Here is a 105,769-nt window from a genome sequence, read left to right on the forward strand (position 1 = left end):
TTTTGCTAGTGGAGTGGGACTAAGTCCCTTGTACTGCGGCCACTTCTGGCCTAATGTACCAGTCCCAGATGATATGTGAGGGTGATTGTGGAGCAGTTGGCGCAATGAAGATTGGCAGGGGAAACCGAAGTACTCGGAGAAAACCTGCCCCAGCGCCACTTTGTCCACCACAAATCCCACTTGACCAGACCCGGGATCGAACCCGGGCCGCCGCGGTGGGAAGCCAGCGACTAACTGCTTGAGTTATGGCACCGCCGTCTGCAGTAGTAAGTCAACTGTCATAATGTAAAGGATATTTACATTTTACATGTTAAATATGTTAACAAATGTATATCAAATATACTTGTATACATGGCCTCTGTCAGTCCAGGCTCATTACAGCAGATTATGTCCTGTTTCTATTAGCTTCCGCTACAACGGCATTCTAGTCACTTGAACGGTCGTATGCTTGACCGCCGCCAAGTTTAGGCCTCCTATACTTTGTATGTCGGGCAGATATTTTCGTTATCATGATTTTGTATGATTTCTGCTTGTTGCCTGCATAATTTTGTTACATAATCATATACGTACGGAATTTTGAAAGTCGTGTGTAAGTCGCGAACCGGTGTGTGCCTTGGAAAATTGCCAATGGTGCGGAGAACCTTGTTTTGTAGGCGCTGCAATTTCATTAGATGGGTAACTACGGCACAGTCAGAGTCAGAGTTACTTTACGACTGGCGGTTTACCGCCAATGAGTTCGTCTTGGCATCAGGCACCTTGAGGCCCACGACCAGAGATTTTTTTCTTTTTTCCATCTGAACTCTTGCGGTAATAGTCCTTATGTAATATCCTCTCTGACAAGAAGATGGGTCTGTCTTATGAATACATTCGACCTTTCGTCAAGTGTATATTTCACACATATAGTATGTTATCGAAAACTCTTCCTTTTGCTTTACACACAAGTCCTCTGTCGGTACAGGCCTTACAGAGTAGATCATGCCTTACTTACAAAGTCAAAGTCACATTGCGACTGACGGTCAGTCAGTCAGTAAGTTTTGGTGTCGAGCCCCATCTGGGGATCATGACCAGTTTATTACTGCTTGACCGTTACGGTCTTGTTTTTTTGGGGCCGCCTCTCTGACAAGAGGACGGGTCTGTCTTTTATATATGCTGCTGGCCCTTGCCAACGCAGTCTGCCTCGGGTCTGAGTCCCTTGGGACTCTCGACCATATTTTACTGTCTCAGTTTTGAGACTTCCCTTTTCGTCGCCTCCTACGACTCGCAGGGTCACGGTGGAGGTATTCGATCCCGCCTCCACACGGGTTAACCACGGCAGAACTCACTCATTCTGCTTATAACGTCTCGACGCGGACCGCAAAGAAAACACCGTTCCTCTGTTGCAGTGTAATTGTTTCCGCGGAAACGTGCATCTTTGCGCAGCCGTTACTTGGGAACGGCTGTTGTATAGTAGCTTCGTACGCTGTTGTCTGGCAACGGATCAACATGCCTGAATATGATGAAAGAAAAGTAGCAATCGCTATAAGATGTTTCTCTATGTCAGAAGCATTTGGTACATATTTCTGCAATGAGATTGCTCCACAAAGTGAAAAACACAAACAAAAAACCTTTTCTGTACTTTCATGCTTTCTCCAAATTACAAAACCGTCAATCCTTAAACACGTGCCTGTTGTAGGTGTCTTGGATGAGACTATAATGAAATTCAAGGAAAAAGTAAAATGTTCGGATATACTCTGGTGATACCAGTGTTCTGGCATTACTTTGATAACTTACCTACATTTGTGACAAGGTTATGAAAGTGTGTACTTTTAAATGCTACATAATGCAGTCAGAATTACCAACTGTTACAGGAGAACACATCAGGAACTGGCGCTCCCGCTACTTTGTACTGCTGGATGATGGCTCACTGATTGGGTTCAAGACGAAGCCTGAGCATAACCTGAGCGACCCCCTCAACAACTTCACGGTGAAGGGCTGTCAGATCATGACCTCTGACCGCCCCAAGCCATACACGTTCCTCATACGAGGTCTGCAGTGGACCACCGTCATTGAGAGAACATTTCACGTTGAATCAGATAAAGAGAGGTGTGTGATATAGTGTGATGACATTCTGTAACGATACCCATGTTCAGAGCTGAGTTTGCAGTGTCAGACATTATGCAAGAATAACAGGTGTATCCTTTTTGGTTGTTCTTTACAAAGTAAAAAAGAATTGTGTAGAAGCCATGCCTGTTCATCTGTCAATGTTAGTGCCTAGACCACAGAACGGAATTATATGTGAGGCTTTCACTAAAAATTGTCTGGCTAATTTTCAACCATATTGACCCGTAGTGCAGTCTCTTTAACACCGTAACTGCAGTGCAGAAGTGTGTTACAGAGGCATTCTAAAACAACCAACAATTGGAATTTCAGAGGAAAAGCTGAGATTATTTACTGAAAAGGCAGAACACCTCAGTAAGTCAATCTGTGATCTGTCCAGACGTTGTACAGAACTGTTCTGTTAAATGAAGACTCAAATCACTCACGGAGCTGAGCCCATCTTGAGAAGCTGCCAGTTGTGCAGCTACTCAAGAACTTCCCAGCATTTTATGGAACCTGAAGGTTCATTACCGTGTTCACAAGAGCCCTCCAGCGGTCCCTATCCTGAGCCAGATCAATCCAATCCGTACCATCCCATCCTATCTCTCTTGAGATCCATTTTAATATTGTCCACCCACCTACGCCTTGGTCTCCCCAGTGGTCTCCTTCTTTCCGGCTTTCCCACCAACATCCTGTATGCATTTCTCCTCTCCCCCATTCATGCTACATGCCCTGCCCATCTCATCCTCCGTGACTTGATCATTCGAATTATACTTGGAGAAGCATACAAGTTATGAAGCTCCTCATTATGCAGTTTTGTTAAATGGAGATATGGGGTTAATGTTATGCATGTTTCAGAGAAAAATTTGTGTAATTAGACATACAGAAGCTGACATGCTTCGGTGTTTGATGTCTGTTCAGGGAGGACTGGGTAGCAGCAATTCGCTACGTGGCTGATCGATTGGCAGAGTCGGAAGATGTTGATATGGCATCCGCAGACCGCTCAATCCAGTGTGGTGATGGTTATGATGTGACAACCATTGATGATCTGAGTGCCAAGTTCTCAGTTCAGGGCACATCCAGTAGCAAATCATCTGGCAAGAAGAAAGTGGTATGTCAAGCATACAGTTAAATGGTGAAGGTAAACTTATCCCTCTGCTTCATTATGCATCACGCCTTGAAGACAATATTCTGTGCTATAGTAAGTAGCTGAATGACTGGGGAGTCACTGTGAGATTTTTTTCTTTGGCACATTGTCTAGATGGGGGCAGAAATTTCCTCCCAAACACTGGCAACTGCCTACCGGACTGCACAGTGTCATAACCCAGAAGTTAGTGCTCTTCATAGTCATGCCTGAAAATCGCAAACCCAAAATTATTGTTACTGTGTTCAAAAGAGCCTACCAACAGTACCTGTCCCAAGCCTGATCATAGCCTGTTTCATTAAAATCTCTTTCAATATTAAAAAGGTAAGATAAAGTTGTCACTGTGCTTAATTGAGCGCTATGCCATGAAGGCATATGGGGACTGGATGTATAGATCCACATTTTCTTGACTTCGGCACTAGTTCGGGGTGAATGGTCAGTTTCACGCCCCTACCACTTTACCCCTGTGATAGAACCCCTGGTACCCATTGGATAGGATGCTTGGGTGAGCCCCAAAACCAGTCTGGACGATGTGGAGAAGAGAAAATTCTTGCCCCTACCGGGACTCGAACTCCAACCCCTCGGTCGTCCAGCCCATAGCCAGTCGCTATCCCAGGTCCCCTCTTTCAGTATTATCACTTTGAAACCTTCCAGATGTATTTCCTTCAGGTTTGCACCAAAACTTCTACATTCATTCTACTTTCTTCCATGTCTAGTAAATGCCTTTGCAGTTCCTCTTCGATTTTATCCTAATATTTGTCAGGAATAAAACTATGTAATGATTTATTGTGATGCATTGGGGATATCTTTTAAAGTGCTGTTCTTTTTGTATTATAGACACTAGAGAACTTTGAGTTCCTCAAGGTGCTAGGAAAGGGCACGTTTGGCAAGGTAGTCTTGTGTCGCGAGAAGGCAACAGGCCACCTGTATGCCATCAAGATACTCAAGAAAGAGGTCATCATTCAGAAAGATGAGGTTGCGCATACCCTCACAGAGAATAGGGTTCTGCGAACCACAAACCATCCCTTCCTTATTGTAAGTATTGTTATGTATAGTTCATGTATGTTCTCAGCTTTGTAATTGATTGCCTTCAGAAATGTTGTTTTGGCCATTGGGCAATTTTTGTCATACTTTTTTTGTGTAAAATGCTGTAGCATCTAGCCATTTCATAACCAGTTTCTTATGGAAGCTGACCACATTTGTTAGCTGCAGCAAGTGTATATACATGCTTACAACATGAACTCTACAGTGCCCTTACTCTCCATTTATTTCCAGTCGCTCAAATACTCGTTCCAAACAGCCGATCGCCTGTGTTTTGTCATGGAATACGTGAATGGAGGTGAACTGTTCTTCCACTTATCAAGGGAACGAGTCTTTTCAGAAGAAAGAACGCGGTTTTATGGTGCAGAGATTATCTCGGCACTCGGATACCTGCACGAGGAGGGGATCATCTACAGGGACCTCAAGGTACAGATTGTAAGACTGATGACTGCATGTGAGTTACGTATAGCCCTCATTCCTAAATGTCTTACTCTGTTTTGTGTTCTTCTGGGTTTTGCAGTAGTAGTAGTGACCAGGCCTCAAAGAAACATGCTTTTTCTTCTTCTTCTCTTCCTCCTCCTTTCCAGTATTAGACTTGTTGAGACATCTTATGGATATTATGACGCACACAGTAGTATAGTTGGCTGAGGCACTGGGCTACAAGGTGGAAGGTCGTGGGTTCGATTCCCGATGAGGTAATTTGATTTTTCAGTCAGTCTAATCCAGCCACACTGTGGCCCGAGGTCGACTTAGCCTGTATCAGAAATCATCTTGGGGCAAAGGGTGGCTGGCAGATAAGGCTGACAACCTCACCGCCATCTGTAAGCTGATTGTCTAGAAAATTTGGGAGCCTTGACGTCTTACAACCCCATGGCCCTTCATGGCCTGTTACATGGATTACTTTACCTTTGTTTTTAATTTTATATAAAGTGGAATCCTTCCATTGCTTCACAGGTCTTCCCAAAACTTCTTTTTCCTTTTGGGCAATCAGTTAAGGTCGTATGTGGAAACCTCGGTTCATTCTGTCACCATGTTTGTTCCCGTTTTTTCTATATAAATTCTGTTATTTGTAAAATTTTTAGGTCATTCTTAATTTCTTTTACAATCAGGAAGGATACATTAATGCATTAAATATTTCTACCTATATATGTCACTACTTAATAAGATGTGTGTGTTGTGTTGAACCTTTGTAAGCTCTCTTTGTTGTAAAGATGTAATGGTGTTAGATTTGTTGTAGAGAAATAATTGAATTTATGTGTGTGTCATTTTAATTTTTAATATGTATGTAATAGAAGATATGCAAGGTACACCCAAACATCTGTTAAGTACATTGTTAATTTTATGTAATGAGTAACGAGTTACCATATAATTTAGTCATTCATTCATTCATTCATTGCATGCATGCTGTTATTCAGCCATCAGACCTCTATGATAATAGGCAGTTCCTCTTGGTATAGTTTGCAGTAAATAATTTAAGAATGTACAAGTTCTAAAACAAAAAATTAATGATTTGCTTATGTTATTAATGATTTTGACTATACAGAAAGATGTATAGTTTGACTGCAGTTTGTATGGGTTTGTTTTCAGTTCATTGATGTTGATGTCATATTTTATGAGTAAAACTTTGTGTCATATGTGTGCTTTCTTTTATTGGCAGCTGGAGAATCTTCTGTTGGACAAGGATGGTCATATCAAGATTGCAGACTTTGGGCTGTGTAAGGAAGACATAACTTATGGCAGAACCACAAAAACTTTCTGTGGCACGCCAGAGTACCTTGCCCCAGAGGTAAGTCACTTTAATAATGTGTAGACCTTCCAGACCCAAGTGCACTGTCTGCACAGTTACCTACCTACAGTATCTGCTTTAATCCTTCAGACTCCTTACCATCACTTGTAATGTTTAATGATACACTAAACTCCCCACTTATGTGGATTAATTGGATGGAGGGATCATCCAAATTAAACGAGAATCCAGATTAGTGAAGGAAAAAGTAGCCCTAAAAGGGGAGGAAAAACTTAGAACACAAATAAATAGAAAATTTAATGATATAAATAGTGCTGATTAAAATAAAAATGTAGATCATTTATTTAAAAACTGTAAAATGACTACATATTTATTCATCAATAGGAGACTCGGAAGTTGTACTTGGTTTTGAACATAATAATGCAGGTTTGAAGAAACTGTCAAGTTTTGTATGAACAGACTCATCTGCCTTCCTAAATTCCATGTGTCTTTTAAAGTATGTACTCGGTGATGAACAATATTTTTCATATTTTGATCCAGATTGACTGAAACCAGATTAGCGAGGGTTTACTGTAACGTACCAGCTGTTGATGTTACCTAGAGCCTAATGATAAATACTGGGTTTGGGTTGTAATGAATGGTGAATGGAAAAGATATAAGGGGAAGTGGTCATAGTTGAATGAACTGGCATATCCTTTACCAAAAGCAAGGCCCAAAAACTCTTTCAGAGTGTCCCATGTCAAGATTAAATTCTAAAAATTATTATTTATATCTTATAGCTATATTTTTAATATAATTCTGTGCTGGTGTATGTTTTTGCTATTCTTTGTTTATAACAATTCTGACCCATCCACATTTAATGACTTTCAAGAGAAATGAGAAGAGATTCCTAAACAGACTGAGGTAATACTGAATCTTTCTTGAAAAACTAATAGTCACTTAGTTGGTCAAGGAATTCTTTTCCGTGTTTCTTTACCATGTTCACATGAACCAGTCCAGTCCACAACCTCATACTAAAATTATTTTCACATATCGATTTCTAAGTAACTGTTGCCATAATGAATTCTTGCTTCTGGAGTTGAAGGTAACAGCAGATGTCTCAGTTTTGTTGTAATAAGATTTTGCCTATAGACAGTAGTAATTCTACTTGCATTATGCAGTGTCTTGTCTACTCTCCTGCATATTTAGTTAATATGATATAACTAACTAAATAACTACATGGAGCTGAGCCCATTTTGAGAAGCCGCCAGTCACTCAGCTACTCAAGAACTTCCCAACAGTTTATAGAACCTGAAGGTTCATTACCATGTTCACAAGAGCCATCCACTAGTCCCTATCCTGAGCTAGGACATTCCAGTTCCTACCATCCCATCCTGTCTCTCTATTTGAATATTATCCTCCCACCTACATTTAGGTCTTGTAGTGGCCTCTTTCCTTCTGGCTTTCCCATCAAGATCCTACATGCATTCCTCTTTGCCTTGATCCATACTACATGTCTTTTCTCTCATCCTCCTTGACTTGACCATTGCCATTATACTTGGCAAAGAATACAAGTTATGAATCTCCTTATGCAATTTTCTACAACCTACTATCACTCCACCCCACTTTTGCCCAAGCATTGTCCTCAGCACCCTGTTCTCAAGCACCCTCAGTCTCCCGTTAATGTCAAGAGACCAGGTTCCACACCCATAAAAATAACCACAGGCAAAATCATAGTTTTGTGTATTCTAATTTTTATGTTTGTAGACTGGACTGAATGGTAGCAAGCATTACCTGAATTCAATCTCTTAAATTTAATTTTTTCTTGCATCCTGTTGTGTATTTAATCAATATTAGGGTTAATTTCACGACCACACAACATGTTTTTATTATTGTCACACTACATGTTTCGACCTCAAGAGGTCATCTTCAGGTGTAAGAACACAGTTGCACAATCACACGCAATCACATTCGTTTTCCACTTATTTCGATCCTGTATCCTGTTCAGGCCTACGCACAATAATATATGTCAAGTTCTTCATATAAAATACAAGTTAAAATACTATTCGAATGTTAAAAGTTAAGATTTAAAATTTAAAAATTTTAATTTAAAAAATTTAAAAAAACATTCAAATGGTATTTTAACTTGTATTTTATATGAAGAACTTGACATATATTATTGAGCGTAGGCCTGAACCAGGATACAGGATCGAAATAAGTGGAAAACGAATGTGATTGCGTGTGATTGTGCAACTGTGTTCGTACACCTGAAGATGACCTCTTGAGGTCGAAACATGTAGTGTGACAACAATAAAAACATCTTGTGTGGTCGGTGAAATTAACCCTAATATTCAATCTCTTAATGTCCTCCTAAATCAAATTTTGATTTGTTACTGTCAGTCCAAAATATCTGAACTCTGCCACATTTTCAAAGGATTTATTTCCTGCCTTTATATTTTTATTACTCCTTACTTAATGTTTCCCTTTAAATGGATTAACAGCAGTTCAGTGTGGTTTAGAGCATGAAACAGTTTGTTCGTTTAAAATGTTGCCGACAGGTTCTGGACGACAATGACTATGGACGGGCAGTGGACTGGTGGGGTATTGGTGTTGTGATGTATGAAATGATGTGTGGACGCTTGCCGTTCTATAATAGGGACCATGATGTGCTGTTCCAGCTGATACTCATGGAGGAGGTATGTGCAATCGTTCCAGCTCCCTAATTACACTGTCACCTCTCATTTATATACATTTTGTGCTGTTCTGAGTATAGACATTACATTTTTGAGGAATCAACTGTTCTTATCTTTAGTGTCAACCCTGAAGGTGGAGACAGCAGGAGAGGTACTTCAGGGTCAGCCCTGAAGATGGAGACAACATATTGTTCTTAAATTATCAATTTACCAAGCTACACAGTGTCATAACCCGGGAGATCACAATGCAAACCCACATTGCTGTATCTGAAGCTCTGACAGCAGTGGCTGTGAAGGGTTCTGTCTACTGTGATATGATGTTATGTAGACTGGTGAAATCTAATCAGTGTTCCAGAGGAATGTGTCACCTTATTCAGGGTTAAGAGCAAGCAAGAAATCAGCATGAAGCAAGCAGCGCGCAACACCCTTTTGGCTCTGCAGAATATAACATTTTAGGAGCATTGTAATCATTTAAGTGTAGAATTGATGTAAGTGTTGTGTTTTAGACACTGATGGTTTCACACAGTCGTAATATCATCAGATACTTGGGAATTCCAAATGTGCTTAAGTCATCAACATTGTTCTATCCAGTACTAAGCCTGTTGAGCCCTGTTACAGGTATTACAAAACAGAATCGTCCTGCTCTTTTGGAGGTCTCCTCACACTGCCTTTCCCTTTTGGTTGCTGTTTAACATGTTCGCTACCAATATCTCAGTGAGAAATTTGAATGTGCAAGCCCAGGGTTTTTAGTGTCAGGGTACTCTTAATGCATTCATTGACCAGCAAAATTAAGGAACACACCCTTGAACTATGACAGACAGGATTCTGTTTGCCTGTATTGCTGTCTGATCTAAGTCATTTACAGTAATCTGCACATGGGAACACTTACCTGACCAACGGACAGATGTGGGAATGAATGTGTTAAGTAAGATCTTCTGGAATCGTGTGAAAGCTCATCCTGTCAGAATGCTTATGTAGTGATTTTGGTGCAGAAGAGTCAGTGTGTTAACACTTTGTTATAGGTGAAGTTTCCACGTACAATCTCAAATGAAGCCAAGGATATGTTGGGGGGTTTGCTCGTTAAAGACCCTAACAGAAGACTTGGAGGTGGACCAGATGATGCGAAGGAAATTATGGCACACCCATTCTTCAGTTCCATTAACTGGACTGACTTGCAGCAGAAGAAGGTGAGGGCTTGTTGAGGATTGATTCTGTATCCATTGAAGGATTAGTAATTAATGGCAGTGGCCTAAATTTTATATGAATGTTGTGTTTTATGTATTTGTTTATGGCTACATGAGACATGCTCTGTTCATGTTGCTGTAGTATCAGCAGCCAGTAGTTAGATGAAACAGCGCAAAATACAGAAAACAATATTGGAAAATAAAATTTGCTGAAGAAAAATTGAATCTCTACTAAACTCCACAATCCTAATCAGAATTAACATACCAGTTGTAGGTTAGCAGTGGTGTATTGAAGCAGTATGTTCATATCATATCTTTGGAGCAAATGATGTATTATTTCCAGTTGTTTTCTCTAAATGTAAATTGTAAAACTATTGAAGGTGCTAATGAAAGCAACTGGTATCACTAATACAGTTGTATCAGTGACAGACATTAGCAGCAGTTTTGTCTTTTGGGATGTAATGTTGTGTAGTCTGTTGAAAGCCAAATTGAAATTTTGGAGGAGTCACCTCTGTCTTAAGGGGCAAAGAATAAGGCAGGCAAGAAACCAGCTTATTCTTTGACCCTGAAGATGGAAGCTACATGTTCCTCCAAGTCTTCAGTTTGACTTTCAGTGAACTACAGGGCATTATTTTCCATAGGATAAAACTCTTCATAACCACCACTGCAAGATACTCAAATCATCCAAACTGTATTCTGTTTGAAGAGTACTAGAGTTTTGATCTCAACCCAAAAATGCCACTAGAAATGTGATAGTGCTGAAACACGTGCTGACTGGCTGGTTGGATCTGTAGACGGTTTCATTGGCAAACTATTTTTTCCCCTCTCTCCCTGTACTTCAACCTGCAATTTTATGTGGTAAGAGTTTATTCGTTCTTATATGTCTCTCAGCACATTAATTGGCACAAATGTGGAAGTGAGTTTTTATTTTATTTTTGTGTTGATGGATATATAAAAACAAACATATCGATGCACACAAAAGGGTGCATTCCATGAAGATGGTAGAATTTTATTGACATTTTGGAGCTTGCTCATTGCTGCTTGTTTGTTTGTCTTACTCTTTGATCCTGAAAATGGTGGCATATTCGTGCAAAGTAAACTTGTACCTGTTTTCACAGTTTCACATTCCAGAAAATAACACACTTCATATTAACATTATTTATATGAGAAAATATTGTAATCTCTGGAGAATATCAGCTGTCATGCTTTTGTCTCTAGTGTGTAACCACGATGTCTTGGCTCCTTTTCAGATCCCACCGCCCTTCAAGCCTCAGGTCACATCAGATACAGACACACGGTACTTTGACTCAGAATTTACAGGCGAGTCTGTAGAACTGACGCCTCCAGAGAACCCTGGACCTCTCAATAGCATCGCAGAAGAGTTAGAGCAACCATACTTTCAACAGTTCAGCTATCAGGATCTGGGTTCAACTCTTGGAAGCTCCGCCGCAATCAGTGCCAGCAGTAGCTCTCTTGCTCACAGTGCCACCATGCAGTGAATGTGACAAGCTTAAGCAGTTGGCTTTTGTAGAAGAATTGCTTAACACTCATTTAATTCTGTTTTACACACACACACTGTACGATATGAAATCGATACCAGTGACTTGATATGCACATAGCATAATTAAAGAGTTTTAACAGAATGTGTAACTTTCTTTTTGTGCTTTGCTGCATAATGGGGCTATGCATCATTCTCAAGTGATGGATAAGTGACGTGTGGCGAATGACTGATAACTATCCTCTTGATGGCCTAAGTGAAGCTGATGCCTGTTGTATATAAGGTGTGAATAGTGTTTGAGACTTTAGTGAGACTTCATCATGTATGAAGCAAGTGGATTGTGTGTAAGAGTTCTGGCAGTTCATGAAGATGCACCCTACATTACTAGTACCTCTTAATTTTATTTTCTTTCCTCAGTTCTTTCCCCAGTGCCCTAATTAATTTGCTTTTATTAAAAATTGTTGGAAATCCCCCCCCCCCCCCGTAAGAAGTCCTGTCCTGTTTTCATTGGTGAGATATATTGCATCTCGGATAATTATCATGATAGCATTTAGTTTGTTACAATTAGTGGACGTGTTATGTACCTGAAATTGAGCAAAAGTTCCCTGTAAGACAAATATATAAGCTGATAGTTCATTATTGCCTTCTGAATGATAACAGAAACCTGTCAGATGTGAATGTCCACCACATTAATACAGTTGTAACAATGTAAATTTTAACACATTTTCTGTCCAGGCCAGAGACATCTGTTACTAATGCACCCCAGGCCTCAACATTTTCTCTTCTGCATTTCTGAATGAACACACCTCTCCATGTTTGCATACCTTGGTAAATATGTAATTGTATTGCCTTGCTCATAGATGGAACATAACTACTTTCTGTTTTAATTCCAGACGCCTGGGTAAGTGGGCAGCTCATGGACTGAGTTACATGTAGCTATGTGATGGGAAGTGTGTTGAATGCATCACAAATTATATGGTGAATCAAGAATACTTAAGGTTATGGTCTTTTGGGATGTGGTGCCATTTAATTTCTATAAGTAACTACATAGCAGCCTTCATGATGTCACATCCCACTTGTATTTGTCTACCAAATTATGTCACAACACATCCCACTGGTACCTACCCACCAAACTATGTGACATCACATCCCTGTGGTACCTATCTACCATACCACATGATGTCACCTCCCACTGGTACCTACCCACGAAACTATATGACATCACATCCCTGTGGTACATATCTACAAAAGTATGTGATTTCACCTCCCACTGGTACCTACCCACGAAACATGTGACATCACATCCCAGTAGTACCTATCAACGAAAGTATGTGACGTCTCCTCCCTTTGTTACCTATCTACCAAACCATGTGATATCACACCCCAGTGGTGCCCATCTGCTGAGCTACATGATGTCACATCCCAGAAGACTAATCTTTTTATTCACATCAAATTTCAGAGCATCTGTTCTTATGTAAAGCAGTCAGCATTTCATTACTGTGGTAGCATTTATAAATATAATTCCTGCTAACATGGAATTCAAAGCTTCATCACTGCAACCTCAAAATATGCCTGCCTCTCAATCCGTGTCGAGAGACTTGAAACCAGTTCTAATATTTGTAAAATTGTCCCCATGGTTTAGCACAGGCATAGGTCTTCCTTCTTTCTTTATTCTGTTAATAATCTTTTAATTTTACTTGAAGTAACAAAAGGTGATACTGAATAGGTTAGTTTAGAGGTAACACTCTTAGACTTGTGTTTGGGAGGTGCTCAGTTTTAATCTCAGCTGGGACACAAACTATCTTGATGAGGCTTTCATGGTTTTCCCCTGTCCCTCCAAGCAAATTCCAGGATAGTGCCTTGATTAGTGCATGACTGCTTCCTTCCAAATCCTTTCCGATTCATCATCATTCATCTACAATCTACCGTAAGATGCTTTATAGTCCCAATATTGGAAGCGTTGTTACGTAACCCACAGAATAAAATGAAATGACCATGTGTGACATAATAACAGAGCACAACAGTTTGTCAGATTTCTCTGAGCTGAAAGTTCTTATTGTGGAAAATTTTAGTTCATTTCTTTATCAAAAATGTGTGCCAAAAGAACACCATTTTTATTTTCTGCATTAAATTGTCATTACATCATATTTTGTAATAACAAAATTAATTACGTGTTTGTTCCACATGCTGCATGGTAAGGAACCAAATGTTTTTAGAAGAAGATGGATTGTGAAGCCATGTATTTTAGTAAACAGGTTCTATACATCAGTACCTATCTACCAATCTTCATGCTGTTGCATGCCAGAAGACAGTAATCTTTATATCTACTCCCTGATGACCAGAAACTTCAGGCTTTTTAGCCTTCTGAATGTTGGGTATTCGTGATGATTTATGAAAATTTAACTCTGGAAGTTTAATGAAATTCTTCTGAAATCTCTTAGAGGCCGTGAAGTAACAGTATAGACGTCATATTTCATGCAAATAGGAAATACTATTTTTGATATTAAGACTCAGTTGTAGTTTTCCGTCTTGTTTTAAATTCAATACTGTTATAACCATCTTGAAGCAAACATCAAATTTTCACACATTTATTAAAGAACTTAGGTTTATAATTATATCCATCAGAAATAGTGTCACATACGTGGTGCAATCCAAGAGTTCCCAAAATATATTAATAAAAACTATTACATCTTACCTAGATCTTATTCTGCACCATCACCTTCAAAGTAGTCCCCTTGGGAGCCCATACACCGATCCCAGCGTTTCTGCCACTTTTAAAATGCATCCTGGAAGTCTTTCTTTGTTAGGGTGTTTAGTACCGTCTGCGGTTCCGTTTGAATTTCCTCAACTGTATCAAATCTTCGCCTCTTCAACTTGATTTTCATCTTAGGGAAGAGAAAGAAGTCACATGGAGCTAAGTCTGGCGAGTACGGTGGGTGGGGAACAACTGCCATCTTGTTCTTAGCCAAAAATTCCTGCAGAATGTAAGCCGTATGCGGTTGTGCGTTGTCATGGTGGAGTACCCAGTCGTTCATGCGCCACTTCCCTGGACGTTTTCTCCTCACGTTCTCCCTCAAACACCTTAGAACATCGCAATAGAACTCTTTATTGACTGTCTGACCAGGAGGGACGAACTCCTTATGAACAATCCCGTCAATATCAAAAAAACAGATCAACATGGACTTAACATTGCTCTTGACTTGTCGAGCTTTTTTTGGCCGAGATGAAGAAGGGCTCTTCCATTGTGACAATTGCTGCTTACTTTCAGGGTCATAGCCATAAACCCAACTTTCGTCACCAGTGACAAACTTCGAAAGAAAGTTTGGATCCCCTTGAAGCTGTTGCTGAAGTTCCCTGCAGACTTCCAAGCGATGCTACTTCTGTTCATTTTGCAGCAGTCGTGGCACAGACTTCGCCGCAATCCTCCTCATGTTCAGTTCCTCTGACAAAATTCATTGACATGTACCATAACCCAGGGTGTTACAGAGGTCTTGGATGGTCAGTCTACGATCTTGCAGAATCAGATCCCTAACTTTCGCGACATTTTCTGGTATTTTGCCCATTCATGGCCGTCCCGAACAATCGTCATCGTCAGTCAATGTTCGGCCATTTGTAAGCCATTTTTAAAATGCTTATACCAGTTGTAAGTTTGTGTCTGGCCTAAACTGTTTTCACCAAAAGCTTGCCTCAACATTTGGTGCGTTTCTGCAGCGGTTTTTCCAAGTTTGAATCAAAACTTTATACAGACACGCTGCTCTCTCAGGTCAGCCATCGCAAAACTGCAAACTCATGGAAACACAACAGTGGAAATACGTTCACCAACAATAAACCCAACCACTCAACTCGATGCCGCTTGCCACACTGATTCAAGAAGGATATGTGAGGAGACACCTAGCGGTATTTCGATGTACTCACAACCATTCGTGCGCAAAATTCAAATTTTGGAAACTTTTGGATTGCCCCACGTATCATGGATTTCATACATAATGTATGCATGTCTTCTAGGTTTAATGAGCTACAGAACTTCTTCATAAGTGGAGTACACTCATAAATTTATTTGAAACATATTGATGAATGCATACATCGTACATTGCAGAATTTTATAATTGCATAACAGTGCATTTAAGTAATAAAAAAAAGCTTTCTTTTAATGTAAAAACTATGAAAGTTATTGGGATTCATAGAACCAGAGGATACGTATGAAGTTAGCTCTTCTTTGGATTATATAATGTGTGAAGGTTTCTGTGGTACTCTCTTAGTACACTTAGGAACCTTACTTTCCTTGCTTAAAACATTTATGTTTACATACAAGCCAGTAAGAAATTTTAAGAGACATTTCAAGAAATTCTTTGAGAAAGTATCAGAAATTTCTTATTTATAAAAATAAAGGAGGAATTGTTTTCATTGTGAACATACAAATAGGTGAAATTGTGTAATATTAAGAGATTATACCTGCCCTTATCATGACTTTGTGTCTTGGATTACAACTTGTTTATACCTCTGACCATCTGAAAATTGAGCATACTGTGCCATCTACCAACCATCCAGTTAGTGTAAGGTTGCTGTTCTCTTGGATGTGACACCATGTAGCCAGGTTAGGTAGTTACCAACTTTTTGAAGGAAATGTCTGCCTCCATCTGCTACCCTGAAGGTAGAGGTGCAGGTTCTTGCAAAATGGTATCTACTGAACAAGGCACCACAACGCAGATGGTATTAATCTTCATAGTCACTGATGTGAGGTCATCAAATATCACATGCTGTGAGATAATATTCCAATTTCAGTGGTTCATTTGGAGAAACATATACATTTTCTTATTGTATTTCTGTGATTATGACAGTTTTTTCTTGGTCCTGTGAAAATCAGATAACATAATGTCACATACAAATGTTATATTTCTGGACATTATCCATCATCCTATTTTTATTTAAAACACAGTATTTCAGAGACTGTATACTGTCTGCATGTGAAATCTGTTCAGTTGGGCCCAATTGATAGAGCTAGTGCCCATCTCCAGACAGCTGCAACAACACAAGACGATGTCCAGAAACATCATATTTGTATCAATGTACCGTTGTCACAAATTGTCAGAATATCACATATTTGTTTGTTCAGATAATACTGGTAGAATGCATTGTAAGTTGCCCTGCATTATTATGAATACAATATTCAATTGTGATGTCATTTTAATGTAAGAACAAGTTCAGTATATTGAAATATTGTCAGTGGTGGTTATCAAAAGATATTGTCTTGTCTTTGGGAACATTTCTACCCATTGTTTTTCTTTTTCTTATGTAATCAGTTCCTTGTCTTATCATTTTTTATTTTTACAATGTTCAGCAGCATGTAACCTGTACAAGCAAGACAGGATGAAAATTTTCCCAAACACTAATGCAACTTTTGTTGGTGGACTACATTCTGTAATGCAGGGTTTATTTCTTTTAATCAGTGGGTTTGGAAGTTTTTGAGATTCTGATCTTCCTTTTAAGTACTGTGAAACTGTATGACCATGCCCCTTTTTTTAGCTTTACTTGGCTGATAATATACAGTATGGAGTACATGATGTGTGTGTTCATGTTTTATTTTTCAGTCACATTGCAACTGTGTTGTATGGATCAACATTCCCCTGCCATCACTATTTTACCTGTATTTAGTAATAGATTGCAGTCTTCCGTAATGTGATGCTGTGTCATTTTATAGAGGGTACCCTGGTACCTCAATCTTTATTGTAGAAGATTCCCTTTTTTACTCTGAAGATGGAAACAGCGGGTTTCATTAACATTCTGATACATACTTACCAAACTACACAGTAGCACACCCCAAAAGACAGTAATGTTCATAATCACTGCTGTGAGAACTTTGGATCCCAGGTGTATTGGGCAGGGTCAGGAATTCAATTCTGGGAAGCCACTAGTGACTTATTGGTGGGTTTGGGGTTTGTGTTATGACTTACTTACTTACTTACGTACTCATGGAGCTGAGCCCATCTGGAGGAGCTGCAAATTCTGCAGCTACTCAAGAATTTCCCAACATTTTATGGAACCTGAAGGTTCATTAGCGTGTTCACAAGAGCCCTCCACTGGTCCCTATCCTGAGCCAGATCAATCCAATCAATACCATCCAATTCTCTCTCTCTAAGATCCATTTTAATGTTGTCCACCCACCTATGCCTTGGTCTTCCCAGTGGTCTCTTTCCTTTTGGCTTTCCCACCAATATTCTATACACGTTCCTCATCTCCCCCATTTGTGCTATGTGCCCTGCCCACCTCATCCTCCTTGACTTGATCATTCTAATTATACTTGGAAAAGAGTACAAGTTATGAAGCTCCTCAATGTGCAGTTTTCTCCAACCTCCTGTCACTTCAGCTCTCTTCGGTCCAAATATTCTCCTCAACACCCTGTTCTCAAACACCTATGTTCCTCCCTTAATGTCAGAAACCAATTTTCACACCCATGCAGAACCACAGGCAAAATTATAGTTTTGTCTATTCTACTTTTTATGTTTTTTGACAGCAGACGAGACGTCAGAAGTTTTGGACTGCATGGTAGCAAGCATTACCCGAGTTCAGTGTCCTCTTAATTTCCTCCTGAATCAGGTTTCAATCTATTATCATCCCAAATATCTGAACTGTCCCACATTTTCAAAACTTTTGTTTCCTATCTTTATGCCATGGACACTGTACCTGTATAGACTATGTAGTGTTGAATGATGGAGTATTTTGTGAAAAATGAATTGGAAAGGTTTTGGAAGGACCTACTGAAGACACCAACCTGGTATTTGCCTGGAGGCTCTGAGGGAAACCACTAAAACCTTGGCAAGGATAGTTGCGTACCTGTCTTGAGATTCAAACTTGGCACATCCTGAATACAAGTTGGAAATGTTACCCCTTGAGTTTTATAGTTAAGACTCAGTGTTTCAGTTCATGTGTTCTCATACATAGTGGTTGAGTTTGGAGTTAATGACTGCCCAGAATTTAAGACCCATCATATATATTTATGTAGTTTAGTTCCACCTTTTGTATATTTTAATTATAGGACAAGGGACAATAGCATGTGTGAGATTGTTTCATTGGTCCTTGTGTAAGATATTTTGTATCTTGGATTTTGAGGTTTTAGTTTTTTTTGTTGCCAAAAATTCTTACAGTGCAGATTGTGGTGCATGTTATTCAACTTGCATTGCAATGGAAGATGCTTGTCATGTAATTCTGTTTAATATATAAAACTGTAGCAACATATGTTTGCATTCATTCGTATGACCTTTTTAGAAAATGTTGCCTGTGCTTTATAAGGGTGCCACAGCTAAACAATTGTGAGCAATGGTGAAATATGTTTAAAGATTACTGAATACATATGAAGGCCATGTAAAGGAATTCCATGAATGATTGGGGATGGTGGCACTCCAGGATTCTCATTCTTTGCCCTCTCAAATACATGGTGTCTGGATGAAAGGTATCCAAAATAAAATAATTATATCTCGGAAAGCATTTATTATACACATTTATGGGTTATAACATTACAAAGGGAAACTATCAGAGTTTTATTCTGAGTATATAACTCCCTCAGTAAGTTTCAGTATGCGCTGCCTTAGTGGCACAACAAATATACAGATGTTCAACCTTATTCCACTTTGCTTGAAGCATGTAAGGCGTTACTGTAGCCACAGCATCCCTTATGCAGGCTTTCATGTGTTGGAAGGTCATTTATCTTAACCTGGTAGACAGTGTTCATAACATAAGCCTACAAGAAAAAATCCACTGGGGTTAAATCTGGCGACCTAGGAGGCCAAGCAATTGGTCCACCTCTTCCGATCCATCTCCCAGCCATGTCTCGCCCAAACTATTCCTAACATTGTGGCAGAAATGTGGAAGATGTTTTGAGGTGGTAACTAAGGCAGCACATACAGCTCCAGCATGTCCAAGTACAAATATCCAGTCCGTTTTTTTTTTCTGGAAAAAAAAACTGTCCAGTCAACTTACATATGACGTGGAGCTTGACTGCGCCAAATCCTGCAGTTGTACCTGTATACAGCTCCACTGACATGGAACGTCACCTCATCTGAGAAGCGCCCTTGGCAGAGGAAATCAGGCAATGTGTCAATTCTTTCTGTCATGTCCACAGCGAAGTTAGTGCATGTTACTTGGTCACTCACTTTTAGGCATGAATCATTTGAATCTTGTAGTACACTTTTAGGCAGAGCCTTTTGTGTAGCACATCATGCACTGTTGAACATGGAATCTGTTAAATGCAAGCTAGCAGCACGAATTGCAGACTTTGGAATGCAATGTGATTGACATTTTCATCAGAGGTCCCTGTCTTTCGAGGAGATCTTACATGCAACAGACTACCTGTAGTCCTCAGTTTGTTGTCCCAGACCTGAATGCTTTTTCGCGCAGGAGGTTGATGTCCATACATATTGCATTCTAACACAATGCTGGACAGCTCTAAGAGATTACAACTTTGTTAGCCACAACATGCATTGAACCTATTCTTGTGGTGTAAGCTGGACATTAAAAAGACTTTCAGCGTTTTCCTTTCCAATAACATAAACTAAATATGTGTATGGCAATTAGTTTCCAAGATATACATTTTTTATTTTGGATACGTTTCATCCGGACACCCTGTATTCCCCCCNAGTGAAGGTATCACTACTAACATTCATGTGAACAGAATGGCTAAGTGACTGTAGGGGAACAGAGGAAAATATTTAGTTGCTGGAGGAGGGTGTGGACTGTGTCAGTCCATGGGACTTTTTTTCTGGGGCTTCATTATAAATTTTGAAATACTATGAAAACCATGTTGTACTTTTCTGGGGGTTGGTAATGGCTGCATGGAAGATATGTACCTTATATCGTGGTATGTATCGTTCATGATGTGTATTAATACTCCCACAATTTATTGTAGCACCCTTCATTGACAGTAACAGGTTCAAATTCATGAACAAGAACAGATAATTTCTTTCTATAATGTGTTTTGTTTTCCACACTGACACTATGCGTAGTAAAGTGACTGATTATGGATTGAATGACTAGTGTTTGACCACTGACCCCAACATGTATTTTCTTTGTCACTGGGTTATGAAGACAAGCCGTGAGACCTACCAATCACCTTTCCTAAAGGGTAAAATTGCTGAAAAAAGAAGGTGATAACTTGCTTCCATCTACTGTGCTAAGATTAGGAAGGCATGGAACCTCGCTTACTGTTACATTCATGGCATGGTGATTATTGGGAGAATTTACCATTTGCTTCAGTACAGTATAAAAATGTAGGAGTGCCCCAAGATTATCATGGATAGGGAAATGGCAGAATCCACAGTAGTTGTAAATGTTATATTGGCCTGTTATGTCTAATAAACTCAGCTAGACCTGTGTAAAAAGTGTGAGATGTTCGCACTAATTAAGAAGGGCAGAAAGGGTAGGAAACATTTATGGGTATAATATTGTACCCAGTGTAGGGCCCTCTGGAAAATGTATGTAACATTTCGATGTGCTGCGTCTTATTTCTCACATGAATCGCATATCCTCTCCATTCTTTCAATCTCCGTGGCAAGCGCCCATTGATCGGCAATTGTCACTTCAGCATACCCTCTGTCGGTAGCTCATTAAACTACAGCAGAAACTGGAGCGATTCGAAGCCTGGGGAGTGTGCATGAAAGTGTCCATGTTCTACCGCTTATTTCAATTAAATGGGATTTACTGTGTTTAAGGTAGGGTCAATATTACATATTTTATAATTATTGAATAATATATGAGCAATGCATTATAGTGGAATAAGGTTGCATTGAATGCATGAATGGACGTATATGTTCTGTTTCTCTACCCGAAGATACAATAATGACGGCCGACAAACTGACAATAACGAACTGTATACTTTGGATGTGACGTTAATTGTGATGATAACTGCTTAATTGCGTTTTATGATACAGACGGTTGTAATAATATATTTAGATTACAAAATTTCCAAGTGGAATTGTAAAAGATGTGAAAGTCGCTGTCGTATAGGCCTAGTCGTTTAATTGATAGTAACAACGTTAAGTGGCAACTTTATTGTGTTAATACAATTGTGTAAAGAATTAACGTAATCCAGTGAATTGTCATCGCACTTGAAGGTACAATTGTTTCGTACTCGTCACCTGTTAACATTATACATTGGCAAGTGTCGGCATCGTGCGATTTCATTAATTTACGTAAAGGTCTGCCCGATTTTACAACGTCCTATGCTATAAGAAGCCCACTTTTCTAATTCACGTCTACTGAGATTCGCGATTCCAGGAAGCGGGAACATTGTTGACAATCGATGTTCAGCTATTCGTCAAATTAAGGCCTTGGAACTGCATCGAGCATGCTTTTACTCAGGCGTTTCGTAAGGTTTTGACTGGACCATGAAGTTTCCTATGGGGTGGGTAGCTTTAAGTTTGGTGATTGTTAGTGATTATGAATTAGTTTATTCAGTGGATGTAATGTAGTGAAAAGTGGAGATAAAGAATATTCCATCGGTAATGTTCGCGTGTCAGAGAGTAGCATGTGAAGTTACGTGTGGATTCCAGTGAATTGCCACCGTGTTTGTTCCTGCAACAGCGAACTGCCCGGCGCTTGGGCTCTGTTTATCAAAATGTTCATGTTTTATCAAAAGTACGAAATCGGTCCAACGTACGTATTATTCCCGGTACTCATTTATGTTAGAGGCTGAGTCGACCTCATCGGGAATCGAACCCTTGACCTTTGGGCTTGTAGCATAGTACCTCAACCAACTTTGCTACCACGCGCCTCCGTTCTTATTGTAATATAAATAAAAACGGTAAAGCAATCCTGTAACAGGCACATACGGTTATGAGACGTCGAGGCTCCCACATTTCCTAGACAGTCGACTCCCAGATGGTGGTGAGGTTGTCAGCCTAACGCGCTGGCCGCCCTTTATCCCGAGGAAGATTCCTGATACTCGTAGAGGCTGAGTCGACCCCAGGGCCATATTGCGGTTGGAAGGATCAAGTTAATTGAAAAATCCATTGACCTCATCGGGAATCAAACCTGCGACCTTCCGGCTATTATAATGCAAATAATACAGCCTATTTTAAAGACGTGTTCTTGATATAAGAAAAAATAGAATTCCGTTGTCACGTTCGAATGCTACTATTGTAGAACGGCAGCTTGAATATTAGCTTTGTTGATAAGACACCAACGGGTGTTCCGTATTTGCAGCCTAATACATGTAACAATTGAATTGGCAGGAGCCGCAATATCTCAGTCGGTATAGCGACTGCTACGTCCTGGATAACCGCGGAGTTGAAGATCAATTCCCAGCAAAGGCGAGATTTTTTTCTCTTATCCATAATGTCCAGACGACACCGGGGGTAAAGCGGCCTAGGCGTGGAACTGACGACTCACAATCCATCTAGTCCCAAGGTTAAGAATCCCAGGCACCATACTTCCACACCCCATACGTCTTTTTGGTGTGGCGATTAATAAATGCGGGGAAAACTTACACTTTTTTTTTTTAAGTTGAGAAATGGAATATGTCGTCCCTTGGCCGTTGGACAGGTTCCCATTTCCGTCTAACACATTGAAGTATGATGATGCTTGCAGTATCTCACATTAAGTAAGGTCAGTGATAAAGTGATTAGTGAATAAAGCGTTGGAAAGAATGTGGAAGGAAGCAGTTTTGACCACTTTCAAAAATCAGTAGACCTCTCCCGAAATTGGCCAGGAGAAACTGAAGAAAATAAAAAAGGTTAGCCATATTTCGGGTCTAGTTTTGAAGCCGGAGTGCTTTGCATACGAAGCATGGGTGGTACCCATTCGACCACAGCCGAAACCCGATGGAAACAGCGTAACGTGGGAACTGAGGCCAGGCACTCCTCTGTATCCTCTTTAAACAGCACAAAACAACTTGTGCCCACGTCCTGCCCAGTTACTGGCCTAATTAATTGTACCCGTAAATTGAGGCCATGACTAGACCCCATCTTATTTATCGCGTAATTCAAATACACTACCGAGGTACCCATGTTCCAAAATTCTCCACACAACCATAAAATCATACGCATCAACAGTACACGGCCATTACTGGCTACATCAGTTTCATTGATATTATATGGCCAGTCTGCAGTTTAAAAAATCAGTTTTCTTATCAGTCACTGTCTTCAGGAATATCTGTTCTCTGTCGTAACGTAATGGAATTAATATGTTTCCCACACACGTCTGTATTGTCACGTATTTGGGGTGTGTGACTATAGACGGGGTATGGATTGGATATTGGATTTATTGAATGCTTATGCACACCACTCGAAACTACAAGTAATTACAGCGCTATCGCTGATTTCTACAGTTTACAAATCACTACACGTTAAGTCTTCTCCAGCCTGCGGCGGCGTCAACAGCTGTTCCCTAGCAACGTCTTCTAACAATGGAGATTCTTCAGTCTCCCGCGCTCGGGTCTTTCCTGTCAGGCTCACATCCAGCAACTGAATTCCCTCAATTCCCTGCTGCAACTAACAACTCACAGGCTGGCGGCCATTTCACACAAACCTCCTAGTATTCTCTTCACTGGCCGGCTTTCAACAAAGTCAAAGTCACATTGCGACTAACGGTCAGTCAGTCAGTAAGTCTTGGTGTCGAGCCCCATCTGGGGCTCATGACCAGATATTTATTGCTGTTTGACAGTTACAATCTTGTTTTTGTGGGGCGGCTTCTTTGACGAGTGGATGGGTCTGTATTTTGTATATCCCTTGGGACTCGTGACCATATTTTACTGTCTCAGATAAGAGACTTCCCTTTTCGTCGCTACCTACGACTCGCAGGGTCACGGTGGAGGTATTCGATCCCGCCTCCACAGTCAGAGTCAGAGTCACGTTACCACTGACGGTCAGTCAGTCTGTCTGTCTTGGTGTCGAGCCCCAGATATTTCTTTTGTATGAAAGTTACTGTCCTGTCCATGTGTAGCGCCCTCTCTGACGAGAGGTCGGGTCTGTCATTTGTTAGTCAGTCTGTAGTAATTTGTCCATTGTCTGTATTTACACATATTTGCAATACATACTTATATAAATGTACAATATTTACACGGCCTCCGTCAGTCCAGGCTAGGTACAGCAGATTATGCCCTTTTATATATATATATATAAATAAATATCCTAATAGTATTAGCTATCACGGCAGTCTAGTCACTTGAAGCGCCTCCACACAGAGCACTCCCTAACTGCTGACTCCTCGGCACGAACCACATAGAAAACATCGCTTCCATTGTTATAGTCCAACAATACCTCGACTGTTGTATGCGTATCCGTTGACGCGGGAACCCGTTTACCGAGCAGTTGCATAGCGATAGCCTGGGTATTGCTGACGTGTTTACCGGCCGTTGCCAAGCAACGGCTGCTGTTCACAGAGTCACCGCTCAGCAGCGGGTCTATACGCCACAGTATAAAGAACATATACAGGTAATTAGAAAAAAGTAACGGTAATTCAGAATATTCGAACCGTATACTGAGCACAAGACACACATATGGGAATATAACCGATTCAATGAACACCACGAAAACTGAGAGGGAAAGGAAAACACCTAAGTACGTTTGGAAAAATACCACATATGTAAAATCAGTAAAAACAGACTGCACATGAGTGACGCATATATGGACATATATAACCCAATATTTGAAACATTACAAGAATTAAACACTAGATAGCAGTATACTCGTACACACCTCATATCTCTATCTCGGAAGATACTACAGCAACGGCTGGTCTCCGCGGTTCCGCGAAATAAAAATGAACCGCCCAGCCTTCGTGTCAATAAACCGTATGAGAGTTTGCCACTCCACTCTTAAAGCAAGCTTAAGTAGATATAACACTGTGTCCAGGGCTAAATGCGAATGTGGTGACGGGCTGAAACGGAGGAACATATCTTCTGGGACTGTATATTATACGAGGACCAAAGGGCAACAATGATGGACGTTTTTGTCTGAGAGCAGCAAAAAGAATACACAAAGTCCGCTACAGAGCTCTTAAGGCTAGGGGGAAAAATACCTGTGCAAGGCGTCTGTTACTTCATAAACAAAATTCATAAATTTATTTCTTAAAAATAAGTACGAGTATATGTACAAAATATTAATAGTATATATTTAGAATTATGAGATATATTAAAAAATCGCGGGGGTGACCGCAACGATAGAATAAGATGCTCATAAGAATGTGCTACAGAGGGCCGGATGGGTCACTGCCTAGGAAGGTTTTGTATATGTATATTTCTTTTTTCAAAATATAAAAATATTTCGGAAACCGTTCAGAATAGGACACGTGCATATACTCTTTTTTGCTTAGAATAGCCGATATTATGACCTCCTAGAATATTTACCGTTCCTCCTGGCATATCCTATATAATATACATGAGAAAGTAAACATTTTTACCTTCCAGAAAGAAATATCTTGGGATAATTGGTTGTAGGTGGTAGGATAATATTGAAATGGTTATTACATAAATAGGATATGAGATGCGAACTGAATCAACTGGCCCTGCATAGGATTCAGTGACTATGCTACGGCAGTGAAACTTTGATTTCTGTATAGGACTTGGAATTTCTTAACCGACTAGACAGTTTTTAGCATTGTAACACCAAGATGAAGGGAAAGTCATTTCTGAAAGTTCTGAAGTATTTCAATTTTTGAAACGTAGCTAAAATCTTTGACGAAGTTGATAAGCGTGGTGTTTCTATTTGTGATTTGTTTTTTAACTGTCATATTAGGGTGTCGTTTCCAGCGGCCCGTTCTGTTAAGAATGATTGATTGTTTGACGGGGGTATTTAAAATTAGATTCAGTTATGTCGTAAGCCATGCAGAAAATATACAAATATTTTAAAACACATTAGCTCATGAAGTCCTCGCAGTGTACAGTGGGGATTGTGTATTGGTTCCTCAGCTTTGAACCACTCTATCTTGGGTTTGATTTCTGTAGGCTTCGGAAGGCACCATTCTAGGGACTACAGGGACACTAGACGATTTTTGGCGGCGCCGGATGCCACGTATCTTTACTGCCGAAGTGAGTTTATTATGTATCGTGTTGGTATCCTACAGAACAAAACTGGAACCACGAAGATTACCGTCTTCCCGGATACAACGCCTCATTCTGTCTGCTTCGTGCTTGACTTAATCTTCGACCCTAAAGCTGGAGGCGATGTTCCTCCGAAACGTCTGTTTACTTTCACCGGACTATAAGGCGTTATATCCCAGAAGGTATATTTCGTCAAAGGTAAAGTTGTCCCTATGTTAAACCAAACATTATGCCATGAAGACGTATGCGGGAGTGGAGGCATAGCTCCACGCATTCTTAACCTCGACATTAAATGGATATGGCCGCCAGCTTCACTCCCCGGCCTCTTTACTTCCGGCGAAAGAGCTCACCGGTACCCATTGGAAAGGATGCTCTGTGGGCCACAGACCCGATCTTGTAGCGATGCAAAGAGTAAAATCTCTGCGCCTGCTGGAAATCGAACCGCGTATCTCTCGTCCAGCTTGTAGCGTAGTCACTATACGAATTGATCTATCCTGGCTCCAATTATTTATTGATTGCGCTAATTAATTAACGAAATACAGGATGGTGTAGATGATTGTCTTTTGGTAGTGTTACGCCGTGTGTTCTGGTATGTCACTGTATCCATCTTCAGGGTAGAAGAGTAACACCCAATCTCAATCCTCCCTCTACATTTAACGTTTTCGTCGTCGACTTACTCTTAGATCCTAAAGTTGAAGGCAACAGGTTCCTCTGAAACGTGGGTAACTCTCTACCAGACTACATGGAGTCACGTTTGTCGTTATTGACATGAGAGCCTCACATCTCACGGACTAAACTCATACTTGCAGGTCTCCCCTTCGTCTAATAAAGCGATGCTCATGCATGAGCTAGCATTACAGTCCAGGAGAGCTCTGTAAAGATAATTTTGTGGTCGTACCAAGCAATAAGATAGGCCAACCTAATCTATAAAGAAAAACGTAAAAATAGGTAAAGTTGTCTCTGTGTTTAATGAATTAAACACGACGCCATGAAGACGTATGGGGAGTGGAGGTATAGCTCCACCATTATTGAACTCGGTAGATGGATGTGTGTCAGCTTCACGGTCTGGCTGCTTTAATCCCGGTAGCCATTGAATAGGAGGGTGGGTGCGCCCCAGAGCCCGCCCGGACGCTGTGCAGTAGAGAGGAAATGCCTTGACCCTGACGGGAATCGAACCCCGGCCGTCCAGCCTGTAACCCGTCGCTAAACCAGCTGAGCTGTCGTGTGCGTAGATGTTCATGTAAAACTGCCGATATTGTCGAGTTTCAACTAGTTTAAACAAAATTCATCCACACTGAGCGACACGAATGGCTAGACTTCGCCGAGAAATGAGCGAGCAGTCAAACATAGCATCGTAACTTACCTTAAAATATGCATGTTCCGCAGAGCTATTTGCCGATTCTCATCTCGTGCCTCTTACTCGTGTTTGCGAGCAATCCGCCATGACACTTGGTTATATCTGATTGTAGGCCGCAGTTCTGTGGTGACGTATCCATTGTAGTATGCACTTGTCGTCTTGTTGTAGACTCTGATAAGGTCTCAGGTCGCATTTCAAGTTAACTGCGTTGTATTCGCCTCTATCCAAGTTACGTCACGACATAACCTTACATTTCAGTTTTGTCATTAGTCAGTATAGCGATGGGTTACGCCCTGGACGGCCGGAGTTCAGTTCTCGGCAGGGGTAAGAGATTTTTCTCCTCTCAGTTAGAGTCCAGATCGGCTCTGGGACCCACTAACCTCTTATCCAATGGGTACCAGGGCACTTTCCCTAAGGGTAAAGCAGCAAATGTGTGAAGCTGACCCCTCACTTCCATCTTAGTGCAGACCTCCACTTTCCCCATGCATCTTCATTTCATTGTGCACAGGAACAATGAGTTCAGTTGAATTCTGCAAAGGTGGCTGAGAAGAGATGCTCCTATAATTAAGTTGTGGAATGTTAGCCACCGAACAACTGCGTGACCACAGAAGCGGAAGAATCTCCATTGTTAAGATCCGTTACTAGGAAACGACTAGTGAAAGCAGACTGAGAAGATTTAGTGCTTGCTATGGTGAATTGTAACGTATGTAGAACAGTGATAGCGTTGTAGGTGCTTGTAGTTCCGAGTCGTTTATATAGGTGGTCAATAAATCCGTTCACCAATCCAAACCCCGTCTGTAGTCACACCTCTACACGTGACAGTGCTTTATAGCCTATTACAAGAAAGGTGTATTGAAACAGTTGAGAAAAATGTCAACTAATAATTTACTGTATAATGTATAAATGAATAAGAGAAGCCCCCCCCCTCCAAAATAGAGGAATTACAGCGGCGGGACATGTTGTAATTTCACCCGACTCTGCAGAGTTTCGAAGAGAGAATTCTAATATATGAAAATGGATAATACTAAACAGTGACCCGTAAAGATGTGAATGAGACCCGACTTCGAATGTAGTGTGCGAATGCAGTGCTGAACATACTGGTTTCACGAAAAGAGGACAATTCTTGAGTGACTGAATGACGTTTGGTCCAGAAATGTACCCATACCACAGAGTTTGTTGATTTAGTGACCATAACAGTTACAGAAGGCGACTGACGAATCGAGCGCGTATATCTCTGCATTGATTGGCTGGCCGAGTGTGTAGGCTCTGGCCCACACTCCTACGAGATTTGTGGACACCGGAAGAAAGGTCATGGCTGCGTCTAGATTATATCAAAATGTAAAAATTGGGGGACGACGCGTCCCTTGTTTCGTTACAAATTGAAAACTTCCTTCAGAGCCTGAAGTGACGAATGTTGCTATCCTTTGGGGGTGAGATACCATGTAACCTCTTAGATCATGACCAGCGATTCAGAGGAACCTTCGTCAGGGTAGAAGAATAAGCCTCGGTGCTGGTCCACCATTTCTTGCGTATTATATTTTTCATGCCCAGCCTACTCTTCGATCTTAGATATGGAGCAAAAACAGTTCTCTGAAACGTGGCTAACGATCTACCATACGACATGGAGTCACGTAATAGAAGATAGTATCTTCATATTGAACACCACAAGAACCTAAATCTCACAGAGACAATTTCGAACCGTTTTATCAAGTAATAAAAAGATAAAAAGTTGGTACCGCAAGCCAGTATATGTCTTGGCCTGTTCATGGGTGTGAGTACTTGGAGTCATGCTCCGACCGCTTTACCTTCGGATAGGAAGTTGGATGCACCCTACATCCGGGCTGGACACGAAGGCGAAAAGGCACTCATCTAGAATCGAACCTTGATTTTCTGATCGTCCCGTCCGTAGCCCAGCCACTATACTGCTCGAGCTACCTGGAATTCGGCTGACACATTTATCTCTCACCCTAGCTGAATGAAAATTATCCGTATCTCTCATTAGCCTTCGACCCTAAATGGAGGTAAGTGGTTAGGGTCACGGGCCGGCCTCCTTAACCCGGGGAGGCGGCACCCCACACGGATAGTGATTTGTCCTTAGTGGGGCAATTATATTAAGGATATGGCGATTGTAAATAGCAAATACTTCAGTTAATTGGGACATGCAGTTACAGAAACAAAAAACGGAGATTTAGAAATAAAAATAAACAGATTTAACCAAATAAGCTTCACACTAAGAACAACATTGAATATCAAGACAAGAAGAGATATATAGATAAAATTCTATAAGTCTATGGCTGTACCTGTACTTTCATATGGATCCGAAATTTGGGCTACAACTAAAATAATATTACAGAGATGGAAATTTTGAGGAATGTAGCAGGCTAAACAAGCAAGAGCCAACTAAGGAACACTAGGGCGAAATTAATATATTTAATTTAAATAATACAATTCTAGGATCTAGAACATACCTGTAATATCACGTTCTGGGAATGGAAGACAGACGAATTCGAAAGAAAGTTTTAACAAATAACCCAATAAGATAACGAAATGTAGGGCTCCCAGAGTTAAAAGCGGAGGGACCAACATACCCTTCAAGAGGACGGAACAGACCAAGCGTGGCCCAATCCATGGTGGTGGTGGTGGTAGCGGTGGTGGTGGTGGTGGTGGTAGTAGNGTGGTGGTGGTGGTGGCGGCGGCGGCGGCGGGGGCGGCGACGACCATGATGATGATGATGATGATGATGCTGAGGAGGAGGAGGAGGAGGAGGACGGCGACAAGGATGATGATGATTTTTCACTCTTCACGGGCAAGCAGACGAGTGGTTCAGCTGACTCGTAACATGATATGTTGTTATACGAATACGCGAAGCCGTTGTAATACATACGAAGAGAAATCTCTTGCCATAATTTCGCAAAATGTAAATTTTAAAGCATTTGGACTGAGATCCAGGATGCTCTTGGAAAACAGTAGAATATGCAAATAGAGGAGGCACTGTAGCTGTGAAAGTTGGGGCAGCGGTTATCAGACAACTGCAAGGGACGTCCTGCAGGATAAGCATGTCGCTCGACTTTGATGGCTTGAGGCATCAGCGCTCAGAGCGACTTCGCTCTTCAAGAGCTGGAAAAGGCTCGCGTCGTAACTGATAGATGCAAACCCGAACTTAATTCCCAGACTGCGAAAACAGACACGTCGACCATGTTGGCTGACTTGTGTTCAGTAAACGCCCGGTTCGAATCCGTGCCAGGGCATTAGCTACACTTAAAGTAAAAAGTACAGATATCCCTGTAACCGGCCGCGAACACACCCGTAGGGGTTTTAGACTTCGAAGCTCCTGAATTTTCTAGGCAATCGGCTCACGGATGGCAGTGAAATTGTCATCCTTAAGCTCCGGCCTCTTTTTACCCCCAGGAAGATTCCTGCTACTCATTTCTGTTAGAGACTGAGTCGACCCCAGGGCCATAGTGCAGCTGGAAGGATTAGGTCAATTGAAAAGCCAACGAACTCATCGGGATTCGAACTTGCGACCTTCCGGCTTGTAGCCTCAACCAAATACGCTACAACGTTACCGAGGTTTTTCGTGGTTTTCAATAGTCCTTCCAAACAACTGCTGGAATAGTATCTGAAATTATGTAAAGACCACTTCCTTCCACATCCCTTCCAATTCATCATTCAATAATCATCCTGCTATTCATTTGATGCTACCTAGTCTGAACTACTGACATCGTTAAATGAAGATAAAGTTATCTCTGTGGTTAATTAATTAGCCGTCATAACATGAGGACGTATTGGGGTGTGGAAGTATAGCTCTACCATTCTTAACCTTGGCACTAGACGGAGGCGAACGGCCAGTTTCACACCCGGAGAAGGAACTCCATGTACCCACTGCATTAGAGACTGTGTGGGCTCGGCACCGGTCTGGACGCTACTTCTCTTGCCGGAAAGTGATCCCCGATTCCTTGATCATCCAGTCTGTAGCCTGATGCAAATAGATAGTGGCATATTAACTGGTGTTTGTGTACTTGTAGGATGAGACTGTTCGAATCTGCGCGCGTATGGTCATATTGTGTCAACCTGTTGGTCGTAGACGCGAAAAAAGTGGCCAGAGATCACGGTATTTTGTGTTTGAAGAGGGGACGTCAGAAGCGCCAAAAGCTAGTTCACGAGCACTGTTTACTGCTCTAGTGAGTGAGACATCACACTGAATGGATGAAACTGTGCAGTCTGTGTATGAATAAGTTATACTAAGTTCCCATCATTTGGGATTCCGCGTACAGATTTCACGCAATAAAAAGACGTCTCTTCGTATTCTTAATATTGCATCGTAGCATCCTGTTGCACATCACTTAAGTTTTAAGCATTACAATCTCTCCTGCATCATTGGTCATCTTCAGAGGTCTCTAAAATTTCCGATGAATCTGATATGCTTCCGTCAGAAGTTCAATTTTGGTGATATGTCCTCGTCTATGCGTCCATGTGCGCATCACAGCAGCCGCGCGGTCTGAGGCATGAAATGTCTTCGCCCCGCTTGAACGCTGGGATCGTGGGTTCGAATCCCACTCAAGGCATGGATGTCTATTTGCGTTTATTTTGTGTTTGTGTCGTCCTGTGTAAGTAGCGGCCTTGCGACGTGCTAACTGCCGCCCAAAGAGTCCTACCGACTGTCTAAAAATTAAGAAACTGAATTGAAACGAAACATTCACGGATTCCTTACGCTCTAAGTGAGAGCAACAGACAGATAGATGGATGGATGGATGAAAGGGCGGACGGACGGGCAGGCAGACAGATAGATAGGTGGATAGACAGACAGACAGACAGGTAGATCAGTGGATGGATGAATATGCGCCCATGTTTCCTATGGTGATGGTCAGTTCTCTTGTTGTGTCGTGTGTAGCTTTGATGAATGTATTTTACATGGAACACCTGTGAGAACATAAAACAAAGGAACGAGAATGTGAAATGCGTGTAAACATGCAAAGACCACACCCTGAGAATGTCACTTCAAAAGTACAAGTGTTGAAGGGCGTATTCCCAAATCCAGTACACATTCGTGTTTTCCTAACTTGTTCTTTGCTATTTTTACGTAACCCGCCGACACGGATGCCCTCTGCAGATTACTCGTTTGTGTGCTGGATTTCAGGTTCTCACGCTGGGAAATATGAGAAGAGCTGCTTTCTCAGATGTCACGTTGTCTAGTGTGGTACAAGTTTACCAGTGTTTCGGTGGACTGTGGAATAATGAGGATAGAATGAAACAAGCACAGAAATAGCTGTTCTTTTGATGGTTGCCTTTTTCTCTTTTGCTCATTCTTTGACACTTAAGATGGAGGCAACAGAATTCCCTCGCAATGTCCGTAAGCTTTTATTAGACTACACGGCATCACGTCCCAGAAGATACCACTCTTTAACATCTTACGTGTTACAATATAATCACCGCTGACACGATTCATAATCGTAAATTATTTCCCTATGCATTTCGCTGTACATGGCCTAGAACTCATCCAAAACTGTTCCAAATGAACATCGTAATCTTCAGTTCTTGCATACTGTTGTGTGCTAGCAAGTACGTCATGGTGGTTATGTCGTGTTTTAAGGAATAAAGACTAATTAGTTGGTATTTGCGAGGGCACGCGGTAACGTAGTTTGTTGAGGCACTATGCTACTAGCCGGAAGGTCGCGGGTTCGATTACCGATGAAGTCATTGGATTTTTTCAATTTATCTAATCCTTCCAGCCGGACTATGGCCCTGGAGTCAACTCAGCCTCTAATAGAAATGAGTACCAGGAATCTTCCCAGGGGTAAAAGGCGGCCGGCGCGTAAGGCTGACAACCTCACCGCTATCTGTGAGCCAATTGTCTAGAAACTGTGGGAGCCTCGACGTCTGACAAACCTATGCACTTCCGCGGCCTGTTACAGGGATAGCTTTGCTATTTTTAGTTGGTTTTTGCTGCCTTACCAGGTAAGTCGTTATAGCGATGGGCTGGACGGTACAAGAGAGTTTTCTGTACTCTACAGCATCCAGGCCGGCTCTGCAGCCGACCCAGTTTAATTGTTGCTTATTAAGAATTTGTTGCCTAGCAGAGACTTTGTTTTATTGTTTCACAGTCGTTACATAGCAACATACTATAATATTATGATTACTCACAGAATAGACACGATGCACTGAAACAAAATACTCCCCGCTCGTCCGTGACGTACTATGTAACTTACATTCATGCAACGTTTTTGCTCTCGACGATTCGTTGCTATGCCAACATTAAATTGCTTAATTTCATAGCATTCATCACACCGTTACATTACTATATGAGTTCTTTATTTCGACATCGGAGGCTTCCAATAAAAGTTTTCCGACAATTCCGATTTTTGGCCGTGTTGAAGTTAACTTTGCTTAAGGACGTAAATGGATAAACAGCCCGCAAGTAACGCCATTGGGAGTATCGTGCAATAGTGCAATACATTTCAGGGCACATGTTTCCCAACCTTGCTCTTTATTACAGTCTTCTCGCCAAAACCGCAAAAGCTGCTTTAAGACGCCTCGAAACCCCATATCCCCTCTTGCGTCTTTGCACTTTCCGTTTAGTTTATGGCCCTATCGTTTTACTTCGAGACCACGTAAAGTATAGGCACTGCACTATTATCCGCAGCACATGTCTTCGTTATGTTAGCTATGACGAGATGGATATGAGTTGTAAGACCGGCTTTGTTCGCCTCGTGGGGCCTGGGATCAGTGTTCGAAACACTGGACTAGATAACACATTCAGGAACTAATGCAAAGAAAGAGATGTGGCTTGTAGATAAGCTAGACATGCAACCCTGCATACTGCATACCTATCGATAAACACTTTTAACCTAGTTTTTAGGAGAAGCCGGGATAGCTCAGTCGGTATATATTAGGCTAGGGCTTGGCAGACAGAGGAGTCTGGTTCCTAAGAGATTTTCTCTTCTCCTTAGCGTCTAGACCGGATCTGAGTCCATCCAGTCTCCTATCCAACAGGTATAGGGTGCAGTGTCCTCTGAGGTAAAACGGCAGGGTCGTGAAGCTGACCAATCTTTCGTCCAGTGCCGAGGATAAAATTGCATGAAGTTATGTTTCTGCTTCACCATACGTCTTCATGATACGCTGTTAACCCTTTAGAGCACAGTGGTTATCTTGTGTATATATATAAACACACACAACTCTTTCCCTAACTGTTTAACCGGTCGGGCTTAGTAGCAGAGAATTAATGTGTTTCCTGTGAGGTGCAAACTGAATTTCTATATGCGTAGTGTTGTGCAAAAGACGTTCAGTCTTTAAGGATTAATTAAGCACAGAGACAACGAGTCCAGCCGTTTAGGAGGAAAGTACATATTATCTCCACCTTAAGGAAAGGAGGGTAGAAAGAAGTATTTGTGCCCAGTTTCTACGGAATTCTGCTCTGTCATTTAACTACGAGGATTGATGGAAGTCAGTAAAAGCTCATTATAGCAGGTAGTCGAGATTCGAAGCAGATACACCCTAAATACAACTCCTCTACCTTGAAGTTTGGGACAACGCATTCCTCCAATTTGTCGGTGTTGATCTACCAGACTGTACTTCGTCACATCCCACAGTCACAGACTTGATAACTTCAGATGTGTCATTATTAATGACGGTTATATGAGGATTTTAAAAGAAACATTTGTAGCCTATTTCAGGAATTTCCTGTTTCGCTTACGGGCTAGCGCATGAGTCTCGAAACGCAAATCATGATACTGTTGAACTAAACAGTTCGCGGTTTGATGAAACGGACCGTCCAGTACACTACTTTCGACTAACCTGGAGTGACTGAGGAATATATGGGACGTAGTAATGACCTATCCTAACGTCGGGGGGGGGGGCAACAGAGACGCACGCCGTACGGCAACGACGCCCGGCGTTGATATGGCAACTACGTGCTGTGACGTCACAACGGTCGATATTGTGATGAAGCTTCATGTTTTGTATAAACCACTATAAAAACATCCCGATCAGGCTAAATATAGGCCTCAGGTGTCAAAATGGTCATGGGCTCGTTTGATGATGTCCGAAGACAGGCGGGTTGCGAGGCGTGACCTTTCCGGGGAAACTGGACTAGGAAGGTAGGTCAGGGGCTCCTGCGGTGTGTCACACAGGTCAAAGACATAATTGAAGGTACTGTGTTTCGAAGGCGACACCGTGTAGTCCAGTAGAACTTCATCGACGTTAACATGGGACGTACTGTCTCTATCTTCAGAGTCTAGGAGTAAGCTAAGCAAGTAATCGGAAACAAGGAGGGGGCAAGCCGAGTCTGAAGATATAGGCGGTACATCTCTCCGAAACGTCGGTGAACTTTTATCGGAGTACACGACGTCACATCTCAGAAGATAGTACTGTTCATAGTCACCACTGTGAGAATCGGAAATATAACCTAGTTATTCTGCACGTAATATCCGCATATTGGAAAACCTTCTGATGTAGAAAGCGAAGGTGCTTCGTTCCTCATCATGGCTCTTTTTGCTCCCAGCTTCATATGAGCGTACTTATCGTGCCTAAAGTGTAGGCAGTACGTTATTCCAAAACTTTGGTGAACATCTACCGGACTACACGGTGTCACAACCCAAACTACTAGTAATCGTCGAGGGAACCTCAAATCCTGTAAGAGAGAAATGGTTTGTGACCGTGGATGTAGGAGAAACAGTCTCTTTGCCCGTATGTATCTTGGTGTCCTCGCAAGGTCTTTGAATGTCTGCTAAAATGTTAAAATTTTGTAATATGTTCTAATTGTTCGCTGATAGAGCTGCAGTTTCCAATCTGTGAAACCAAAACTGTTGAACTCTGAATGTTTAATAGTCAAGTGACACATTAATTGAGGGGTTGGGGACTAAAGAAATAAATATTCAGGGTTTGATGTTCTCACAGCAGTGGCTATGAAGAGTTCTATCTTCTGTGGTTATAACGCCGTGCGGTCCGTTGAAAGTGAACCGTGTTTCGGAGGAATATCGCCTTCATCTTTAGAGTCGAAGAAAAAACTCTGCTTGCTACCTGATTTCACACTGGCTTTCTTGTTTTATTATTCGACCCTGAAGATGTAAGCGACATGTTCCTCCGAAACGTCTTTGTTGACTTTTCAACTGACGACACGGCGTTATATCTCATAAGATAGAACTCTTCAAATAAATATTTTCTAGGTGCATTACTTACCCTTAGATAGAATGTGTGTCAAAAGAAAATCTTGGAGAATACGTGTATCTTAATGCGCAAACAAGTGGTACGGAGCTGTCGTAATCTATTCCATTTTCTAGTTAAATTCACGTCAGACCCGCTATGAAGTATAAGCTTCTCTTAGTTTCCACCCCCCCCCCTCCCCAAAGGTTAGAGACCCTTTTTAAAGTCGCCAATGTACCATTGCATCTCTTTATAATTCTGGTACAACTGCAAGACCTGCCTGACGACACAAAATCGGTCTTGTTGCTTTCATTGCGCCGCGTGTGTCTGTGTCAATTTCGTGAAAGCTCTAGTCAGGTCTGTACCGATGAGAACCCCTAGTATAGTATGTCTTGGCTTTTATTGAGAAGGTACCTTATCAAATCTCCCATCAGGATTCCGGCTGTCCTGACCTTTTTTTTTTCTTCGATTTCCCCTCATCATTTCTTCGTGATCTTAATCCACGGGGTAGATAGTCCTTCAGAACCTGACAGACGCTCAGTTTTCTTCGAATGTGACAATTTAACCGTATGACCTTTTCGATTCAGAATTGATTTTGAAACAGAATCCTTTAGACATATGATAGAGTACCCCGGGCGGATTCACAGGTCGTACCAACACAGGACAGTGCAATACCAACGAATGCTAAGATATTTCATACCCTGGGCGAGATTCAAGCCCACGATCCCAGTGCTACCTTGAGGTAGCCAGTGCCCAACGCTATACCACTGCAAATTTAGTTTAATGCGGAGTATATTAATACCTTCACATGCTAATTGCTTCCAGTATGCTTTTATTTTCTGTGTTTTCATTGTTACGTCTTGTATGTTTCGACTTCCTGGGAATTATCATCATGGACATGATTTAGTTAAAAATAACCGTTTATTTACAATATTTGTTTATAACTTTTGTCTATATAGTACAGTTAATTACAAAATACAACACTTTTTAATATTAAAAATAATTTATCTTATTTTAAACGTAATCTTAAATTTTGGCATCTTCTTCAATTGATTATGTAATTCACATCTCGAACCGTAACTAAAGGATGAATATGTAATTTTAATTATGAAATAAACTTTAATTATTAGTTTTTGAAGAATCGCAAGACCTTTCAGGGGACGGGTCACGCGGTAGCGTTCTTGGTTGAGGCACTATGCTAGAAGGCGGAAGGTCACGGGTTCTGTTCCCGTTAAGGTTATTGCACTTTTTCAGTTGACCTAATCCTTCCAGCCGCACTGTGTGCCTGGGGTTGACTCAGCTTCTAACAGAAATAAGTATCAGAATATCCCTGGGGGTAAAGGCGCTGCCGACGTGTGAGGCTGACAACCTCGCCGCCATCTGAGAGTTGATTGTCTAGAAACTGTGATAGCCTCGACGTCTCACAATCTTGTGGGACCCCACGGCCTCTTACAAGGATAGCTTTGCCTTTTACACTACAGGGAACACTGCAATACTGCTTGCCGTCTGCTTCTCTCTGAATACTTGTTTGACTTACTCTTCAATCCTGAAGTGGATGCAGTACGTTATTACGAAACATCGATTAAGTATACCAGGCTACACGGCGTTACATCCCCGAATATAGAATTCTTCATCGTGTTATTACATTTACGTTATTTAAATAACTGCGGCTGGCTCAAACTGAAGTTACAAATAATGCATGGGCGAGTTGAAGAACGGTAGAGGTCTAAGGTCAGATGTGGGTTGGATCGGATTGGTCTCTTTATTGTAAGGTCGGAAGTGTGTTTGGTTATACGTCGTTAATTATTCACTGGCTCAAGAAATGTCTTGCCTATTAAAGACAGTGCCAAACCCACCGTGTGGCGTACCTCGTTTCCACAAGCGTGGCTCTTCAAACCGAGTAATTGCTATATAATCAATCCATGTGATTGATTATTCAGCCTGGCAGTCTCTTATTACAGCGTGGGAACAGACGAGACACATGCTGCGAAATTACACTTCAGACGATGAGACTCTTTGCAGAGCACTTGCTAAGTTGAAAGAGGTCACTTCTTTCTAACCTCGGGTGATGTAAGTGTCTTGGTTGGGATGCTCACAGTATTAGCGTCGAAGTTTTCAGTTGGGGGTTCGGCTGCGCGGATGTATCTCATCCATCCGATTAGGGACTTTGACCTCGGTACCAAGATATTTATTATATATTCGAAGTACTTATTTACGCGGAGGAGGGATAGCGTACTCGGTATAGAAACTGGCTACGGGCTGTACGGCCTAGGGGCCGGAGTTCGAGTCTCGGTAGGAGAAATATTTTTCTCTTCTTCACGTCTTCCAAATCGGTTATGGGGCCCACCCAGCCTCCTTTCCAGTGGGTACCATGGGGGGGGGGGGAGAGACCGGGACGTGAAGTTGACTAGTCGCCAAAGTCAAGAATACGTGACTCTATACATCCACTTCCCATACGTCATAGTGTCAGTTAAGCACAGAGATTTCACCTTCATTCTTAGTTGGGTAAGACGGAGTCCATTTAGTACTGCGGCCACTACTGGCCTGTTGTACTAGCCCCAGATGATATATGATGGTGATTGTGGAGCAGTTGGTAGAATAAAGATTGGAAAGAGAAACCAAAATACTCGGAGAAACCCAAACCTGCCCCAGCGTCACTTTGTCCGCCACAAATCCCACATAACCAGACCCGGTCTTGAACCCGGACCGCCGCGGTGTGAAACCAGCGGCTAACTCCTGAACTACGATGCGGCCTGGCTTTACCTTTGTCCTAGTTGTCATTTACGAGGGTGTATTCCATGTCGCACACCCATACAAAACAACAGATAAAATTGTGGCTTTGAATATTTTACTTTTTAAGACAGGATGACAAAAGATTCTGAACTCAGTTGTGCTCAAGCATTCCTCAAAGTTGATACGTTCTTAACATGTTTCTAATATATCTTTCATTTCTTACCGTTGTTACAGAAATTCGCCACAATTCTGAATTCTCTGTTCATCTTCCACTGAGCTAAGTTGACTTGCGCCTTTGGAACCCTGTCCCTCCTTCCGAAGAGTAGACCCGACTGAACTTGCCGCCTCCTGCATCCATTGAAACATGAGAAACGAAACACGTGAAGTCCTGGAACAGGCCTTGCGAACTGGTTGCTCGCGAGCACCTCGAACCCCTTGGAAAGGTCTTGGGGTCCCGGAGAGAATTTTAAAACCTAATATCCTTCTTTGTATTCAAAAAACATACTCCAGAGGTTTATCATTGTCGTCACGCAATTTCACGTTACCGCACCAACAAATTGTAGAGAATTAACGTAAGCTATTTAGCAAGCCACGAAAGAGCAAGCAGTGATTTTGCGTCGGTGTATCATGTCTATTTTGAGAGTATTTATACTATCTCGATTTGGATATGTGAAGCGTGGGGTACTCGGTAACGTAGTTGGTTAAGGCACTGCGCTACAAACTGGAAAGCCGATTCCCAATGACATCATTAAATTTTTCAATTGACATAACCCTTCCAGCCGTACTGTGACCCTCAAGTCGACACCGCCTGTTACAGAAATGAGTACCAGGAATCGTCCTGGGTGTAAAGGGCTGCCGGAGCGTAAGGCTGACAACCTCACCGCCATCTGTGAACCAGTTTTCTACAAAATGTGGGAGCGTCTACGGCCTGTTACATAGATATACTTTCTTCTAATGTGAAGCATGGTATGCTATATAACGGAGGCGGTTTACAATCGACAGTTTGTCCGTGTTGTTTGTGCGAGATGGAGAGAAACGTCCTGGACGCATGTAGGACTGAAAAGGAATACGGGAGAAGGCAAGGAAAGTTAATAGTACAAATAATGAGACTTGCTGCAGAATTCTCAACAGGTGTTAACTCTTGTTTTCTCAACTGTTCACCGATGATCGCCAAACATGTGGCCATCTACGCTGTATCAGCCGAATCTCTATCCACTCGGGAGGAGTTAAATTGTTCCACGCGTACATTAATTGGGGGGGGGCGATTTCAGATCATAGTGAGCTACATTTTGTAGAGAAATTGACTTATCATTAGTTATTGTGACATGACGCAACATCGGACAAGGCGAAGCCCGACACAGAAAGTATAAGAGGCTTAAACTTGGCGGCGGTCAGGCATACGACCGTTCAAGTGACTAGACTGCCGTGATAGCTAATACTATTAGGATATTTATTTATATATATATAAAAGGGCATAATCTGCTGTACCNGTTTTCTGTTAGGGCCGCCCCGAGGCTCTATGACCAACAGAATTGAAGTAGTCTCTTTGAGACGGCAGTCGAAGATGATTGAGAAGGGATGGCAATGAATTCAGTTGAGCGTTGGCAGTCGGGCTGTGAAGAGAAGACTTTATGTGTGCTCTAGTACAGTGATATTTGGAGTGTTTGATTCGGTGAGACTGTTATAGTTCCTGTGTTAAAATCCGTCGGCAGTAAACGGCTAGTGAAGTCTGTAATAGACTGAGGACACCAGTGGGTGTAACAGAGAATTGTAAAGTGTGGAGTTTAGTGGCAGCGCTGTAATTACGTGTAGCTACGAATTGTATGTTTAAGTGGTCAGTACATCCAAACATCCAATCCAACCCACGACCATAATCACAACCCTAAGAAGTGACAGTATTTACACGCAGTGTGACAGAAGAATATTTTGAAAAATATTTTCATATGACAACACAAGGTACAAATATATACGTAATCAAAGATTATAGCCTTCTGGGTTGCGACGCTATGTAGTGCGGTATGTGGATACAGTGCAGTAGCATTTTATGCGAGGATGCGTTTCTCAATACCTTACATAATTCAAGACAAATATTCTCATAGGAATTGATTCTCGCAGATTTTTTGGGGGTGGGGAAAATTCGATTTTCTTTTTAATTTTGTGCATGGATTGAGATTAAATGCATATATTTTTATGTCGCATTATTTGAAATTCGCATAATTCGCGACGCACTGTACCAACATTTTGTAGGAAATTGCTCCCTCCAAGGCTTTAGTACTTGTCTGCTACACTACACGGCGTCACATCCCAGGATATTTCAATCACAAAATTCATTGCCGCAAGCCCCCTCATTTGTCATATTCGCAGTATTTCTATTTCAGGGCTCTTCTCTTTCGTTGGGCAACCGCTATGCATTACCAGCTTCACCCAATTGTACATCATTCACAGTAGGTTGTGGCCCTCCTGTCTTTGGCTGTTGGGGTAAGGCGCGGAAGAGCATACCGAGTGGGTTGGCGTAGCAGTAACGCTCTACACTCGTATTCGGAAGGTTGTTGGTTCGGACGCCAGCTGGGACACCGCCTTTCCTGGCTGTTTTGCGTAGTTTTCATAAGTCTTTCCAGGGAAATGTCGGGATCTACTTCGAGATAGGCCACGGCCCCTTCAAAATCATTTACAAGTCGTCATTCATCATTATCCTACCATTCGACGTTCTGTAATATATATACTGACATCGTCGTAAAGTAACCGATGAAAAGTATAAATACGTGTAGCTTGAAAAAGACATTGCTTGCAGTTTGTAAGAAGGGAAGTAAATATCAGAACATCGTCACAAAACCATTTTGTTTAAGTTTGGTTTCGACTTGATTCCGTAATGTGTTGGCAATCTCGAGTAATAAGTACATTAAGTTTGCTTTGCATCCATTGTACACAACTAAGCCTGAAATGCTAACAGCACGTAGTTATGGCCAAGAAGTTTACCAGAACAAAAGGAACTTCTCATGTCACTTAGCCCCTTCTGTCTGTCTTCTACACGAAACACCTAGGAGAAACAGACAGCTCTACACAAGGGAAAGTGTCATCGGTAAAAATTAAGTTATCCCTATGCTTAATTAAGCACCACACCACGATAACGCATAGGAAAGTGGAGGTGTAGATCCACGAATTCTTAACCTCGACATTAGATGGAGGTTACTTGTCAGCTTGACGCCTCGGAGTCTTTATTCAAGGAGGATGAGCCCCCGGTACCCAGTGAATACGAGGCTGCGTTAGCCCCAGTGCCTGTCCGGAGAGAGAGACAGCTCTGCTCACTCACTCATGGAACTGAGTCCTTCTTGAGAAGCTACCAATTGTGCAGCTACCCAAGAACTTCCCAGCATTTTATGAAACCCGAAGGTTCATTACCGTGTTCACAAGAGCCCTCCACTACTTTATATCCTGATCCAGATCAATCCAATCTATACCATCCCATCCTATCTCTCTGAGATCCATTTTAATATTGTCCACCCACCTACGCCTTGGTCTTCCCAGTGGTCTCCTTCTTTCCGGCTTTCCCACCAACATCCTATATGCATTTCTCCTCTCCCCCATTCGTTCTACATGCCCTGCCTACCTCATCCTCCTTGACTTGATCATTCTAATTATATTTGGAGAAGCGTACAAGTTATGAAGCTCCTCATTATGCAGTTTTCTCTAACTTCCTGTCACTTCATCTCTCTTCGGTCCAAATATTCTCCTCAACACCCTGTTGAGAAGCTCTGCTCCTGCCGGAAATAGAACCCCGATTTTTCGGTCATCCAGCATGTAGCCAGTAGCTATCCACGGCCGCAGGTGCTGTCCCATCTTCTGCCCGTGCCAATATTTTGCCAATCGCATCGCAACTGTTTCAGACTGTTGTTATTGGGAGGTCCTGGGCGAGATGGTTGCATAATGACCGGCCCAGTATTGATCAGACGAGAATGACGGTCTGGAGGAGGTTCTTGACTCTGATAAATCAATGGCAGGACCACTGTGGAGTTGAGTCTTCCCCCAATACTACATGACGGATTTCGGTCAGGAGTTCAATCCATTATCGGCCTGCAATTGGCAAAGTTGCAGATCGCTTGTTCGCTACGTTCACTCGTGAAGAGAGAACGCTACCAATGCCCTCAGTTCTACGCTTCGAGACGTAGCACTATCCAGCAACTTAGCTCATAGCGGCGACGCTTCTGACTTGTATTCTGGGGTTCCCAGTTCGATATTCGGCTGGGATATCAAGTATCAAGTTCCTCCGCGAATTTCCTCAGTGCGTCCAGGAAAATGTCGGAACAGTACCAGGCCACTTCTTCCTCGTCCTTTTCATATTTCAGCATCCACTCGTGTGACGCTACATGGAGAGCGTTACTGTCGGCGTGCAGATAAACGTTTCCTGTCGAAAGGCAAATGGAGTATGAACGAGTTCATCTTAAGCTGTGTAGTCTCGGGCCGAATCAAAGGAATGTCTGGAGACAAGGGGAAAGGAACAGAGAAGGGAAGCATCTCTGGGATGACGATATACTCGTGTTTACCTGAGGATTTCCGTTCTGTGGTGCGTTATGTAACTACGCTTTCCGAATTGAGACTGCATAGCACTGGATGGTAGGGTGGCTGATGAATTAAAAAACTATTTGGAAAAATTCGGCTTTTACCTTAACGATATAGTATCGTGGCATTTGCTTGTAGAAGCTGAGGAAAACCAGGAGCAGTACCACCGGTCACCTGGCCTTGATTTTAACTTGAATACAAGTATAGATTAGATCAACTTTTAACAAAAGGTAAAGATACCCCTGTACCAGGCCGGGGAGGGCCATAGGGTTGTGAGACGTAGAGGCTCCCACATTTTCTAGACAATCGGCTCACAGATGTCCGTAAGGTTATGGTCCTTAGGCGCCGGCCGCACCTTTACTCCCCAGGAAGATTCCTAATACTCATTTCTGTTCGAGGCTGGGTCGACCCCAGGGGCATAGTGCGGCTTGAAGGGTTATGTCAATTGAAAAATCCAATTACCTCATCGGGAATCGAGCCCGCGACCTTCAGGCCTGTAGCATAGTGCCTCAAATAAGTACGCTGCCGCTTGCCCCCGATCGACCTGTTCTGTCTGCATATGCAGAAGCCCCTGGACTGATAATATTCCGAAACTCCTGCTGTGGGAAGTGTTCCGGAGGGTGCTAAAGCGACAGTGTTCTTATTTAGAACGAGGAAGAAATCGATTTCTGTAATTGTTATTTATTCGTGGTATTGTCAGGGTAGATAGCAGGCACGGGCTATATAATTGAATTCACATCTTCGTATTCAAATGCACAGCCCGGACCTAGTGCCTGCATATCTTGACGGCTTTGTGTGCGTTTTACATCACCGTCACTTCCCACCCCCAACCTTAGTGTGGAGGTTCTGCAATGAACAGATAGAACAGCCGAGAGATCCAGATAAAAAAAGAGAAAGCTTTGTATTTGGAACATTAACCCCTTGAAGGTTGAAATTCGTATTTAACGGTGTATGGAAATCCAGTTTCAATCTCACAATAAACTGCATAATCCTCCCAGCCGCATTATGGCCCTGGGGTCGACTCAACCTTTAGCAGAAGTGAGTACCAGGAATCTTCTTGGAGGTAATGGGCGGCGGGCCCATAAGGCTGACAACCTCACCGCCATCTGTGAGCCGATTGTCTAGAGAAAATGTGGGAACCTCGACGTCTCACAACCCTATGGGCCTTGACGGACTCTTACGTCTTTTTTAACCTTTCTCACAATAAACACTGCATCTTCATTACAAAGACGAAAAGATTAATGTTGCTTAGAGAAACAATTGCCCTTTAGTATCAGAATAATTTTAAATGTTAAATCAGGCGGTTCATACTGTAACGTGAACGAACAGCTTAACAAGAGATATCAGTTGCTAGGCAGTGGCACAGTGAACACGGAATAACTGTTGGAGATGTGCGATATGTACACTTGACAGAGGCGTGACAAGTCCATCCTCTCGTCAGAGAGGATGTTGCATAAGGAATGTGACCGCAAGGGTTAAGTTGCAAAAAAAAAAATAAAATCTCTGGTCGTGATCTTCAAAGGGTTGGCGTCAAGACGAACCGATTGGTGGTAAACCGCCAGCCGTAAAGTAATTCTGACTCTAATTGGTTGGCGGGTGACCCCCACGTGGAGGCGGGTTTGTTTACCTCTGCCGTAGCCCTGCGAGTCGTAGGAGGCTGTGAAAAGGGGACCCAAAGACTAGGGTATAACAGGGCCATCCTGTTCCGGGGGGATATAAATAAGGGGAACTGGCCCTCCAGGTTGGGGGAGTCTCGAATCTGATACAGTAAAACGTGGTCATGAGCCCCGCGGGACTCGGACTGTAGGATTTCCGCTCTGGCGAGGGCCAGCAGCAATTGTAAGCGGCAGACCCGTCCTCTTGTCAGAGAGGCCTCCCCATATCAACAAACCCGCAACTGTCTGACAGTAACAAAAATCTGGTCTTGGGTCCCAGATGGGTGCTTGACAGCAAGACAAACTGGCCGACTGACCATCGGTCGTAACAACTTTGACTTTGGCGGTAAACCGCCAGTCGTAGAGTAACCGTGACTCTTGAGACAAACTGAGAATTCGAGTGCGTGAATTAACGAGTAACAAGAGTCCGGTAAATCCAATTGGCAGTCCACACGCCATGTGTAGTCATTAACATAGACAGCGCAGTAAGTACTATAGCTGAAGGGCTGTTGTCTAGCCAGGTCCATCTGTAGTGGCGCCTTGGCGCTCTTCAGAATGCCAGGGCGTCGCCTTATCACTTACTTTAAAAACAGAGATATCACACATAAATAAATTATAGCGTATTTAATTTCCGGCCCGTCTGTTCGAGGCGGAAGTATTATCCTCTTTAAGTACGTGCTTTTCGTGACCTGTATATCGTTCGGTCCTGTGTAAAGCCGTTAAGCAACACGAAGAAATGTCAGATGTGGCCGTTTCCTTCAATCTGCTGCGTGTCACATTGCCTCGGCATTTTTAGTTACAGGATTACGTCCTTGGTTAACAGTCGGTAAAGCGTTTAACGATTATAGTAATGTTTTGCGCAAGTTACAGATTAACTTCCTCATCCGACACTAATAGTCTCAATGTTGAAAGCGTCGTTAAATAAGCAATCATTATGGTATTTTGTTGATAGTGATGCGAATCTTTCGGGGCACGCGGTAGCGTGGTTGGTTGAGGCACTGTGTTACAAGCCGGAAGTTCACGGGTTCAAATCCCGATGAGGTCATTGGATTTTTCATTTGACCTAACCATTCCAGCCGCACTGTGGCCCTGGGGTCTACTCAGCCTCTAACAAAAATGAGTACCAGGATTTTTCCTGGGGGTAAAGGGCGTCCGGCGCGAGAGGCTGACCTCACCGCCATATGTAAGGCTGTTGTCCAGAAAATGTGGGAGCCTCGACGTCTCACAACCCTATGGGCCTCTACGACCTGTTTACCTTTTTTAATATGAATCTTTATGGGTAAGTATTTCATAGTTCTGGGGAGCTGGGATAGCGCAGTCGGTATAGCGACTGGTTACGGGCTGGACGGCTGAAGGGTTGCAGTTTGAGTCCCGGTAGGAGCAAGATTTTTCTCCTCTCCATGTTCAGACCGGCTCTGGGGCCCACCCAGCCTCCTATCCAATGGGTACCGGGGACTCTTTCGCCGGGAGTAAAGCGGCCTGGGCTTGAAGCTAACCACTCCCCTCCAAATAATGCTGAGGTCAAGAATGCGTGGATCTATGCATCCACTCACCCATACACCTCTATGCATAGGAACAACTTTATCTTTTAACTTTTATTCCATATTTCTTTAGCAGGATGCAGTTTACAAGCAGCTAGTCCTGTCTCTCTTACCAGAGCACTACACTACAAACCACGCACCTTCTAGTCGCTATTTGAGTCTGCGCTTTCTTCATCATTAGGTTCCGCAAACTCGTGAGCTGACCGAAGCATTTAGATATTATGGTCAGTGATATCTTCTGAGATGTGACGACGCGTAGTCTCATAGTTCGCCAAAGTTTCGGAAGAATATAATGCCTCCATCTTCGGGGTTATATCCACGCTATTTTTCATATTTTGTTACATCCTGTTGTGTAAATCGTTACAGATAATGTACTATATTTTTTACTGTCAAATAAACACTATTTCCAGCAGGCGGAGTTGCTGTCTAGGACGACATGTTTCGTCACATGTGTGCCATCTTCAGATCTGGTTTTTAATTACAGTTATTCTATCATATGCATAGCGTAAATTTTCCGTGTAAGCCGAATGGATCCACCGGTACCCTGCACGCGCTCTATACTGTATTACGATTATACAGTATTAACGCGTTATAGTTTGTAATGTTGTATATAGTAGACACAGTGTATAGGAGTAGCATACTGGTGAATCCACGCTATGCTTTCTTCTTTCTTCTCTTACTCCTCAACCATGAAGACGAAGGCAATTGTTCTTCCGAAACGTCACTAAACTTCTACTGGGCTACAAGGCATCACGTTCCGTAAGATAGTTATCTTAATCGCCACTGTGAGGACCTCAAATACAATATTTACTGACCGTTTATGGACCGCCTCTGTGGTCTAGTGGTCAGAGTTCCTGGCTACAGATCCAAATGTCCCGGGTTCGATTCCCTACTCCCCGACGGGGTCCATTCAGCCTCGTGAGGATAATTGAGGAGCTATTGCAAGGAAATGGCGCCTCCAGTCTAAAAACCCGATATTAACGGCCGTGGGATTCGTTGCGCTGACCAGGCGACACCCTGTCCACAGAAGTTGGCACTAACTTCGACGACAAACAGCGGTCGCTCGGTCTGTATAGTTCGCTTGCGGGCTTAAGCCACGGAGTTGGTTTATTTTGTTTGTTATGGAACACTTTGTTTCGTCAGTAAAATGTTAGATTGAAGTTATTTTTAATTGGTGATTTCATATACGTTATTAAGGTGATAATATGAAGGAACTGAACGCTTTGGTTGTGTAGGCAGAACTCTTACTTCGAATTTGGGAAGCTCCAGCTTCAGATCTTGTAACCATAAATTTTCGTGGTATTCCTCAGTCCCCTCGGGAAATTTCCGGCATAGTACCACAAATTAGGCCTCATAATTTTCAATCGTATCATTCGATTGCTATATACTCCGAGCTATTAATATCGTCGTTAAACAAGCCATAAATAAGACTCTCATCAAGAAGGATGTCATAGGCTGGACTTGTAGCACGCAAGAGGGAGATGAGAAATGCTTACAACATTTTAGTCGAGAAATCTGTGAGTTGATACAGGTTAAAACTGAGCGTGGACGTAGATTGCAGTCAGCTGCCTCAGAATAAGGCCAGGAGGCAGTGTATTGTGTATATGGGAAATGATCTCCCGGAGCCCATGAAAGGCGGAGAATTTCGCGATAGCTGAACTAACATCAGCTTCTCAGAACGCGTTTCTGTAGAGATGGTTATGTAATTATGAGCACTTCACATCAGAAGATCGCGGTATTACTTGTGCTGATTAGAGGCGTTCTGAAATGTTTCTTGCTACATGTCTGTTCACTCTCCGATTCTTGCATTCAAAATGAGTTTGAGAGAATTCATACCTCCCCTCACCCTTTTCAATACCAATGAGAAGCAAGCGAAATTCGTGCCAGCTAAGAGTTCATGGTCTTGGCACGGTCTCTTCATAATCAGTGAATGCCGGGATGTAGTTATAATCATTCTACAGCTCAGTGGCTGTAGCTTCTCGCTGAATTACTGAGGAATGTAATTCCATTCCCCGGAAGGACAGAAAATGTTACTCTTTACGTGTATCGTCCAGACTAGCTCGGTGGCTTGCCAAATGCTCTGTCTAATGAGTACCGGGGTTATTTCTTCGCGGCTAAAGAGGCCGGGGCGTGAAGCTGATCACTCACCTCCGTATAATGTCGAGGTTAAAAATAAATATGACTTTTCTCCCAGTCGTCCACATATTTTCGTAGAGTGTTAATTGGTTAGTTAATTATTTAAGCACAGAGACGACTTTACCTTACGATGTGCAATCGCCTCATATCTGTACCCATGAATGCCACATTGGGATCCCCTATAGATTTGTTCTGATCCTGTAGGTGAGTAAGTGCTGAAACAGAAGCAAAGTTGCCTCGCTGTTTCTGATATCCGCAACTTTCTTTTCATGTTATCAGGACTGCGACGTCTTGAGCTTGAAGTCTTGAACACTGAAACGCTGAAGATACCGCACACCACCAGTTATAGTCCTGAATAATGATTTAAAATCTCCATGTGTTCATATCCCATATTCAATTTTTGTAGTCACTCATTTCTATATGCTAGACGTATATACGAGGGAGTCAGTAAATAGGTCACAGACGGAAGTAAAACAGTTGTAATGGACGTAATAGGTTTTCTATGTGTATCACTAGGTAGCAGCACAGTCCAGCTTCATGACAGTCTAGTTAGCAGACCCGCATGCGCATGTTCAGAGGCTGGTGTCAGTAGTCAAAATGGCGACCTGATTAAGGAGTATACTACTGAAGAGCAGCGTTTTGTTGTGCGATTTTTTGGGCAAAATGAATCAGTGTCAAGTATATTCACAAAGACATATTTACTACGGGAAGTGTTTTGTAGAGTAAAGCGATTCACAGCTGGGTGGCAAAGGTTTCACTGATGACGAAGAGGTTGAAACTGAGGTGCGGAAGTGGCTGAGACAACAGTCAAAAGACTTCCGTGTTGCGGGTTTCGACGCACTAGTAAAGCGATGGCATAAATGTATCAGTGTTGACGGAGGATGTGTCGAGAAATAAATGTTTTTTCCAGGTCCCAATATCACATATTTTATGTTTTATATCCATTTGTGACGTATTTACTGACTCTTCTCCTTATTTATTTATGAAATCCTATCATCCCTCACCCCATAACGAAACCCCACCACTGGGATTAGCCCTTATCAGCGCACGTCGCCGAATATGGTATGGTAATTTTGTCCGTGTGCTTAATTAAGCACCACGCCATGAAGACTTTTGTGGGGGGTGAAAGTATAGCTGCACCATTCTTGACCTCGGCACAAGCTGGAGGTGAGTGATCAGCTTCACGGCCCGGGGAAAGAGGAGCCCCCGGTACCCATTGTATATGAGGCTGTGTGGTCCACGGTATTGAAGTACAGAAAAATATTTTCCCCTGCCGGTAATCAAACCCTGGCTGTTCAGCCTGTCGCTATACTGACTGGTCTATCCAAGTTCTCTACATCACCGTATAAACTGACTAAAATAGAGCAAAGTCCTTCAAGAATTTTATAGAACTCAGAGGTTCAATACAGTTTTCACAGCAGCTGGTCACTGGTGAATATTCATAGCCAGATGAATCCAGTAATCTTCCAAAGCTCTTTCTCTAAGATCCGTTTTAATAATATCCTCCCATCTACTCGTAGACTTCCGAGTCAGTAGCTCAGACTGTGTAGCATGAAGGAACCCATTGTTTTTTTTGGGGGGAGGAACATAATTCGAATCGCTGATTTATAGACCCACAACCAGATAATAATTATTATGTTCCTTAGTGCATGGTCATGGAACGAGGTTAGTTGTGTGAATGGTGATTCTGTATCTTGCGATGCCGTATGTATGTCCCTGATAGTATTATACAGAGTGCTTCACTCGGAGTTCCACCCCCAAATTATTAATTTATAATTCACGCGATAATGTACCGATGAAAACGAAAGCAAATGTGTGTACCTTGCAATTCTAGTACGGTGCCTGCCTGTCCGGTTCGCGCCATTTCCTCCAATCTTTGGTTCCACGTATATGTGACGGAATAATATGCACCAGTGGTTCACAAAATTTTGACATGATGCCCCCTTTTGGTTTTCACCGAACTCTCGTGCCGTTTACCCAACTTTTTTGTTGATATAAATGTAACGGTTTGCAGTCCTATTGGTATTAGTTTATATGGTGATATGGTGACTTGTAATTAGTACACCACAACAAACTGAATAAAATAATTCAGTTTGTTATAATGAAATGTTGCACAGTGCTTTTTATTTAGCGACGAATAAAGTCTAAAAATGTATAAATTTAATCTAATGTATTTTTATATCTGGATTGAGAGTTCTACTGATTGGTTGCGGAAGAGATGATTAAATTCAGAATATATATATATATATATATATATATATATATATATATATATATTATTTCGGCCAGGTTTCTCATTAAAAATTAAACTTCTCCTCATGGTATCCCTTCAAGGGGCATGCCCCCCAGATTGGAAACCACTAATATATACAGTTGAGTGTATACATAGAATATCGTGTCAGCCTATGTCTGCAGGTGGGGGAAAACAAATCTCAGCATTTTGTGTAAGTCACTTGTATCCACATATATCTTATACCTGCCATGCTTAACTATCTTTAGTAAATATTTTCATGATTTGTAATTATTAATTCGGAGCCTCCTCCAAATGAATCAGCCTATATTATTTCAGGCAGGCAGCCCAACTGAGTAGCTCGCTCGTGGTTCTTGAACGGTTGTCAATGTGTTTCAGAGATGTGTTGCATGACACTAAATAACTGAGGCTTCTCCTGGTACAGGGCTGAAAAAAGATGCAGCGGTTGGCCTGACATGGAATGTTGAGTTCACGCTATGGCCTCATCGGCTCCCAAGTCGAAGCTGTGCAGCTACAAACAGCGGCGTATGGGACCCGCGCCCTTTGCCTCATTTGAGGACTTAAGCGACGACGTGGAGAGCCCCGAGGAGAAGCAGCCTCAGGCCCGGCCCTTGCCAGGGATCAGGGAAGACGTGACTCTCATCTCACCCGGCTCTGCAGGAGGTGGGTTGCAGACACCGTCCACGCCTCGGATAGACATCTCGCGGGCAAGCAGTTCTTCTCACCACGACAGCAATAACAGCAGGGACAGCTCCCCAGAGAGGGAGCTTTTCGAAGGTATAGCAAGACTGAGGTAACGTGTAGTTCTTGCTTAAAAGTAAATGAAGTCAAATTTGTTCCTCTGTTTAATTAAGCACCACGCCATGAATACGTATGGGATTGTGGTGGTATAGCTTCATGCATTCTTAACGTTGTCAGCTTGACGCCCCGGCAGTTTTATCTCCGGGAAATATCTCTGGTACCTTTTGGATAGGAGACCGCGTGCACCCCAGAGCTGGTCTGAATTCTATGGAGAAGAGAAATATATCTTGCCCCTATCGGGAATCAAACCCCTGATTCTCGGTTGTTCAGCCCATAACATAATCACTATACAGATTGTCTGAACTATGAAAAAATATTCTGGAAATTTTACTTAGGATTTGTGGTGGACATAGTGGCACTGGAGCAGGTTTTCTTTGAGTACTTCCATTTCTCTTGCCAATTTTCATATTGTTGAATGCTCCATTTCCCTCATCTATCATCCAAGGCTGATCCAGTGGGCTCATTTGTGGCCTAAATTCTTAGGGACTTAGTCCCACACCATCCCAACCCATGAAAGAAAAGGGACGGATGTGTGTGTTACAGACAGAATTTGGGAGGAAGTAACAGAGAAATTCGTCGGATATTCTGCAAAATAGCCAAAATGAGAGGTGCCGCGAGGGCGCTGTCAATATAGTACTAGCTTGGGACTGGATAACCAAGGAATTTAGGTTCGATTCTCAGAGGGGCAAGATATTTTTCTCACCACAGCATCCTAACTTCCTATGGGGCCCACCCAGAATTCTGCACATTGGGTTTGGTGCTAAAACGTCCGGAGCGTGAAACAGGCCACTCAGTTCCGTCTGGTACTAAGGTTAAGTAAGCATGGAGCTATATTTCTGTGTCCCCATGGCGTGATGCTTCAATATTGAGAGTAATAAGGTTACCAGTTTATTGCAACCAGGAGATGTATTAGAGTCCTGAGTACTGTAAAGTAGCAGACAATTTAGAAAATACTGAAAGTTGATTATATGGGTTCTTAGTGACAGCAATGTCTGGGGCAGAAGTGACATAATATTGAGGTAATAATTAGCTTCCTATATTTGTATTCTTTGAAATTGTTTTACACTCTACAGGTTACTAATTCTGTTCATAGTGGACTGTTTAACAATAGTTTCATTGCATAAAGACGCTGTAGCAATGGGTAATCTGATGAGTGATAAATTGGAAACATTTGACAAGAAGCAGTCATTGCTTGTTAGGGGGACTGAGAAAAACCACAAGAACCTTAGGATGTCCCAGGTTAGATTCAAACAAAGCACCTCCTGAGAACAAGTTCAGAAGATTACTTTTAGATGAAGCTGTTAAGTTTCAGTTTACTGATGTTCGTGCTATCTTTAACGCTAAAGCACACTATCTGAAGAAAGAGATCTTTATTTCATTGGAGTAACTGCTGTAGCATGATCTCAAGACAGTTATATGGAATTACCATGGAAAGTACACATTGTGTTTCTACAGGTTCCGGTGAACGATCAGGTGCCAAGCTCGGACTGGGTTTCAAGGAGGAGGGTGCAGCTGATTTACGATCGAGCACAGAGGAGCTGGACTTCCACGAAGAACATGGCACAGTCACAGAGCGCGAGACACAGCGACGACGGGAGCGGCGGCTTGCGAGACAACAGCAGCAGCAGCAACAGGCGTCAGTGTTCAAATATGAACTGGAGGCCCAGAGTGAGAAGGAACGCAAGGACTCAGCCTGCAGTGATGTAGCACTGCTCTCCATCAGTGGCCGCACCAGTCGCCTGTCCTCCATTGGCTCTGGTGGTTCAGGTGCCTCCCACATCTCTGGAATGTCGCATCTCTCCGTGGTGTCTGGCCAGTCTATCACTTCCAGTGGGCGCTCCCCTTCCCCCCACAAAATGTTGCTGGAGACCTCTTTCTGTGGCAGCAAGCCCATCCCCACACAGAGTATAGATATAGAGTCACCACCCAATAAGCATGAGACGGAGTCCCTTGAGAAGGCACTGCTGTCCAGACAAGTTGATCCAACCATAGCCATTGTTGGGGATGTAAGAGTCAAGGAGGCTGTGAAGAAGAAGAAGACTATAGCCGAGGCCAAAGAGACGCCACGAGTGGAGCATGTGCAGAAAAAGTCTGAACCTGAGGACAGAGCCATGATAGACAAAGAGACAGTGCGCATGGAGGATGTGCAGAAGAAGAGAATGACTGAAGAGAGAACTTTGAGAGAAAAAGAGCCACCTCGCATGGCATTTAGAAATGAATGGCAACTAAGAGACCGTGATGAGTGGGGCCCTCACACAAAGCAGAAGCCTGTGACATTAAACCTGTCAGAGCAGGGCAAGAAGCCCATCACCTTCTCACAGCTGGTGCAACAGCAGCAGCATCAACCAGCTGAGGTGACTCCATCTGCTTCTCCAAAACTGTCACGCCATGTGGCCCACAAGAAGACTGACGACAGTGGATCGCGGACTCCCTCTCCATCTTCCACCTCTCGGAAGAGCTCTTTCACGAACTTGTTCAAACGCAACGAGAGTGGCGTTCCAAGTCCAGAGTCACCTACTGTGGTGTCAAGTAAGAGGAAGTCAAGTGGCCTCTCCACAATTTTAAAAGAGGCGAGTGAGGGGCTGCGGGAGAGGAGCCGGTCCCGTAGTAAGAGTCGTGAGCGTGTCACATCAGGTATGACAGTGGCGCCCTCTGACACCAAAGGAAAGAAGGACAACAAGAACAAGAGTGTATTCTCATCGCTCTTCAAGAAGCGTGATCGCAAGAAGGGGACAAAAGACTTAGAGGGAGATGTTGTGTCACCTGTGGACCTCTCTTCACCTGACCAGAAGTTATCTATTATAGAACCAATTGGCAATGTAGAATTCACATTCAACTCAGACGGGAACTATCAACCCTCAGAGTATGGCATGATCCGTGCAGGGGAGAGGCAGCGACTCAGGTTATCACAAGAGCATGAGGATCGTGTTTCCAGAGAGGCTCGTGTGGTTTTGGATGGTAGTGCAACCAAAGACGATCATGCTCTCCGTAAAGATCATGCAGCCAAGAATGATCATTTTGCTGTAAATGACTTGTCTAGTCGAGAGGATCGTGTAGCTAAAGTTGAACTTGCCTCTCAAAATGGCCGTGTTGCAGAAGTTGTTATTACACAAGGTGACCGCAATGGCAGAGCTGATCTTGCCAATCAGAATGGCCGTGTTGTTAAAGTTGATTGTGTTGCTAGAATCGACCATGTCAGTACAGATGACTGTCTAACGAAAGAAGATCATCATCCTCAAAATGAGAGTTTGCTGCCTTCTGAATCAGTAATGCTTCCAACTCTGTACCAGGATGAAGTGGCCCGTGGCCACACTAATTCACTAACTCTGGCCAACTCACAAAGCCAATCTATGCCTTCTCAGGAGGATTCCAAAGTGACAGCACTGGTAGAGGTACCAGATTCTACCAGCAAAACGGACCACCACTCCTCTGAGTCTGAGAGGGACTCTGAAGTGGAGTACCTAAGCACCAAGAAGAAGAAGAAAAAGCAACAACATCAACCAGAGATAGAGCCTGAAGAAGAGGACCATGAGCGGAAAGGCCTGGTGGTACAGCAGGATTCGTTTGAAGAAGAATTACCTTATGTACCTACCACATTGCCACAGGAGCGATCCGTGGCTGTGCCCATGGTTCCCATCAAACAGCGCATAGCTGAAGTGAAGACTTGCCCCATTGATCGCCCACGAAGCACCACACCCATCAATCCGTCCCTGCTAGATGACTATGTGCAAACTGAAGATGTTCGTGAACAGGCTGTCGAGAAGATGCGGATCTGTCTCCCACGAGAGGATTCTGTTAGTGGGCGAGCCAAAAGTCCACGGCGCATTACCAAGACCTGGTTTGAGTTTGCTGAGCAAGGTATGTAGATATTATTAAACATCTCTGTACATACAGTTAAATACTTTGTGGGTTTGTGAGCTGCAGTATACATGCACAATGCAGCAGGCAGAGGGCAACTGTGAAAATGTGTCATGTGTATGAGTGACTATAGATGGGGTTTGTATTGGTAATTGGATTTAGTGAACATTTAAAGATCGCATCTACAAGTAACTATAATGCTGTATAGCGCTGGCATGTCCCGCATAGAGAGCACTGCTTCTCGCAGCTCTCCTATTTTTGCATGGTGTCACCACGGATGTGACGTGTTCCTTTGTTGCCTATGCAATCATTGTTATGCTGATAAGTTTCTTGCTGTGCCATAACCTAATAACTGCTCACTACGTGTTACATTACTCCCTCCTTAAGACTGTTTGTCCCAAATAACCTACAGGCATACTGCCATTTCTTCTTTTCCAAAGACTTTGCTTGTGACATCTGTGATTTGCCTCACCTTCCTTCCCTGTGGCATGGTTCTCACGGTGATTACTCCTCAACTGCTCCTGATGCTCAATCCTTAAGGACATTCATCCCAGGCGGTTCCCTGATAAGATGCGAATTGGTCCAGGTGTAATACCATCATCTTCTTTTTCGGTCGATGCAAGAAAAACTCCCAAGGGTGGCTGGCGCTCCTATATCTCTGACTCTTCAACTGTGAGTAGTCTCATGTGTCACTTGAATTGTGGCCAGCTCCACCACAATGTCTTATCATTCATTTTTAGAATTTTCATGGAAGACCCAACTGTGAGCTTGACAACCTGCAGCGCTATGGTCTACTCGTATATCAGGGCCTCGTTGACTTTTCTCTTTTTGAGCTTTTTCTTGTTTCCCAAGCTTAGCCGCTGTTTCAGGCCTCAGTTGCTTTTGCTATTGTTGCATTTCTGCTGCACCCAATATCTCTTCTTGAACTTCAGTCCACTGGGGTTCTTTGTACAGAATTGTCCCTGGTCTGTCTTTTCCAATGGTTCCGGTACACCAAAGCTGGTCTCTGGTCTCCTGATCTGTCCTCCAGTGCTCTGATAGTCTCCACTGTGACCATTCCCTTAGGGGCTTCCAGATGCGCCAACTGGAACTCTATTTCTTCTGGGATTTCTGCCAAATCCATGACCTCCATCTTTCCCAGACAGGCCTCCATCATGGTCTCTATTTTTCCTTGACCGGCTTTCATTATCACCTTCAACTCCTTGTGATGAGAGTGCTTCGATTTTGGTTCCCAGCCTTTTTAGATTGGCGTTTGTTCTTTCTTGCATGTCCTTAATTTTGGCCAGCCGGCATTCCAGTATGTGTTCCATCTTCGTAGTGTGGCGATTTAATTACACGATGCAATTTTCAATTCAATATTGATAACTCCAGTTAAGTCCCACTTCTGACACCAGTTGTCACATGTATGAGTGAATATAAACGGGTTTTTATTGCTAATTGGATTTGTCGAACACTTACAGATCTTAACTACAAGTAACTATAGCGATATTGCTAATTCACACACTCTGCAGTTCACTACAGCACGTGCTAAATCTTCTCAGTCTGCTGTGTCTTCACCAATGGACCTTCCCCTGCTCCTGGGCTCATATCCTCTCAGTCTGGTGGCATTATTGCACCAACCACCTCCTCGTCTAACTGCTGTCTCAAGGCTCTCTTGTGATAGCAGCTGCTCCTCGTTATGTAGCCTCTGCAGGGACTGCACAGAGAACACCGCTTCCTGCAGCTCTCCCATTGTTGCATGACATCACCATGGATGTGACATGTACCTCTGTTGTGTGTGCAATCATTATTACACTGATAAGTTGTTTACTGTGCCATAACTGAGTAAGGGTTGTCCAAATGCTACAATATAATGATTATCGGTATTAGTATGATATCCCTTGCCCTTCTAGACAGCACACTATTACATCCCCAGTCTTTAAATCTGGATTTTCATCTCTGACTTGGCACTTCACTGATTACAGAGTAAGGAAGTTAGTTTAAATTGTTTCATGGATTTCACCATGTGCATAATCTGTGGAATTCATTGTCAGGATTTTTAAACTATATTTTTCTGCATGAAAAGGACTAAGCGCATGGCTGAACTTTCAAGTTGGAGGAGACTGTGGTAATGAGTAGTGATGAAAAATGCAGACAAACATCCATGCATCCATGCTCAGCACATCTAAGATAGTGTAACATAAATAACAAAGCTACTGCGATTGACTGGAAGTTGTAGTGTAAATGTAGCCACACACATCCTATGTGACTGTGAGGCCATAGCTTAATTAAGGTTTCACCACCTGGGTCACTAATTCATGGAGCCAGATCCCTACAAAGACTTCATTCAAAGTGAAGGGTTGAAACAGAGTTTGATGCATGACAGATCATTGAAGGTTACGGTGCAAGGACCAGTTTAGGCGTACACCTTATGCATTCATTCTTTCATTATATTGTAAATTCAGGTTTTGATAAAGTAATGTTGATATCAAAATCTGAGGAGCTAATGTCTGCACTGTATTCAAATTGTGTTTCGCACTGTATTTAAATAAGGCTTTGTCAGCTGCACAGGTTATGTAATGTTGAATTGGAAAATCATTGAGAAGGACATAGAAGGGACCAGTTACTATCCCAGAACTTGCGTGGAGCAACTGAACAAAACAACGTAATATCTTCAATCAGGATATCCAACCTTTTCCATGGGATTGACTATAGGACCTCCTGCATAGGACTGTTATCAGCTAGTTTCACTTACACCCAGTTTAGATCTTGTTCTTAAACAAGCCCTAATGTGATGAAATTACCAATTTGAAGTTTCTAGCAATATTGAATAACTGTGTTACTGTAGGTCTGCAGAGTCCACGTGAGTACCGCAAGCCATCTCTGTCACTGTCTTCTGAAAGGAGTACGATGTCACCATCTCCACCCCCACCACCTCTTCCTCCTCGTGCCCAGCCGACACCACCACTCCAGACTCCGCCTCCAAAACCCACAGGGTGGATCAATTTTGAAGAGATCCCAGAAAAACGGAGACCTCCAAAACGGATCCAAACCATCCCTTCAAGGGGAACCCTGGACCTGCCCTCAGATTGTGCCAAGCCAGTGGTAGCAGAAAAGACTGTGTACAGTTATGTGAACCCCGAGGAGTGTAAGTGTGAGTGCCACGAGACAGCTGGGCAGGGTGCAAGACAGCAACTTGCAGCACCACCTCCACCACCAGCACCACAGTGTTCACACAGTGGCACTATAGCCACAAATGGGCAATCTGACATATCCCACCTTGATGTGGACTCTACAGGCGACCGGCATTCTTACATGAGGTGGGTGTGAAGAATTTACCTAGTGAGGATACTATGAGAGGTTGTTAACTATCTTAAGGCCAGCTGTACAGAAGTCTTATTTATTTCTGCGATAACAAGAAAATAACACCTAACATAGTTTGCATCTGGTTCGTATAATTATAGTGGATATACATTGATGGAATATAGAACTCACTCATTCAACTCCATTTTTAATGCAACTTAAAACTGTTCACAATCTGTCTTTAATTTAAAATTACATCAAAACTGCTTCCACTTGGAAGATCTATGTACAGATGAGAAAGAAACAGGGCATCTTTGAGCCTCACCATGAATACAATCTTGTTAAAACTGCTGTCTTCTGAGATATTATGTTTTGTAGCATCTGTAACCACATAGATGGTTATAAAAGTCTTAGAGGTGCATGCTACCTCCATCTGCAAGGTAGAATAAATATCCTGAAATTGGAAGCAGTATATTCCTCCGAAACACTGAATCGTGTACCAGACTATATATTGCTACATCCTGGAATACACAGTCTTAATATTAAACGCCATGGGACCCTCAAATATCATAAAAACCTGTTGTTGGAGATTTAGATAAATTTATTAAAAGATTATCCTTTCAATTTCAGTTTTGGCTTCAAGTAAACTGCTGCTGCTGGCCTTCACCAGCACAGTCACTCTTGGTTCCGGGCCTTGCAAGACCCTCGTCTACACTTTTCTGTCTCATGACTCTGACATTACTTATGTAACAGACAAAAATTATCATGGCAGTCGTGATTAAATTCTGGTCAGAACACTAAATATCATAGTAACTAAGTTGATTGAAGCGGTAACACTTCTGACTTATATTCAGAAGGTGTCTATTTGAATCTTGGCTCATACACCAACATTCCTGACTAAAAATTTTCATAATTTTTCTATCTCTGCAGGCAGATACTGGGATAGTACATAAAATTAGGCCACCTCCACACTTTGCATATCCTTTCTGATTCATTATTCAGTGTGACCCAGTCATTCAATGGTGGATAGTATGAATTCATGACAGTGCTGTTAGCTAAACTACAGACTAAGTAGCTCTTGTCTTTGCAGTGACTCATCGTTTGAGTACCCAAGCCCATATAGCCTAGGCGATAATGCTGATTACTCTGAGGGTTTGAAGCCAATGAAACCATTTGGCATGGATCTAGACATCACCAGCAACAGGAGCAGTATCATTTCGCAGGTAAACACACTTGCATTCCATACAGAAAGGAACAACCTTCTGGATATTTTTACTAGTATCAGTTTCGTTTACTGTACATCAGTGGTTGAGAAGCCTCCAATCCCTTCCTTCCACAGTCATTGTCATTATACTTGCGGAAGAGTCAGAGTTATGAAGCTCCTCATTGTGCAGCTTTTGTCCAACCTCTCATCACTTTATCTCTCATTGGTCCAAATATCTCCTTAACATCCTGTTCTCAAACACCCTCAGTCTATGTTCCTCCCTTAATGTCAGAGACTAAGTTTGACAGTCATACAGAACCACAGGCAAAATTATAGTTCTGTTATATTCTAATTTTCTTGTGAATAATACTGGTATGACCTTCTATTTATGTTCAGCTTAACATCTCTGGATGTCACAAGTGTTGTCTTCTGGGATATGATCCTGTATATTTTGGTACAGCTTGAACAACATTTTGGAGGAACATTGTGCTTCCATCTTCAGGATCAAAGAGTTAGCCAAGCAATATCCAAGCCAAGTTCGGCTTCCTGCTTGCTTTTTGTTTGACATACTCTTCTACCTTCAAGATGGCAGCAGTTTGCTCCTCCAAAATATAGGTTAACTTCTACCAGACTACATGACATCACACTCCATGAGAAACTCATATCTGCTAAGACTTGAAAGTCATTCCCAAATGTTGAGTGGGGAGATCAGTCATCACCCATAATTTGTTGCTCACCATTGATAACTGAGTGACCATACATTTTACCTTTGGCTAACCACATAAATGCTGGTCATGGTAGCCAAGCAGTCTAAGGCATGCACTGTCTTCACTCACCTGGAAGCTGGGATTGTGGGTTCAAGTCCCACTCAGGGCATGGATGTTTAGTGTTTGTTTGTGTGTGTGTGCGCGCGCGCGCGTGCGTGCGTGCGTGTGCGTGCACGTTTTACTGTGTTTGTGTATAGGTAGAGGCCTTGCGACCAGCTGTTCACCCGGCCAGGGAGTCCTACCAAATGTCTAACATCTAGTAAACCAAAGTGAAACAGAGAGTTTCATGGAGGTAGGCCGAGGCCCAAATTTGGGCTGTGGTGCCAAAGAAAAAAAAAGGTATAGATGTTATTGTAATACAAACATTCTTTGCTTTATGTTGACAGGATGAACCCCAATCACCAGAACTTGGTTCACCAAATGGCAATGAAAGTTAGCTCTCATGAATCAGACTGTTGAATTACTTGTTTTCTACATCATGATAGCTGTTTTGTTGTTTCTGCTCAAACCACGAACCAGGGTGACCACACTGTAGAATAGCTCAGTCATGGCGTGTAAGTCTCTTGTCTTTCAAGAACAGCAACTTAGCAATCATCATCATCATCATCATCTGTCTGTCTGTCTGCCTATTACTTTGTTTTCAGTGCTGTACAGGCAAGTCTGATAGTTTATGGCACTCTGAGATGGAACAGGATTTCCCAAGTGATTCTTCCAGTTGTTGCAACTGCCAGATGTTCCAAGTACACTTGAATTTATGTAAAGTATAGATCAAGCATGGAGTTTGCAGCACTTAAATACACCAGTCATTTACATATACTGAGAGTAATGATTGTCTGACGTTTGTATAAAACATGACTAGATCCAGCTTAACTTTTATTAGCCTGGAATGGAGGATTCTAAATACCATTGTACTACAAGGTTAGCAGTCAGATTTTGACTTCAGAGTAATGGTTTTCTATTGAAAAATGCAATGATTGGCTGGCTGGATCACACACCTGCACCATTACGAGTATAACAGCGCAATGCACAGATAAGAAAGATTAGCAGACAAACTAAAGAATATTACTGTTTTCTGGGCGCTGATACCAAGTAGTCTGCTAGATATTTACCAATATCTGGAAAAATACATGCTGTCTCCACCCTCAAGGTTGCAAGTCAAGACAGCACATTCCACTGAAACATCAGTAATGTCCAAGGGACTAAAATAACACCACATCCCAGAAAAATTTAATCTCCATGGAGAACCTCAAATGTTAACAATTAATGATGTTTTCCTTTTTATGAACACTTGTTATGTCAGAATTGTTCCATAATAAATATTATGCAGAAATGGATATCACTTAAAAAAGAATATAGAACATGTTCCATTAGGGTGAATTTGAGCAATTTCTAAATTTCACTGGCCCTCACATTGGTGCTGCTTTGAAGGCTTCCAATCTGTTTTTCTTTGTGTAGGAGAAATATGCATTGTTGTAAATTAGTTTCCAAGCTGATTATGTTATGTCACGATTGCAGTTAGTACAAAACTCTTCTGTTAGATGGAGGTAGAGTGGAATCTGGTGAGTCATTTGCCATTCATTTTGGAGTTGCAGCTTGTGACACTCAAGGCAACAGCTTGTGAAGTGAGGTTGTGCATTGCACCCTCTGTGATTTTCTTCTTGTCAGAATATGACTTATTTTGGTGTGTGGAGCAGTTTGGGGAATGTTGTTTAGGGTTAGTTGACAGTTCAAACCTGTATTTCCAAAAAATTACGTGCAAAATTCTACTGGTTTGTGCATACCACACTGACTATGTATTCAGGCCTAAATTCAAGCGTATCTTCTGCATTAAGATATTTAGACTGAAATGGGTCCACAAAGTGTTTTGTGTGGGCTAGGAGTTTCTTTTTGGGTGATTTAGTTTTCAGAAGTTTATTCTATTTGCTTAACTCTGATTACATAAATACCTAATGACAGTCTGTAAATATTTTATATTTCTCTAGTGGCACACAGGAAAGTAATGTCTGGGAACTGATTATCTGGAAGATTTATCAGAAGTCAGTATTTTTCTACTGTAGAGATACTTTTATAAAATATATTGTTTTATATATATTTTTCTGTTGATCTTGATTGAACCCTGAATTTTCTTGACTGCAGAATTCTGTAGGTAAACAAAATGCTCTTCTTGAGTGCTATATTAATATTTAAATCTAGAAATGAAGATGTTGGTTCAGGAACAAAGCTAGGGTAGGAAAGCTTCATTGAGTCAATAGCAGAATGAAACCTCAATAAATTTGGACTGTAAATTCTTACATGGTTTCTGAGTACAAATAACTCCCTAGAGTTCATCACAGCTTGTCATGTTGTAAGAAATACGCTTCGTTTTATTGGTTATATTAAAATTCTGTCATTACCAAGGCTGTATAGCATCAAATGGTAGGATCATAGATGAATGATGACTTGTGAAAGAAGCGTTGGCCTAATCAAGGTACTATCCCAGCATTTGATGGGAGCGATAACCACAAAAAGCCTCAGTGAGGATAACCTGCATCCAGACTGAGCTCATGGCAAATGCTATGTCAGAACGCATGGTATTACACTTGTTTTACTTGGTTCAAATAAATTTACATCAACGTGGCTGTCAGTAGCCTTCTAGGTTGGTGCTAATCTATGAAACTACATTGTGCCATGTTCCAGAATACTGTAATGTTGATGTTCACTGACGTAGTAACCTCTAGCCTTATCAAGAAGTACAGATAGCGCTGTCAGTTTAGTGACTGGCTAATGGCTGGATGACTGGGGGTCAGATTTCAGGCCCTGGTAGGGTCAAGAATTCTCACTTCTCCATGTCGTCAAGACTGGCTCTGGGATCCACCCAACCTCTTATCCAATGGGTACTGGGGGCTCTTTCCCCAGGGATAAAGCAGCCAGGGTTTGAAGTTGACCACTCAGCTCCAGCTAGTTCTGAAGTCAAGAAAACGTGGGTCTGTACATCTACTCCTCCATACGCCTTCATGGCATAGTGCTTAATTAGTTAAGGTCAGGGACAGTTTTACCTTTACCTTTACCTAATGGAGAAGCATAGACTGACAGAAGTGGAATATGTAAATACAAGGGAGATAAGAAGGTATGAAAAGTTGCATCATCAATGTTCTCATAAAACTCTTATTTATATTACATATCCATTTTCATAATGTAAGACGATTTTTTTGTCTCATAAATAGAACGTTTCGCATGGTGTGCCAGACTGTGAAAATATCACTGAATTAAGGGAATGTGGTGATGAGTAGGATTGCCAGCGGTGATGAGGAACACAGAAACGTCCATGCCGTGGGTGAGAATTAAACTCACAGCCCCACTGTTTGCTTGGCCTAAAACTAGGACCTGAGATTAGCAGTTTTGAATATACATTTTATGAAGTAGTTCTTTAGTGACAGGTAATTTTCACATTGATCTCTAACAATGTAAAATTAAACTGCCAGATATGTTGTCATCCTCATAAAACCTCAAAGACCTTAAAGATTTTTTAAACCTTCATGTTAGTACATAGGTGTAAACATAACTGAAGACCTTTTTCTTTGAATATGCACATGGCTACAGTCAGCAGCACTTATTCAATGATTTAAATGTTCAGTATACACAGGATACATTTTATAAAGAAAGTGGCTAAAAATAGCTACATTGGTGATTACGACTCTGAACATGAATCTTACTTGTTGCCTCTGAAGAGTCACATTCCAACCTTACAGTATTTATTTTGCATTCCTTTCACTGAATCATGTGAGGGGGAATACAGATTTGATACAATTTAACTGCTGCCCTCAGAGTGCCACAGTAGTGTAATCCAGTGTAATTCTAAAGGACACCATAACGCAGCAACGGCCTTATCATTGTTCCAGTGCTCTGAGTGTTACAGTCAGATACATATAATTCATAACGTGGAAGAACCAATGTATATAACTACTGAGCGTATCTTCTCTCCTCTTCCACTCCTTTGGGTTAGAATTTGGGATCAACTGTTGTTGTGGTCACCCAGTTTTGGTTCCAAATAACACAACTGCTGAGGCATTACTCAGAACCTATGTGAGCTCAGTGAAAGTGTGAGTCGGACATGAGTTTCATCTCACTGCTACAGTACTGCACTGCCTACTGTTAGTATGTTGTCAGACTGTCAGTAGGAATGTCTAGCAGATTGTTTGATCTATAAATGGGAACAAGTTGAATTTTTAATCGGTTGTGCTAGATGCGAGTGATGCTGTGCAGGTTTTGAACATTTCTTCTGCTTCCTCTGAAAAAAATCAAGATCAATACAAGTCTCTGTGTTTCAGAAGATTATTTCACTTGGAAAGAAAGCAGACATGATAGGGGAGAGTGAAATATACAAGTATGAGAAGAAGAAAGTGTTTTCAGAAGAGCTTCTTCAACACCTTACCCTCCAGTTACGAATCTTATAGTTTGTTTATGTTGCATTTAATTGTCAAGAAACTGAACACTTCTCTGTTACACAGTATTATTCATATTAGTATGAGGTTTATTCAGATGAAAGCTCTTCATGAGGCTGCTAGCTAATATGATTGGTCACAGATAATCTTATGGCTGCGTGCATGACACATCAACAGTTGACCAGAAGCTGTTCAACGAAAATATAATTTCATAGTGTCCACGAGGGCTGTTTTTAATGGCCTGTATACCTTTTGCCCAAAAAATCCCTGAATGGGTTTAATTTGAATAATCCTCATGTAAATGTGCCATAATTAAACTTTTATTTACCTTTCCTCCCTCTTCTCCTTAAATTTAGTATTAAGTATTTTGCAGAGTAGATAATGAAAAGTTCAGTCCAGTGTGACATATGAGTTTATAACACTTCAGTCCTCATTCGCCTTACATGTTTCGATTCAAAAGAATCATCTTCAGAGGCGCACCACTACAATAAGGAAACACTGTTACATAAGATATTCTAACAATATGCACTTTAGATATGACTAATGCTCTCTATATAAATTTTGTTATCACGGTTGGTTCCGATGTTTATCTTAGGCACGCACAATGGCGCTTCTTGAAATATAGATTTACTTATGATGAGCTTCTTTTAGTGTATTTCCTGGTTATTCTGACTAGGGTTTTTCACTGCATGCAATATGGTGTTCACTTTTTCATACATTAGCCTCCCAATTTATTTAAAATTGTATTAAAATGTCCATGTAAACAATTGGTTATTATATTAAAATATCTTGAGCCGACATTGGGTCATGTTGTTTTCCTCCTGATGGTGGGAGATGTCGTTTATTTCTCTTGGTTTTATGTTCTTATTATTAGAGTGTAGTTCACGTGCGTGCTGTGTTGTTTGTACTGTATGACACAGCACGAATGTGAACTACACTCTAATAATAAGAACATAAAACCAAGAGAAATAAACGACATCTCCCACCATCAGGAGGAAAACAACATGACCCAATGTCGGCTCAAGATATTTTAATATAATAACCAATTGTTTACATGGAAATTTTAATACAATTTTAAATAAATTGGGAGGCTAATGTATGGAAAAGTGAACACCATATTGCATGCAGTGAAAAACCCTAGTCAGAATAACCAGGAAATACACTAAAAGAAGCTCATCATAAGTAAATCTATATTTCAAGAAGCGCCATTGTGCGTGCCTAAGATAAACATCGGAACCAACCGTGATAACAAAATTTATATAGAGAGCATTAGTCATATCTAAAGTGCATATTGTTAGAATATCTTATGTAACAGTGTTTCCTTATTGTAGTGGTGCGCCTCTGAAGATGATTCTTTTGAATCGAAACATGTAAGGCGAATGAGGACTGAAGTGTTATAAACTCATATGTCACACTGGACTGAACTTTTCATTATCTACTCTGCAAAATACTTAATACTAAATTTAAGGAGAAGAGGGAGGAAANGTGGTACTACAAAGAGCCTACCAAATTTTATTTAAAGAATTTTGCCTCTATGAATAGTCTTTCATTACAGTATCGCATCCATTTTCTGTTTATGATCAAGGACAGACTTTGTTAGCCATAATTTGAAAAGAAACAACATGAGAAATGTGTTTTGTAATTCACAAGTTTTGAGTATGAAAATAAGATCTCAATTTGGATCATTCTGCTGACATGTTGTATAAGAATTTAAGGGGGACAACACAGCAATAAACTGCACAATCTGTCTTGACCTTATCTGTATTTTCTGCAAGATATTCTTGATTGTGTCACTAGGACAGTACCCTAATATCCTAGCTGGGGACAGTTGCATTGTCAAGAAGCATTTCTGAACTTGTTTTTGCCTCTGCTGGCTGTATTTGTATAAATTCATTATGGGTTGGCATAATTTGCTCTTTGTTTTATCTTTTGGATATGTTAGGAATATTCAGAATTACTGGGTTTTTGGACTTTGTCCATCATCCAGTATTCTAAATAACTCTTAAGGAACACAATATTTTGGAAACTGGATCTGTTTCCGTCCTCAGGTTAGGGTGTGGGGGATACCTGCCAGCAGCCCAGTGATTGAAGTTAGCTCTTCATAACTAACCCAACAGTAGGTGTCTCCCACCCCCTCAATTTAGGCTAGAAACAGATTCAGTTTCTAAAACGTTGTGTTCTTTAGTGTTCTTTAAACAGTACTGGATGATAGACAAAGTGCAAAAACCCAGTAATTAATATTAATAGTAAAGATAATAGCAAACAGTAAGGCTATACAATGATCTTTTTCTTAAAGCTAGAATTTCCACGATTTATGTCTTAGTTTGATTCCTTATGGCAAAAGCTACTTTGAGTACATTATCTTTATATATGTACTTTCTTTCCTAGCCTCCTGTTTTATTGCTATGTCACTTCACTTCCTTATTTTGTGACCAGCCAAGCACAAATACCACCTAAGACATCTCTTTAAATATACCCGTATGTACACTGTGGGAACATCCCACATTATCACGCATTTTCTGCAACGCACACTCTTCACATCACTTTTCACCATCACGCGCGCTAACCAATCAAATTGCTCCAAACGTTCGCATTTATACCATGCTCGCTGCTAGCCCCGCATCTACATCATCACACGCGCTAGCCAATCAGCACCCTGCAAATTCTTCCTCCTCAATTTCAAATTTTGCTCCGCCCACCGAGTAGTGTATAAAAAGGAGCAGCCGCAAACCGGCAGCATCAGTCTGACTTCGGTCTACGATCAAGCCACACTCAAGCGACATCAGCCAGCAGGCTTTGTCGCAAGCGCTCGGTCTTCGGAGGCATCGGCAGGCTGCGCTAGGCACGACTGCCTCGGCCCTCCGGCTCTCACACCCGACTCACTGGGGCACCTCGCCTGGACTCGCCGGTTGTCGTGTCCCTGTCCGACTCACTGGGCATCTGGCATAGCCACTGCCTCATCACTCCTACGACCGCGCTGCACGACCACGCAACTTCAACTCACCTGCCGCATGGCGTCCAAACATCCTCCAGCAACGGCCGCGCTGTGGCCAGTCAAATCACCACAACTAACCCCTCTCCCTACCGGCGTGCACCACGCTACCTCACTGGTCAAGCATCTCAGCAACCACGGTCCTTTTCAGGACCAACAGGCTTTTCCGAAGAAGTGGGTTGTCATCGGAGTAATGATGAACAACAAAGGCAAAACCCCACAACACTATTTGACAGTACTTTTGTGTCCTAATACATAGTTACGTACCTAAGCATTGACTGTACAGTTCAATTATTCTCTGTTTTACTTTTGCTTCCTTCCCTTTATATTCAGCTCTCATAGATCATTCTCTATATCTTTTAGCCCTCTTCATCTGGACCTTCCCACCCTGCTTCTGTCTTACAGCTTACTTCCAGAAATGTTCTTATCTACGCCTGTTTGATCCGTTCTAATCACACGGCCCAACCACTCTATCATTCTAACCTCTCCTTAGTTATTTTCCTAAATTTCCTTTCAGCATCCATGTCTTGTTTACCAAGGTGAGGTTGTTACCCTCATGCCCAACCCCCAAACAAATATAATGGGGGCTGCCTTTCATCTGGCCCCTTCCCTTTTCCTGTCTAGCTTGATTGACCCTGTGAGGAGTGTTCACCCCCACTACCACAGCTTTCCAGGTGATCAGGGCATGCAAACCTCCCTGTCACATTAAAGTATTGGTCCAGGGGGAGGAACCTAACACTTGCTCTGTGTTCATGCTCAATTCTTTTTGAACCTATATCCTGCATAGTGGCTAACGGTAAACCCCGAGTTCAGAAATGCTTGCTACTGTGGAACAAAGCTGCCATGATGTGGAAACAGCAATAATGATGATGTCACAAACAGTAAAATCCATAGACCAGAACATCATATTTCAAATTAATGAAATCATCATGAAAGCAGATTCCTTACTCCAACTGTGGCAATACTGTCTCAGTTTGCTTTAGTTCCTATGGTTAATAAGAGAAAGATGTTTTTTTTAATGTAAATCTGGGTCCATTTCATTCTACAAGGCTGTAGTTTTAAAGTTATGTTAATGATGTTTAATGATTAAGTGTACTGGGATTTTTGTGAATTTTAGTTTTATCATACAGTAATTCACATTCTCTGTACTATAGAAAAATAATTTACAGTTTCTTAACATAAATTTAGTATTTCACCAGTTATTAGGAGGATGAACAATTCAAGAAAAATGAGATGGGTGCGGTATGTAACATGCATGGGAGGGAAGAAAAATGCATATAAAGTTTTGATAGGAAAACCTTACTACAGCATGGAAGACCTGAGCATAGGTGGGAGTATAATATTAAAATTGATCTTAAGAAGAATAGGATGAGAACTGGATTCATCTGGCTCAGGATAAAGACCAATGGCAGATCTTGTGAACATAATAATGTACCGTTGTGTTCCATAAAATTAGGGGAAATTCGTATTTAGAGACTGTTCTGTTATATATTAAGTAGGCCTATATACCAATCTTAGAATCTTTAAAAATCATTTTAATTTTCTTAAAGAGTAAATGGCTGTACAGCCTTACCAAGGAGGCAAAATTCAGTCCCATTGTGGGATTTATGTTCAACAAAGTAACAAAGTGACACTGAGGCAGATTTTTCTCTAAATAATTGACTCTCCCCCTGATAATAAAGAATCTAATTTATTACCACCATGGAAGTGTACAATAAGCATAACATTCCAGCACATTGTAACAATTTTCTTTTTCAGTTTATGATTAATCTTGGCCCAGTGATAAGACTTTAAAAATATCTCAAAATAAGTGAGTGTGCCTGGTTTGAACTGAACTTGTTATCTGTCTTCAATCTTGCCTCCCAGTATTAAGTTCTAAAATTAATAGAAATTTAAATTGCTTCTGCCATAGAATTTATATCCCTCGTCATTGGCAAATCATGTTGATCATGGATTTATTAAGTGTTTTAACCCATTGAAAACTTGTTAAATTACATCTTCTTGCACTTGCAGCTGCATTTAAATAACTAGCAAGTCCCTGTTCTTGTAGTTTTATCATATTTTTAAATCTCCTCTGGTGTATGCTAATAAACAAAATGCATTATTTGGTCAGAGAAGACCACATAGGAGCATAAGGCTGCCATAATTTGATGACAGAACAAAATAATAACACATTTGAAGCACAAACTTCAAAACATCTCAAGACATTTGATATTTCTCTATGTAGATGGTATCGAACAATGTCTCAGAACAGGATCGCGAACCATGTCTCAGAGACGATGTTAGTTGACAATGAGTTAAATTTTTTGGCCAAATTTTGCCAGAAAAGTCTGAGTTTCTGTATGGGATCACTGTCCTGCCCCTAAGCCTTTCTCCATCAAATACGAAGTCACGTAATTAACACTGAAACGTTAGCCGTGTTCTGGTCAAGACTTGTATAGCAGCTGTTCCACAATAGGCACAAGTGTCCTTAGGGTCTTGGTCTTGTGAAAAGGTCTTCTGGTATTCTGATTAATTCTCTGAATATTTGCATTTGTAGATTAATAATATGGAATGCTTTGTCAATGCAGCTGGTTATACAAGTTGGCCCAAAACCTGGGTTTTAAAATATACACTAAAATACGTTAGAAATGTCTTTATTACCTATTAAATTTACAAAAATTGTTCAAAATGAGATCCTTCATATTCAATACACAACTCACAGGTTAACTGACTTTTGAAACATCTGTGTATGTTTGGAAGCCATGGATTATTGCCAACTACAAGATATATATATTATAATTCCAATTTTATGACTACTTTTATTTGGAGAGTACATTTCCAAACATCCAAAGAACTCTTTCTTGTGAGACATGCCTGTTGGATAAATTTATAATTTTGAAATGAAGTCCATAATTAGGAGTACTATCTTCTGGAACATGACACTGTGTCTTATGGTACATGTTTACCGACATTGCAGGGTTGCAAATTCAAGCCAGCAGAAAGCTGAGAGAATTTTTTACTTTCTTTCTTTCTTTCTTTCTTTCTCTCTCTCTGGAAAAGAATATGATGCTACTCATGAAGCCAATGATGATTTTAAGCCCTTTTTTACCTACTTTTATATTGTATTATATGTTCCATGCTAAAAACATTTTCTGTATTTAGGAATGTGTCATCGTTTTTCCAAGAACACTGTTACTTTACTTCTAAAAATATTTCTTAGTCCTCTTTCTTAAAATAGACCTATACAATCTCCATCCTGTCTATGTGTCTGTATATCCCCACTATAATCTTTGAATGCTTTAATCAATCTTTATGAAACTTGGCATGTATATCATGGCACTTAAACCCTTCTGAACGGTGTACTTTATAAATTTTTCCCATCAGTCTATATGTCTGTATGTGTATCCCTCCTTTTGGTTCTAGGCAACGAGTCAATAAACATGTTACTGTGGCAGCAAATACACGAAACAGCAAAAGAATTGTTGGACGCATTATTTTCTCTGCGGTCCATTTCGTATCAAAGGACATTCTGCAGGTCTGTCTGCATATCTCCCTGTCATTTCTAGGTAACAGATCGGTAAAGACGTTCCCGCTGCAACGAGGAATCTTTGGAGGTGTCATTTTCTATGCAGTCTATGTTGTATGAAAGGAAAGTAGACAGTTAGTGCTTCCCAGAATTTCTTGTTATACCTTGAAAGATGTACAAGTATTTCATACCACCAGAAGAAACAGTTATATTTTTGGCTATGACTTCTGGTTGGAACTGTCATTGGACTGAAATGTTTGGATGTGTATTCTTATGAGCACTGCGCAGAAAATGTCGTTATTGTGTCCTGTCCTATATGAGGACTGCGCAGCAAGTGTCATCATTGTGTTCTGTCCCCTGTGAGCTTTGATGTGTGTTATCTGATTGTTGGTACCATGTCATTCGATATATACATATATATTATACATCCTGTTGTAATGCTCAGGATACTTGAGTTATTACAGATTGTTGAAGAAAAAGGTAAAACTTCTTATATTAAAAAAAAATATTTCCATGTTGAGTTCCTTCCCAGAGTACAAGTCATAAATGCAACAAATGATTATTCCTTGTTTGTTATTTGGATTCCTGTATCATGCACCTCAGGACTTGCCCTGGTCTTCATCTAGGCTATCCATTCCTTTGATTTCAGCCACTTCTGCAGAAGAAGCCAAGGACTTATAATGAGAAGTCATGTCAGTATCCTGTATCCTAGTACTGGAGAATTTCTTGATGGGTTATGATGACGTTTCCTGAAATTAAATTGGAAGCCTGAAAACAATAATTGAAGGAACAATTATGTCCAACAAGAGCTACCTCTGTTTATTCCAAAGACCTCTGTAGCACAGAAATTCATTACTCTGAACTTTACAAGTAATTTCTTTTTATTCAGGATTGCTCAGCCATTCATTAGAGCACTTTGAGTTCAGGATTACATGTTTTAATTATCTGTTTAACGATGCTGTATGTAGCTCAGAGTATATAGCATTGAATGACAGGATAATGTGATCAGTCATAAAGAAGTGGTAAGAAATGTAGAAGGAAGAGTCATGCCAAAATTTCAGGTACTGTCCCTAACCAAATAAAACATGGGCTCAGTTAGATAGTCCTTTCGTGATAATTGCGAAGCAGATAGACAGTAGCCGCTGTCTTTTGCTCTATATAAAAGAGTTGTGTAATAGTGAGATGCAATCTCTGAAATTTCAGGTTCCCATAGCAACGATTTGTCGAGCGTTAACGCATTCCATGAACGTATGTGTAGGAGGTGATGAGCGAGCAGTCTTTCGTTTCAGTGTATCGTGTCTATTATGTGAGTATTGATAATATTTTGATGTGAATATTTCCAAGTGTAGTATACTACATAGAGGAGGCAGTTTAAAATTGAATATTTGTGCGTGTGATTAGTGGGGGATGGATTTGAACGTCGGCTTCAGATCATCGGTGTATAACACGTACGACTGGAAAGTAATAAGAGAGAATGAAGGGGATGTTAACAGTACGAAGGCTTATATAAAAATTTCCCGTTAAATTGTCAATGGATGTTACACAAGTCCCTTTATAATAAAGATAACTACGAACAATCTGGTGAACATAGCAGATCTCCAGACCGAGACTTGAACCAAAGATCTCCCTAATACGAATCAGGACATGCAAGTATTGAAAGCGGTGTTTAAAATGATCATATTTGGACTGGACTTATAATTGCTTCCATTTACCAAAACTAACGGCGGGAAAATGGGAGAGTGCCCGTCTCATTACAGCTAATTATTAAACCATAGATCCATTTTAATAATATCCGTCCATCTGCTCCTAGGTCGACCAAGCGACACTATTAATGCTCGGTTTAACCCGCTAGTCGCACATTGCAGCTCAAATTATTTGTACTTATTAGCTAGAGTATTACGCGCGACATCCCTTTTTTTTTCGTCAAAAGATAAACGTTCGAAGTAAAAAGTAAAGCTATCCCTGTACCAGGCCGTGAAGGCCCATAGGGTCGTGAGACGTTGAGGGTCCCAGCCGTGTCAAACATGCGGCCCCTCAACTTTTAGAGCTAATTGATATTAAAATCAATATTAAAATTTTAATAGAAATATTTTTTGTAAAGACAATTTTCCAACAGACCAGAACAAGAAGTCTCACGCAGACATAAATTGGCAGGCTGCAGGAAATTCAATGTTTTGCTATTTCTAACATAATTTCTTGTGTAATCTCAATTCCTGGTACTCATTTCTGTTAGAGGCTGAGTCGACCCCAGGGCCATAGTGCGGCTGGAGGGATTAGGTCAATTGAAAAAAATCCAATGACCTCATCGGGACTTTACCTGCAACATTCCGGCTTTTAGCATAGCCCCTCAACAACTACGCTACCGCCTGAGTACTAGACATATATAATCCCTTTCTTTAGCCGTGTGGAGATAATATCAGTGGGTGTCAATATTGTGATTCAGGTAATCTTGGGAAATCCACTTCTCTAGCGATATCATCTCTTTATGGCTTTGTTTATGTTTGTTTTTCTTGAGGAGATGGGTTTGAGCCGATATAATCCTTTTAACTGTCAAGAATGTCAGTTCGTCACTAGAAGGACCAATAACTTATATAAATGGTACATGGTAGCTACATTATCCAAGGTTAGCAGAGTACAAGCGAACCAGTGTCCCTATACTATATTACTGAATTGCATTTCAGTATTTGACAGTAGTTATCTCGTAAAGAAAGCGTTCGGAGAAGTGAGGATACGTCATTATCAGCGAAAGCTTTGGTCTGAACGATTTATTGGTCTTACGCCTATTTGTTGAAGTAAAAAATGGTAAAGTTGTCCCTGTGCCTAATTAAGGGGGACTGGATGTGAAACCTCAGCACTAGTTAAAGGTGAGTGGTCAACTTCACGCTATGGTCGCCTTACCCCCTGGTACCCTTTGGCAATGAGGCTGGATGGCCCTGAATCGACCTGGAGGCAGTGGAAAAAAAGAAAAATCTTGCCCCTACAAAGAGTCGAACCCTGACCCCCGGCCATCCAGCCCGTAGCCAGTCTCTACACCGACTGAGCTATACCGGCTCCATTTGTTGAAGTACAGACATCTAAAACGTCTTTAGACTTTCATATAAAGTAACAGCTTATATTCTGCTCGAGTCTGCAGTGTATTCATTTGGGATGATTGCATTTCATGGTGTAGACAGTCACGCCTTTTCCAAGATTTACCTCGGTCTCATTATACTTTTGATTAATACTGTAGAATCTGTTTCGGTATTCTGTCTACATGGGAAAGATTGCCGGGATGTGAAGCTGACCACTCGCCTCCATCTAGTACCGAGATTATGAGTACGTCTAGCAGAAAGTCCATTTCCCCATACGTCATCAGTGCCCGGTGCTTCATTAAGTATAACTTTACCAGAATGAGGTTCACAACGGCGCAGACTCATGTGGAAGTATTCGGGGTTACAGCTCTTGTGTGGTTTTGTGGGCTTCAAAAATATGCAGCCTCCATGTCCACGGTAGGAGAGAGACCTGAAAAAGTATGTAGTGTGTTCATCCGAAGCGTTAGTAATCCAGACTGCACGGTGTCATAATCTAAAAGACGACAATGTGAAACCTTACGTACCTTTGTTCTTGTATTAACCGTATTTTTGCTGGATTCTAAGGGGTTGTATAGCTTTGGTTTGGAATAGCGCGGACTTCCGTGGTTTCTAACATTTCTTTCGCCCTATGTACTAATATACAATATTCTTTTTTTTTCCTTGGCACTATAGCCCCAGTGGACCTAGGCCTACCTCCATGAACTTCTCTGTTCACTTCGGTTTTTCTAGATCTTACACAATCGGTAGGACTCCATGGGCGGGTGATCAGCTCGTCGCAAGGCCTCTACCTGTACACAACCACAGANAGTCGCATATGTGATGAATGGATAATATTAGTGCAGTGTAGCAATTTTAGCATAGTGAGACACCTGAAGATGGTCATTTAGGGCCGAAATATGTGTCGAAAGTGAAGGTGAAAAAAAGAAGGAAAAATTTGTTGCATTGTTGACGGACTGTGTAGTACAATAAACAGTTTTAGATATACACGTAGTAATGCAACAGGATGCTTAAATACAAGAATATTTTATGTTTATATTATATTTATTTAATAACGATGCTGTCAGTAGGTTAGTATATACGGCGTCAAATAATAAAATGATTAGTCAGGAAACATATGGAAAGAAATATTCATGGTTTCATTTAAGCATTATTTCAGAAATTGTCTGTAGGAACGGAAGAAATCCGAGAGTACCCTTCATGTGTTCGGTTTCCGGGCCGAGAACTCCGAATTACAAGCAGTAATGCAAACTGCTTGGCCGCGAATTTCGGTATAGAATTGGGTGATGTGATGGCAGAAAACTTAAAGATTTGATCATTTCAACGAAAGCTGCTTGACTGCAAACGTTTCCACGTATCATAACGCAGAGAGAAACCGCAGTCAAAAGGAATGATGTCAGGAGATAAGAAGTTATTTACGTGGAGGTCTGTTTCTTTGGAAGACGATGTAACTGCCACTGCAATGGGACATACGTATTGTGTCAGTTGGTATCAGTGAAGGCATACGTTGAACAGCTTGTTTCACGAGTGCACGTAGAAGACACGTTTCTGTAAGTTACGTTTCACGCTACGTAAATCTGTATAGCGACGGGTTGCACGGCCAGGATTTGATTCCCGACAGGATAAACACGTTTTTCTCTACTCAGCTTCCAGACCGGATTTGGAGTTCACCCATCCTCCTAGCCGATGGGTACCGGGGTTCTTTCCCTGGAAGTAAAACGGCCGCAGCATAAAGCTAATCACTCATCTCCATCTAATACAGAGGTTAAGAATGGTGGAGCGATACTTCCATCCCCAATACATCTTCCTGACGTGGTTCTTCATTAATTAATTAAACACAGGGACACGTTTTATATTTTATATCTGTTACGTTCATCCCTCTCCGTACTAACTTTGACTTCATGGGTATAATTCGCGAAATATAAAGCTGCGAAATTTACTGTCCTAGGTGAGGTAAAAGTACACCTGCCCCTGTGCTTAATTAATAACTACGCCATAAAGACGTATGGGGGGAGTGAAGGTATATCTCCATCATTCTTGACCTCGGCACTAGATGGCGATGAATGGTCAGCTTTACCCCCGAGGAAGTAGACCCGATATCAATTAGATAGGAGGCTGGGTGTGCCCCATAACCGGTCTGGAAGCTATAGTGAAGGGAAAAATCTCTGCCCGTGACAGGAATCGAACGCCGGTCGCCCATCTCGTACATCGCTACATCGACTGAGTTACCCTGCTCCAGTTAGAAAAGTAAAGGTAAAGTTGCCCCTGTAGTTAACGAATTAAGCGCTACGCCATGAATGCCAATGGGTGAGTGGATGTATAGCTTCACATTTTCTTGACCTCGGTACTAGTTGGAGGGGAGTGGTCAGCTTCACGCCCCGGTCGCTTTACCCCCGGCGAAAGAGCCCCCAGTACCCATTGGATAAGAGGCTGGGTGGATCCAAGAGCCGGTCTGGACGACATGGAGAAGAGAAAATTCCTGACCCTACCAGGACCCGAAATCTGACCCCTCAGTTTTCCAGCCATTAGCCAGTCGCTATACCGAGTACGCTACCCCATCTCCTACTCCTGTTATAAAACCAAGAATAATCATAATTGTTACCCCTTTTGCTTTCCAAAACGTCTAAGAAAACAACGGCTCCATTTTTGCGAAAGGCAGAATATAGTGAGGGAGTTGTCTCAAACGGCAGTGCTTGTGACTTGCATTCAGAAGATGTTCGGTTCGAATCTTGGCAGGAACACTGAATATCCTGATATGCTTTTTGTGGTTATCCTCAGTCCCTCCAAGGAAATGTAGAGGTAAACGACTATTTCCGTCGATATCATTTCCTATTTATCATTCGATGCTGTGCAGTCAGATCTATTCATCTATCTCTGGCTCTACCGCATTTTGATAGACCTTGGCCGCTTTTTCAGTTTATTAATCCTATACACAGTCGATAGGACTCCTTGGACCAGGGATCAGCTCAGAAGAACACAAACACAGAATAAACTCATACAGACATTCATGTCTCGAGTGGGATTCGATCCCACGATCCCAGTGTTTGAGCGGGCCAAGAGAGTTCATTCCTTAGATCGTGCGGCCACTGTGATCGGCCAGATCTATCAATAGCGTCGCTAAACCAAATATAAATGAATACAAACATACACGTATAACATATGAAATAATGCGGGTACAACGATAGCTCAGAATCGTAGGTTCACGTAGACTCGTGTTCGGATCTCTGAGATTACTGCTGTCAGTGTAGCTTGACAGTGCGATGTGATGGATCACCGACTGTTTCGTTGACATATCGTGAAGACTGGGAGAATCGGCTTTGACAGATCTTATCGAGCATACAATCTAGCTTGACAGTCTCTCAGCGGATCTTCAGCAGACTACGCGGTAAGTAGCCAGTTTACTAGCCACAATCGCTTTGTTACGGAAACCCTATTTAATTAACGAGTAAATATGTATTAGGTACAGCAGAAATTCCCATGTCCGTTTGTTCTGTCATCTGAATGGATGTACACCTAACTACAAGTTTCTTATCTGAAGAATTCTGTCTTCTGGAGTAAAACGCCATGTAGTTCGTTGAAGTCAACCGACGTTTCAGAGGAACGTAACTGCTCCTATTTTCAGGGTTGAAGAATAAGCCAAGAAAGAAACCAGTAGAGCTTACCACCTGCTTCACGGTGGTTTCTTGCTTGGCTTATTCTTCACCCCTGACGATCTAGGCAAGATGTTCTTCCGAAACATCAGTTGACCTTCAACCTACTACACGGTGTTATATCCCTGAAGATAGAACTGTTCATATGAATTTTTCGCGGAGTGCGACATAAGCCGAACATTAACATATGTAGTGACTGTGGGCATCTTCAAAGGGGAGGATAATTCAGGCATCTGACTCCTCCCCATCCGAGATTTTTAAGAAAGAAGAAAAGCCCAAATAATACCTTTTTCCTGAGTACTCTAGGGCAGTCAGTAAAAATTGTCTTAAGCAGCGTAAATTTGATTTAACTAATTTTCTGAGTTGCTCTACCACCAACCTGTCCAGACCGGCTCTGAGGCCCACCCAGCCTCCTATCCATTGCGTACAGGGAGCTCTTTCCCCGGGAGTAAATCGACCGGGGCGTAAAGCTGACCACTTACCAACTAGTGCCAAGGTCAAGAACATATGGATCCATCCATACGTCTTCATGACGTAGTGCTTAATTAGTTAAGTGCAGGGACACCTCTACCTCTACCTTACCCCCACCCACCTGGGGACAGTCGTACCTGTGCCCATGACAGCGATCTGGGGAGAGAGAGAGACGTCAGCCTGAATTCGTAAGAGCGTATTTAATGTATTTCTACGTGAAGCACCAATAATAATGTAACGTGTTTTACCACTGAAGACGCCGTTCGGATTGTTAATTAGTTTATTTAACAACCTACAAGTCGCAACTACAATTACTGATAACACAGTTGCGGGTTTTCACAATTTATAAACCCTACACAATAATCTGTTCACTCTATCTTCAGTAGTCTTCACGTATTTACAGCGCGGAGCTATACAAGTCTCTCTTAATTACACACTCCTGCTATAACTGTTCTACGGCACACACAAAATCTTGAAGTCACACAGTAAGTCTTCACTGGCTGACTTCTCAGTTATCGCGCACTATGAAATCTAACAACGCGTCCGGTCCTTCTTCCTGTGACTGCTGCTATATTCCAACTGTCTTCGGCGGCTAGGATCTCGGAGCAAATTTTAATATTACTTTGAAATTTGGAATTCTTATGTTACAGTTTTATCAAGTGCTTAAGTTGACTCCTGTCTGTGTAATTGCGATATTTTATACTGCGTTGTTCTCGATTTCAAACAGACCTGCAGTTTCTTCGCGTTTTGAAAACCTTAACAGAGTTCAGTCTGCAGCAGAAAATTGGGACCGGAAAAAATGGACGCATTTATAATTTCATGCTCGTACCATGAGCATAAAAATCCAAGCTGTTATTTTTTTATTTTCTTTTTTTCTCCCATTGGCGCTACAGCCCTCATTTGGGCCTAGGCCTACCTCCATGAAACTCTCCGTTTCACTTCGGTATTTTTACTAGATCTTAGACATACGGTAGGACTCCTTGGGCGGGTGATCAGCTCGTCGCAAAGCTTCTACCTGTACACAAACACAGAAAAACGCACACAAACATCCATGCCCTGAGTGGGATTCGAACCCACGATCCCGGCTTCCGAGCGAGAGAAGAGAGTGCATGCCTTAGATCGCTCGGCTGCCGTGACCGGCTCCAAGCTGTTATGCTGAGATAAATTATTAAATCAAAAGAGGAAGGAAATAAGTTTCAGTTAAAAGAATTGCATGGTAACAGCTTATAAAGGTATTGCTAAACGAGCTTATAGAAATGTACGTCTGAGACAGATAAACAACGAACAAATGACATTTGCTAGGGGCGACCAAAAACTGGCCTGCTGCAATATATTAAAGTTTTCAACAAAATACATCAAAATTATGTGTTTTTATGTAAACTTATATTATAAATAAAATGTAAGTAATCTGTGTTTTGATTACGTTAGGGAAAAACACATATATTTCTTTTGTTAAGTTGTATTAATTATATACGCTTTCGGGATGTGACGTTGCGTAGTTCGAATCCACGGACTTTTCAGAGGAATATAATTGCTCCTATCTTCAGGATCGAGAAATAAGTTAAAAACAGTTGCAGTCTTCTTGCTGGTTACTTATTATTACTGTTATTATTATTATTATTATTATTATTATTATTATTATTATTATTANGTTTGAACCCTCGTGCCTTGAGTCATGAGGTGGGAACCTTATCCCTAGACTACGGAGGCCGCTTGGTTACTTCTTACTCTTACTCTTCAATCCTGAAGATGGATAAACTACTTCCCTTCGAAACATCTGTTTTCGAAAATAAGCAGTATTTTACAATATTTTGAAGCTGCTACAACGTTTCGGCGTACATAGTATTCGCCATTTTCAGGGTTTGGAATAGCTTAAACAATTGCCGGCGGAAGGCGAAGTCACACGCTAGAGAGGGGCCGATGACAATGATGAAAATTACAATGATTTTCGCACGTCTTATAAGCAGTATTCCCGGGCCACATTATTGCCTCACAGCCGCCTGTGCTCAGTAATTTTCTATTGAGTTTCTCTCTGCAGCAGACTTCTCACTGTGAAGAGACATGCCTTACCAGAGCACTTTCGGTCATGTACACGTACACGTTTCCTTCAGCTCGGCACCAGAGCTGCTGGTTACGTTAACTTCCCTACGAACGTCCACTCCATTTCATTCTACATGCTTTCACATCACCAGTAATCCATTTTGCAGTCAGATTTGAGGCGCTTGTGGAGGCGACTATGGGCAGCACGATCGCCTGGATTATAATGGCATGTAGGTTGGAGACAGCCCAGCGGTTCTTGCTTGATGTTCTTTTTGGCTCTGAAGATGGAGGCGAAATATTCTTCCGAAATGGCGGGTTTCCTTCTTGATTTTGCCCTAGACTCTGACGATGGAGGCGATGTTCCTTAGAAACGCTGGGCGCTCTCATAACTACATGATGTTACATCTCCGAAAACCATTTATTTATTTATGTTTTTCGAGTATGTACTTCAGTAAATATACTCATTTCTAGTCACATCTGTTTCTGAAACGGGGCGCACGGTAGGGTAGTTGGTTGAGGCACTATGCTACAAGCCGGAAGATCGCGGATTCGATTCCCGATTAGGTCATTGAAATTTTTCCATTGACCTAATCCTTCCAGCCGCACTGTGGTCGTGGGGTCAGCCTCTAACAGAAATGGGTACCAGGAATCTTCTTGGGAGTAAAGGGCGGCCTGTACGTAAGGCTGACAACCTCGCCGAATTGTCTAGAAAATGTGGTAGCCTTGACGTCCCACAATCCTGTGAGTCTCCACGGCCTGTTACAGGGATAGCTTTAATTCTTTTACCCGTTTCTGAACCTTTATCTTCGAACATACACTGCAGCGTAATGTACTTATTTTTAATCACCCTATAATCTATTTCTGAACTTCTGTCTTCTGATACGAACTAAACATTAATTCACTTACTTGTAATCACCCTGTACTCTTTCCAAGCTGCTTTGAAATGCACAGAGTAGTTTTATGTGCTTATTTTTAATCATTCTGTGATCTGTATTCAGCTCTTTTGGGTTGGGTATTAATCCCCGTCGTCATCAGTAGATTTCGTGCTACGATTCCTCTTTTCCAGCGATATCGCCGTGTGCTGCCCCCGTTGACAATCAATCACTTTGACAGAAGCGCGATCTGCACCGCGTGATGCCTAAGCACAGGCGTCTGAGCAGTAGAGATGGGCCGTGACGTTATACACTGGATCTCACAGAAATACGTGAGATTCGAGATTCTGATGAGAGTGACTATGAATGTTAGGCTCCCGTTCCAGGAACTGGCCAATCACAGTGACCGCGCGGTCTAACGCATGAATTGTCTTCGCCCACTCGAACACTGGGGTCGTGGTTTCGAATCCCACTCGAGGCATGGCTATCTGTGTGTGTGTGTGTGTGTGTGTGTGTGTGTGTGTAGTCTGGTATGTAGGTAGCGACCTTGTGAAGGGCTGATACCTCGTCCAAGGAAACTTACCAACTGTGTACACGATTACGAAACTTAAAAAGCGGCCAGGACCCAACAAAGGGCTGTAAAGCCATTGATGGATGAAAGAATGTTCCCCCAAATTTGTTAACGTTCAGAATTACTGATTACTCGTATGGCTCTGTTGAAACAGCTCATTTTAAATTAACTGTTCCCTATGACGCGATACAAATGCTTTTGGAAGAGGAAACTTATTGCCATCTTACAGAAATGGTTTGCGAGGATGTGAATTGCGTTCATCTCGCTCAGGTCTGGAAGCATGTGACAGGGTTTATTATTATTATTATTATTATTATTGTTATTATAATTATTATTATTAGTATGGGAGAGTGTCTTGTGGGCATAATTCATTGTCTAAACGAAACAAGTCAGTAAATATGTCCATTTATTTGTGATGTCACTAAAACCTTCTCTAAAGGGAGTCACTGAAAATTGCGAACAAATTTTCGGCGCGATTTTCACATAAAAAAACAAGAAAAATGTCCATCCCGGCACGTGTCCCGAAAAATTTAATTTGTGTACTATAACTAAAAAGGGGGGGGCACGGGGTAGCGTAGTTAGTTGACTGGCTATGCTACAAGCCGGAAGGTCGCGGGTTCAAGTCCCGATGAGGTCATTGGATTTTTTCAATTGATCTAATTCTTCCAACCGCACTATGGCCTTGGGGTCGACTCAACCTCTAACAGAAATGAGTACCAGGAATTAATGAAATAATTTTCCTGGGGAGTAAAGCGGGGCCGACGCGTAAGGCTGACAACCTTACCGCCATCTTTGAGCCGATTGTCTAGATAATGTGGGACCCTATGGGCCTTCACGGCCTGTTACAGGGATAGCTATACTTACTTACTATATCTAAAAGAGTATACTTAAAATAAATGTTGATAATGCCCTCCATGAGATTCAATGCACGCCTCGACACGTCTCCCCATGGACCGCCACATCCGTGCAAAGATGCCGGGGCAGTTGCAGATAGTCTGACAGGCATCCACAGTGTTATGAAGTGTCTCTCCGTTGCCAACAGGAGCTGCAGACACACGGGTGTTCAGGTGTCCCCACAGGTAAAAATCCAGAGGATTCAAACCTGGCGTGGAGCGTGGAGACATGCAGTTGGTCCTCCTCTACCTGTCCATCGGGCATGACAAGTTGTAAAATGAAATCCGAAAGCCTAATCTTGCGTTCTTGTTGCAGAAGGAAATTTCTATTTTTGTTTAAGTTTATTGGAGTGGGATGAGACTGAGTCTACTTAAAACGTCGGCCACTTATTGGCCTGTCATATCAGCCCAGGATGATATATGAATATGTAGAATTTGGAATAATGAAAATTGCAGGGGAAACAGAAGTACTAGGAGAAAACATGCCCTAATGTCAGTTTGTCTACAATAAATCCCACATTACTTGACCTGGAATCGAACAATGGCATAACAAATGTAATTTTGCGGCTGAACTCACATTGCAGAAGGCCGTAAACTTCATGGATACTGTACATCACATATACGTTCTTTGGTACTTCAAAATCTGTGAGGAATTTAAAATTCTTTGTGTTTCCTCAGATATGAGACTGAGAGACGTCACAACGCCGGAAGCCCCAGAGGTGGACAGTGATGAAGATTATAAGTCATTGCTACGGACTGTGGTGCTCCCAGTTCTGGGAAGTCTCGCCCTTGCAGCTGTTTCGCTTGCAATATTGTACGCCTTCTTCAAACATTTCAAACAGAAAAGGAAAGCGAAGGAGAGGCAGACAAACCATCCATAACACAGCAGGTATCCAATGTTCGACGTCCTGTGTCCTACAGCTCCATTGATAACTACTATAACACAACGCTTCTATAGGAAATGTAAACAATCTGTTTCTGATTAAATTTGGTACGCTTGTCGTCAGAATATCAGCCAGAAAATCGTTAGCACACACAGTTTATTTGTTATTCCTTATTGTTATCTCTCACTCCTCTGAGAACAATACGTGTCACCAAATGAGTTCCGCGAAATTAAAATGCGGGCGCAAGAGGTGCTCCAGAGAGCTGCGCCACTATTGTTGCCATGGCAACGCGATGACCGCTGTCCCATTACTTATGGCTGTGTACGTAATATTCAAACTAACTATTTGTTTCGGGTAGCAGTTTCAAGCTTCATGCCTACGACACCTTCGCCATTGCATAGTTGGTTGAGGCACTATGCTACAAGCAGGTAGGTCGCGGGTTCGATTCCCTATCAGATCATTGGATTTTCAATTGACCTATTCCTTCCAGCCGCACTATGGCCCTGGGGTCGACTCACCCGGAGTACCAAGAATCTTCCTGGGGGGTAAAGAGCGGCTAATCGGCGCGTAAATCTGACAAACTCACCTTCATCTGTGAGCCTATTGTCTAGAAAATATGAGAGGCTCAACGTCACACAACCGTATGGGCCTCCACATCGACTTACAGGCATAGCTTCGCCTGCTGTGTCTTCCTCAGACAATATATAAATATAACAAAATGTTGCGCTATCGTTATGACTAACTCCACGCAGCTGAGCCTTTCTTGAGAAGCCGCCAGTCGCTCAGCAACTCAGGAATTTCTGAACATTTTGTGGAACCCGAAGGTTCATTACCGTCTTCACAAGAGCCCTCCACTGGTCCCTATCCTGAGTCAGATCAATCCAGTCCATACCACTCCATCCTAGCTCTCTAAGCTCCATGTTATTATTACCCTCCCATTTACATCTAGATCTCCCTAGTGGTCTCTTTCCTTCTGGCTTTCCAACCAAATTCCTATATGCAGTCCTCTTCTCCCCATACGTGCTACTTGCCCTGCCCATCTCGTCCCCCTTGACTTGATCATTCTAACTATACTTTGAGAAGAGTAGAAGCTATGAAGCTCCTCCTTATGCAGTTTTCTTCACTTGGGTCCAAATATTCCGTTATACCCACGACAAACTGCTTGAAGTATCTAATATGTAGGGGAGCATTGTCATTAACTAGTGACACAGATTGTGACGTCATCACGATGGGGAAAAAAATCGCCACAGCTGCCTCCTCCTTGACTACACACCGCCGCCTGAGTAGGGGGGTGTTGTATCTCCACTTTTTGGCCAAAATAAGATAACGCACTTTTCTGATTCTCCGCACTGTGTTGCACGGTCTCCACACACTTCCACGGGTTTACCTTACTTGCAAGTGTTAGATTTCAGAACGTGGTTTGTTCTAACTCACATTTAAACTGCAGTTGTGGGCTTTGAGGTTCTCACAGCGATAGCTATGAAGGGTTCTGTCTTCTGGGATATAACGCCTTATAGTCTGTTGAAAGTCAACTGACGTTTCGGAAGAACATGTCGCGTCCATCTTCAAGATCGAATAGTGAGCACAGCAAGAAATCAGCGTGAACGCATAATTCTGCTTGCTTCCCGTCGCTAGGGAATGACTCAGTAAACAAGCCCGCAACAAATACGCAACCAACAATTGAGCAAATCCATTTCTAGGCGACGCCCACAATACAAGCAAGCAACAATAGAACCGGTGTCGCAAGACGTTTCTTTCTATATGGTTCGCATATATCAATTACTAGGTAACGGACGTGTTTTATATGTTGTGATGGCACCCGAGGCTATACACCGAGACGACAACAATTATTGACAGTAAGTCGAAAATCAGAAGTTCATTCGTCAGTTGAAAGTCAGTCTGTGAAGAGAATACTTAGCAAATAGTACAGTGAGACTGTTTTAAATCCGTTACCAGGATACGACTAGTGAAGTCTGAGAATACTAAGCGTGTCCTAGTGATCTGTGAAGTGGGTAGATTAGCGATAGCGCTGTAATTTATTTGGATTACGGGTGATTGTAAACGAAGGTGTTAATAAATTCAATCCAAACCCCGTTATTATTAGTCACGAAGCCATAAACTACGTGACAATGCGTACAGCATTAAACATGCAGATTGCTGCCTGTGGGATGTGTCACGGTGTTTTTGTTTTAACTGCTGGACGATGCTGTCCATAGCTTAGAGTATTTAGCTTCGGATGACAATATTTGTGTAAGGATTTGGAAGGAATCGGCCTTGTCCTACTCGTAGTCATATCCCAGCATTTGCCTGTAGCTACCGGCGGAAACCACAGAAAATCTCAGACAGGATAGTCGATGTCCCGACCAATATTCGAACCGAGCGCCTCCCGAATAAAAGTCTAGAGCGTTACTTCTACACCATGCTGCTCCGTAACACCGTGTATTTTTCTACATTCCTTGCATTTGCCTGGAAGGACTGAGGAAAACACTGGACGCTTCAGTCAGGATAGCAGATATCATAGTTGAGATTTGAAGGGAGCACCTCCCGAACAAAAATGAAAAGCATTGTCATTATGCCAGTCTATTCGGTTACGCTGTGTACTTTGGTAGATACGTATCAACGTTTCGTAGGAACTTGCTGCTTCCATCTTCAGGATTTCTACCCTAAAAATGGAAGCAATAGTTTCGTTCCAAAACTCTGGCACGCAGCTTTCAAACTACAAGGTCTCACGTCCCAGACAACTGTAACGATTATTAATCACTCAAATGGGTTATTTTCTGTTCGTGAGACAGTTTTCTCAGAACTTATTTTCCTACGTCTCTTGCAGATGAACACATCGATCTGCGAGCCATGTATGGAGGATCACAAGATCGCGACTGTCCCGCTGTAAGTCGCTGTTCAGCGCATCACATGCATGTAACATCATTGTACGGGATTCAAACTTAGCCTGCCCTTCCTCGCTTTCAGTACTGTGTCACAACTCGACAGTCCAACACAAAACCAAAATGCTATGTAGCAACTTGTGTACATATACCGAAAATAGTTAAAGTAATTTAAGCTCACTATTTTCCGCTACTTGAGACCGTATAGTCTGGTAGAAGCTTCCTTACTTTTCGGATAGACTTACCGTATCCATCTGCAGGGTCGAAAATTAATCCATCATTGCTTGCTGCTTGGCTTACTTTTCGACCCCGAAGAGAGAGGCAGCATTTTCCTCCGAAATTTCGTTAGTCTCCCCCCCCCCCCACAGGCTATACGGTATCACATCCCAGAAGAGAGTGCTCTCATAATCACTGCAGTGAGAAGCCCAAATTTTCGCAGTGAATGTCTTTATTAGGGCTTTCGATTTCGAAAGTTGAGATTCAGTTGATCAACGATTGTATGATTTCACGTTATATTTTTATTTTGTATAATTTTGTTATTCTTTTATTCGATTCGAGATATAATTTCTCCTGGGATATTATTTTCAAGGTAATCTTTGCATCGATTGCGGAATATAGGCTGTACTTGTTTATTCCTTTGGCACTGATAATTGAGGAACAGTTGTATAAAAACGCTGTATCACAAAATGATAATTTTTAAACTCTTTAAAGACTGAGTAAGAGTCAGAGTCACTTTATGACTGGCGGTTTACCGTCAATCAGTTCGTCTTGGCACCAAACCCCTTGAGACTCAAGACCAGTAATTTTATTTTCCAACTGAACACTTGCTGTTATAGTCCGTATGTAACTTCCTCTCTAACGAGAGGATGGGTCTGTCGTTTACAATTACTGCTAGTCCTCGCCAGCGCAGTCATTCTCAGGTCTGAGTCCCCGCGTGACTCATGATCATTATATTTTACTGTTTCAGATTCGAGACTCACCCAGCCTGGAGGGCCAGGTCCCCGTATTTATATTCCCCCACAGGAAACTCATTACGTCTCCGCTACAGAGACCAACTAATTAATGCTGTTTAGAGAAAAACAATCACTGTTTATTATAAGAATCATTCGAAACACACAGATACACTCTGTGGCTAGAATGCTTAGTTTTGGTATGTTAAGCGGGTGGTGCATATAGTAAACATTGGGCTTTAATGGACTGATTGAGTCATGTCTAGCTACACGAACTACATGAAGCACAAGCCATCTTGAAAGTCTAATAATTGTTTGTATTTAGGCAATAAATTCCTCGCCGTTCTTCGAGATCGAAATTTCATTACCATGTTCACAACAGCCCAGAAGTAGTCCCTATCCTAACTCAGATGAATCCAGTCCACATCACCCCAAACCATTTTAATATTATCTCATCGCTTATGCCTAGGTCTTCTTAGTAGTTTCTTTCTTTTCTGCCTTTCCCACTAAAAGCCTCTGTTCATTCCTCTTCGTTCCACGCATACTACATTCTCTGCTCATCTCATCCTCCTTGCTTTGGTCGTTCTAAATATATTTAGCTCAGTAAACATATAGGGGTGCCTGAAGGAATGAGTATTGTAGCGTGTAGAGTCGTTTCTAGGCAACGATCTCAGACAGACATGTTCCCGCGGCAGCATTCAACGCGCAACAGTGGAGGCACCGTTGGAAACGGTGTGTTCTACGGTGGTCCGTCACGAGGGGTTATAAGGAGGACAGCTGGAGCAAGAGTAGTGCAGTTGGAAGGGAGCCGCCTTTCAGAGAGGACTTGAGCCCGGAAGCAGAGGAATAGCCATTGTTGGAAGCCGTTACCAGGCAACTACTAGTGAAGACTGTAACAGACTGAGAACACTAGTCTGTGTGCTCTAGCGATTTGTAAATTGTGGAAATTAACAATGACGGTATAATTAAGTGTAGTGACAAGTCGTGTGTTAAAGTAGTAAAAAAATCCAATATCCAATCCAAAACCCCCGTCGAAGCGCCATTTTAATTCTGAGAATCAGGAACACAGCCAGCAACAGTCGGGGATCCCTCCACGTTCTCTGATTGCCCTCTATTCCAAAACTGGGTTACTGAATAATTTGACCTGAAATTCCGTGTTCTTGAAATTGTCATCATTTTTACGAACCGATAAAATAACAATAAGTTCTGGGAAGAACTATTCGCCAACTTTCCTTTTATGTGACACGGCCGCATAGAAAACCAAAAAATTAGGGGCACAGACAGACACAGCAAGGTGATCTTACGTATAAGCCTCAAATATTAAGGGATACACAGGAGCAAAACAGACACAGACGGATACACCTACAGAGAGCAAGATGCATGCATAAGCCTCTTTTGTTTGTTCAAAATAAGAAAGTAGACTTAAACGCTACTCGGAAGCCTTTAATATAGTTGGGAGGAAGATATTATTAAAATACATCTGAAAGAAATTGTGAGCAAGAATGTGTAGGCTATTAGATGAACCTGGCTCATGAATAAGTCAATGAACCTTTGGATTCTATATATGGTGGTGAATTTCTTGATCAGCTTAGTTACCGTCAATTTGTCGAGAATGACTCTGCTGTGTGTAGCTCCTTAATTAGTGTCGGTTTATATATATATATATATCACAGTTACTGGTATGAAATGTAATAGTTGTTTGAGTTGATACGTATTTTCTAAGTTGAAAGAAAATACGGTCTTATAAACCCACATTTAAATAGGACTCAAAATATCTCATTTGCCCACAAGCTGAATTCTCATGAAAGAGACATAAAGAAGACCAGGGTATTTATGAAGGTTACTGTCTCCGGGGATATGACGCCGTGTAGAAAACTGCACAATATTCCAAAGATGGGGCAGCATGTTCCTGCGAAAAGTTAGTGACTTCCTATCAGACTACACCGCAGCACATCTCAGAATTAAAAAACAAACTCGGTGGCCTGTAGTCCGCAAGCGAACTATAACGACCGCCGCTTGTCTGCGAAGTTAGTGCCAAATTTGAGGATAGAGAGTGTCACGTGGACAGCGCAACGGATCCCCACGGCCGTTAATTTCTGTTTTCTAGACCGGAGCCGCTACTTCCTTGATATAGCTTGTCAATTATCCTCACGAGGCTAAGTGTACCCCGTTCCAGATTCACTACTTCTCAGAAAATCTGGTAGCGTCGGGAAACGAACCCGGACCTCTGGATCTGTAGCCAGGAACTCTGACCACTAGACCACAGAGGCGGTCACATACAGTAATCTTAATATTGATCGCCTCGAGAGTCACGTCTCATGTGTATGTCTGTGTTCAGGTGCATAATGAAGAGTATTGCTTATCGCCTTATCGTATGCTAATTGTAAATATTTACAAAAACTTAAACTTAATCACAAAATTATAAATATGTAATATTTGTTACTTTTGACTATAAAGTCCGTCTATGCATATCATGCACTGAAATCAACGACCTCTACCCCTTCACCCCGATAGAAATGTTTGACTACGCATACAGTCTGTACTTTTAGAACTGGCCTTTCTCAACACACTGCGCAGTGGATGTAGTCAAGTCCACTGAGATAAGGGCCGTAGGGTATGTGTGGGCTATTACAGGCCGTTTTTACAGCTTGTCATCCCCTACCCTTCCACAGTGCAACTACAACCACTGCTCGCCTCCTATTGCAATACTCCGTATCTCTTTATGCGCAACCCTTTGGGCAGGTCCAGAAGCTCAACATATACACTATTAATGGAAACGAAAACAACAGAAGCTACATAAACATGTGTGCCCCTGGAAGGATTCTACCCCATTGTGCTGGCGATCAGGCCGACGAAAGATATTAATCATCCAGACAGCCACTGAGCCTTCAGGTCGGACGTAACCCCTGTGTCAGCTCTGCCATCCACCGGCCGGATCAGTAAAATTGGTAGAGGGGCATATTGCAGTGAAGGGAGAGGCATACCGTGCCCCTTTCTGCTGAGTCTAAATGTTTCTGACCATAGTGTATTGCATTAAACATTTATTTTGGACTCTGCCCAGCGTCTCGAGGTCTCGAGTATTCTCTTTTCCTTTTCTAGCTCAGAATTTCGGCAAGAGGATCCGTGTCCGCCAATGTGTGTATGGAAAGAAAGACCTATTCAATTGGGCTACTTAAAGCGAACTGGTTACTGTACTTATGAACCACGCTTTTCTATGGGCCAAAACTGTGCATTTTGCTCACACTGTATTTACATGTTTCGCATGACTCTCAGAATAAATAGCGATTCCTACACAGCATTAGCTGACTGCTACTTGTAGTAGAGCCATGGTGTGTTTTCTGTGAATTAAAAATAGAATTCTTAAATATTGTTTAGTTGGATTTCAGGCTTTAAAAATTCTAATAATTTTATAATTCATATATTAATTTCTGTGTATAAATTAATTTACACTGGTACAAATTACAATTTATTTAAATTTGGCAGATATAATCTCTTCGCAACGTCAAAATATTTGTAACTTGTAACATATAAAGAAATGTTTAATAAAATATGTATATTAATGACCCAACTCTAAACATTATGTTATATGCCTAGCCCCATTGGCCCATCGCAACCATAAAAAAACTAAACTTAGATTTCGTGCAGTAGCCATGAGCCATAAAAATATGACTTCAATTAAAGTTATATATTTTTGACAGTGTATCATTACAGTAATTACAAGTGCACCATATTTATATTATTGATAATAGAAAATTAACAAGTATAACAGTGAGCCCCATAGAGGTATGATCATGCCAAGTTTAACAAACATCAGTCCGTTCAAAAACAATTTAGAAACACAGAAACACGGAGGCGATACCATGAGCTCACATTTCTTTATGAGATAAGAAGAGCAGATACATTACTACTGAAAACAATATTGAAATACAATTTTAGTACCCTATTCAGATTATAAATATTTTATAAAACATCTGCAAAGAATGAATGAAGAACTTTGATATGACCGTTAAAGATACAGGCCTTAATTCTGTCAGATCGGTTCTCTTCAGAAGCCTTTAACAGAAATCGTATCTTGACCTTGCAACCATGACGACTATACTCTTTCTAAAACATCTATGATGTTGCGTCACGATGTGATTTGTGACGTAGCTCGTTACATCATCATTATGAAGTTATTAGATTCAGTTTGCAACATAAGGTGGTAGCCAGAATCGCCGTACAAAATATCCCATTAAACACACAGGACTCCACTTCCGAGAGGCTGCCCCCTCAAGGTATGAGGTACCACCAGAAAAGTTTTAGACGGATTCTACTTACCAGGCAGGCCTACGTGTTGCCAAACGCCTCGACGCAGAGACGGGCCTGCTTAATATACGGGAGGCATCGGAATCGAATGTCTTTATGAAGAGAGTTTTCCTCAGGTGCTTCAAACAAATTTTCGTAAATTCTGGGATAATATCCTCAAAATATGTAACTTATATTATGAGAAATAAAAATTTAAAAATCAGGAGTGGCTTCTCTGTCACTTGAAACATAATTACATAAGTCTACTTTGAAGATAGAAGCAGAATGTTCCTCCGAAAGTTTTGCCAGACTACATGAAACGACATTGCGGCTGAGTCGTGTTCGAGAGGGAGGTGCTCGGTTCTAATCTCGGTCATGATACCGACTACCCTGACCGAAGGTGTTTTTTCCTCAGTAACTCCACCAAATTAGGCTACGACAGCCTCCTCCTATACCTTTCCTAATGAATTATTCGCTGTCATAAAGTTATTCGGGATACGGGAGAGTGAAATCGGTATAGCAACTAGTTACGGGCTGGACGACTGAGGAGTCTTGAGTTCGAATCCCAGTAGGCAAAAGAATTTTCTCTCCTCCATGACGTCCAGGCCGGTTCTTGGGCCCACCCAGCTTCTTATCCAATGGGTACCGGGAGTTTTCCCCGGGTGTAAAGTGGCCAGGGGCCGGTCACGGTAGCCGAGCAGTCTAAGGCATGTACTGTCTTCGCTCGCTTGGAAACCGGGATCGTGGGTTCGAATCACACTCAGGGCATGGATGTTTAGTTTGTGTGTGTGCGTTTTTCTGTGTTTGTGTACAGGTAGAGGCCTTGTGACGAGCTGATCACCCGCCCAAAGAGTCCTACCGAATGTGTAAGATTTAGAAAAACCCAAGTGAACGGAGAAGTTCATGGAGGTAGACCTAGGCCCACTGGGGCTGTAGTGCCAAGGGGGGGGGGAAAGTGGCCGGGGAGTGAAGCTGACCACTGACCTCCAACTAGTGCCGTGGTCAAGAAAATATGGTTTTATACATCCATTCCTCCTTACGTTTTATAACGTAGTGCTTAATTAGTTAAGCACAGGGCCATCTTTACTTTATCTACACAGTTATTTGACGCTACATAGCTTGCGTTACTGACGTCATCATTAATGAGAGTATAAATACAAATACGTACACCACACCGCAAAAGGCAGTAACCAGCTCAGTGACCGCCGTGAGGACGCCAGACCTCGCGCTGTCTGAACGTATCCTGTGATACAGAATGTGGCTGAGTAAATGTGAACAGGGGAGTCGGAATCGAGGGTTATTTCCCCTTCCTCTAATATGTTATCAACCAATGTATATGCTGTTTCGGATCTGAGGTTTCCAAGTCAGTGACTACGAAGAGTACGGTTATCTGGGTTGCAACAGCGTATAGTTCGGAGAGAGCACGATGTTTCGGAGGAACGTCTTCATGGCCGAAGAGTTCGTCAAGCACAAACCAGCAGAAGAAGGTGGCAAGTCGAGCTCAGCTTGAGACTACTGATATTCATCTCTGTTGTATTAGAAATGTTAAGAAATAACGGACAAACAAGAAATTCGTAGAGCTGGGATGCGTAGTCGGGATAGCTACGGGCTGGATGGCCGGGGTTCGATTCCCGCTAGGGACAAGATATATTCCTGAACTCCATGAAGTCAAGACTGGTTATGAGGCCCATCCATCTTCCCATCCAATGGGTACCGGGGGCTTACCTCGTATCAAAGCGGCCGGGTCATGAAGGTGACCACTCACCTCCATCCAGTGCCGAGGTCAAGAATGGTGGAGCTATACCTCCACTCCCACAAAGTCTTCATGACGTGGCACTTATTTGGTCAAACACAAGGACAACTACATTTTTTACAAGAAATTCAATTGAATTATTACAAACTCTAACTTAAATGGGACATAGGACACTCAGAATATCCAACTATTACCACAAACTGAGGGAGCCGGGATAGCGCAGTCGGTATAGTTACTAGCTATGGGCTGGACGGCCGAGGGGTCGGAGTTCGAGTCCCGGAAGGGTAAAAAAAATTATCTTCTTCACGTCGTCCAGACCGGCTCTGAGGTCCACCCAACCTCCTATACAATGGGTACCGGGGGCTCTTTCCCCTTGGGTAAAGCGGCCGGGGCGTGAAGCTGACCACTCACCTCCAGGTAGTGCCGAGGCGAAGAAAATGGATCTATAAATCCACTTCCCCATTCGCCTTCATGGCGTAGTGCTTAATTAGTTGAGCACAGGGACAGCTATACCTTCTTACCACAGACTGAAATTCATATTTATTTTGGCAAAGAAGTGCTGCGGATTTTTGTTGCACACATAAAGCTGAACAGCCTCTTTTTAGAAATGATAACAATAGCAAACACAAATACACAAGACAAAGCCTCGTCTGTTAGGCCTGTACGAGTATGACTGATTTTACTCCATGATCATGCATTAATATTCATTATGATTATTACAGGAGTATTTTATGTTATAATAACTCAGCTTGCTGCCTGCTTCTTCTCGTTTCTTGCTGGGCTTACTCTTCTACCCTAAGGATGGAAACGATATGTCTCTCCAAACTACAAGGAATTACAACTTAGAAAACCGTACCCTTAATTAATTCTGTTGCCTCGCTTATGATTTGGCCCCATTTAAATCCAAGATTTAGACATAAATCGTATGTCTCGCTGCAAGTTCACGGTTTTGGACGCGCCCCCGCCCACAGGAGCCTTGCCAATCGATACGTGTGCTGCAGTCGCCCAGCAGAGCGCGCGCGAAGTGGAGCCTGGGAACATTCTGGAGAGTGGGCAGTTGGCAGTGCGAGCAGGTGTGACAAGGGAAGAGCGGTCTGCGAAGAAACCAATGTCAGAGAGATGTCGCCTGAGCCTTTGGCCATCCCAATGAGGCCTCTGGCGTAAGTACACTGTTCTTTAACTAGGTTATGTAACTATCATGCACCAACTGCTGAAGTCTATGAAAGACGTAGCTGTTTCTAGTGCCAAATAGGGACGGGGTAGCAGCCGACTGCCTTACTGCATTATTCCAGTCGTTTTTAGAAGTGCTGAAGGAAACTACAATAAATATCGGCCACGAAAGTCGGCATCGAAATGGATTCGAACCCGGTATCTTTCGAATATGAAACATAAATTTCGTCTTAAAATTTGAGGTTCTCAAAGCGGTGACAGTGAAAATTATTGTGCTCTGAGATGTGCCGCCATGCAGTGTAGCAGATAGGTACCAACATTTCGGAGGAATCTGATGCCTCATTTTCAGGGTAGTCATTTACTCTGAGAACCTTTTGGGTAGTCTTCTACCGTGGAAAATGAAAGCAGCAGGCTATTCCAAAACTTTGGTACCTGTCAACGAAATTATATCACTTTCCGAAAGATAGTAATTATCATAGATTTTGTAGGTTATGTTGTAACTTAGGCTTCAAAGACAGATCTGAGACTACGAGACGTCAAGTCATTGTGTATAAATTTGGCACCAACTTAATGAAAACCCTCGCAGACTAGTCGACGTTAAGTTGTTAAGTTTTGAGGTGTTCTCACATGTGATTGTTCTGACTTGTACTCGGAAGATGTTGACCCGCCGAGCGTCGTGACCGAGAAGAATTTGGTCGTCACTAGGTTGTAACGACAAGTAATTCGAACAAATCCGGACGTTTCGGAGGAACATATCGCCTCCATCTTTAAGGTTGAATAAAAACTAAGCAAAAAGAAAACAACAGAAGGAGGCGACAAGCGGAGGTTTTCCCGATTCCGGGACAGTATCTTAAGTCAGACTACAGCGTCTACCCTCCACGCTCTTCACTTCCAATTCATTATACAGTCTCATCATATCATTCGAAGTTTAAAGTATGAATTAGTGACAGCATCGTTAAATAAACATTGTGCACACGGTGTCTCAGTCCAGAACACACCATTCTGTGCATTAAATTAATAAACGTCTACATGATTAAAGTATGACACGGAGACAGCCCTTCAAATATGAATCCCTAACTTCCCCCCATATACAGTATTGTCACGTGTATTAGTGGCTAATAACGCGGATTCTGGATTGGAAGAACGGGTTTATTTATTCCTTATATATTTATTTATTCATTCACTCATATTCCTGTTGCTCCTTCTGGAGCATAGGGCATGCGTGAAACGCTTCGTTTCACATCTGTTTCATTTGTATTACAGACTATCGGTAGGACACCTTGGACAGAGATCAGCCCGTCTCAAGGCCGCTGTCTAGATAGGACAACACAAACGCAGAATAAACGTAGACAAACCTCCATGCCTCGAGATGGATTCGAACCCATTACCCCAGTGTTCGAATGGGCGAAGACGGTTTATGGCTTAGATCGCGCGGCGACTATGATTGGCTACACACCACCAGTAATTACACCTAATTATAGCGCCATCTCTGGGGGCACGCGGTGGCGTAGTTGGTTGAGGCACTATGCTACAACCCGGAAGGTCGCGGGTTCGATTCCCGATTTGGTCATTGGAATTTTTCCATTGACCTAATCCTTCCAGCCGCACTGTGGTCGTGGGGTTGACTCAGCCTCTAACAGAAATGAGTACCAGGAATATTCTTAGGGGAAAAACGGCCGGTGCGTAAGGCTGACAACCTCACCGCAATCTGTGAGCCGATTGTCTAGAAAATGTGGGATCCTCGACGTTTCACAACCCTACAGCCCTCCACAGGCTGTCGTTATATAGACCCCGCACTGACCACATAGAAAACCTCTTCTATTGTTGTAGCAACGAGCTGTAACATTCGTCATAGCAATAGACTCCCCATTGTTGTCACGTGCTTAAGGGGAAAGATGTTTACCGGCCGTTGCACAGACACGGCCGATATTCTGTTACTTGTATTTGTTGCCGCGAGAATTTGTTTTAACAATCCGTTATTTAGCAATGGCCGTCTTTTCTGAATTCACTATTCCGGCTTTCAGCTGCCCCATCACAGTATTTACAGCTTGAAATCGAATCTCAAAGGAGACGCACATTGAGCGGGTTAGCATGTCAGTAATGTCATAGATACACTCGGGAGGTGCACGGTTCAAATCCCGTCCGGGGATTTAGCGACGTCATCTCAACTGAACTGGTGATAAATGTCGGACTGGTGGTAATAATTAATGTTGAACTGAGAGGGATGTGAAAAAACTGTCGTGGCCTATTATAAGTTACTGCCTAGACATTTTCATGGTTGAGCTCAAATTTATGAACACTCCTCTGGAAGTCAGTTGAAGAAATTGTATACTTTCACAATAGGGGAAGAAGACTGACGGTACATGAGAACAGGGCGCTGAAGGGATTATTTGGTTATCAGGGGGAGGTAGTAACAGGGGGCTGGAGAAAACTGCCTGATAGAGAACTTCACAATTCGTAATTTCCTCGAGATATTATTGAGAACGTCAGATCATGGATAATGAGATAACTTGGACATGTAACATGAACGGAAAAGTAAGAAATTCATGCAAACTTTTATTCAGGACAAATGAAGGAAGATTTCCGCATGATGGACCAGAGTAAATGGAAGGATAACATTAAGAGAAAGCGGACATGAACATTCTATAAGGGACGCAAAATTTCTTGACACTCCGAATGAAGAGAAATATCTGTATTGCATGCATACACTGTAGGCTGCTTTTTTTTATCACTGGCTCTACAGCCCCTTTGGGCCCTGGCCTCTGATTTTCAGTTTCATGATCATTTTAAATTCGGCAGGACTCCTTTGGACTAGTTGTCAGCTCGTCGCAGGCCTCTACCTAAACACAGGACAACACAAACACAGAATAAACACATACACATACCAAACATCCATTCCTTGTGTGGGATTCGAACCCACGATCCCGGCTTCCAAGTTAGCGAAAACAGTACATGCCTTAGAACGCTCGGCTACCGTGACGGGCATAGGCTGTTTAGTGTACCAGAAATCATTCGCATTTAATTTAATTTCAACAGAGATGATATGCAACAATCAGGACACGAATAAGAGCAAAATCGGACTACAGCGAGTAATGAAAGGATTCAGTTGGATGGGTTGCTCGAAAATGAGGAACATTTATAATGGCCGAGAAAGGAAATATTCCCTTTTCCAACTAAACGATTAAGTTATATGGAAGTTATATTTTCTGGTTATGGAAATGTGTTACATTTCACATATAAACTCATTATCAGCGATAAGGTGATCGGTGTTCTAAATTTTAAGACTTTATCTTTGCCATTTTGGTATATTTACTGAACATTGAACATGTTCGTGTAAGGTTCAAGTTCTGTACTTCTATTCGGGAGGTACTGCTTTCAAATGACGTCAGAAACGATGGTCCTGACGGAGTTATTTTATGGTTTTCTTCAGTCCCTTTAGGCAAATTTAGGAAAAATAAACACTTCGAGTATTCCAACGATCTCTTCCTTTCAGGTTCATTCCAAATAATCTTTCATCATGAAGAATTCCGTCTTCTTGGATGTGGAGTCTTGTAGATCTTGTGTGAACCAACGATTCGGAGTAAGGTATCGCCTTCATCTTCAAAGTAGAAAAATCCGCGAGCGAGAAACCAGCGTGAGCAGCTGCAGACTGTCTGGTTTCGCTACCTTGAAGATGGAGGCGATACCTTACTCCGAATCGCCGGTTCACACAAGATCTACAAGACGCCACATCCAAGAAAACGGCATTCTTCATAGTCACAGCCGTGAAAAACTCAGATCTGTCAATCTTCCGTCAGTTATGCCGTTCTAAGCTGTATAGCCCAGACACTGATAGCTTCGTAAAGTAGTACACAGTAAATAATTACACAGCACTTCGAAGCCACCGCTGTATAGATGCGTTGAATTACAACATTCTAAGCCTATAATGCCAGAATTTGCCTAGTGTGTTGACATATCCAATCCTGAAACAAAATTCTGGCATAAATATTATTTAAGTAGCGTTAATTTTCGTTAAGCAAAGATGTCGGAAATGAATACGTCACATGAGGAATCAATATCCTCAGCACTCGCAGGTTCATCTTTGTCTCACTGCATTGCAACTGGATGCTACGGACAGACGACTTTTCTATGGAAATGCTTAAATCCTTGTTCGCGCGTGGAACAGGACGAAAAGCTGACAAGCCCTTGCGATCACAGGCTTGTAATTATGGCTCAAAATTTGGAGTTATAATAATATAATTGAATTTATAAATGTAACGGTCGCCTCTTGCCGGTCGCAGTAGCCGCGCGGTTTAAGGCATGAACTGTCTTCCCTCGCTCGGACACTGGGATCATGGGTTCGAATCCAACTCAATGCATGGATGTTTGGTGTGTGTATGCGTTTATTAAGTGTCTATACTGTCCTATGTTTAGATACTGGTCTCGTGACGGGCTGAGCACTGATCCAATGAGTCCTACTGTATCTGAAAAATGATTACGGAATTGAAAAAGAGGCCGTGGCCCTGAATGGGCTGGAAGAGCCATTTAAAAAACGGTATCCTCTTTCCACGTCCTTCTCTCTCGCAGTTGCATTGAAGCTGACCCAATAGGCTCCAATGTGGTCCCACTGTAGATAGAATGTTATCTCTAATAACTTCAATGAGACGAAACACACTGATGTGGAGGAAGAAACTGGAGATTTCGAGACAAAATGTGAATTTATGGCTCCTTTAAATACACGCACTTATGGACAACAACAACAACAACAACAAATATTGGACATGTGAGAGGGATATTCAGAACGGAATGTCAATAGGAAGAATAACAATAAAAAGGTTAAAGCCCATGTACTCTACGATCTAGGATACGTCTGCGTAGGCAACCTTGCTACAGAAAGGTGTTGTGAAAATATGTCCGAATTTCTTCCTGCCGGCGCATGAATACCGAAAGTATACCGAAAATAGGATCTAATAAATTTCTAATGATGACGTCACAGTCTACGTCATCGACTGATGATGATGCTCCCTCGTTCCTATGGCAGATGGAGTGTACATGGAATCTTATGGAGAAAATGTGTCCAAGGAAATCAAGAATATATAATTTCACAGGTTGGTTGAAATTACTGTGTATTATGGATGTGAAATGTGGACCTATCTACCTACCTACCACTGGGCGCTACAGCCCTGGGTGAGCCTTAGCCTCCTCTACAACCGGTCTCCACAACCAGTGCGTGCTGCCATAAGAATTCATCCACGCATGATGACCCGAGGCTGGTTGTTGGGTTTCTGAACAAATTTCTTTTTACAGGATGAGGTTAGCCTCATACCCAACCCCCAATCAGGAGGACCAGGGTATCTCTCTTAGTGTGGACTCTACCCTTTGGCCTTTCCAGCATGGATGACCCTACTGGTAGTTAAACTACCGCCGGCATAGCTCTCCAGGGTGTGAAATGTGAACATTTACCGAAATTTTGAGGAGTAAAGTAAAGTTAGATACATTTGATTAATGCAGTATCTTCAGATGACAAAATAAAATTGAATGTGAAATGACATATTGTGAGAACAAATGAGCCTTCCTCTATCAGTGATAACGAACCTATGAAGCAGACTGCTGAGAATGTGTGGCCATCTTGAACTAAAGGAAGAAGAAGGAAATACGTATTATTGAATACAAATAAACTAGAAAACCTTTATACATGAAAGATCTTAATGCTAAGAAAGAGGCTTGTTCGAGTATTCGTTTTAGAATATACTGATTACAATCCGAAGTGAGATATATCAAATATCTGTCTTTTGGTCTCTTTGCCTTAAAATGGCGGCCGAGCTTACAGCTACAAAATCAATACTGAAACACGAGTGGAACTTCATGTAGTTCATGTGTAGAGTTGACCCCAATGAAACTGTCTATTCTTGTCTTGATTCTGCGGCATTTAGTTCCACACTCTGCTACCAGATTAAACAAAATGACGTTGGACCTTGATGTGAGGTCTGCCCCAGGCTTCGTTCCTTATCATACTGATTGTTCACAGATCAAAACTGGCCTTAAACGGAGATCTGTGATAGGTTATGCTACGTTATATTTTAGAAATAATCACTGGGTATTTACAGATCAGTGATAAATTTTTTTCTCTGAAGTTTATTGCTCCGTCAGTAATGCTCCCGATCCTCTGTTCAGAAGTTTACTGGTTCAAATCTCTGTCGAGACATTGCCTATCCTGGTTGGGGGGTTTTTCATGGTTTTTCTAGGTCCCTTCAGACAAATGATGGGGAATTTCTTCAGATGAGACAGCTGTCTTTTCCTTCCATATCCCGTTCGATTCATTATCCATTAAATCATATTATTCAACGCTATCCAGTATCCAATATCTAATTATGATTCGGATTATTAGGTTCTTACTGTAACACAAAAATTGTATTTTTCTACAGCCCACAAAAGATATCATATAAAAACTGCTCCAAAAGTGAACTGTATTTAGTTAAGAGTATTATGTTCTGGAACATAACGTCGTATAGTCCGTTGAAAGTCAACTGACGTTTCGGCGCAACATATCGCCTCCATTTTCAGGGTCGAATAAACGAAAAAATATACTAACTTTGGCTAAGGTTATGTAAAGCTAAAGTTTTGTAAGGCCGTAACTTCAGGAACTCGGTACCTGCGTGAACTGTACCTTGTACCATCCCACAGGAAAGCACCAAAAGACGTAACGACCTCCTGGGATACAACGCCATGTAGTCCGTTGGAATTCAACAGACGTTTCGGAGGAACATCGCCTGCCGTGCTTGACACCTGCTTTCACGCAGGTATTTTGTTCATTTTATTCGATCCTGAAGATGGAGCCGATATGTTCCTTGAAAGCGCCGGTTGACTTTCAACGGAATACCTTCCATTATATCCCAGAAGATACTACTCTTCGTAACCACCGGCGTGAGAACCTCAAACCCTACATTGTATTTAGGTGATTTTATCAACTTCCCTCGCATACATACATACATACATACATACATACATACATACATAAGTACATACGTTACATCCGAGTACTAATGGCATGCGCCTGGAGTATAGGCAGCCCAACTCATAGCTGTGTCAAAGAGGTTGCCAGTTGAGAAGCAATGCATCACATGTTGGTCGGCGTTCAGTATCACTGGCTGACTGGAGCCACGGTCCCAAATGGATCGAGTTCCGCCTTCTTTTAACTAATCTGACTTCGCGTTTTGCTTCTATGCAGTCTCTGTGCAACGTCGTTTACTACTCATTTTTCTTTATTGTCACCACATGTTTCAGCATAACCGGCCATCTTCAGGTGTACAGGTTACTCTGATGAAGGAGTCTGCTGCTCACTGCGAAGCTGTTTTGTTTCTCTTGTGTAGCTGCCTCGGATTACTTCCGGTTATGTGGGTTAAACAGATGTAATAATTTTGGTGTCCTCGAGCTCTACGTGTTTCCACAGCCCGCCTGAAGATGGACGATTTAGCCGAAACATGTAGTGTCAAGTCAAGATGCTGCAACATAACATTAAGAATATCAAGACATATATGTCATGCGTGTCGTGGGCCAGGAAAAGGGAACGCGGTGCCTGGGCCACCCTGTCACTGGGAGGCATAAATACAGGGACATGGTTCTCCAGGTTGGGGGATGGACGCAGGGTTGACGACCTTGCTGCGTAAAAAAAATACTGTTTCAAATCCGAAGAAACGAAAAACGGATCAAATCTGGCAGAATATTCTAAGGAAGGCTGTAACTGAAAAAGGGCTCTTTTACCTATGATGGTGATGATTATGATGATGATGATGATGATGATGATGTTCTGTGATGGGATCTATTTCAAATGATTCACGTAAGAAAAAATTTAAAACGTATAAAATTATATGGAGTTCTTTGAAAATTGGACCCCCCTTGAAGATCACCGTTTGAGACTGAAACACGCTGACTCCATAATTATTTATTAATCGATAATTTATGCACTCGATGACGTTCTCATGCATGTTCTGTGATTCCAATTAACTCATTACGAATTACAAAAGTCTTGAAGAGTTCTATTTTCTGGGATAACAATATTATGTAGTCCGTTGAAAATCAGCCTTGCTGAAAAATTTGCTGTCAGTTTCACGCCGGATTGTTGCTTGATTGATTGTTGAGTGATTTATAGTGTGGAAATCAGAAATACTCTTATAGTTATTTGTAGTTACGACCTGTGAGTGGTCAATAAATCTATTCCCCAATCCGAACCCCGTCTGTAGTCACTAATAGTCACTAATCTTCAGGGGCATTTTTCAGCCTTCTCAGTCTGTTTCCACTAGTCTGTGCTTGGTACCAGCTCTCCACAATGGCTTTCCTCTGCCGTATCTTCACAAGACGTTTCCTGGTAACGAACCTTAGCAATGGAGATTCTCCAGCTTCCGTTTCCCGCTGGTTAACACTCCACAGCTGAACGCTGAACTCAACTCCTCGGCACCAACCCCACGGAAAACACTGTCTTCTGTTGTCAAGAACGCGTGTTTGCAGCTCAAAGCCAGAGTTATTTTAGGACTGGCGCTTTATCGGCAATCAGTTCGTCTTGGCATCAAGCCCCTTGAGATCCACGACCAAAGATTTTTTTCCCCATCTGAACTCTTGCTGTAATAGTCCTTATGTAACATTATCTCTGACGAGAAGATGGGGTTATCTCTTATGAATATGCTTGGCTTTTCGCTCATATAGCATGTTATTGAAAATGCTTCCTTTTGCACTATATACAAGTCCTCTGTCAGTACATGCAGAACAGATCATACCTATCTTCCATATCTGATGTTACAACGGCAACTTATTCACTTGAACGGTCGTAAGTTTGACCACCGCCAAGTTTAAGCCTCTTATATTTTCGTGTTCACAGCTCCGTTGCCCAGTAATGGATATAAGCGAATCATAACAGATCCAGCAACATCAAAGATTAAACTAGTTAAAAAGAACTAGATCTCCGGGGGGGGGAGTGTTTCTAGAGGAAATGTCATGCAGGCGTTACAACAAGAAAAAGTGCGAAGATCAGAAGGAACATCACGGCTACAAGATTGGAACATGGAATGTAAGAACCTTGAATCAAGGAGGCAATTTGGAGAATTTGAAAACGGAAATGCAGAAGAATGAGGTGTCTGTTCTAGGTGTCAGCGAAGTGCGGTGGAAAGGACTAGATGAAGTAAGAAGTGGTGATTATACAGTGTATTATTCCGGAGGTGAACAGGCTGAAAGAGGTGTGGCAATAGTGGTGCATAAAAGTGTAGTGAGGAGTGTTGTGAAGAAGATTGCTTGTAATGACAGAATTATTGCTCTGAAGTTAAAGGCGGAACCGGTAGATATACTGATTATGCAAGTGTACATGCCAACATCAGAGTATAAAGATGATGAAGTGGAAAAAGTGTATGACACAATTGAAGAAATTCTTCAGGAAGATGGAAGAGGTGACACAAACAACATCATATTTGGAGACTAGAATAGCATTGTTGGAGATGAACCATATCAGAATATTGTTGGATCACATGGACTAGGAAGACGGAATCACAGAGGTCAAATGCTTATTGATTTTTGTGAACGAAATGGACTGATTGTCACAAACACTTGGTTCAAGAAGCCAAAGAGAAGAATTTACACATGGAAGGCACCTGGGGATTGGAAGAGGCATCAGCTGGACTACATCCTTGTGAAACATCGATTCAGAAACAGTGTGAAGGATGTGAAGAC

General features: G+C 42.0%; 3 protein-coding genes across 8 annotated transcripts in view; all 3 read left to right on the forward strand.

Annotated features, from left to right (window-relative positions):
* The window catches only part of LOC111874177 (RAC serine/threonine-protein kinase), an 82,198-nt gene extending 70,203 nt beyond the window's left edge, over positions 1-11,995 (forward strand). For all 3 annotated transcript variants that reach the window (XM_023869453.2, XM_023869452.2, XM_033755357.1), the window contains 8 exons: positions 1,848-2,082; positions 2,998-3,187; positions 4,058-4,255; positions 4,496-4,687; positions 5,919-6,047; positions 8,543-8,680; positions 9,700-9,864; positions 11,112-11,995. In XM_023869453.2, the coding sequence (XP_023725221.1) occupies positions 1,848-2,082; positions 2,998-3,187; positions 4,058-4,255; positions 4,496-4,687; positions 5,919-6,047; positions 8,543-8,680; positions 9,700-9,864; positions 11,112-11,360 (1,496 nt within the window). In that variant the 3' untranslated portion in view covers positions 11,361-11,995. The remainder of the gene's footprint in view (positions 1-1,847; positions 2,083-2,997; positions 3,188-4,057; positions 4,256-4,495; positions 4,688-5,918; positions 6,048-8,542; positions 8,681-9,699; positions 9,865-11,111) is intronic.
* Positions 11,996-20,977: 8,982 nt separating this feature from the next.
* Positions 20,978-85,036, forward strand: LOC111874179. 3 transcript variants are annotated; one of them, XR_004514071.1, is made up of 7 exons: positions 20,978-21,060; positions 52,180-52,532; positions 54,012-56,414; positions 59,242-59,713; positions 60,787-60,919; positions 62,054-62,221; positions 73,792-73,859. XR_004514071.1 is itself a non-coding variant. In XM_033755368.1 (7 exons), the coding sequence occupies exons 2-7, from the start codon at positions 52,232-52,234 to the stop codon at positions 85,032-85,034; spliced, it is 3,615 nt and encodes a 1,204-aa protein (XP_033611259.1). In that variant the 5' UTR covers positions 20,978-21,060; positions 52,180-52,231; the 3' UTR covers positions 85,035-85,036. The 3 variants fall into 3 exon arrangements, 2 of the variants coding, with proteins under 2 accessions (XP_033611259.1, XP_023725225.1); XM_033755368.1 differs by lacking the exon at positions 62,054-62,221 and adding an exon at positions 84,832-85,036 and having other exon boundaries at positions 73,792-73,894; XM_023869457.2 differs by lacking the exon at positions 73,792-73,859 and having other exon boundaries at positions 62,054-64,459.
* A 10,916-nt stretch (positions 85,037-95,952) lies between these two features.
* LOC111874147 (protein stoned-A) overlaps positions 95,953-105,769 on the forward strand; it is a 24,726-nt gene continuing 14,909 nt past the window's right edge. For both annotated transcript variants that reach the window (XM_023869385.2, XM_023869383.2), the window contains exon 1: positions 95,953-96,066. The gene's annotated coding sequence lies outside the window, so the exon portion shown is untranslated. The remainder of the gene's footprint in view (positions 96,067-105,769) is intronic.

This window comes from Cryptotermes secundus, unplaced genomic scaffold, assembly GCF_002891405.2.
Source record: "Cryptotermes secundus unplaced genomic scaffold, Csec_1.0 scaffold26, whole genome shotgun sequence".
Taxonomy (NCBI): Eukaryota; Metazoa; Arthropoda; class Insecta; order Blattodea; family Kalotermitidae; genus Cryptotermes; species Cryptotermes secundus.

Bases quoted from the DNA above. Each gene is read 5' to 3' on its own strand.
- LOC111874179 (XM_033755368.1), top strand. From the start codon at position 52,232: ATGGCCTCATCGGCTCCCAAGTCGAAGCTGTGCAGCTACAAACAGCGG. The intron at 60,920-73,791 runs GTAAACACACTT...CTGAAATTTCAG, and splicing joins GGAGCAGTATCATTTCGCAG to GTTCCCATAGCAACGATTTG. The intron at 73,895-84,831 runs GTGAGTATTGAT...GTGTTTCCTCAG, and splicing joins CAGTGTATCGTGTCTATTAT to ATATGAGACTGAGAGACGTC.